At 41.2% G+C, this 144,179-nt stretch overlaps 2 protein-coding genes across 3 annotated transcripts; one reads left to right on the top strand and one right to left on the bottom strand.

The window, feature by feature from the left end:
• Positions 1-36,688: 36,688 nt before the first annotated feature.
• On the top strand, positions 36,689-37,714 carry LOC126426425 (piggyBac transposable element-derived protein 3-like). The gene has a single exon (XM_050088343.1). The coding sequence runs from the start codon at positions 36,689-36,691 to the stop codon at positions 37,712-37,714; it is 1,026 nt and encodes a 341-aa protein (XP_049944300.1).
• Positions 37,715-39,496: 1,782 nt separating this feature from the next.
• Positions 39,497-141,228, bottom strand: LOC126426969 (uncharacterized). 2 transcript variants are annotated; one of them, XM_050089116.1, is made up of 8 exons: positions 141,133-141,228; positions 138,939-139,020; positions 135,286-135,348; positions 118,352-118,423; positions 116,685-116,777; positions 100,673-100,720; positions 81,648-81,685; positions 39,497-40,284 (listed from the first exon to the last, which is right to left on the bottom strand). In XM_050089116.1, the coding sequence occupies exons 1-8, from the start codon at positions 141,159-141,161 to the stop codon at positions 40,182-40,184; spliced, it is 528 nt and encodes a 175-aa protein (XP_049945073.1). In that variant the 5' UTR covers positions 141,162-141,228; the 3' UTR covers positions 39,497-40,181. The 2 variants fall into 2 exon arrangements, with proteins under 2 accessions (XP_049945073.1, XP_049945074.1); XM_050089117.1 differs by lacking the exon at positions 116,685-116,777.
• Between the last annotated feature and the right edge of the window lie 2,951 nt (positions 141,229-144,179).

Genomic DNA, 144,179 nt, shown 5'->3' with positions numbered 1-144,179 from the left:
CTGGACAGCTCCTGGTGGCCATGCTCGTTTGAAACCCGAAACGCTATGCTCGTAACCCGGAAAAAAACCACGCTCTGCTACCATTGGTATGGTCCTACTCAAGTCTGGATCAGTCGTTAAGTGGGAGTGGGAGGGCAAGGTCAAGTTCCGAGGAATCGAGCAATACAGGCTCCGACAGAGATAGCGAGTGGTGCGTCTCAGAATAGACAACTCGCTAAATATAAAAAAACCAGAACTATGTTATCTTGCTGACAGCGCTAATAATCAGTCGCCAGACCTGCTGCGACCCAACATATACAGGGTTATTACAAATGATTGAAGCGATTTCTCAGCTCTACAATAACTTTATTATTTGAGATATTTTCACAATGCTTTGCACACACATACAAAAACTCAAAAAGTTTTTTCAGGCATTCACAAATGTTCGATATGTGCCCCTTTAGTGATTCGGCAGACATCAAGCCGATAATCAGGTTCCTCCCACACTCGGCGCAGCATGTCCCCATCAATGAGTTCGAAAGCATCGTTGATGCGAGCTCGCAGTTCTGGCACGTTTCTTGGTAGAGGAGGTTTAAACACTGAATCTCTCACATAACCCCACAGAAAGAAGTCGCATGGGGTTAAGTCGGGAGAGCGTGGAGGCCATGACATGAATTGTAGATCATGATCTCCACCACGACCGATCCATCGGTTTTCCAATCTCCTGTTTAAGAAATGCTTCTGCTTCAGCCTTTTCCGTAAGATTTTCCAAACTGTCGGTTGTGGTACGTTTAGCTCCCTGCTTGCTTTATTCGTCGCCTTCCGCGGGCTACGCGTGAAACTTGCCCGCACGCGTTCAACCGTTTCTTCGCTCACTGCAGGCTGACCCGTTGATTTCCCCTTACAGAGGCATCCAGAAGCTTTAAACTGCGCATACCATCGCCGAATGGAGTTAGCAGTTAGTGGATCTTTGTTGAACTTCGCCCTGAAGTGTCGTTGCACTGTTATGACTGACTGATGTGAGTGCATTTCAAGCACGACATACGCTTTCTCGGCTCCTGTCGTCATTTTGTCTCACTGCGCTCTCGAGCGCTCTGGCGGCAGAAACCTGAAGTGCGGCTTCAGCCGAACAAAGCTTTATGAGTTTTTCTACGTATCTGTAGTGTGTCGTGACCACATGTCAATGAATGGAGCTACAGTGAATTTATGAAATCGCTTCAATCATTTGTAATAGCCCTGCATGTACATAAAAAGGGCTTAAATAGCAATATATATATATATAACTAAAACTATGTAATCAACCAAGTCACAAGCGCAGAGTACAACTGCTTGTGGCTGTAAGACATTTGAACTGTACGCTCATTGAACACTCAGCGTTCTGTCAAAAGGCTCTCCTTGTTGCTTGCCGTTAAACAAAGTGCCATTCAACGGTGCACGTTAACAACAACAGGAATATCAACAGCACTCTGTCGAAAAGTAGTAATCTTGCCAACAGTATTTACTAATCACAGAGCTACGACGTATTTGCTTATAACAGTAATTTCAACTGTACACTCATTGAACACTCAACGTTGCTCTGTCGAAAGGCTCCTCTTGTTGCTTGCCATTAAACAAACTGCACGTTAATAACAGCAGGAGAATTTGGGGAACACAACAAGAAAGCCACAACACGAATCCAAAAGATGCGAACTTGCAGATCAAGTTGACAATATATCATTTAACGGTGTACACACACGCTAGCACAGGCAGATTCAATCTGTCAAATGGTGAGTGTCGCCTTACCAATCTCGCCGATGCAACCTTGCAAGCAGCAAAATAAATAGCGAACAACCGGCACATACTAGCAACCAGGAGTCTAGTCTGCGTGAGGCAGCTTCGATTACCAACGGCCACAGTTTCACAGGCCAACGACCACAGTTTAATCCACCCCGTCCTCTTTGAGGGGTTGGGAAGTGGATAATGCAAACGGCCGAATGTCATGCTTCCAGTCACATCGCCTCACCGCCCTTCTGGATGAGTCGCAACACAAACTGAGACGAGGCGTGGCTTCCCACCTCAAAACAGCTCTCTATACGATACAGTGCCACTCGCGATATGCAGCCGTCCGCGCGGGTCGCCTACCACCACCTGCCCGTACGCTGGTACGTCCTCTCTCTCCGAAAGCCACCAGCGATCGCACGCTGAGCACCGTGACCCCCTCTGGCGATGCGCCAGAAGAAAGAGAGCGTGGCTCACAAGAGTTTAACCCGACTATTTTCTGTAATGCACTTCATTATAAGCAAATCAAATAGTTAAGGAGGGCACAAGTAACATTTACTAATTATCACCTTGGTACTAGTTCACACACGTGGCCAAGTGTGGGGTAGCCAACAGAACTGCAAAAATTCTCACAAGATTTTTTTTGTCGTATCTTCCAGTTTCGCACTACCGTATAATTATTTACTTGTACCTTGTATCATTGATATGGCCCACCTTCCTGTTATCGACCGTTGACACAGTTTCGCGCCAAAGTGAATACGCACGCATTTCATGACTCAGAGTTCTTTTTGTCCGCACAAATTTACCGTTTCGGAATTGAGCTACACGAAACCGTAGTGACGCTACTGTACATTTTTGGAACGAACCTACACTTTACTAATGTGGCGGTTGCTCCAACCGACCACAAGGCGGGAAACTAAGTACACAAACAAAACATATCAGAAATCAGAAAGATCCTCCAAAATATCGCTGTGAAAGAAGCACCACATTAACGAACATTAAATGAATTAACTTTCCATTACGCTCAGAGCAATAATACGACTGCGAGCTTAAGGCCCATGGTGCGTACCTGACCGAGGCAGAAACGCAAAGTTCTTAATGAAATTTAATCAAATTACAAAAAATAAACTCCCTTATGCGGGTTTCAAGGTAATCTCCCACTTGATTTCAACATCTGGACCTTAGTAACGAACAGAGTTGCAACATCCTAATACCTTTCATAATACTATCATAAAACGGAGAGGTAAGCCTTGAATGTCTGCACAGCGCCGCTACACAGGAACCACTGTACTGCAGGCCACATCACCTACCCATTCCACGTTCAAAAGCGGGCGTGGAGGGGGTGGTTCGCCAACCTGACCCGATACTCGTGCCTTCACGACCTCCCTGACATTTTGTCTTTGTCAAACTTGTTTGGGCTTGCGTGTTGATTAGTACTACCCTACCACAGAACCACTCTACTCAACCGACTCTGACAAATCTTTCTGCTACTTCACATAATTTCTCACTCATGCAGCCCAGGTCGCGCAAGGGAAAGGATGCAAGAAACATGGCAAACGGTAAATAAAATAAATAAATAAATAAATAAACGACGCGTGGTCAATTTTGTCCTACTTGTTACCAACTGATTTATCTCTGCAGAGAAAAACCCTCTCGCTATTAATTCTCTTGCACCGGAAATTTAATGAGAAAGATATGGAACGATAGAACAAGATCGTTTCACTTTAACTGGACAGAACGGCCTCGATTCTGAAAGGCAGGCAACTTGGGTCACGTAGGCACACAGGAACTTGTTCTGGGAGACAACTTGTAGAGATTTGACTGGTTCCTTTGAAATAAAGTTTTTTGATCCAACTCCCTAAAATATTCTACACAACGGCTACAGCCTACAGGTTACGAACAGTATAATTAGAATAGTAGAAGCGTGAACTATTAATTCAAAATTAATTTTTTCTGAATAATTATTGTGCTAAAAAACAAAATTTTTTTCACCTGTTATTTATTCTTAGTCATTCTCCTATATAGGGTACTTTCCTGATGTTTCATTATTCCGAGTAAACTTGCTACAAAATTATGTGTCTACAGGCACTAACTTTCATCTTTGAACCAAAGTCTGAAAATAATTGTTATGAGTAATTTTTTAAAGTGAAAATGAGTAACAAAGTTTTGAGTAAAGTACAGAAATGAAATACAGTAAAGCACAAAAAGTTCTGAAAAGAAAATTGCTTATGAAGCTGAGTAACACTGAAGTAGGATTTCATACACATACTGAATGACAATAGAGAGTGAGCACACCCTCCCTTACTTTGGCTTTTGACAAATCATTTGTTAAGAGAAAGCTGTAAAGACAGAGGCTTAATAAATTTAAATGTAATATGCTATTAGTATATTTAAGTATTTAGTTTGTCGGTTACACAGAGTCATACAAGTCCTCCCTGGCTGTTTTTTTTTTATTTTAACACATAACAATAATTAAAAATTCGCGGCATTTCTAGATTGAAACTATATATGTATGTATGTGGTGTAGTAGCTAAAAGATTGGTGTGTCTTTCTCGGATGCGTATCCTCATAGTTATTTGTAAAGTTAAATTAGGGAACAGCAGGAAAGTAGACCATTTTAATTCTTCTGCTTTTCTGAAACTTAACCATTTCTTTGTCTAGATAAGCTGGCGACCGTAAATCCATTAAACAAACCTCTTAATGAACTTGGTACAGAAAGATCCTGGATTTAGTATTACTCCATTTTTTTCTGCATTTCTTTCTAACAGCTAGAAAACTATTGGGAAAAGTTACTAATAGTCTGATTCCTGTACCCATTAGTCACACATCACTGTCAAATCCTGTGAAAGGGAAAACATTATACTGTATGCACAATTCCCCATATAATAGTGTTACACATGTCTTTTCCATCAGCAGGACTATTTGTTCAGTTGAAGTACAGGGTGTATTTTTTTTCAGCTGTGTACAAACTCTAGAGATTGATCGATGAGTAGATACAGAACAAATAATGTGTAATGAACTTATTCAATCATACGTTGTTATAGAGGCTGTGGTCTATTGCACACTGTACCATGCAGCCACAGCTACAGTGTCTGTAGAAAATGGTTTCCATTAGCCTCAACACGAGTGTAAGCGCCGTAGCATGTTCTGTCTCACTCCTCCACATGGGGCAGGCTGCATCTGAACAGTGCCAAAGGCAGCACGAATATGCTGCTCCTGTGTCTCTACATCTTGAATGGGCTCTGCATACACGATACTTTTCAGATGGCCCCATAACTAGAAATCGCACAGGTTAAAATCCGGTGGATGAGTAGGTCGTGCAACTGAACCCTCTGATCTGATCCACCGACCAGGTAAGACACGATTGAGATGCATCCGGACATTTACGGCGAAGTGGGCTGGAGCACCATCATGTAGAAGCAATGTAACCCTTCGAATCATAATTGTCACTTCTTCCAGCAGGGGAGGCAAAGTCACCTGCAAGAAACGCTGATAGTTCAGGCCTGTTAGACGAAGTGGAAGGAAGACTGGTCCAAAAATATGGTCGCTAGCTATCCTGGCCCACACATTCTGGGTGCACCGATGTTGATGATTCACCATCACCATAACAGGCGGTTCTGAATACATCCCACAGATGACTGTTGAAGACACCACTCCACATAAAGATGGCCTCCATCTGTGAATAGGATGGATGACACAAATCCCGGAATCGTGGTTGCCTGGTGAAGACACGAGTGACAAAACTGCTCTGGATGTGAACAGTCTGTCGCTAGTATGTCCTGCACACGCTGTAAAAGATAAGGGTAGTAAGAATTGTCAGGGAGAATGTTCCACACCGTCATCTGGCTTACCTTGCACTGGCGGGCCAACCGCCAGGAAGTGACATGGCGATCGTCTTCCTCAGTATGAGACACATTTTCTTCCAAGACTGGTATCCGAACATTTCAGATACAACCTTCATGATTTCCTGCTTCCTGAAACGATCCTGTCTAAGACAAATGGCGAAACACGGTTGCAAACAGTGTAGCTATGGTTGCCGTCAGCAGGGATGGGTCTCCTGATACAACCTTGCTGCCCATTGCCCATTGCCATTTGCCTTTCCGTAAGTAAACACCATGTCGCCAAGATCTCCATTCGAATACGGAACCATTGTGTACACATCCACTACAAGCAAGCAAGAAAAGCGAATCAGACACAACATCATCAACTGCTAGGGCGTGAGATATGAAGAACAGTAGCACAATCTAGGAGAAAACCTGGCTGCACAGTACAGCACGTATTAGACGGCAGTTTCTGTAACACAGTATGGTTGAATAAATGGTCTCCAGCCAAAAACCCTGCATTTCTGCACATAAGGTCATTAGATCTTTTTTGTTCCGTATCCTCTCATCGATCAATCCGTAGAGTTTGTACTTGAAAGAAAAATTCACCCTGTATCGTGCTATATGTGGCGCCCATGAGAGTAAAAATCCTTTCACAGGTGTAACATTATCGGTATAGTATTAATGTAACAGCACTTGGTAGTGTTGTACTTGGCGCCTGGTGAAAGTCCTTTTACAATACTAAAGCGACAAGAGCTAGCCTAGTATTGTTTTACATATCACAGATAGGTAAGATTTTTTGGAAAAAGGACAAAAGTTTCAGTGGCACGAATTTGTTATAGAGCAGTAAAAAATAGCAATATAAGTGGTTTAGACAATTATTGGAAATGGACAAATAAAAGTATATGCATTATAGGGAAGTAGAACAGTAGGAATAAAGAGAAGACATATCTGCAAACAGTGGTAAATCAAAAGACAGAGTAATCAGTTTTGCTATTAGCAAAATAGTCAGAAATGTGGACCATAGTGATGAAACTCTTACGCTGTTAAGCACGTCACAAATTAAGAAGGAAAAAGTAGGGTCATAGGAGGAAGACAAAGGAGCAGAAAATCGCACTGAGCAAAATAGGCAACTATCGATAGATTTGTATGCATTGCTACACAGTATGAATATACAAATAACAGCGCACAACAAAAATACTAAAATTCTAAGTGAGCACATGCAAACACAGTCTAAAAACACTAAGATTATGAACGAAAAACTGGACAACCGAACCGAAATTAGTCAGGAACAGGCCAAAGTTACTAAAAAATGACAGAACAAATGGAAAATAATAATCATCATTTAGCAAAAGTAAACAACAAAATAGGTTTCCTAACTGAGGAACTCAGTAGTATAAAGAAAGATGTAAAATATTTAAATGAAACTGTTATTACAATTCAGGCAGAAGTTGTTGACAATAATGAGAGGTTTGAAACTGAAATAGAGAAAATACAAGAGCAAGTAGAACCTATGGTGGAATCGAAGACAGAGGAAAAGGTTTGCCAATAAAGAAAGTAATGATTAAGGTAAATGAGAATAACTGTTCAAGAGCATGAGAAATTTCTAGAGAATAGCGTAGAACATTGCAAAGAGAAGTGTTGTAGCAATACTTCCAGTATGCAGGAGAAAGTTAGTGACATAGACAGAAAGATCAAATGTAATAGTACCTGTGTTGTAGACAGAACACCATACAACAAGGAGCCCTTATCGAAAAAACAGTAGATTAACCCATGTGGACTTTATAAAGACCTGTGAAAGGTTATTTCCTGAAAACCTTACAGATCAGGAAAAAGCAAACATTGTGACTAATGGTTTAGCAAGAGATGCTAAACGATGGGGTGTTAACGTAAGCACTAAAGCAATGACCTTCGGTGACTTTAGACAAACGTTTTTGGACGAATATTGATCCAAGCAAATACAATACAGTCTTTGTCATGAATTTATAATGATTAGAGTGTTAGAAGGTAAAGGCGAACTACTATGAAAGAATTTTCCTAGTTATGGTACAGGGAGCTGCCTCACTTAAGGAACCATCGCAGTGGTTCCGAAATAATATGGGAACTCTGAAAGAAATTGTGAGAAGATTTCAGCAGGTACATTCCTTTTCTTCATTATTAGAGAAAGTAATTAACCTAGACCACTGGCGAGAAAATCACAATCTCCATCAGAATGACAACACTAGGGACAGTCGAAATGACATCAGTGGGGAGCAGAATGATAATCTATATCAGGCTAATACTGCTACTACTGTAAATCAGTCAAACCTAAAGGCCATAAATTCAACCAAATACCTGGGAATTACAATTATGAACAAATTAAATTGGAAAGAACACATGGAAAATGTTGTAGGGAAGACTAACTAGAGATTGCGTTTTATAGGCAGGTCACTTAGAAAATGTAACAGATCTACTAAAGAAACTGCCTACACTATGCTTGTCCCTCTTCTTTTAGAATACTGCTGCACATTGTGGGATCCTAACCATATAGGACTGATGGAGTACAACGAGAAAGTTCAGAGAATGGCAGCACGTTTTGTATTATCGCAAAATAGGGGAGAGAGTGTGTCTGACACGAGACAGGATTTGCAATGGACATTATTGAAATAAACACATTTTTCGTTGCGGCGCCATATTATCACGAAATTTCATTCAACTATTTTCTCCTCCGAATGCGAAAACATTTTGTTGAGGCCGACCTACATAGGGAGAAACGATCACCATGATAAAATAAGGGAATTCAGAGCTCGCACGGAAAGATATAGGTATTCGCTTTTTCCACGCGCTTTACGGGATTGGAATAATAGAGAATTATTGTAAAGGTGGTTCGATGAACCCTCTCTGAGACACTTGAATGTGATTTGCAGAGTATCCATGTAGATGTTGATAGATGTTCAGAGAGGAAGAGGTAGAGGAATATTTTCCGCTAACAATAGCCCGAGAAATTATTCCAACAGAGAGGAGGAAAACTAATAACCGCGAACATTAGGGGTCGGACAGACACGAGAACAAGACACACTAGGCCTAAACACAGAAAGAATTCTCAGCACGGACAGAGAAGTTTGATACACAGCTATAGTGTAGGGACGCGACATTGGTCAGTTGGCCTTCCACGACAGATGGTATGGAGAGCGAATCACAGTCTGCTAGGAACAGGCCCGTTTCGTGCGCTGAGGAGCATCTGCGGCGAGCAGCCGTAGGGAGAGTAGCTTGTATAGCAGTGCAGGCTGGGAGTGACGTCACAAAGCCGGTCACTGAAATGACACCTCTATCAGCTGACGCTTTAAGTAAGCTAGTAGGCGGTGATTCACTCGCTGTAACAAGTTAAGAGGAAATGGACAGACAAGTTGCAGTAAATGAAAAGCAAGACTGCGTTACTACGATCGAAAATTTGGCTAGGGATAGCAGCGAAGTGAAGGAGAAAAAGCCACGCAATGCCAATGCAAATGAATCCAAGAGCACCGCGCAAAGGACGCGCCTGGCTGACGTTAGGGTAAACGAAGATGTCGTGAGTGTACGTGAAATGCACGATAAAAATTTAGACGTCGGAGAACAGTCATTCCGTGACAACGAATCTGCGAAAATTGTTTCTGTCATTTGCAAGCCTGACTTGAACGATAATTATTTTGCGCGACTGATGGTAATTCACAAAGATTACAACGTATATGAAGTGCAAGCTAATGATATCACGGAAGATGTAGAAGACAGTTTGGATAAAGACAAACTAAAACGTACAGTAAATAATTTGACTGCTAATAAAGATAAGCAAGAGGAACTCGTTACTATCGAATGAATTCAAAAGTGCATGAGCTATGAGGCTGGCAATGACATAGAATTTTCCAATAAATTAAGAAGGGCTTTCATGTTAGAACCAGACAGTGATATTGAAGATTTCGGCTGACAAGGAAGATATCATTCGGTCAGATGATTCAGAATGGGAAGAAAAGAAGCTTACTGAAAACCTCTGTCTTACACAAACAATAATGCCAGAAAATGAGTACATTTCGTGCGATAAGTTGCCGAAACGAGATATGAAACATGAAGAACTTGTTCCAGAAGAAAGAAAAACACTAGAAGACGAGCCATGCGAAGAAGGAATAACCCCAATACAGGAAACGAGAGACGTAAAGGAACCACTGTGCGAAATGATTAGTAACAAACAACGACTGAAGATTGTGAAAGAATTTGCGATAAGAAAGAAAATAGACCCACCTGACACTGATTTTAAAGAAATGAACGCCATTTCATGGAAATATACAATGTTAGATTAGATGAGAAAAGGCTATGGAGGTAAAAGTAACTAAACAAACCCTTAATTCTGATAGAGGTTTATGGATACTAAATTAGAGCGTTACTGGACACTGGCTCTTAATTTAGTGCTTCATGTCAGTCCTTTTACGAGTACATAAAAGATAAACCAGTCGTAATGTCTGTGCAAAGAATGAAAATTGGGGGCGCGACTGGAAGAAAAAGTACGCCGATAAAGATGAAGGGTTTAATAGAATTTGTAATACGAGAACGTGTTTTTACACACGTTTTCCTGGTGATCTCAGAACTTAGCATCGAACTAATAATGAGCATAGATTGGCTGCAGAAGCTACAAGTAGTAATTACCATGTAAATGAAATAGTTAACATTACGAATGGAGAAGGTGCCGTAAATGTAGACTTTGAAGAAGCAAACGAAAGCATCGAACCAGAATTTCAGTCTGTGGTGATCGATATAGACACAGAGAATGAAGTATTATCAGAATTATTTGAAGGTTACCATAGACGAAGCATCAAGAGTTTACACCAGATGTTCGAAGAATTTCGGAAAGTTGTCACTGACGTACCGTATTTAGATCCATTGCAGAAAAATGAGTTGCTACGTATACGAGAACAAAATTATATCATGTTTTCAGATACTCCTGATGGAATGAAAAATTTCGAATATCATGTGAAAATACTGCCACATAAACAATTTTTTGTTTACTCATATCCGGTAACGGCAGCAAAAAAACAGGCCGTTGAAGCCGAAATTGACAGGATGCTTGGATGGAAAGTCAGAGCGTAGCAACAAAGAATATAATAATCCACTGATTACTGTAGGTAAAAAAGATGATGGACTAAGAGTGGTAATTGGTACCAGAACTTTGAATAAGACAATTAAGAGAGAAATAGATCGTCTTGAATCATTGGACGAAATGTTACAAAGATATTACGATATTAAATATTTATAATGCCTGAACACGACGGCCCGTTTCTGGCAGTCAGTTCTGATGCTGAGTCGAGAAAGCATACAGCTTTCCTTTTCAACGGAAAATGTTATCACCACAAGGTAGTACCGTTTTACTTAAATACATCAGTTTCTGTGCTCATACGTGCGTTAAACTGGATGTTAGGAACAGAATTAAGCAGCAGGTTTACAATTTATGTAGACGATTTATTAATAGCTACACAACAATGCAAAGGATATATTGTGGACAACTCGAACAGGTATTCATTGCATCGCAGAATGGAGGAATGACGCTGAAATTTAAGAAATGTGAGCTGGTGAGAAAACAAATAAAATTTTTAGAACATGTTATTACAACAGAGGAAATAGAGAAGGCCCCTGAGACACTAAAAGCTATTGAATGGTGTCCTCCTCCAAAGAACAGGAAACAGTTGAAAGCTTTTTTAGGTTTGTGGAGATTCTATAGAAAATTCGTAAAGAGGCAAACTTTTAACATTCAGGCTTTAAACAACTTGTTACGAAAGAACAGTGCATTAGTTTGGACCTCTGAATGCCAAAGAGTTTTCGAAGAAATGAAAAGCGAATTGCTTACAAACAATATTTTGCACTAGCCTGATCATTACCATGCCGTATGATTGAGAATAGTAGCAACACTATGGGGCAGGAGTTGAAACCTTTCAGGAAGTCGAATATGAATGGTAAATGCATTGCTTTAGCAAGCAACATTTTTGAAGGATTAAAGACTACTGAACCAGAGGTTATGTCGTTGGGCTTTATATCTACAGCAATATGACTATGAGATACTTTTCGTGAAAGGTTGCAGATTCACTTTCGATACTACCTGAAGGCAAAGGCAAAACTAATCTGGAAAACAATGACGAAAGAATATTTCAGTTATTGTATCTGAAACACCTAGCTTGTTGCGAATCTCCATCAGCCACGGGTACAAATTAAATGTATTAGGACATATTCAGCGGGAGAGGCAGCTGGGCGTACACTCCGGGACGGAAGCACTGCGACAGTGTTTGTCGATGATACGGCCCAGAGCCGGCGAAGCGGCGCCAGGCGACAAAAAACGTTACGTGACCAGCTGGACGCTGCAGCCGAATGCGTAACAGGGATCAAAGTAGCTTTCTCACATCACATGATGATGGAAATATACCAAGTACATGGATGATCAGCCTCCGGGGAGGAGGTATAGAACGGTCTAGAAGCTTTCCGTGACGCACGAAGGTAGTATAAACATGGGGTCAGGAGGACCCTTTAGGCAGACGAGATCTGCTGAGTATAACAATGCAAGCTCCGTGTCGTTCTACGCCAGAAGTGGGAACTTAGTACGATTCGTTGGCACGGCTCCGCAACAACCAGGGAGATAGATTCCAGAGTAAGAGCTTCTACTGACGGAAAGTAGTGCAAGTCAGTGTCAGTAGGGATTGTCAGTTATCAAACTGTAAGGGCTCTTATGAATTCTACCCTGAAGCAGTAATCATTCCTCACCGAATTCCGTATCCTGCACCTTAGCATTAGCTTGCTCCTTCTAGCTGTTGCAATTGCAGATGCTGCCCGCGCCTACTTCTACTCTTCGAGAAGATTGATTGAGGTAAGTCCCCTGAATCCAATTCGTGTCAATGTCACTCCCTCTCGGGACACGACAAGCTGGTAGGAAGAGAACAGGTACTGTAAACTGGTACTCAGGGAGAGGCAGGATAAGGTTACAATTGTGGACGGATCCGTAATCGGCTACCGATGGTTGCACAGCAAAACATACACTTTCTTTAAGGAAATAATGTTCAACAATCAATTTAAAGGAATTGACTGCAACACAAACAAGATTGACAGCTGAAGGCCTTATCAAGAAAGAATTCAAGATTTTTTTGTCGGCTGAAGGCACAATCAATACCAAAAACAATTAATGGCTGAAGGTCTGAATTACAAGTCACGAAGGGAAGTACATGTTGAAAATGTTAAAATTAATTTTCAGACAATTTTTCAGTTATTGACTGCTGACGGCTGAAGGCCTTCTTATGAAAGAACTCATTATTATTTGTCAGCTGAAGGCCACAAGCAACACCACAAACAATGAACTGCTGAAGACCTGAATTACAAATACTTCAAATGGCTCTGAGCACTATGCGACTTAACTTCTGAGGTCATCAGTCGCCTAGAACTTAGAACTACTTAAATCTAACTAACCTAAGGACATCACACACGTCCATGCCCGAGGCAGGATTCGAACCTGCGACCGCAGCGGTCGCTCGGTTCCATACTGTAGCGCCTAGACCTGAATTACAAGTGAGGCAGAAATTACACGTTGAAGATACTAAAACATGTTTTTAAAACAATCATTTTAAAAAAATTGACTGGGAAGAAGACCTTATTAAGAAAATATTCAAAATTATTTGTCGGCTGAAGGCCAGAAGCAATACCACAAATGATTAATGGCTAATGGCCTGAATTACAAGTCAGGAACAGAATTACACGCTGAAAATATTAAAATAATTTTTTAAACAATTAACACAATGTGACCAAATGAGAATGGAGTGATCCACAGACATTGCTCCAAGGATCGGCCTGAGGTAAGTCCCTACAGCTGTGTAAGCGGTGAGACAGGCAGCCAAGAGTAATGCTCAACTAACAGGATGGTAAATCAAACTAGAGACGGTTTAAACGCCGATCAACCATCTTACCAAATCCACCTAACGTCAGATAACCAGTAAAACGACGGAGCAATTCAGGCCAGGGCGAAGTGACCGACAGCACTGCTTCTTCAGAATCCGGTGTTTAAAACACCGAACGGCAAAAGGAACCTCTACAACCAGGGTAGACAAGAGAAACAATTATCCACACCCCAATCAAGGAAGCTGTCAAATTACACGACATGCCGGACAGTATCGACAAGACGAGGAAAAATACACTGCCGCAAAATACGCTAACCTCCAGGGCAGGTAACTGGGGCGTTAGCGGTCACTAGGCAGTAAAATACCGCTGGTAACACTTGACCAATACTAACCCAAATTAAAAACTAATAACAAGCAGTAGAAGATGGCTAATAGCTTCTGCCAACATGACACACTCCACTTGTTGCTGTTTGTATCACCGAACCTGGGAGCAGCAACAGGCAAACAACAGCGAGATCTCAAACAGTGGAGGTTTCACTGCTGGATAAAGTTCACTCAACTTGGGTGGACAACGAGGTCGTCACCCTCGCGACTACAGACCCTCGATCCGACAGTGGCTGCACGCCGCCAGAGGTCCCGGCCTCCCCTCGCACTGTGCGGACCTCCTCGCTGCTTCGTCCCAAGCCAACTACTCAGTACGCAGGCAGAGTTAAACTAACTGCCCATTCAAAACCACACAAGATGCACACGGATCCGCTGAAACAATTCCACAAACAACTCAAACAATACTAAAACCAGTCACTACAGAGCCACAAAGACGAATCACAAGCCGAGGCAAACATAGAGAAGCCCGAAGCGGTAGGCAGCCCAAATACACTTCGTCCGCTAAGGCGACCGACAGAACGACCAACCAACGGTCGTCGCCGCTGAAGTCAGGCAAGGGAAAGGTCCCAGTGTGAATCGCCGACCGACAGCTTACTCCATGAAGTCACTTCGGCAGACGGACACACACACACACAAGGGAAAGTTGCACTGCTCGAGTATAACGATCCATTCAACTTGCTGAATCCGAACCTCGAAGTGGTCGTGCACTCTCGCGACCACACCATTCCGTCGGGCAGTGGACGTTTGTCGCCAGTGCTCGGGCGAGTACTGGCTGTGCGAACCAAACTGCTGCTCCGTCCGAACTGAACTCCGACACACAACGACCAGGAAATACTAAAGGTCGCTCCAAAGATAGTACCACAGTACTCGCTATCGATAAGCGCTGCTGCTGCCACTCATGGAAAGACAAAACGAGCAAACGTAGTGGCGCCAGTGAACACACTAAGCAAACGAGAGATCACAATCCCAATACACGACGTCAACCTGTCAATGACACAAATCCGAGCCGAAGCGCGGCTCAGCTACTATATATAAAAATATCAGACGGTTTCAAAACGAAGACTAAGTGTGGAAGTCAGTGAAGGTCAAAGTTGACAGTGTTGACTGTCAACAGATACAAAAATTTTACAAAATCTTTAAAGATGTAATGTATATCAGCAAAGGAAATAGTAGTGAAGAATGACAAATTTGTAGCCATCACAATTCGAAGTGGAGGTAATTGATTACATCCATTTAGCATATTGACATTCTGAAGTGAAAAAGTGCCATGAGAAATGCATTAGTCTCATTTTTCACTACACTTGCTATTTTCTCAAGCCACCTTTTCTTCATGACAACTATTACGACCCATATCACTTACACCTTGTGCTGGGCTTACTCGCGACAGATTTTCGACGTCAGGAGCAGTTTTGTCACTGGCTTCCGCACCAGGCGACCACGATTCCGGGATTTGTGTCATCCATCCCATTCACAGATGAGGCCACCTTATGCAGAGTAGTATCTTCAACTATCATAACTGTAATCTGTGGGACGCATGCAGAACCCCACGGTATGGCGGCAGCGAATCATCAGCATAGGTGCAACCAGAATGTGTGGGTCGGAATAATTGGCGACCGTATTTTGGGGCCAGTCTTCCCTCCACGTCGCATGACCGACCGGAACTGCCGGCGTTTGTTATGGGTGACTTTGCCTTCCTTGTTGGAAAAAGTGCCATTGATGATTCGAAGGGTTATGTCGCTGCTACATGATGATGGTCCAGCCCACTTCGCCGTTAACATCCAGATGCATCTCAATCGTGTCTTCTCTGGTTGATGGATCAGCGAGGGCATCCAGTTGCATGGCCTGCTCATTCATTGGATCTCAACCTGTGTGATTTCTAGTTGTGGGGCCACCTCAAAAGTTTTGTGTATGCAGAGCCCATTGCAGATGTGGAGATACTGGAGCAGCGTATTCATGCTGCCTTTGACACTGTTCGGAAGTAGCTTGAACGATGTGAACACGTGAGACAGAACACGCTACGGCGTGTACACGAACGTGTCGAGGAACATGGAACCGATGTCCACCACATACCGTAACTTTGGCTCCATCGTATACTGCGTATTAGACCGCAGTCTCCATTACAATGTATGATTGAATAAATGGCCTGCAGCATGGAAACCGTCCTTTTCTGAACATAGGTTCATTACACCTTTTTGTTCCGCATCCTCTGATCGATCAATCCCTAGAGTGTGCACAAGGCAGAAAAAAATGTACTGCAAGGGAAGAAATAGTTCTGATAATGGAAGAGGCTTGTGTAACACTATTATATAGGGAGTTGAGCATATAGTATAATGTTACGCCTTTCACAAGATTTGACCATGTGGTAATCAGATTATTAGTTCCTTTTCCCAAGAGTTTCCTAGCTGTTAGAAAGAAACACATTAAAAATGGGTTAATACTGAATCTAGAATCTTTTTGCATCAAGTTCATTACGTGCTTTGTCTAACAGATTTACGGTCGTCATCCTATCTAGGTAAAGGAATGGTTAAGTTTCAGAAAAGCAAGAAAAATAAAATGCTCTACTCTCCTGCTGTTCCCTAATATAACTTCACAAATAAATACAGGGTTATTACAAACGATTGAAGCGATTTCACAGCTCTACAATAACTTTATTATTTGAGATATTTTCACAATGCTTTGCACACACATACAAAAACCCAAAAAGTTTTTTTAGGCACTCACAAATGTTCGATATGTGCCCCTTTAGTGATTCGGCAGACATCAAGCCGATAATCAAGTTCCTCCCACACTCGGCGCAGCATGTCCCCATCAATGAGTTCGAAAGCATCATTGATGCGAACTCGCAGTTCTGGCACGTTTCTTGGTAGAGGAGGTTTAAACACTGAATCTTTCACATAAACCCATAGAAAGAAATCGCATGGGGTTAAGTCGGGAGAGCATGGAGGCCATGACATGAATTGCTGATCGTGATCTCCACCACGACCGATCCATCGGTTTTCGAATCTCCTGTTTAAGAAATGCCGAGCATCATGATGGAAGTGCGGTGGAGCACCATCCTGTTGAAAGATGAAGTCGGCACTGTCGGTCTCCAGTTGTGGCATGAGCCAATTTTCCAGCAAGTCCAGATACACGTGTCTGTACCGTTTTTTTCGCAGAAGAAAAAGGGGCCGTAAACTTTATACCGCGAGATTGCACAAAACACGTTAACTTTTGGTGAATTGCGAATTTGCTGCATGGATGCGTGAGGATTCTCTACTGCCCAGATTCGCACATTGTGTCTGTTCACTTCACCATTAAGAAAAAATGTTGCTTCATCACTGAAAACAAGTTTCGCACTGAACGCATCCTCTTCCATGAACTGTTGCAACCGCGCCGAAAATTCAAAGCGTTTGACTTTGTCATCGGGTGTCAGGGCTTGTAGCAATTATAAACGGTAAGGCTTCTGCTTTAGCCTTTTCCATAAGATTTTCCAAACCGTCGGCTGTAGTACGTTTAGCTCCCTGCTTGCTTTATTCGTCGACTTCCGCGGGCTACGCGTAAAACTTGCCCGCACGCGTTCAACCGTTTCTTCGCTTACAGCAGGCCGACCAGTTGATTTCCCCTTACAGAGGCATCCAGAAGCTTTAAACTGCGCATACCTTCGCCGAATGGAGTTAGCAGTTGGTGGATCTTTGTTGAACTTCGTCCTGAAGTGTCGTTGCTCTGTTATGACTGACTGATGTGAGTGCATTTCAAGCACGACATACGCTTTCTCGGCTCCTGTCGCCATGTTGTCTCACTGTGCTCTCGAGCGCTCTGGCGGCAGAAACCTGAAGTGCGGCTTCAGCCGAACAAAACTTTACGAGTTTTTCTACATATCTGTAGTGTGTCGTGACCATATGTCAATGAATGGAGCTACAGTGAATTTATGAAATCGCTTCAATCATTTGTAATAGCCCTGTATAACATTGAGGATATGGTTCTGAGAAAGACACAGAAATTTTTTAACTACTACATCCACATACATACTTATATTGCTTCAGTCTAGAAAGGTCACAAATTTTTAATCATTGGTATTTGCTAAAAAAAAGTAAATATGTTGGCTGGCGGGGGGCGACACATGTATATTTTTTATAACCAACAAATTAAATAGTTAAATGTTCTAATAGCATAATACACACATTTAAATTTATTAAAACACTTTGTTTATGTCTTTGCTAAAAGCCAAATGCAAGAAGGGTGTGATCACTCCATATTGTCATTCAATATTTATTTGCAACCCTACTTCAGTGTTATTCAGCCACATAAGTAATTTTGTTTTCATAACACTTTGTAATGCATAACACTTTGTATTTCATGTCTGTATTTTACTCAAAACTTATTTACTCACTTTCACTTTTAAAAATTAGCCACAACAGTTGTTTTCAGACATTTATTCAAAGGTCAAAATTTGTTCTTGTAGATACTGAATAAATCACTTCAAATGTTCTTATAACGTCGTTACTCAGAATAATCAGACACTAGGAAAGATACTATATAGGTGAATCATCAGTAATAACGGACAGGGTGCTCCAAATATTACGTTTTAACACAATAATTAATCAAAAAATTAAATTATATGGTTCACTCTTCTACAATTCTAATTATACTGTTATTGACTTATTGGCTTAAGCCGTTGGGTGAGGTGGTACACAGGGTGGCTGCCAGTCAAAGAATATTTTAGGGAGCTGGTTTAAAATTTTTTATTTCAAAGGAACCAGTCAAATCTTTACAAGTTTTCTTCCAGAGCAACTTCCGCTGTGCCTAGGTGACACAAGTTCCCTGCCTTTCATAACCAATGCCGTTCTGTCCAGTTAAAGCAGCTGACAAGAGACGCCTTGAGCTCTCTGCTGAAACTAATAGCCACTGGTTTTAGCCAATGGCGTGCGTGGGGTACAGGTCACGTGTGTAGACTCTGGAGGGCTCTGCAGTGCAGAACGCAGTAGCTTCTCTCTTCTGTGATCCAGACCTCGAGCAGAACAGACGTCTTTCTCGTAAGGCACGGTCTCTGGCTCTGAGTTCCGTGACTGGCCACTAACGCAATGGACGGGCACCAGGGAGGGCTCGAACAGTTCTATCCTATGCTCAACAGGTGTAGCACACTGAAGAGAAGGGTGTCGAGGTCCATGTACATGATACTTATCCGACCCCTGATGACGTACGCAGCTCCTATCTGGGGATACGCTGCGCCTACATGCCTGCGTCGTCTGCAGCTCATACAAAACGAAGTACTCAAAATCATAAGCAATGCTCCACGATACACACGCATTGCGGACCTTCACCAGGAATACCGACTTGAGACTCTCACGGAGGTAATCCGCAAACTCACCACAAGACTATACAGAAACTCCAGACATTCGCAGAACCCGTTTATTCTGAATCTGGGGAACTACGACCACAACCATAGATGGAAACATAAAAGACCAAAAGACATACTTGTAAGGACCTAACATCTATGGCCAAGCACACCCAAACACAACGGTACAGGTGAGCCCCTGTTAATCAGACGCCATTACTGGATATCCAGCTGGAATACACTGCCGAATAACTGGCACCACGCAGGGAAGCCATACCGTACACTGCATGCAGACAAGCTCCACGCAACCCCCACACGTGAGATGATCTATGTCCGATCTCCCACTACTGTATAACGATCTTGATTGTTCCAGGAATGTAGCGGCTGCAGCAACTGGGATACATCGCCATCGCTTGCCACGGTAATGATGCATGATACCAATACTAACAAATCCAACCTTGCATGAACTATCGCAGCTAGTAAGCTACTACTGCTCTTACTACCCATCCCACTGTTGCAGAGGTTTTTTTCCCATGGCACGAGCCTTGGCACTTTTTTCCCTCTGCTCTTCAAATCGCTACCCTCACTCGCGTTTCGTCCACTATCTATCACCTGATGGACCGTGTTAATGCGTAGTCTTACCCAGACGCATGGATAACATCACAGCCCAGCATCCTGTGATCCACTTACTAGATAACTAACATGTTGATGGAGGTGACAGTAGAACTTTTGGTCTGGTCACCACGTTGGTGCGGGCATGGAGCGGCCCCATCTCGGCACTAACACAATGTAACAAAAATCGCCTCCTCTTCCATTGGCCACTTATTTTGTTGTTCGTCCTCCTAGACTGGCCTACACCTGGTAACTTCGTACCTGGGAGCGCCACTTGTATACTGTACATTGAAATGTATTCTCCTTATTTTATCTACTTTTTCGTACCATTATTTAACGCACTCCTGGATGCCCACTTACAAGTCCTCAATCTCGTGTACATCGTCGTGCGTAGCCAATAGTAACGGTGGCTACACTGACCATGATACGGCGTACAAGTTTCTTATAGTATGGGCTCATTAATTTTTCTTGGCGTCGTTTTAACACACGTTACCCAGCCCAACAACTTGTACCGAAGCTGTAATAACACAGGAGTCGTCATCCGAGACAACTACGCAACAACTTCCAGCAAGGCATCGCCTGCTCCGTGCGAGGGTTGCCTCTTCCACTGCTACCTACAGACTGCGTCCTATCGTTCCCGCTGGCGCTACAGGTGGTGCGCCAAAACCCAAACCACCGTACAGAATAAAAGCACTCCATCTTTTACATAACACCCAACTTACACATCGTCCCTAAACGTGTGTTAGTTTACACAAATGACAACTTGCACAAACATATAAAATTACACACACAAACATTTTCATTTTATTACTCCATGACAAAATAGTATTTAATAAATTAAACATTTCACATTTTTCTTCACACAAGTTTCAAAGATACACTTGAAAAGCACTCAAACATCACGTATATCATGCTTACCAAATAGTCTTAGCATATCACAGTTATATTACGACAATTTTAAATGCAAAAAGAAAGTATAAATTCAGATGAATGAATGGATAATGTTATATCATGCCTGCAGGAGTGCCACGTGGTTCCGTCATGGGCCCTGTGTTGTACTCTGTACACGCGTCAAAGCTGCCAGTAACTCGTCGTGCCTCTGCAGCTGTACACACCGACGACACTGTCTCCTATACCAGGAACAGACGGCCGCACGTGGTCCACCAGTGGTTTGCAGGAAGCTTGTACAATCCTTGAAGCATGGACGGCTCGATTTAACGGCACCAAAATTCAAAGATTGATACTCACAAAAAGCCGGAACTCAGAGGTACAACCAGTCCAGTTTTTCGGTACCCCAGTATGACGTACATCCACTGCAAGATACTTGGGGGTCTTATTCGACAGTAAACTAACCTGACAGTGGCCCATCAGTGACGTCAACACCAGGACACTGTAGTGGTTAGGAGCCCTCTACTCACTACTCAACCAGAACTCTGTGTAGTCCACTGACTATGGTCTCCACATTTGCAGGCTCCTCATACGTCCAGTGATGGACGCTGCATCAGCCACGTGGGGAAATGGTGCTCCGACTGAGATAAAGATGCTTCATATTACGCAAAACAAAGCACTCATACGGATTTTCCACGCTCCCGCTTGCTTTGCGGCCGAATATCTGAACCAAGCCGCAGGAGAGCAGGACGTTATGCACCTGATTAAGATGCCTGCTATGAACCTGTACGAGAAGACTGGCAGGTCTGCTTTTTTTGGTATTATGATTTTAGGGCGCCAAACAGCTAGGGTCATAAGCGCCCATTCTGTTGCTTAGTGAAGAGGAGAAACAGGTACTTAAATCATCAGTAATGGGAGCGAAACTCAAGAAGAAGGGAAACTAAAAACCGAAGGAAATCTTAGAAAAGTGTTATTGAAGAGGTGTGGTTTTCCCCGAAAAGAGCTTTAAATAACCGATGTCATCTCACTAACACCTATAAACTCACGGACGCGATCGGCTTAGGGCGCGTCAGCCGCTAAAAGGCAATATATATTACACGATAGCTGTAAGCGGGCGCGTATCGAATTAAAATAGGGGCACTGAAGACAAAGGTGTCTCGTCGTCCACGACTGAGAGCAGTGAAGACAAAACCGCGGGACGATCGGCACTTAAAAGATGTCGATGGCTAAAACGACAGTGCCCAATCCGGAGTCTCTCCCGACGACGAGACCAGGAGTGAGAGGTCCAAGCGCCGAGAAGAGGTTTTATATCCCGTAATTTATTGTACTGAAGTGCAGACCAATGTGTGTGCCATAAAAGAACAACACGGCGACAGAAAACGCTCTGTAGATCGTCAAAGGGAACCATGCGAATAGTGGGCCGATGAATACAGAAAGCAGCCGCTATATTGGCTACCTCGTTTCTGTGCATACAAACATCCCCTGGGATCCAGAGGAATGCCACAGAAATGCCTCCCAGGTGGAGCACGTGGAGGCAGTCCTGAATCCGGTGGACAAAGGGTGGATGCGATAAAGAGCTTGGAGGTTGAGAAGAGAGCAGAGCGAATCTCAGCATATAATATACTGCATCCACTGATGGAAACGGATTTATTGGACAGCCTGGAGAACAGCGTACAGTTCCACAATAAAAAACCGAACACTGGTCGGGAAGGCGATACATAATAGGGGTGTCATCAATAATATTGGCACTCCCCTCACCAAAGGTGGTCTTGGAGCCGTCAGTGTAAATAAATGTGGCATCCTCCATTTGTGTGCATAGAGCAGCAAATGACCGACGACAAATTATGTATGTGCCTATTATTATCTATAACTGAGAAAATGCTTTTTGTAAACTTCTGACATTATTTTGATACTCAGAGCTTCCACTTGATCTTGTAGACTGAAAGTTAAGCAGTTGCCTTGTCGGTATCTGATGTGCTATCATACTGACTTTAGGCCTAAAATTTTGGTCACTTGCAACTGTTTGCAGATTGCAGTCTAATCATCTGCAGTCTCTCTCTACATTAAAAAGGAGACATCTGAGAACTACATGATCACCATAATCTTCCTCTCCACATTCACAGATTCATGTGTTACTACATCCCACATGGTGCAGATGTCTGGGACTGTGCCCTCGACCTCGACCTCGAGCACCATACCTCGTCGTGCAGTTTGAATCTGTTCCTGATGCTTGACAATACGCATTAAACACTCCTTGTAGTGCTCCTAGCGTTCCAATAAGACTGCTATTCATCTAGCTTCCAGGCTTATAAATGTCTTTTATGAGTAATATGCATTCCTGTGATCTCATACACTTGATCATATTGCTCACACTCTAACCAAAACAGCACTGTCCTGTAACATACCGCGATATCCATCAGACATATCCCGATTATCGCCAACAAACCCTCTACAGGTGTAGTGCGAAAGGCACAGTGAGCTGCAGAAGTATGCTCCACTGAATTCGTCGCAGTATGGTTTTGTTGCTCCCTAGTCTAAGACGATATGTCAAGATGATGAAGTTCATAATGGTTTCGAAGTTAGCTTCGTGATATAACCACACCACATGAAATGGTAATTTATAGTCATCAGTAGCAGCACAAGCAATATTATGCATAATTTTGGCCGCTTTCTGAGTAACAGATTTTTAGTGTTCTAGAGAGTTTCTTTCCTCGACTTGAAGAAACCATAAATATCTATTAGCATTGCTGTATTTTGCAGGTATTCCGTCAAGCCTCAGGGAAGGATTCCTACTAAGAGGAAGCCTTCCCTTCAGAAGTATGTATGTGGTTTTATGAACAACTATAGTTAATTTGTTGCTCTAGCACCAACGCTGCATCTGAGCAAGCACATCGCTCGCCACTGAACTAAATCTCGCATTGGAGTCTGCAAACACACCTACTAGGATGTCACCTGCGTATGCGACAACGCCTTCAATAGCATCTGCCTCAGGTGTAACAGGGTTCAATACTAAGATCCCAAACCAGTGGAGCACTTACAGAACTATGAGGACAGTCCTTGGTAATCTTCTTAATTACCTTTCTCTGAAGCCCTGGCTCACGATTTAGCAGAGCTTTATCCCAACAAATGAGAAGTCAGCTACTACAGACCATTTATCCACTTTAAGGCACAAGATGAATGAAGATTTTGCTGATCAAATACGAGCTGTGTCAGGTGGCACATATGCGTTACGGTGGTATACCACACGTAATGACGTGTTAATTGAGGTAGCTACAGCCAGAACAATTGACGTCTTCATACGTGGAATAAATCTGCAGATATGTAGTGAAGGTGGCCTCACCTACTTTACTACATGAGGCAGTAAGACTGACACTTTTTTGCAAGGTGTTTGCAAGGTTTGTCTCTACTCTGTCGAAAAGCAAAAAGCTGTGCATCGTTTTTGTAAGTGACACGAATTCCAAACGCTGAAATGCAAGTACTGCCTGCCCAAAAGATCAGAGACAGAATCTTCAATAGCGGAATTCTCCACATGATAATAGACAAAATGTGAGTACACATTGGGGAAATGGTCAGGGATCAGGCCCCACTACCCATCCTCCACGTAACGTGGGTAATGTATCCAGCCCAAGACAGAAGTGTAAATGACGTGACTAACATAATTTTACAGGCCAATATCAGAGGAAGAGCTGCAAAGAGTCAGTTGTCAGTAGATACGGGGACTCAAATTAGAGCATTATTTGTTTCTCTTAGTGATAAGAGTGCACTTAAATCGTTGCGCTGTAGCATTAGAGGATTAAGAGAAGTAATACTGTCTGCAGGAATATGTTTCGTAAAACTGGGGACGCATAGTAAGAATTATGGTTCTGTAAGCCAAGTTTGGGAAGACGCGGAAGGGATTTCAGTGTCATTCCAGAGAAGGATTTCCTACACTGGTACTGGGTCGTGGTAGATTATGGTGCGCATATTGTTCGATTCAGTGAGGCAACTATTTCGGTGGAGCTCGCTACCCTCAATCGCTAGGAATTTGTGGGATGAGGCCTCTTGCACAACCTCCAACAGAACCACATACATGGGAATTTGAAACTTACAAAACTGGTAACAATCAGCAGTGGCACAGACCAGTGTTCACAATCCAAATTTTGCCTAGATCAGACTTTCTCGTTGATACACTCGGTCTAAACAACGTTCTCTACAGGTTGTTGATTCGTGTGAGAAGGAGTACAAATAAAATAGAGACACTGGTAAAGACGTTTTGTGCTCCAGACGTTTTGATGATTTTCGGTAATAAGATATAGAGATTATACCTGGAACAATACTTGATAGTGCTCAGGAAGTTGTAGAGGAAGAATTTCAGAGCGAAAATAAGTTAAAGTGTAAGAGCAGGAAGCAGCTGACAGAAGGAGAATTTGCACAGTACCGACCTTACTTAAAAATCAGGCCTATGAGAAGTTAGCACATTTGCCAGTGTCAGTGAAATCTTTTGTACTCGGTAGTAAAGGAATATGCTTGGTTGTTCGAGGAACAGCAGTATATGTCAGTCACTGACGTTGTTTGACAAGAAATTCGAACTTAAGAGATGAGGCCAATTGCTTAGAAACGGGACAGGTTCGGAACCGGACAGATTCCTATTTTATCTACAATCCATTGTTCAGGATGTTACACAACAACTACTGGATGCAGGGATAGATCAATCCTCTGCGAACCCTTGCTTGGTCCCTATAGTTGTGGTACCCAAAAAAGCAATCAGCAGAGAGAAAGCCTATCACCTATGCATTAACGTACAAGCAATAAACAAGGTAACTACCACTGATACCTACCCTCTACCCCATGTCGACGAAACATTAGACAGACTGGGAAACTGTAGGTATTTTACTACCTTTTACATGAATTCTAATTACCACCAAATTCCGATTGCACCAGAATACCGAAACATCGCATTTGTGTTTCCATGACGTTTGTATTAGTTTCAACACATGCCTTTCAGCCTTAGAAATGCGCCTATCACTTTCCAAAGATTCGCTGACTTGTTACTAAGATGACTGAAGCCTACAACGTCTTTAGTGTATTTAGATAATACCATTTTTTCAAGGAGTACTGAGGAACATTTGGTGAGATTAAGGTACGTTTTATCAAGGTTAACAACGTACACATTTGAATTTAAAGTTTTTTTTCTGCACAGTCAAAGGCTAAGTACCTGGGACATATTATATCAGTTCAGATGAGGTTAAGACAGATCCACAGCTAACCAAAGCAGCTGAGACTCTTCCAGGCCCACTAACTTTAAGGAGATTCAACGTTTCTTGGCCTCACTAATTATTATCGTCTTTGCTAAAGGTTTACACAATGACATTCAAACGATTAAATAAGTTGTTAAAGTAAGGTGCAGTGTTTGAGCGGACAGAAGGATTTGAATTGTCTACGAGGAAACTTAAATATGATTTGACAGGTTCACATTATTAATATACTGATTCTGAGAAGGCTTATATCCTTTTAACAGACACCTCGAATATGCTATTAGTGCTGTTCGTTGTCACGTATAATTGCTAGAACTTAAAGTTGGAGTCAACTATTTCGGATGTTGTCTGTACAGAAGAAAATTCGCTGTAGTACCTGATAATACTGCTCTTTTGTAGAGGTTCAGTTTAAAGGACCTCAGTAGTCATTTGACTTGTTGGGCATTAAAACTGTCAAAATAGGATTATGACGTGTGCCACAAACAAAGCTGTTCACACCTGAATGCTGATGCACTGAGCCATATGGTCAAAATGATTCAGACTGACAATGTTTTAATAGAAGAATTGAGAGATGTACAATGTCACTGGTACAATTCTCTTCCACATTTTGTCACAGTTGATTATATTCTATGCCATATAAATCCCCCTGAACAAAAGATTCATAATTGCAGAAAGAGTTGCAAGCATGTATACTATCTCAGTATCATGACAGTTTGCAGGCATGTCATAATGGACAAAAACCCATGAATGCCAGAATAGACACACGGTATTGATGGGAAGATAGACAGACTGATGTTCAGAAGCACATACAAACCTACTTGTCTTGTGGTCAGGGGTCAGTCCCACCATGAACTTAAATTGCCTTGCAAACACTTCTAGACGCTACAGACGTTACAAACCCGTTTCAGAATGTTACCTCAGACATTGTCAGACTGTTGTCACAGACGACATAAAATAATAAATATATCCTATCTATCACTGATCTTTTCCTAGATATCTAATTCTAGTACAAGTGTGCAGATATGACTACAGGAACAGTAAAAAGAGCCTTTGTCAATAGTTAAGTTTAATCATTCGGAAGTCCTGATGATATTTTGAGTGAACAAAGGACTAATTTCTTGTACACCCTGTTTTTACAAGCGGACAAATTTCTAAGAATCAAAAATAGAGAAACACACCTTTTCACCCAAAAGCTAACAGCCACCTACAATGTGTTCATCAAACAACAGTTCGGATTTTGTCTCACTACATAAACCACACAGTGACTGGGACAGGTAGGTCGACTATGTAACGTCTGCGTAAAATAGTCATATACATGAACAACTAGGTATACATCCTATGAGGAAGTATATGGACGGCCTATGAGCTCCCCATTTGAACATGATAAACTCCCATTTGTCATGGATCTGGCAAAAGTTGTCACCTCAAGGCTATCTGTAAGCAGATAAAGCAAAATAAATATAAGCTACCCAGAAACATGATGAACGAAGTAACAAAAGAGCTGTGGTTTCTCAGTATAAACCTGGAGAATTACTTTTGATTCGTAACCCCATGATTAAGAAATGGAAGACTAAGAAATTCATGCCTCAATAAGAAACCCCTTATTCCATCATACGAGTGATTTCTGTTAGTGCAGATATTCATTGTCTGACCATACAGTGGTAGTATATTCTGACTGGTTACAGATATACCATGGTCAAGCTCTGCCAACCTCTACAGTGTCACTTAGTCCAGCTCAAAATAATTTATGAGAAGGCACATGTACTATCATGCAGAAATGCAGGAAGAAAAGGACAAGTTGCTGTTAGCATATCCTCAGTATGCCTTGAGAAATAAGCACCTTTATGCCTTGAGGTCATGGGATTGAGGTATTGTTTGTTTGAACAACTTTCATGTGGTATTTTATTCTGTGTAGGAGTGATTTCACTATGGGAAGAAATGTAGTTTATTGATGTGGTTGTGAGTAATATTTCTTTTGTTCGGTCAGTCATTTTGAATGACTGGTGCAAACGAATTGTGCTAGACTGTAGAACCAGTCTCCAGTTGAGGCTAGATTGCCATCTTCCATTTGCAGTTTTTTATGCAAGAAGTTGGAAGAATTGCTTTCTAAAACTGGAGTGTGCCTTGCTGTTTTATAAGTTACTGCATATTAACAGCAAAGTAACGAGAGCAGTGACAATGTAAATGATTAAAGTGTGACCAGAAGTAATTGCTTATACAGTGGACAAGAGTTTAGAGAGATCAGTTATTTAGTAATAATAATGCACCAGTAAAAGAGAATGTGAGGGGCTACTATTCCACATCATCAGGAGGTTACTATGTTACTCAGTAAAGCCTTAGACGTTCCTTTAAGTGAGAAACGCTCTGTGGTGATACATGAAATAACTGTTAGTTTTCCGTTATATGCACTAAAGATTTTACGTCATATGAAGTGAACTTTTTACGAACGAATTTACACTATTGGAAACGAGGTTTAATCACTACTACATTCTTATAAGATGAGAATTACAGTTTTGAGGTAGAAGAATGTTTTACTGAACCAGTTCATAAGCAGCATTGAAGTGAAATAGATAATTGGAGACATTATGTAACGAAGTGTCTTTCCAGTAGCTGCTATTAATAAAATGGTTTCTTTATAGCAATACATATTTTTCTTTTGACGAGTTTCGTACGAAAAACACATACACGAAATTTCACTTACTATCAGATGTCATGCGATTTCCACGTTACTATCAAAATTTACTTTAGAATTCATAGTTCTCTTGTCCACAATAGGCAAGTAAACTTCTTAATTAAATACATGAAGAGACAAGAGATAAGTGCATTCATTTATAAAACAGTTTAGAACCAAATTTTCAACAATCAGAGGACCTCTACATGAGGTGTTTGGAGTTAACACTAAAGACCAATTAATGCAATGAGTAACCTACAGAGATCATGTACTTGACACACTCGCCTAAAATCGGCAAACCACAGTTATTTGAAATTACCCAAAACCCTCGTAGTATACACTAGTGGGAAGTTATAATGTATAAAACAATTTTATCTGGAAGTTGTGTTAGCCTTTTGTAAACAAATAATAACTCACACTGCAACATTTTACTAGCAGTCAGGCTAACGCATGCATATAGTGTAGCATATGTTACTGTTTGGCAGCACCTTTGTACGTCAGTTGATCTATATTCTTTGTATGTAAAGGATAACACAGCAAAAATAAGCCGTGGTCTTCGTAATTTGTGGTGGAATGTGTTGTACCTCACGTGGATTGATCTGGTGAAACAAGCGATTTATGGTTACGAATTTTGCCATATGCCATTATAGGAAATGTATTTCGCCTTTAAAAAGTACACTTTCCTCGATTCTCCACCTAATATACAATAGATTTCAGACGTGAAATCCTGAACATCACAGGTAAGTCCATTGTCAGAAGACACTCCTACATGTCGAGACCATAGATCCAGCATGACAAAAATATAGGGTATGAATGGTACCTCAGGAGAATGAAAGCATAGATAAGTTGAATTATATACTACTGCTGTACCAAAAATGACTTAACTCCATTACCAAACAATGATACTTGAAAGGAACTACAGACACAGAAGGTGTCAAATGTAGTTTACCAGCAATGGTTTGTGATAGGTAATGTTTAATTATGCCCAGTTCTAAATGAAGTTAAGAGACAAACAATTTTCTAACAACAGTAGCACCTCCACTGTCATATGGATGAATAAGATTTACTTACGGTTCTGCAAACAAGGGTAGATGCATTGATTGTTGTAATTACACAGTGATGGGCTAACTGCTCTTGTCACTGCGACAGTTACTCTGAAAGCACACCATTCATAGATGGTCATTTACATTTCACTTTAAATATTTTCATGAGTACCTCTTTTTATGCTTTGCGTTCCTTTTTCTGTATTTCATGTGTGGTAGAAATGATGACGTGACAGTCACTCTCCCCTGAAACTAGCGAAAACCAGTAAGCTGATTTGTTACACTAGTATGTGATAGATTACCTTCCTTTAAGCTTCAACACAGTATTTCACTTGAAATACTCTGATCAGTCAGTGTGCATATTCTTATACAATAATTATTTTGTTCCTTTCTTTTATGGGTTACCCAGTGATTGTGATTTAATATCCTCCTGGGAAAGCCGGCCGAAGTGGCTGTGCAGTTAAAGGTGCTGCAGTCTGGAACCGCAAGACCGCTACGGTCGCAGGATCGAATCCTCCCTCAGGCATGGATGTTTGTGATGTCCTTAGGTTAGTTAGGTTTAACTAGTTCTAAGTTCTAGGGGACTAATGACCTCAGCAGTTGAGTCCCTCAGAGCCATTTTTGAACCTCCTGGGAAACCTTACTTACTACATTCACTACAGTGACGCATGTTATCTCTCCATCCACTTTTGGTATCATTAACTACATTGTGTGTACTCTGGCCAAGTAATATAGTACTATTTCTTAATTGTAGTTGCGCTTCTACTGCATCTGCCACTATTCAAATGTGTAGGCATCATTAAAACGAGTTGTTCCCACAAGACCTGGTGGTAGTTACCTGTATTACATATGGTTAATGTCCAAGTGGCATAATTTTGATACAACCCCACGGATATGAATAAATGTATGCATGGATCCATAGTTGTACCATTTTGTCGTTAGACAATCCTATGGTGCTGGCATGTGATAATGAAGATTATGCTAGCCTCTTTTAATCTGGCTATCTGCTAAAAAATGCTTGTAGTGCCATTGGTTCTCATATTCAGTAAACAAAGAGGAATAGGGACAACTTCTCAATACATGGTTTCTTACACTACTGCTAATGCACGACGAACAGTCATCCTGTACTGCTGGAGAAATCCTGTAATCAGATATCATTGTAGTTAGTTTATTAACCCTTACTTGTTATTCCTGTCCCTACCACCATGTTCCTGAATCTGTTCTGCTTTTCTTCTTCCGCTAAGAAGGGACTAGTCTGAGCTCATCTTAACCATGTCACTCTCATAGTACCATAGTACCAGTTCTGTTTCACTATTCCAGCCAATACAACAGAATTATCACTGCTGCTTTGTTGCAGTGTCTGCTTTAGCTATTCTCCAGAGACTTACTGCATGGTATGTGCCGTCTCTCAGTTAAGCAAGGAGGCAGTGTTATTTTCTATAGGAATGATTTGGCACATCAGTTGTCAAACAGTAAGTGTTTGACCAGTGACAGGAAAATCGCTAAGCACGCCATCTTGGCCTCCGCCTACCTGTGATTTATTCACATCATCTTAGCTCATATATCTTGGCAATGGGAATATCGTCACTCCATTCATGTGTTCCGCAAATTAGATGTATGCCCTGTTAATTTTGGACTTACCACTCCATAAGAGAATGATCTGGAACCTTGATCATTCTTTTAAGATATTCATATGGTATGTTTCAATTCAACAAAGGTGATTTCAGCAAGTTTAGAACTGGTTCCAGTGTGCATCCTAATCTGAAACATAATAGTACTGCTATCTCTTACACTGTCTTTCTTTACAACAACTTACATTTAACATAAGGATGTAAGACCATTAAACAATGATATAGTGTGAGAAATGTGATATGCCTTGTTCGATGCACAGACCTCCTGTTTATTCCATATCATTAACTGCTCAACAATTTATGTGTGAAAGGAACCAATGAGACTCGCTAGATAGGCAGTTAGTGTCATTCAACATCTACCCCATGCAAATGAGACAGGAGGATGTTGCTTGACCTTCTGGTTTCTCCAGGGGCGTCCTCCTATCACGGTGTGGTTAGCCATCACAGAGATTCTGGTATGGTCACACCACTTACCTATGATTGTACTATGGTCCTTTCTACCATCATTCATCTTGCTGTCACACAAAAACATGAGTGCCCCACTTGCACACTGAGAACTACAGTACCTCAATTATGGTTGTAGTGGCTCCACTCACACACAACACAAATACCTAAGAAACATAACTTTCGTCTTAGACACTTACAGAGTGTTCCCTGAGTAGGTAAACTATCTCTAATTCCTACACTATGATGTTATTTTTATTCGTAATGTTTCACTAACCACTGACACTTTCCAGTTTGAACACTGATCTGCCCTTGGATATCTATCTGTTTATTACATTTTTATAATAATACTGGAGCCTCCATTTGATGCTTATGAACACATGTCCTACATTACTCGTCGCCATCGTGCAAAAGGGGATCTACATCCTCCATTGAATTAAATATGGCATTCAGCAGCACAGAATCACATTTATCGAGCAGTTTCTAGCTGCTGCACCTGACACCACACGAATTTTAGCCTTGTTCACTCCTTCAAGAAGAAATATGAATAATGAAGTCTTTTCCCAATGTGGCCACCACCAATGTTATCACATACGCTCATACTCTAATTAAATACTCACTAACCCACAATGTTGTGTACTTGTCCCTCCAGTGATGTGTTTCACCTGCCAGTTAGGCTCTGCTATTTTGATGAGATGAATGCAAACTCATCTGATGACCACCATTCCATTTACGGAAAGCTTTAGAATGCTTCGTGCAATCTGTTCAACTGCTCTGTGCTTCCCCATCTGTAACTAACCAAAAGAGCAGTGTATCTGGATATGCATACATTACTGATACAGGTTACTTTTTGACCCTTTCATTTCCGCTGATATGTACCACATCATACAATCACGTGTAGTACACTATAAATAGTTATACAGTTGGACACACCACAGCTCCTTACACACTTACAAAGTCAATGTAGTACTTGTCAGCAATGCATCACTGGAAAAAAAATTTAAATTCTTTGCCTCTTTTAACTTAATTATTTACCTCATGTATCTATAAGCGTTTCCGCACATTTCACATTCCTTTACCACCTTCAGCTTTGTCATACTTTTATAGCAGTAGATCAAAATTCTATGGCTTCATGACACAAATCTTGTATGGCAGCAGCACACTCACTTCGATTCCTACCGCTCGTAAGTTCATTACACCTTGATAGGCTGATGAGATGACGAAAAAACGTCTGATTCATCTAGCAACAAGGTCTTGCCCTTCCTTTTGCTTCCCTTTATGATTAAATGTCAGTTGCAGTAATTCTAGTGCATGATGTCACCTCTTTTCCTGTTAATGTATTTCTGTTTTCCACTTCATACTGTCATGTTCTGCCATCTTTTATCACCTAATTTAATTAGGACTGGCATGGACCAGTTAGGTCCCTCAACAGTCACAAGACTACAATCATTTTCAAAAACTGACTATTGTGAACGTCTGTTTTCAGTTCATTACATAGGCTACCCTGTGTGGTGCACAACATGCAAGTTTGCTTGAGACATCATAAGCTTGGACAGTTGATCATGGTTCCCTTCCTTGTTCACCTCCAATCCTTGCGGCACCATCTGTTATATTTTAATACATTATAATTATAAATGTAACCTATACTCTCAACCTTAGCTTCGTTACAGATAATTGATGCTGGTTTGGACATTTTCCTAACAGCTAGGCCCTGTATTCTTTCCCATAGCTCATCAAGGAAGTTATCACTACTGGGTAGGTCTACTGGCTCCCATTTCGACATGCTTGTCCTAAATCTAACATCTCCATATTCATGCCAGTTTACATAATGGACACTTCCGAAATTCAGTTTCATTCTCATTAGATTGTCAGAAAAATGGGAAAGAAACTCACATTTGGTTTCCCAACAAAGTGAAGAATTAGCACAACTACAGTAAATCATACACATTAGCGAACTGCTGACCTAATCCTGCAATATGCCAGGCTATAACGTCATCTGTTCTTTCTAAGAGCATGCCAAAAACAATTGGCTATGAATTTAGTCCTCTCAACATTCAGCCATACTCAGCATAAATCATCACTATTTTTTCGAAACAATAATAAACTTTTAAACTTGTGCAAAGTTTCAAGAGAACTAGCACCTGTGAACACACTATAAATACTGCTGATCAATCATCTTGACTGCGAAGCCATCGAACCTTGGTACCATGTTGAAATTGCCTCTACATGAGTGGTAACTCTTGCAATATGCAAGCAGAAACGACCCGACAGTGTGTACTGCCATGTCTGTCTTTTCACACTGATTTAATTCTCATTCACTGCATTACAGACACTGTTCATCCTGTGAACAACCAGTCACAGTACCATTTCACAATGTTGAGCGAGTTTGCTTTAATGGAAGTGCAGCTGTTCTGAAAACAAATTTGGTACCCCTGATCAGACTGATGCCGATTGCTGTTATAAAGTTCCCCAGCGAGCTTCATTCTTTGTTACGCAGTATCGTGAAATGCTAGTATGCTGGCATGTGCAGCTCAGTCACGTGGAAGTCAACCTTTTGGCTACCAACTGACAATCCATAATATAGCCACTGTGCTAATAATGCAATATTACCAGCGTGACGTAATAACTGTACACAGGGAATGTGTAAACTGACTGAAACTTTGGAAGTAACCAAAGCCTTAGAGATCTTGTTGTATAACACCCATGCAACAGTTGCATGTTAACACCCTGCACACTACCATTCAGCCAAGACTGCAACAGAGACTTAGCCCTAACTTAGTGCCAGCTGGAAGATGATGTCCCAAAGATGATAAATCCATAACCTTATGAAAAGGTGTAATACATCTATACTTCATCACAAATCATGGCGGCCAGAGGCTTGCCTGCTCCGTAAAGCTGGTTATGTGGCAATGTGTGGCATATCTAATGACAGAAAACAATGATGCAGCAGCCATACATGTTTTTGAACACACAATTCAATGTACATTTTTGAACATAGGGCTCCACAACATACAGTCACTGTATGTTTCCATACCGATCCACCAAAACGTTCAATTGCAACTGCAGTGGGCAAGGGATCATTGATGCTGGAATGAAGGTCAATGCAAATGTCAACTGTCAGGATGGGTGACATTTCCTGTTACACTAGATCAGTTGTCACATCCAGATATGCTATCATTTAGGTGAATGATACCAGATGGAGGGCCAATTGCGCTATGCGACAGTCACTTGGGCTCCTTTGGGACATCTGGTAGTAATCGAAAGCATCATGGCAGTTGCAGACTATGTGACCTATGTTGCAACTGATAGATTCGTTCATGCCTGATGTGCTCTCCCATGGTGAAGGCATCTTTCAGCCGGGTAACTGTCCATGTCACATGTGCAGAACGACTCCACAGTGGTCTGAGTAGCATGGTAACTAACACTGATGTCTCGACCACTCCATTTAGCTAATCAGAACGTGTGGAATACAACTGGTGCAACATACATCCAGAAATGTGTAAAAGACATGTCAAATCCATATCATGTAGAATTGTCATTGTATTGTGTTCCACAGGTGGACAAACATGCTATTAAGCAGGTTGCTATATCTTTTGTTACGTTTACTAATGCAGGATTAGTACTAACAGAACATAAATGTACACACTATTAACCCATCAGTGCCGTGCGTTGCCATAATGCAATGTTTGTAACACTTTTTTAAAATCGTTGATTCCACAACATCAACGAAGCGAGAGTGTTGGCAGCACTGGATTCCGTTCCACAAGACTGTATAGATAACTACAATGCAACAGTTTTAACAATACATTTAAGTTCTGCAGCGTAAGCAGTGTTGGAAGTCGTCGTTTGCTGTACGAAGAAGAAAAATGGAGTATAAGTTCGAGTAAGTATGTTTTACACAGTAAGTTACGATATAAAATTTGGTTTTTTAGTATGGTTGTGCTTTAAATACTCAAATATATATTCTTGGGAGGTTACTGCTTGCTGTGGAATAAATTACGTTCATTTAGTCCGTTTGAAAGTCGGTGTTGCCATATGGCAACACTAGGCGCCTGTACTCAGTAAAAGGACAATTTTTTTGTTGTTTTGTTTTACAAGAGGTTTCTCGCTTGCTGAGGCGCTGGAGATTCTTTATAATGACGATATTGAAGGTGATGTGTTTCTTAAGCCCCCAGATCCGAATGTAGACGCGGATGAAGATTCGGGAGATGAACATGTTGGCGGGTAAGTATGCCTATCATTGGTTTGTAATTGTTTGTATACTGATGCCGACTTTACTGTGATTTGATATTTCATTTCTTATTTTTACAGATTATTAGACAACCTGTCCTCTCGTCAACTACGAGCTAATGCTGAAATAAGGATGCCAAATAACGAAAGGATTGGTGTTGAATATGAACACTGTAATCCGCCAGCACCATTAATGCGTACTGCACAAGATCCAATTGAACCTGAAACAGCTACACAACGTCCAAATATACCAGAGCCATCTGTATCTGAGGTAAGATCTACCTTATTATCGGACAATATCGTGATCTGGGCTTCTGAAAAAGATACGTGTGGGAGGCAGTGGGAGAAAGGAGCTGACTTCGACAGTCAAATTACCTTTACATTTCCAAAACCTGACTACTCAAGCTATGGAAACATGTCGATCATTGACCTATTAGAACTTTCCATTGGCCAGGAATTTATTGAGCATTTACTGAAAGAAACAAAGCTTTATGCACTATTTCTCAATTGTCAGGACCCAAAAATTACAGCAGATGAAATATCGTGTTTAATCTCTATTTTGTATCTCAGTGGCTACAATAAGTTACCTTCTAAAAGAAATTATTGGGACTCAAAACATTACATGAAAAACTTGGTTGTGTCTCAGTCTATGAGAAGAGACAGATTTCTACAAATATGCAGGTTTCTGCACTGTGCAGATAACACTAAGATCCATTGAAATGACAGGCATGGAAAATTCGTCCAGTTATGGAGATGTTGAAGAAGTGCTGCATTGAGAATTTTGTACCTGAAGAACACCTGTCATATGACGAATTATATGGTGAAGTACTACGGCCACCATGGATGCAACCAGTTCATTCGTGGTAAGCCAGTTAGATTCAGCTATAAAATATGGAGCCTAAATACTAAAGATGGATATTTGGTGAATTATGAACCGTATCAGGGAAAAGTTCGTAAGGGAAAAGCAATCTATGAGCAGCTGTTTGGCAAGTCGGCAAGTCCCTTACTTGTTTTATTGGATGAAATTCCTGAAGTGAACAGAAAAATTTGCTACAACTTCTACATGAACAATCTATTTACAGGGGTATCTCTATTTTCATTTCTCAAGTACTGTGGATACCATGCCATTGGTACCATAAGAGAAAACAGACTTCCTAAGGAATGTATACTGGAAAACAAAAAATTATTTTCCAAGAAAGATTGGGGATATTTTGAGACAGCAATAGAGAAGAGTGATGGATTATTGTATGTGCAGTGGCTGGACAACTCAGTTGTCACAATGATCTCTTCTTCATGTGGTGCACAAGAAGTTGGCCAAGTCAAGATATTCTCACAACTAAAAAAGCGAAATATAATGATTCCCAGACCAAAACTGGTAGCCAAATCTAGTACGTATATGGGAGGTACTGATCAGATGGATCAGAATCTAGCATGCTATCACATTGCAATAAGAAGCAAGAAATGGTACTGGTGTCTCTTTACATGGATGTTAGATGTCGCCATACAAAACAGCTGGATTTTGTATAATCAAGCAAGAAACCAAACCATTTCTCAGCTTGATTTCAAGACAGACATAGCAACAGTGTACTTGCAAAGACACCAAGCTTTACCAAAAGGAGCCGGGAGTCCATCTGCATCAAGGGCATGTTCCAACAGCTGCATATCAGGTTCAATTAGACTTGATAAGACTGACCACCTCGTCCAGCACACAGAAGGAAAGAAGAAGGAAAGGTGTGCACACAAGGACTGTAAACCTATTGTGAGAACAATGTGTTCAAAGTGTAATGTGGGATTGTGTATTGACTGTTTTATTCCATTTCATGTAAAATAACGCTGAGTTCAGAGTTTGATGTTTGATTCTTAATTGTACTGTGCTATAAAGTATCAATTGTATGATGAAGACTGAAAAATAAATTTGCACAAAACTTGTATATGTAATAAGAAATTTCAATAACCTACTTATTTTAGTTGAAGTTGTAATCCATATAAAATTAGGTAGTGAAAGCACCTAGTGTTGCCATATGGCAACATCAAATATCTTGCTAATGGCGGTAATGACTTTCGTCAAAACAACTCTGTTGCGTAATTTATGACTTTTACAGACATAATAACGCAATTTTTTTAAAAAAATCACGAAAAAATTAATTCCGGTGCTAATGGGTTAAAGACATATAATAGCAAATCTCTTAAGGAAAAATACCTGAGTAAAATAATTGCCATAATCATGGGTCTCCAGTGTTGAGTTTACGAGCCTCAGTGAAGGAAGTGCCATGAATATATTTTTGCTGTCACTTTCTCAAATGCAGAGTTACAAGTACTACATAATGACTTTGTTTGGAATAATAAGCAGCAAGTCATCACATTTCCTTGGCCTTATACTGAATATTGCGTGGTAATTATAACTATTGACAGTGTTAACGACAAAAAACATTTGATTCATGTTTCTGAAGTATTTAGTAATACAATTTATTAACATCTCAAGCTGCAAATAGGGATTTTTATTTTTCAAATTATCTGTTACCTCAATGTAGTACACATTATTGCACTTTTTTCACAATTCTACCATACTTTAATGTTATTTCACAGGCATTACAATTTATTGTCCCCCTACTACGTTCATTATTTTATAGGCCTTGAGGGCACCAACCAGGAAAATCTATGTGCATAAACTAACAGTTACTTGTAGTTACCTTCTGATGTGAAGTAATGCATGTGTCTTGAAAGTACCCAACTGAGTGAAACTTTTCTCACAGATGTCACATTTGTGAGGTCCCCTTCCCATGTGGACTAATGCATGTGTCTTGAGATCACCTGATCTAGCAAATGATTTGCCACAAATTTCACATTTTTGAGGTCTTTTCTAGGTGTGTATGAATGTTTGTTTCTTGAGATCGCCTGACTCTGCAAAATATTTCCCACAAATCTCACATTTGTGAAGTTTCTTTCCAGTGTGAATTGTTACATGCCTCTTGAGAGTGCCTGACCTAGCAAAGGATTTCCCACAAATCACACATTTGTGAGGTTTCTTTCCAGTGCGAATTAATGTTTGTCTGTTGAGATAGCTTGACGTAGCAACAGATTACCCACAAATCTCACAGTTGTGAGGTTCCTTTCCAGTGTGAATTAATACATGCCTCTTGAGATTCCCTGACCTAGCAAAAGATTTCACACATTTCACACATTTGTGAGGTTTCTTTCCAGTGTGAATTAGTACATGATTCGTGAGATAACCTGATGTAGCAAAACATTTCCCACAAATCTCACATTTGTAGGGTTTCTTTGCAGTGTGAATTAATACATGAGTCTTGAGATAACCTGATGTAGCAAAACATTTCCCACAAATCTCACATTTGTAGGGTTTCTTTCCAGTGTGAATTAATACATGAGTCCTGAGATAACCTGATGTAGTAAAACATTTTCCACAAATCTCACATTTGTGAGGTTTCTTTCCACTGTGAATTAATACATGAGTCTTGAGACAACCTGATGTAGCAAAACATTTTGCACAAATCTCACATTTGTGAGGCTTCGTTCCAGTGTGAACTAACACATGAGTCTTGAGACAATCCGATCTAGCAAAACATTTTCCACAAATCTCACATTTGTGCGGTTTGTTTCCAGTGTGAATTAATGTGTGCTTCTTGAGACTGCCTAACAAAGTAAAAGATTTCCCACAAATCTCACATTTGTGAAGTTTCATTCCAGTGTGAATTAATAAATGTGTCTTCAGATCGCCTGACCTAGCAAACCATTTGGCACAAATACCACATTTGTTGGTTCTGTTTGCAATATGTAGATCAGCCTGGGCACTGACATTAACAGCTGTAGATAAAATTCAATAAGCACTTGTTGCATCATTTGTCATGTGTGTGTTACACATGTCATTAGAGGCCTTCTTTGAAGTATTCCACGTTTCCTTATATGAAGACTGTTCAATGTGTTGTGTAACAGAAACTTCTGGCTCACTATCCAAGAAGATACTGCTTTGATGCTCATCACTATAGTCATATTTTTCATGGTGGCCAGCAGTTAAGACATGATAATTCTCTCTCATTCTCAAATGTGTTTTCAAACTAAGCTTACTGTGAAATACCTCACCACACCACTTACAAACATACAAAGGTGGTTGCATACCATCAATGTGCGTAAACACATGCATTATGAGTCTGTATTTTGAAGGAAAGTTTTGTTGGCAGAAATCACAGCTATATAGATGTAATTCCTTTTCCCTCTTACTACAGTCATATTGGGTGGCTACTGAGTATTCCTTATCAATAATCACATTTTCTGTACCAAACTCATTTGTTGACTTCGTCTATCACCGAATCATCCAGGACCAGCCCATGGTGACAAATTTCTTCACATGATATGCCACAGCTCCCACCAGTAGTCTGAGTCCATCTGAAGAGTGAGGAATAGAATGTTAAATGTTGATATATATACAACAAAGAAACAATATTTGAGTGTCCATAAATCCAGTACTATAGGCCACAAGTCATAAAAGTGCATAAGAAATTGCATATTTAGTAACTGTTAATGATTTACCATTATTATATTCCTCCAGAAGGAAAGAACTGATGAGGTAAAAGTGGTTTAAACCGAAATTAACCACAGGAAATTCAATAATGATGAATCTAAGTCACTGCTGATTTCATTTCAAATTTTAAATGAGAGTTAAAATAATTCACTTTCATGTGTTACAATCTTTTCAAAATACAGTACTACAAGTTAACAGTTTACACCAATTTATTAAATGTATCAAAAAAATTCTTACATTCAAGGTATTTAAGATTTAATTAAGAGAAATAAATTTTAAATGTTCTTCTCCCATTATCTTTTTTTGTTTCGCAAACACTTTCACCTTTGGAAATGATAAATTTATTTCACCTAATTAACAGATTGTTTTTGTTTGATTCCCAATGAGTAAAGAACTAGTGCAAGCTTCAACATTTTGTTAGGTATCTAGAATGGATGTTAATCACGTGAATAATGATGGTTCATGAACAAGAATCAATGTCACATCAATCAAGGGAAAAATGTGCATACTGATGAATGAATGTAAATGACACACTTGCAGATGGTTTTAATCTAAGACTGTGTTTTTGGCACTGCAACTTGTATGAAGCCTTGCACAAATGGAAATACTGTCTGAAAAGATGGAAATAGTTGTAAATTTTCCAGTATATTTGCACTGAGCCTTTTTGAAAATTTTTACATCTTCCTAACATCTGGTCATCTGGCATTGCAGAACACCATTGACTAAAGGGCACACATATAAATGGCCACTTCATCACCCATTAGACACTGCTAGCTGACACCACATATTGTGTGGCAGTGGTAACAGTTGATGCAAGAGCTACGCCTGTATTATCTGGGTCTCATTATTCCACCTGCAGTTAAACCCTTTCCCACAGAACAGAACTGTGATGTTTTCAGGTCCCCAGTATGTGCATCATGTTTGATATGAAATAGTATCAACTACTGACGGCATGCATACCCAGTGTTATCTTTTGCTCTGCGACTTTTGACTTTTTTTCGTTTTGTTGGGGATATAGTTTTGCGTGGCATGGTATCTGGTAAATTTCGAGTGTTTTTAAACTCTTAATTAGGATCACACGATTTTTTTAAAGTAACTGGTATCAGATTCTAGAAGTTGACAACTGTATCATTAGATATTGTAGCTTTTTTTGAACTCAATTAGGTACAACATGCATTTTCATACATATGGAAGTAAAGTAACTGAACGTTAATAATTAAGAAAGAAATCAAAAATATGCAAGTAAGGTTTCAGACAAATAGCTTTCTTTTTCACAAAGTACTAGATATAAAACTTACAATTAAAATTTTATGCTATGCCAGTGAACCATAAACAAACCAGGATAAGAAAGAGAATTTGCTGAAAAATTCAACAATAAGTAAAGTTTGATGTTAATTATCAATTGTTTTAGAGACCTCCATGTAACCATTGTGTAGGTACTGGGTACTTGTGTCATATCCTTAATATTTACTGCACAACACTTTTTGTGGCAGGCACATTCATAAACTGTTCATGCAGTGATAATGGAAGTGCACATGTATTTTATCAACACACATACTACAGCCTGGACAGTAACAGTGCTGATGGCTCACACCACTGATGGTTAGAAATTTTGGCACTAAAGCTGTTACCTCTACTTTATTCCTTCCGTTGTTCTCTCGATTCTCAAACCAAAGAACTGTCGTCATGAACAAAAACCGTTTCTTACATTCTATATATATTTTTACCGGTACTCTCTATCCAACAACTAGTTGGGTCGGGGGATTAATGGGACTTCACCACCTTTACTCGGTTATTCGGCTGAGGCTCGTTGTGATGTGACAATGCATATATAGGCTAGTATTGTGATGGGGTCACAACTCCCAAAGACGCCCCCCCCCCCCGCCGGATTTTATACACCCCAACTGTCTGCGTCTAGTGTAATTCATGGGAAAGTGCGAATATCTGCAAATGTTTGCGAGCTGTGTAACCGAGGTGAAACGTGGGGACCAGCCCGGTATTCACCTATTAGGATGAGGAAAACCGCCTAAAAACCCCTTCCAGGCTGGCTGGCACACCGGCCCTTCATCGTTAATCTGCTGTGCGGATTTGATCCAGGGTCGCTGTACCTACCCGAATCCAGGAAGCAGCATATTAGTGCTCTTCGCTACCCTTGTGGGTCGTTTGATACATTGCCATGAAAATATAACAACTGCTTCCATCTAGTAAGGAAATATTGTCAATGCATTTGATGTCAGGGTTGGAGACTGCTGTTAATACAAGCAAGCCTATAAAAAGCTTTTATCTCAGAAACATCAACATCATGCAAAGAAGGTATGTTCTTTTGAACATTTTTGTATTATCAAGATTGTTCCAACACTGTTGAAACCCATCTAAAATTCCTCAAGGGAAAAGTACACCTGATTTGTTGTTCAGTGTCTCGATTTCTACCCATCACATTACCACTGAGTATCAGGGCAGGAATCTGCAAAGCAGTGTTATATTGTCTAGCACAAACATTGCTTGGGTTGTGCATTTCTCCATTTGAAAGCGTTTCCCCTCCCACAGAAGAAGTAATCATGGCGATATGACTATGTCCTCTGTTATCACCACCACCAACACCACCACCACCACTGCCACCACCAAGGCCCTGTTGTGAATTTGTATCACCAAGTTTACAGTCTATTTTTTTTTTTACACAGTCCATTGTAGCCAATGTCACGAATGATGATGATGATGATGATGATGATAATGTTGATGATGATGATGATGACAACACAAACACCCAGTCACCAGGCAGAGAAAGTCCCCAACCTGGCCACGAATCGAACCCGGGACCCCATGATCCAGAAGCAGCATTGCTAGCTACTAGACCATGATCTGCAGACAGAACTCATGGAGAATAACAAGTCCATTCAGGCAGGTTTTAATGATTAGAGAGATGTGGCACACACTGCATATTGTAAAAGACACTAACAGAAGACATGATAACTATTACACTGTAATAACAACAATACACACATGCTGTTGATAAAAACCTCTGCTGAGTAGCAATCATAGAATGATTGTGGTATCTCTGCAAGACGTCATAGCAACTTTATTATGAATTTATTGAGGGGGAAATTGTCTGATGTTTGGGTGCTGCAGTGTGTGCTCTATACTTAGTACGATGCTGTAACATTGTAATGTGAGAAAAGAGGAGAAACGATCAGAGCGATGATAATGGTGGTTCTGGTACATTTATTAGGATATGATCAGAAGTTACGTGTTCAAAATGGTCCACTGACTCTGCAACATGTTGTATCCATGACATGACATGGTTAACAGTTGCCTACAGCATATTCAGTGTAATCAGATTGAGTGTCATCATATGATATCTTTCTGATCAGGAATATCTGGATACATCCCCAATAAATCTTTCAAATATCCCACCATGCACATGTCGCATGAACTTAGGTCGGGGGATCTCTAAGGCCACATATCTTTAAACTGCCTAGATATAATGTGGGTGATACCAAAGATTTCATGAAACCAATAGTTCACTCGACAACTGCCATATCATGCCACCCCATCTCACATCAAAATAATGGTGCAGACACTTGTGGTCTTGAAATGCTTGAATCACGTTACATAACAAGGTCCTTATAAAGTTCAGATGTCTCTGTACACCTAAGAGGTGCTTGACCTGTCACCTGCAAGGAACAGCGACTCAGAATGAAGGGGCTTGTGAAATCACACCACACTGTCACATAAGCTGAATGCAGTGGATCTTCCTGCCCAAGATTTGGGAGGACAACCCCATATGTGACAGTTCTGTGCATTCATGGCCCCATGCAGAGTAAAATATGCCTTGTACTTCCAAAGAATATTCCCCAGCCAAAAATTACTCTTTTCCAGGCATGCCAAAAATAAAGACAAAGTCACAGCGTTGTGGCCTACCCTGGGGCTTCTTTAGCAGCAAATTCTGAGCCTTATAGAGATATTAGTGTGAAATGTGCCACAAAATCTTTTGAACTGTTGACTGGGGGAGGCACAGTAAGAGGCAGTGTGTGAGAGTGTGAGTGTGAGTGAGAGAGAGACAGAGAGAGAGAGAGAGAGAGAGAGAGAGAGAGAGAGAGAGAGAGAGTGAGAGAGAGAGAGAGAGATCCTGTGACAACTCTAACACTTAATGCAGAATTTGAGGTACCTGCTGCATGGTCAGCTAAAAGTAACTTGAATGAGCGCTATGGGAATCTGCTGCACCACTAAATTCACCTATTTCTTCAAATTTCTTGATTGTATTCTTCACCATATTTATTGACATGGAGCTCTTCTCAGCCATTTATATCAATGATATTCTTGCAATGCAGTGCTGCTGTTCTGATAAAACAACTGTACCACCCATGCAAGGTGTCTCTTCTCAATAGGCATTTCATTTCATATGGAAACCTTAAACCTTTTTAACTGGGTGTATGTCCAGAAAAGAGAAATTCTCCGATTTCCCAGTTTGAAACGTGCTTTCCAGGATGAAAACCGTTTTAGTGGGTGGAAGTACATTTTTCCATCTTGAAAGATATCGTTACCCTAGGAGCTGTAAACCTCATCAATCCCTTGAATGGTTATGGGTTTATAAGAATGTATAGAAGTTTCTGGCAGTTTAGGAATCTGAACCTAACAAAAATCAAAGCATTTATGAAAGATCTTTGATGTGTGGCAACATGTCCACTACACATTTTCGTATGACGAAAGTATGAACACGAATCCCAACAATTACATCACAGTAGCTTGTAAAGCACTAAAAGATTGTGACGTGCTTTTGTGGGCCAAGAATAGCTTGTGTCACATGATCTCGCCAGCCGATGACAGCAGATATTCAGCGCATAGGAAATGTGATGTCAGCCAATAACAAAATGAATGTTAAGCTGTGCAAACACACAAGCGGAAGCAGTTAATTGTTTAAATTACTATACATCAGTACAACTACAAGGAAAGTTAAGTTTTCATATATATGATATTGACTTTCTAACAGTTTTTGCTGTTTTTCTGAGGGCACCAGTTTCAATTTTAGCAGCTTTATATTTCTGACAAGTACGATTATAAATTTCACTGATGTGCACCAGACACTTCGTGGGTTACGTGGTTGGATATGTGTTCTGTAGAGCACTTCGACTTCTCCCATAGTAAAGCCAGTTACATGTGAAATCACTCAAGAACTTCGCTCTTGTTTTTGAAAGGCAACTATATTTTTTGCCAGCATTATTGCATAATCTGTCATCAATGAGGAAAGTATAATAATTATGAAAGACTAAACTCGAAACTTCGTAATTTTTTGTATTACCTTTTCAACATATAGCAAATGCAAGTGTGCCATCAAAATTTAAAATATAAGGCATAAATGGCTTGTCCTCTGGGCCCAAAATTTTTTCACATTTGCTGGTGGTAGGCGTTAAGTCTTGAATGTGAATATAATGCTCCATGATTTAAGAAAATCATCACACATTCTGACATGCATGATCATCTTGCATAAAAGGAAATTTACTTTGAAAGTAATGCTTCTGAAACCAACATTCGAGATATTTCACCACGTCCTGTTAGAAATGTATCAAGTTGTGACTTCACTCATCAAAATGTGCCCAGGAATGAGATATATTGAAAGAAGTTCATTGTTAGAAAATATTGTAGAATCTTTAACAGCACTGTCGGCAGATGCCTGTGTGTGCACTTATTCTGTTTATGTGAATGGCTCATTTTCTTTGCAATCAAAGATTTATTTTGGTGATATTTCCTCTTTTGCGTTTTATTGCTGCAGTATTATTCTGCAGTGGGGAGCTAAACTACTTTTTTTTTTATTAGTGTATCAGTTCCTAGCAATCAAAATTACAAAAATTTAACTGAAAAACAAAATTAAAAATTCCTACAATTCTGAAAAATCCCTCATCCGGTTCTGAACAGATCTCAGTCCTTTTGTGTGGCTATATTAAAGACAAGGTGTACAACAGTAATCCCAAACCACTGCTGAGTTGAAAAGCGACATTCAGGTGGTCATCGACGACAATGATGTTCTGACACTTCAGTGGGTATAGCAGAATTTTGCTATTTGGCCGAGCTACATCATTGCCAATGATGGCAGGCATATCGAACATGTCATAACCTAAATCCCAATATCTGTGGTGAAGTTTACATGTTGAATAAAGTGTGTGACCGCTGTAGTTTGTAACTAATTTACGATTTTTTCACATACTTCAATAATTATCACCTTGTATGTTTGCTAAGTGACAGACTGGGTACTGGGCTACATATCCCTCACTGCTACCTGTGTTTTGACTAAGTAATTCAATTACATATGTTTGTGTGGCTTTCTGCCCAACTTGAAAGTGAGGTTATTACTTCCTTTGCCATAATGCATAGGAAGTTGAAATCACTGTTAATGTTCACCATCCTTAACACACAGTATCACTCCTTCACTCTCTCATTCTTTCATGAAAACAATTTGTGGTCAAGAGAAAATTTAAGGGACCACTGATTGAAGCTTTCCACTTTTGATGAGGTTTGTCTACTGGAGAGTGTATATCATCCATGTACACACACTTTAGAACCATTTACTCTAAATGTCTGATTAAATATATTTACTTTGTGATTGATCAAAATGTTTGCAGATAATCACTTTATCGGTTAGTAGTATTAACTGCTCAGTATGTTACAAATTGTTTCAATGAATTAAAAATTGTAGTTTAAGAATAAAACAATGAAATGGCTTTTCATCCAAATTTCCAAATCGGCAGGTTAATGTGTAATATCATGTCCTACTGATTTCTGTACTCTGTCGTCAAAAAGTATATGCCTGTCTGGTACCCATGTAGGTGCATTTCTTATACACCTGCTGCCAAATAGGACACGTTACACAGCATAGAGGTCTAGTGAATCCCTTTTAGATACTGCTCAGAAGACTGAAACTTTCATGATCTACAGATGGCAAGTGCTGACTATCTACTTGAGGGTCCTCTGAACACAACTAATAAGATCATTACAAACTTAATTGATCACACACTGCTCAAATGTAACATTGACACACAGGTGGTCAGTGCATTCTGGCAATCATAGTGTATATAATAGAGTGATACCTTTTGAACCGAGGCAGAAAGTCAATCAGTATTTTCTTGGATTCTTTGACACAGGTAAACCACATGCTGTCCAAACTTTCAACATGATTTTGTTTACAGCTGGTAAGATACAAATTACGATAACTATAGAGTTATGTACAGTCCTTGCCTGGTTTGATGATATTACACTACATTAACACATGTTCCACAGATCCCGAATATATCACTTTGCAATGTGGAACTTGTAAGTTTAACATTAGATTTCTTTACACAATATATATATATTTTTTTAAAATTACTATTTCATATTTAAACATTTATCTACTGAGTAGACGATGTCCTCATTCATAAATACTATTGATTTGTTTTTAGAAGCTGATTGGCTATCTGTCTGACTGTTAATTCTACCTGGTAGACGAACGAAGATTTTTCTGGCTGCGCATTTCATCTCTTTCTGTGCCAAAGTCAGATTTAGTCACTGCTCTTTGCTATTGTCTTTGAACTGTGATTCTTGTATTGTGAAGGTACTGCGAACCTCCCTAGTCCCTTAAATAAGTGTCTGCAAGGTGATCTTCAGTGCTTCCCGACTATTATTCTGATTACAGGCTTTTGTGCAATGAATACTTTTCTCTAAATGATGTGACCCTAAAACTTCAAGCTATATTAAAGCAGTGAATGGAAATATGCATTTTAAGTTAATTTATTGATTTTTTTTGGCACGAAAATTTGCAATAACCCTAATTGCGTAAGATGCTGAACTGACGTGTTTCATAAGCTCATGATGTGCGTCTTCAAATTAATTTTTTATCAATGCACACACACCCAGAAATTTCAAATATTCTGCTTAGCAACAGATTCCTGTTCAAAATCTATACTTATCAATGGTATTCTGCCATTTACTGCACAGAACAGTGTACACTGTGTTTTCTCAAAACCATCTGCAGACAACCACTTAATTTCCTGAAAGACATAATTCACAGTTTCCTCAGCTAATTCATATTCCTTTGGTGTGATTACTGCATCATCAGAAAAAGAACTAGCTTTGCATCTTCATGAATGTGGAGTGCCAGGTCATGAACATATATTAAGAAAAATATGAGGAACAAACGTGAACTCTGTGGGACACCAATCTTCATACCTCCTCAGTTAGAGGATGTAGTGTTATCAAAGCAACATTACCATTTCCGCTCGTTTACATGACCGCGACGCAGCCATACCTGGATTGACACTAATAGACCAAAAGATTTACTGACTTTAAAAGAAAAGCAATACTACACAATAACAAAAATGATTCAGAAATGAAAGGAGAATGGTAGTGTTCCTCTCTGCCTCAATGCTGTGTTGGGTCCATCAGCATGATCATAGGTTCTGGAGATAAACTGATACAAAATTATTAACATTAAAGTAAGGAGGAGATGGAGATAGTTATGGATAATTTGGCTATATAAGCACACGTTTTCAATGCTACATACGTTTTAATATTAAGTTACAATGGCTGGTGCGTATTAACAAACGCTTTGTACATAACAGGCATTACTTCATATTCATGTCCTCTCGATGGACCCTGTTCGTAATTAATTACATAAAACTACATGTTCTCTGATTGAAAAGACAATTAGGACATTTAAAGAGTATTTTACACAAATTTTAAAATTTTTGCAGAACACAGGAAGCCTGCCTTTCATGGAATAGAAACAGTAAAAGGTGAATCGCTCAAGGCTTCATTTGTCTTGAAATAACAGAATTCTTTTTTTATATCATTAATCGATAAGTGTACTTAGAGATTTACGACCGCCGGGTGAGAGCGGCAAAGATAAAGAATAATAGACTCTGCTACTGCTATGTGACGGTTGATTTCTTCTACATTACAATTTTTTGATAACTTCAGGCCATCAGGCATTTACCATTGAGCGTATACTAATGTTTGTAGGCCGAAAATTACTAACATTACAAGGACTGCTAACTTTAGCTCACTATCTCTACTGTTAACTTCAACCTTCTGCATTCTTCCACTTAAATATGATTTAAACCATTTGTGCATGTCCTGCTCACAACAGACTTTTAGTACTCCGTTGGAAGTGCCATCAGTTACATGCATGCTTTTACATTGAGTGAATTTATTATTTTCCTAATTTCAGGTCGAGAGGTGGTTTGAATTTCAATTTTATCAATTTGCATAGGTATTCCTTCTTCCACGTACAACCTTGTATTTCCTAATGAACAGTTGTATCCTAATTTCTCTACAACATTTAATAAAATGATTATTAAAATTACTTCTGATTTTTGTTAAACTTTTCATTGAGTTTGATAGGAATAAAATATTTCTGTGATTTCCACTGTCGTGTTTCCTTTCTAGCAATATCCCAAATTGTTTTAATTTTATCATCAGAGGTGCTCATCCGAGACATGGTGCACACACTTCTTGGCTTTTCAAAAACTTTTCCTAATACAGTGCAACAGTTTTTTTGTAATATTTGGCTCTTACTCGATAATTACTCCTGGCTGTAAAATAAATTTCGATTTTCTGTATACAACATACTATTATCTCTTTAACAAGTCACAGCTTTTTAGATTGTTTCTTACAATTACGATTTGTTGTTTCCTTTGGGAAATTATTTTCACATTAAATTTGAAATTAGCATCAGCTTCCCTGTAGATCTCATCCCATTCTGTTTTTAGCTTTACAATTGTTAAATTGAATGCACTATTTTGGAGGACTATTTTGCATTACCTGTATGGAACTATGTTATATAGTATACCTAGATGTGCATCATGATCATAAGGATCATTCTCAAAAGGGGTAAGTATTTATTTGATTAAATTTACATTCAGTCTATAAAGTATCTTTCTTAGTGCTGCTTTCCTGTACTACCTATGCAGCAAAATCTAAAACTGATGTCAAATTGAAAGAACCAAGAAATACTCCAAGGTAGTTCTATCGGATTTCTTCAGAATATCTACATTGGAAACCCCGGAAACCATAATTTGCTTGTCTGACTGGCAGATGGCACAATAAAGATTCAAAGTATTTCAGAAATCGTTGGAAATATCTGGCTTGGGACCTATACACAGCTAGAACTATAAACGTTCCTTTTAGTTTAAGCTCACAGGCACATGCATCTGCATGTTGCTCTAAGCAATATGTTTTTTATTTTCTGAATTTTTCATACTGTCTTTAATTTTAACGTACGAAGTCCCCTCTACTTGCCCACTCCCATCCCTCTTGCCCCTCTGCTCAACTCCCTTTCTCTTCTGCTTTTCTTTCCCCTCCCCTTCCCCTCAATGGTACCTCATCCAACTTCTCTGCACTAAGAGGCAATCTCACAATCTTGTGCTTCAATTCTGGTGCTAAGTTGTGAAGTTCATATCGATTATAAATATGGCAATGACACCTAATCACCTCCAATATCGCCACCTTGGTATATCAGCATTAAATAGAGTTACTCTTTCCTTCCAGCTAATGTGGAATTTCCTCGTCCTTTGTTCTTGAAATAGAAAATTTCCCCTTTGATTCTGTAAATTTAACTGGCATTGTCGACCATCAGAGCGCCCTCATTGAATAGTCTCAATAAAGGTAAACACAAGGATTGAAATACATCACTGTTGAGTTCTTCGTGATAATCATCGATTTTTGGGCATGTTCAGATTATTCTGCATGACAGACAGTAAGTGTGTTTCCTCTGCCATACAGTACTTTCAAACCACCATTGCTTTTTGAAGCTTGTCACATTTTGTTTATTGCACTATTTTGTTTGGGCCACATCTGATCAAAATAAATAATATGGAACGATTATTTCTTTTCCTGATGCTGTGAATTTATCTCAGAAGCAGCAACATTTAATACAGTATCGGATCCTCCATCAGAAACCATCTTTCATCTTTGCATTTGCCGAATGTGTATGCTAAATGTTTCAGCACTCTTCCTCTCAATAATTAGCCCCTGTGAAAGTTATCTTACAATTTAAAACATCACCTTCATTTTGTCTTGTAGGTTCATCGCCATAGTCATGAAATTTCAATATAATACAATGAAGAACATCTTTCTAGAGATCTTCCAAATCCGTTTCCGGACACAGGTTTCCATACACTGCACTTATGTAAATATTCTCAGTAAAGTTCATGGTCAAACACCAGATACTTATGTAGTTGAAGTCTGCAGAGCTGATAAGATTCAGTCTCTTTTTGCTTTGTCCTTAAGGTCATGAAGAAATTCGTTTACCTTATGTAAAATACTCTTTGCTGGCTCTGTGTGTTTTGGAATCAAGTCATCTTAACTCAGAAATAAAAACGGCAATATTAATAAATGGAAATCACTGCTCTCTTAGCAAACATATGCTACTGTCCAGTAAACACAAGTAAATGATGGACAGTGAGTGTCAAAAAGTCTGCAAAGCCATGGCAACAGCAGCATGAATTAAGCACAGCATTACCGTATGACCTGGTCTGTCTGTTACCCATAGCTCATTATGCTATTTCGAAGGCACCTGTGGTGGAAATGACACTGTGGCAGATGTATGAGCTTAGAGACATGGACCAAGCAAAACAGGCCCACAAGATTGCTTGTTGGCATTCAAAATATGGAGGGAAGATGAAAGCTGTGAAAACTGGCATAACCCTCTCAACCACCAATTGTTGCTCCTTGATGTAGAAAAGCAGAAACTTTATGCAAGGAAGCAATCTTGTTTCCTTTCACAACTGACATGTGACAAGTTATTTCCAAGCCCAGTGCACATCTTAGTGAAGTGAGAGATGATGTAGGATCATTCTGCAAGGATTTAACAAGGCAGGATCCAGATGTGACAATGGGTGGAACAGGAACCAGTATTGACATGAATCAGGTCTAAAGTATTGAGTATGGCCTGCTACAAATAGGAACTGCAACAAATCTTACAAATGCAGGCTTGGTGCCTGCTTTCATGGGGTTACATTTGCCCCAATTGAACAGCATTATCAGGAAGGAGACGGCCACGTGTGGGGGGGGGGCGGCTGCGGGGGAGACGGGCGCGGGCACGCGCGGTGGGGCTGCGGGGGAGACGGACGACCGCGCGCTCTCGGGGGGGCTGGGGGAGAGACGGGCGCACGTGGGGGGGCCGAGGGGGAGACGGGCGCACGAGGGCGGGCCGAGGGGGAGACGGGCGCACGTGGGGGGGCCGAGGGGGAGACGGGCGCACGTGGGGGGGCCGAGGGGGAGACGGGCGCACGTGGGGGGGCCGAGGGGTAGACGGGCGCACGTGGGGGGGCCGAGGGGGAGACGGGCGCACGTGGGGGGGCCGAGGGGGAGACGGGCGCACGTGGGGGGGCCGAGCGGGAGACGGGCGCACGTGGGGGGGCCGAGCGGGAGACGGGCGCACGTGGGGGGGCCGAGCGGGAGACGGGCGCACGTGGGGGGGCCGAGCGGGAGACGGGCGCACGTGGGGGGGCTGAGCGGGAGACGGGCGCACGTGGGGGGGCCGAGCGGGAGACGGGCGCACGTGGGGGGGCCGAGCGGGAGACGGGCGCACGTGGGGGGGCCGAGCGGGAGACGGGCGCACGTGGGGGGGCCGAGCGGGAGACGGGCGCACGTGGGGGGGCCGAGCGGTAGACGGGCGCACGTGGGGGGGCCGAGCGGTAGACGGGCGCACGTGGGGGGCCCGAGCGGGAGACGGGCGCACGTGGGGGGGCCGAGCGGGAGACGGGCGCACGTGGGGGGGCCGAGTGGGAGACGGGCGCACGTGGGGGGGCCGAGCGGTAGACGGGCGCACGTGGGGGGGCCGAGCGGGAGACGGGCGCACGTGGGGGGGCCGAGCGGGAGACGGGCGCACGTGGGGGGGCCGAGCGGGAGACGGGCGCACGTGGGGGGGCCGAGCGGGAGACGGGCGCACGTGGGGGGGCCGAGCGGGAGACGGGCGCACGTGGGGGGGCCGAGCGGGAGACGGGCGCACGTGGGGGGGCCGAGCCGGAGACGGGCGCACGTGGGGGGGCCGAGCGGGAGACGGGCGCACGTGGGGGGGCCGAGCGGGAGACGGGCGCACGTGGGGGGGCCGAGCGGGAGACGGGCGCACGTGGGGGGGCCGAGCGGGAGACGGGCGCACGTGGGGGGGCCGAGCGGGAGACGGGCGCACGTGGCGGGGCCGAGCGGGAGACGGGCGCACGTGGCGGGGCCGAGCGGGAGACGGGCGCACGTGGCGGGGCCGAGCGGGAGACGGGCGCACGTGGGGGGGCCGAGCGGGAGACGGGCGCACGTGGGGGGGCCGAGCGGGAGACGGGCGCATGTGGGGGGGCCGAGCGGGAGACGGGCGCACGTGGGGGGGCCGAGCGGGAGACGGGCGCACGTGGGGGGGCCGAGCGGGAGATGGGCGCACGTGGGGGGGCTGAGGGGGAGACGGGCGCACATGGGGGGGCCGAGGGGGAGACGGGCGAGCGGGTTGGGAGGGGGAGACTAAGTATTAGAACCAAAAAAAATTGCACTGCTAAGCATTCGATTTTCTGCATTTCCTTAATTTACTTTTTGTCCATGGTACGATGTAATGGGAGTGCTGATGATTAAGATATTGAAGCAATTTGCTGTTGTCGCCATGGTATTCCAGAAAATGTAGTGGGAATACGATTAGCAAATATTTGAAGAGCAACTGGCTTTGAGGAAAGATGACAGTGATCTATATTACGTAAGTCTGCAATTCACGATTAAGGGCCTAGCAGAGGTTAATCAAACCATCATATGAGGCACTGAGAGCACAAGCGGACTAACCCCGGAGAAGTCAATATGGAGGAAACAGGTCTCATAATACGGGCCCACAAATAATGTATGTTTGTGATACATTGCAGCCTTGTAACATGCATATGATGTAACTGTGGTTTTATTGAACAATATTTTGACATAGATAAATTACAAAAGTACTATATAGTAGAATATTAGCAGTTTTGTTGTGGCTTAGTCCATTTTCGCTCCAAGTAGTTGAACATTCTCAATGACAGGTCCGTTAGTACGCTGATGCATGTGACAATAGTATTCATTACTAGTATACATTGTACACATTACATGTACCATTTTACATTGGTTTCTGTAATGTTACGCATTGTGTTACATTTCAAAATCATCCACAGGCAATGTTTCTACAGCATTTGATGACGTTTGTAAAGTTTTGTAGAAATCATGATGAAGTGGAGGTACATACGGAAGCAAACTTAGCAGATCCTTCTTTTTTGCCTCTGTAATTACATTTCCATTAGGATAAAGCAGTTCGAGATTGCTGATGCATGTGGATGTTCGTTTGGCCACATCAATTTCCTGAAATGGCTCTTGGTTTTGGTTCGAGTATTTATACAATATTTTGAATCTGTTGGTTGCTTCATACCGCAGCCACTGTATGTTCAACCATTGTACTTTACAATTGCCAGAAGACATTTTTCGATTCGTGATGTTTCTTTCGAGTTGTTTTGTTGAAAAGAAACATTCCGCATTCATATTAATTACCTTGAATGGATTCCTTTTTCTGGCACTCACTACCACATCATTCCAGTGTTTAGGACGGTAAATATTAGGAAAATACTTTTTTCGTTTCTGAACTAAGCCAAAATCCTGATCACAGGGCAGGTACGAGTGTCCGCTAACTAAAAATTTATGGTCTATTTCCTTCACAGAGAACTCTGAGCTGTTGACAATGTATTGGCACAGTACAGCAACCTTTATGTTTCTGTTCTGGCCTCCGCACTGATCAGAGTACATAATTAGTTTTTCAGTCCTGACAAAATTGCGTATGAAGTACAGCAAACAAGAACCAATTTCTTGTGGCCCTCTCGACGCAATGGATTCATGCCACAGAAACATGTATACATCATCATTGTGCATATTGTGGATGCCAAAGCAATATGTCCACAACTGACGTTTGTAATAGCAAACTCCAGTTGAGATGATCGGTGTAGGCAAAGTTTTCATCAAATCAAATGTTATCACTGTAACGTTACCATCTGATTTGCTAAGCAATGTATCACTATGTAAACCTGCCCGTGCCTACTCAGCTTTTTGCTGATGGAATTCACGTTCTGCAATTAACTCCGTCCTCTCCTTATCATTATCGGCAGCTGTTATTTTTACCTGCAAAGCATCACATGTTCGACAAGAGTCGGACACTGGTGGATGAAATGACAAATTGAAGTTTTCGTAAAAAATTTGGCGGAAAATAAAATGAGAAACGGGCATTTGCTCCTCTGCACAGTACAGTGAATACATGACTGATAAATTTAAATCTGGTCCTAAATACTTTCTACCGTTATTTTTATGATACGCATAATGGCTTTCATACGCCGGGAATTTTTCTATGAAACGTTTTACTACATCAACTTTGTGGCGAGGTGTTTTATTACCAGGTTCACCTTTACCTCTACCATCACGAGGAGGGGTGGCTTTTTCCCCTTTATTCTTGAGTACCCTATCGATTCTTCCAGCAGATACGGCTAAAGTATTCTGAAAGAATCTTTTGCACACCCTCGTTTCAGACCCATTTGAATTGAGCAAGTAATACAATCTCGTCTTCTCCCTACGTGAATGTTGCTGACCTACGTAAGACCGTGCTTTATCAACGACTTTAATCATGGTAAACAGGAAAGCCGACTGCAGATCGTGGCTGCCTAAATTATAAAACTCATTGAACACTTGTTCCTGCTGTTCTTCGTTGATGTGTTTGTGGCACTCATACCGGCACGTACACTCGCTGATTTTCCGCAATTCCTTTCGAGGTACAAGGTTACCCTTACGGTTTACATACTCTTGACCTAGAGCTCTCCGTTCTTTCCTAACGTTACGAAGCCATTTATCTTCGTTTCTAAGGCGCTTCTTTCCTCGGCTCCGTACCACGGCATCGTCGTTCGTCTCTGGCACGTCCTCTGGAACAGTTGTTGCTGCAGCCGTGCTCGCTCTCGCGTCTCCCGGCACTTCCCCATCGGACGCAAACATCTCTGTAATAACAATATCCATCCCTCAATGTAATATTAACTACACTACAGTAATGGTCAACGTGTGCATTGGTATCCACAGGCGAAGCAATTGCTCAACACAACTCGGCGGGCGGTAAAACATTGTTGTACACATAACATTACAAGTGATCGTTACTTGATTACACAAAATAGCAATACATAAAGTATTGTTTGTATGTCATTCTGTTTTCGTATGGAAAACAACCTGCATTTTCTGAACAAAGTCACCATTCGAGATACGGTACATCTAGACGTGTTTGCATATGAACGCGTTAGTGTACAATCGACAATGTTATCCGCAAAAAAGGAATGGAACACAATACAAACTAACCTTCCAATTGCTCCTCCACGCTTTTCGCAGGGGCTGCCATGCTGATCAACTGAAATACACGTCCACGTGGTCACGTCCAATACGTTGTTCCACACTAAATACACAAGTCTTTCGTTCGCCGGCGTCACGCGCAATGGCAGTGGACGGAGAGCATAAAGCACAAATGGACTATGACGCATAGTCCACTCCTGCTCTCAACGGTATCTATCGGCGGTTGAGTGCAACAGCAATGTTTACGTTGCTACATTAGACAAACCTTCAGATAAACAAACAGATCAACATGCATTGCATAATACTCGTATACTGTTATCACAACATGTCAATACCTCAAATTCACAAAACGTGTGGGTTAGTCCGCTTGTGCTCTCAGTGCCTCATATATAATCTACTTCTCTAATATTCCACTCGCATTTCATGCAGGGAATACGAACACTTACATGTTTCCATGGGAGCTCTGATTTCTCGTACTTTACTATGATGATAATTTCTTCCTAAGTAGATTGGCACCAATAAAATGTTATCATACTGACAACAAAATCAGTGTTTGAAATTTCACGAAAAATTCTTTCCATAGCGAAAAACGCCGTTTATTTAATTACTACCACACCAGGTCATTTATCATAATCGTAGCACACACTCCCTTATTTCGCGATAGTACAAAACTAGTTGCCCTTCTTTGAAGTCCCATAAAAGACTGCAGTACTCCACAAGAGCACAGACAAGCATAGAGTTAGCCGTTTCTTTAGTAGACCTGTTACGTTTTCTAAGTGGTCTGCCAAGAAATAAGTCTTTGGTTTGCTTTCTCCAGAGCATTATGAATATGAATGTTACGATTTCATTTATTCGTAATGTAATTCCTATGTATTTAGTTGAGCTCACAGCTTTTATGTTTGTATTATTTATCGTGTGAACGAAATTTAGCACATTCCTTTCAGTACTCATGTGGTTGACCTCATACTTTTCATTATTTAATGTCAATTGCTATTTTTCACATCATATAGATATCTTTATCACTTCACAATTCGTTTTGATCATCTGATGACTTTACAATAACGTAAATGACCGCCTAATCTAAGAGGGCTGCTCAGATTGTCTCCTACATCGTGTATGTACATAAGGGACAAGAGAGGGCCTATTACACTCACTTGGAAAACGTCAGATATTACTTCAATGGCTTTCTATCAGTTATTACGAACTGTGACCTTTCTGGCACAAAATCACGGATCTGTGCACACAACTAGGATGATAGTCCAGGGGCACACAATGTAATTGGAAGTCACTTATGAGGAATTGAGTCAAAAGCCTTCTGAAAATAAAAAATATGGAATCAATCTAATGCCATCTGTCCATATGAGTTATTACTTTGCGAGAATAAAGAGCTTGTTGTGTTTCACAAGAATTATGTTTTCCGAATATCTGTTGGCTATTTGTCAACAAATGACGTCTTCCAGGTAATTCATAATGTTCAAACAGATTATGTTTTCCAGTATCCTACTGCAAAGCGATGTTACTGGAATGGGTCTGCATTTCATCGGATTACTCCCATTTCCTTTCTTGGGTTCTGGAGTAATTTGCGCAACTTTCCTGTCTTCGCGTACCGATCTTTCTGCAGATGAAGAGTTGTATATGACTTAAGTATGGAGCTATTGCATCAGCATATTCTAAAAGGAACCTGAATTGTGTACAATTTGGACCAGACGCATTGCCTTTCTTAAGCTGCTCCACTGCATTTAGGATACCAACGCCTGAAGAAGTTACAGGCAGTTATTCTTGATTAGAATTCTGGAATACTTATTTTGTTTTTCTTGTGAAGGGATTTAGGAAAACCGTCTTCAGTAACTCGCTTAAGTAGCATTGTCGTCAATACCTTTAACATTGATATCGCGCCCTGAGGGTATTAATGTACCTTGTCAATTGTATACTTTACATATAAATAGAATTTCTTTGCGTTTTCTACTAGATTTCGAGACAGTGTCGTTCTGGAAACTATTAAAAGCCTCTCTCATTGAAGTTTGCGTTAAATTTCGACCTTCTGTGAAACTTCGTCAATCTTGTGGATTTTGCGTTCTTTTAAATTTGGCCTGTGTATTTCACTGCTTCTGCACCAGTGGTCTGACGTGTTTTGTGTCAGTACCACCTCTTATTAATTTGACACATATCTCTCAGTTATTACTTATTTGACTTTAAACCGCATCTGGTCCATGTTTGGAAAGACTTACCTGAAGGAGTGGATACTGTCTCTTCAGAATGTGTAAAGCGAATTTTTATCTGCTTTTTCAAGGGCATGAATTTTGCGTTTATTTTGGTGAGTTTCGATGTTACAGTATTCACTCTTGTGAACTCTTCATGGCTCAACAACATTACGGTCACTAATCCCTGTACCTGTTATGCTCCCTGTTTGGCCAGTGTTATTAAGGTGTCAAGTATGTTTTCGCAATCATTTACAGAGTGAGTGCGCTTCTGAACCCATTGTTCAAAATCATTTTCAGAGACGCCATTCAATACAGTTTCGGACGACGTTTTATGCCTACCACTGGCGTCGGTAAAGGAAACTTCTTACTTTATTCCAGTTGGTAGGTATAAGCTCCACCCGTATTCATCATAACGTGTAGGCTTTCACAGTCAGTGTCTTCTTTAGTTAAAAATTCTGGGCTGAGAGGCCGAGGTCGATCTGTAAAACTACTACTTCCTGACATTTCGTTGCCAACTCCGGGCAACAACTTCCGAGGTGAGTCAACAGCACGCTGCCAGGCAGTGGAGTTCCCAACATTCTCAGTCCATGACCTATTTTCAGAGTGGAAGTAAGTTTCACGAACGAACAGAATGTGTGGCCACAGGCAGCCTCTGAGTCCAGCTGTTGCTAATCTTTTCATGGATTTTTTTTAACAGCAGGTGCTGCAGTCTGGCAGTAGAAGACCTTTAAAGTGGTATTGGTATGTGGATGAGAATTTTGTGGTATGGAATCACAGTAAAAAGGAATTGTATGGTTTCACGGTGTATCTGGATAGTATTAATCCAAATATACAATTTACTACGGAGAAAGAGAGAAATGGACAACTAAATTTTTTTGATGTATCAGTAATTAAATGGGCAGATTGGAGTCTAGGGCATAAAGAGCATAAAAGAGAAAAACACACACACACACACACACACACACACACACACACACACACACACACACACACCTCGACCATTACCTCCATAAAGATTCGAACCATCATCCCAGGCAGAAGAGAGGCATCATTAAAACACTAGTGGACACAGCTAATAATATCTGTCAGCCAGTTTACTTGCAAGATGACCGAATTCATTTGCGAACGGTTGTTAAGAAAAATGGATACGCTGACAACGAGATAGATCGAGCACTTCATCCCAGAAGAAAAGCGTCTGACTACATTCAGCAAGAACAACTGTCAGCTGGAAGAGTTTATCTTCCATTTATTTGCAATATTACGGACAGTATTGGGAAAGTTCTGGCAATGTTTCAAGTTATAACAATCTTTAGACCCACAAACAAGATTAATGAGTGTAAACGTAGGCTTTCACAGCCCTTGTCACAGTCAATAAATTCTTCTGGGGTTAAGGCCGCATTGTCAAATATAAAATTATGACGTTTCAGCGACTGTTGCAAGACGCCTTCCTCAGGGTGTCTGAGGAAGGTGTCTTGCAACAGTCGCCGAAACGTCGGAATTTTATAGTTGACAATGCGGCCTCAAATCCGGAAGAATTTTAGTGACCAAGTTTTAGTGTTTAAGATCGGCGAAAGATGTACTACACTTCTTAGCAACTCCTGGGGTGTATAAAATTCCGTGTGGCTGTGTGAAGGTTTATATTGGAACAACGATAAGAAGTGTCAATACCCGCTAAACCGAACACAAAAGGAAGTGTCGACTGGAATATACCGACAGATCAGTTGTAGCAGAACATGTTTTTAAAGATGTCGACCATGAAATAAAATTTAATGAGAAAAGCGTGCTAGCCAGGACATCGATTATTATGCACATATGTATAGGGAAGCTATAGAGATTCAGGAACACCACAATGATTTCAGCACAAAAGAGGACGGTTTAAAGTTGGGCAGGATATGGCAGTCAACTTTGCACCAACGATGTGACGATCTATTACATTAAATCGAGAATAATGACGTTAGTCAGAGACAGACTTACAGTCGGCCCCACGTGACTTGCGTTGGTGCCCTCTATATAAACGGGAAATCCATGGCCTGGCAGCCATCGTTGACTCACCTCCGAAGATGTTGCCCGCAGTTAGCAACGAATTACAGATAGACTATAGCCTCTCAGCCCGGAACTTTTAATTGATTGCTATCTGTACTACCTCACAGGAATATCTACTTAAGTTTCATTACAAGGTAAAATACTTCGAACCGCAATGAACATTACACCAACTGTATTTCATCCATTCTTTGTGAACATGGTTAGGTCTCTTGAAAAATTTCAGCTGAACTTATTTCAATACCTACAAGGATTTGAGATTCAGTGCTTTTTGTTACCGCTTTGAGCTCTGTTCCTTTTATAATGCAGCTACCACAATTTACAACTACAATACTTATTGTGGTTGTATCTACCCTCCTTGGGTGTTCTACTTTCAGCCTTTGAAACAGAAGCCCTTTCTGCACTTACCTGAGACCCTCTCACCTAGAAAAGCCCAGTCTCCTCTACACATCCCCTATACTCATGGAACTGCTTCCTTTGTGTAGTTTACTCCTGCCCTATTTAGCAGAACCTGTAAATCCACCACCTTTTGGCGCAGGTCGAGGAATCTGCAACCTACACAGTTGCAGAACTGTCTGGAACTCTGATTCAGACCTTCACTCCACTCTGTACGAAATAACCATTTTCAGTTTAGCCCATGATGGTGAGCTCCACCTTCATCTCTCAGGCAAGAATGGCAGTATTTATTAGCTAGGCGCTGAAACCAGACAGAACCTATTCCAATCCAATGTCACACATGTAAGTTGCGTTTCATAAGAAATGCGACCAAATTCATAACAAATCGTTTATTTAATATATTCGTACAAATAAAAAATTTTCAAAATAGCACCCTCTTGCGTCAATACACTTCTGGAGGCGGTGTTTCCATGCCTGGAAGGCATCTTGGAATTTCTTTAGAACTGATGTAACATGGGCCTGGATGCTTTCAATCGTGTCCCAATGTTTTCCTTTCATGACTCCTTTTAACCAAGGAAACAAAAAAAGTCAGCAGGAGCCAGGTCAGGACTGTAGGGAGGCTGAGGAACCAATGGGGTCCTGGTCCTGGCCAGGAAATCTTTTACAATGAAGGCACTGTGACTGTGCGTTGTCGTGGTGAACTTTCCACTTATCCTTGCTGTCGCTTCGGCAGTGCAAGACCCTCCTTTTCAGCCTTTTGAGCACTTCCAAGTAGAAAGCTGAGTTCACTGTAGTCCCGGTAGGTAGGAATTCGTGGTGGACAATGCCCCTGACGTCCAAGAAGGCAATGAGCATGGTTTTGATCCTGGACTTGCTCATGCATGCCTTCTTGGGATGGGGCGACGATGGGGTGTGCCACTCTGAACTCTGCCTTTTTGTCTCAGGGTTGTACTCAAAAATCCACGACTCTTCAGCAGTGATGACTGATTTTAAAAATTGAGGATCGTTTTCACATATTTCCCACATTTCTTGGCAGCGTGCTTGTATTCTTCGGTCAACACTTTTGGGACAAGTTTGGCACACATCTTTCTCATGTTCATATCTTCGGTCACAATGCGGAAAGAGGTTGTTTCTGACATGTTTAAAGTTTGTGCTATCAATTGAAGGCTCAGCTGTCTGTCAGAGTTCAAACAATCGCGCACAAGCCTCACATTTTCGTCGACTCAAGCGGTTGATAGCCATTCACTGCGAGGTTCGTCGGTAATCTCCTCTCGGCCCTCCATAAACGACTTGTGCCATTGGAAAAGTTGCGATTTGGACAAGTAATCATTCCCAAAGGCATGCTGAACTAATGGAACATTTTGGTGGCGGACTTCCTAAGTTTAAGGTAAAATTTGATAGCGTACCATTCCTCTACAGAATGACCCATTGTGCCTAGTTACATAAACTCAAAACGGGGTTGACAGAAATACACGTCCTGACTCTCCGGCACTTGCAACCGAATGAGACATAGAGCATTTTGAAACTAACACCCCCATCCACTTAGCCCAGCAGGTTACAACACGCTGTGGTGTACCGTTGCGTTAGAAAGACATTGGTCGCATTACTCATGGATCGCAATCTGTATTGTTACCACCAACGTGAGTCACCACTTACAGCTAGCTATGCCATGGTTTTCATGGCATTCAGAAGCACCCATTTATAATCCGTAAAGACTCCAACCAGTATGCACACAGAATGCACATTGGATTCCTTCCCCTCCTATGCAGTCTTATCTCTAAATGGCGCCATTACACATCTAACATCGGAGATTCCAAGTACCAGTAATACTACCCTCTGCGAATGCTCAGTCTTGCACACTGAGAGGCTTCCTTTGGAACACGACACACTACTTCATCTGGCTCATGGATTCCATCAGCCATAGACAGCTCCCAAATCTGTTCATCAGACGAACAGAGCAGGCTCTTCGATCAGCAACATGGAAATCCTTCCACTGCCTCCCACACGCTTGAATGACTTCCCACTCAACCACAAGTGAGAGGTAAATCTCAGTGTGGACAGTACCCAATATGACTGCAGCAGTGGACCAATTGGTGTACAACACTTCCTGGAGCTGTGAGCGAAGAATCACAAACTTGATTCACATCTGAACACAGCAATTACTATATCTGTCCATACCAGAGTTGGCATGGTAGATACACAGACATATGCGAAATATAGGAGTTGAAGGTAAGGAACATTGACAAAATTTAAAATAAGTCGCTTCTTATGAAAACATGTGTCAGCCCACTGTACTCTGATGTGCTACTGCTGCTACTATGAGAGCTACCACTGGATTGGGCGAACTAAGTGCTGCAAGTAACACAAAACGAATGATTCAATGCAGACAGTGGTTCTGTGCACTACACAGTTACTAAAGCGTATAAATGTGCCTGATAAATACACAAATGTGCACAAAATACAGGGTTTGAAGCTAAATAACAACAACAATATTACAATTATAACTATAATGATAGTAGATGTCACGAAAATATACTTACATCAATTGATAAATAATTTGCTCACTTGTCACAAACAACAAATGATAAGGATGTCAAGTCATGCATCAGAAGTCCCTGTTGTGAGCCAGTTTAAGTATTAATGCTGACGCTGATGAACAGAGAAAATGAGCAAATAAGCTTCTAACTAACACTATGTGCTTTCCTTGCAGGAAAGGTGAAGTCGTTGTATCAGCAGGCATCTGGTATCAACATAATGCTGTTCAATCAAACCTACTGTTTGAATACCAGTGGGTGTACGGATGTTAGTGTCAGTGTAATATCGAAAAGGGGGTTCTAATAAGTGGTTTTACTTGAAAACCATAAATTTAGTGATGACAAAGTAATATTTGCCCCCCCCCCCCCCAATGAACCATGGACCTTGCCGCTGGTGGGGAGGCTTGTGTGCCTCAGCGGTACAGACAGCCATACAATAGGTGCAACCACAACAGAGGGTTATCTGTTGAGAGGTCAGACAAACGTGTGGTTCCTGAAGAGGGGCAGCAGCCTTTTCAGTAATTGCAGTCTGAATGATTGATCAGGCCTTGTAACATTAACCAGAATGGCATTGCTATGCTGGTACTGTGAACAGCTGAAAGCAAGGGGAAACTACAGTTGTAATTTTTCCTGAAGACATGCAGCTTTACTGTATGGTTAAATGATGATGGCGTCCACTTGAGTAAAATATTTCGGAGGTAAAATAGTGCCCATTCGGATCTCTGGGAGGGGACTATTCAGGAGGACATTGTTATCAGGAGAAACAAGACTGGCGTTCCACATATTGGAGTGTGCAATGTTGTGCAGGTACGTTAGGTAATTTAAAAAGGGAAATGGATAGGTTAAAGCTAGATATAGTGGGAACTAGTGAAGTTCCGTGGCATGAGGAACAAGGCTTTGGCTCAGGTGAATACAGGGTTATAAATACAAAATCAAATAGGGGTAATGCAGGAGTAGGTTTAATAACGAATAAAAATAGCATCATGGATAAGTTACTACAAACAGCATAGTGAACACGTTGTTGTAGCCAAGATAGACACGAAGCCCACACCTTCCACAGTAGTACAAGTTTATATGCTAACTAGCTCCGCAGATGAAGAGATTGAAGGAATGTATGATGAGATAAAAAAAAAAAATATTCAGATAGTGAAGGGAGACGAAAATTAAATAGGCGTGGAGGACTGGAACTCGATAGTAGGAAAACGAAGAGAAGGAAATGTAGTAGGTGAATATGGAATGGGGAAAAGGAATGAAAGAGGAAGCTGCCTGGTAGAATTTTGCACAGAGCATAACTTAATCATAGCTAACACTTGGTTTAAGAGTCATGAAAGAAGGTTGTATACTTGGAAGAGGCCTGGAGACTCTGGAAGCTTTCCGATTGATCATGTAATGGTAAGACAGAGATTTTGGAACTAGATTTTAAATTGTAAGACATTTCCAGGGTCAGATGGGGACTCTGACCACAATCTATTGGTTATGAACTGTAGATTAAAACTGAAGAAACTGCAGAAAGGTGGGAATTTAAGGAGATGGGACCTGGATAAACTTGAAGAACCGGAGGTTGTACAGAGTTTCAGGGAGAGCATAAGGGAACAATTGACAGGAATGGGGGAAAGAAATACAGTAGAAGAAGAATGGGTAGATTTGAGAGATGGAATAGTGAAGGCAGCAGAGGATCAAGTAGGTAAAGAGGCGAGGGCTGGTAGAAATCTTTGGGTAACAGAAGAGATATTGAATTTAACTGATGAAAGGAGAAAGTATAAAAATGTAAATGATGCAAGCAAGAAGGAATACAAATGTCTCAAAAATGAGATCGACAGGAAGTGCAAAATGGCTAAGCAGGGATGGCTAAAAGACAAATATAACAATGTAGATGCATATATCACTAGGGGTAAGGTGCATACTGCCTACAGGAAAATTAAAGAGACCTTTGGAGAAAAGAGAACCACTTGTATGAGTATCAAGAGCTCAGATGGAAAGCAAAGAAGGGAAAGCAGAAATGTGGAAGGAGTATATAGAGGGTCTATACAAGGGCGATGTTCTTGAGGATGATATTATGGAAATGGAAGAGGATGTAGATGAAGATGAAATGGGACATATGATACTATGTGAAGAATTTGATAGAGCACTGAAAGACTTAAGTCGAAACAATGCCCCGGGAGTAGACAACATTCCATTAGAACTACTGACAAAACTCTACCATCTGGTGAGCAAAATGTATGAGACAGGCGAAATACCCTCAGACTTCATGAAGAATATAATAATTCCAATCTCAAAGAAAGCAAGTGTTGATGACGCGTGTGAAAATTACCAAACCGTCAGTTTAATACGTCAGCTGCAAAATACGAACACGAATTCCTTACAGACCAACGGAAAACTGGTGGATGCCGACCTCGGGGAAAATGAATTTGGATTCCGTTAATATGTTGGAACACGTGACGCAATACTGACCCTACGACTTATCTTTGAAGACAGATTAAGGAAAGGCATTTGTAGACTTAGAGAAAGCTTTTGACAATGTTGACTGGAATACTTTATTTCAAATTCTGAAGATGGCAGGGGTCAAATACAGGGAGCGAAGGCTATTTACAATTTGTACAGTTGCAGTTATAAGAGTCGAGGGGCGTGAAAGGGAAGCAGTGATTGGGAAGGGAGTGAGACAGCAAGCAGTAAAGGAAACTAAAGAAAAACTTGCAATAGGAATTAAAATCTATGGTGAAGAAATAAAAACTTTGAGGTTTGCCGACGCGACAAGACTGTAATTTTGTTAGAGACAGCAAAGAACCTGGAAGAGCAGTTGAACAGAACACACAGTGTCTTAAAAGGAGGCTATAAGATGAACAACAAAACCAAAACGAGGATAATGGAATGTAGTCTAATTAAATCAGGTGATTCTGAGGGTTGAAATTAAAATTTAAAACAGTCTTGATCGCAATCTTGTTAGAATATTTTTTTATTGGGGTATTTGTATGGAGTGTAGGTATGTATGGTTGTGAAATGTGGACGATAAATAGTTAGCACAAGAAAAGAATAGAAGCTTTCGAAATGTGGTGCTACAGGAGAAGGTTGAATATTAAATGGGTAGATCATGTAACTAATGAGGAGGTACTGAATAGAATTGGGGAGAAGAGGAATTTGTGGCACAACTTGACTAAGAGAAGGATCGGTTGGTAGGACATATTCTGAAGCATCAAGGGATCACCAATTTAGTACTGGAGGGCAGCATGGAGGGTAAAAATCGTAGAGGGAGACCAAGAGATGAGTACACTAAGCAGATTCAGAAGGATGTAGGTTGCAGTAGTTACTTGGAAATGATGAAGCTTGCACAGGATAGAGTAGCATGGAGAGCAGCATCAAACCACTCTCTGGGCTGAAGACAACAACAACAACAACAACAAAGATATTCTCCTTGGATTAATGACATTGAGCATGCAGTGTGTCAACGCAGATTTCAGCCTTGTTCCACAGACAAGTTTGCTCTCCCCTGATGTTACAAAGTGATCATAAAATATCTGTAGGGGATTCAGTCGGTACAGTTAAGTTATTTAACAACAGAGGGAGCACAGATCTACAAGAGCTGATTTTTAACATTTAATTAAATGCACTACAGGATGAGGTAGAGTGTTGGCAAAGATGGCAGTCACATATTCTCCAATTCTACGACACACTGTGCAGTAATCTACTGTCGATAGCTTGCCAAACTCTCCACTCATTAGAAACTACCATAGCTCGACACCATGATGCTTTCTGTGCATTGAGGTAAGTGTCAATGTATGATTCAACATTACCAGACGTGGGCACTGAATTACGATCGTTTTTAAGTTTGTTTATATGCCCAGCTGTAACTAATACTTTATAAAACCCCTCCATTTCAATGTAAATAAACAGTTACAACCGTGACCAAGTGGACAAAACAGTCTCACCCCAAGGGTCTTTAAATGACTGGTCCTGCAATGATGAAGGTATAAACCAGAAGAATGAGACGAATGGATCATTACTTCCTGATATTAGAAGTGCTTTGGTTATTGGGGCTTCATGCTGCGGAAAATAATCAAATTTTTACACTGTTGACGTATCCTGCGGGAGTCCACTTAGAGCATGTATATATTTATCAAAAATACTGTTTCAGTTAAAATATCAGCTACTGCAGGAGATTTTGCATGGAATTGAGGGACTAACAGGCAGTGATATTCCACCACCTGAAAAAGTACAACAAAACAGCACATTCTTATTTGGCAACATCTCTGTGGGAAATCAGGATATGTGCAGATATTTCTGCTTTGCTCGCCGCATGCAAGTCAATATATTTTATTTCAGTGAGACATACTTAAGCATCCAAAAGCTGTTTGTCTGGAATGCACCAACCTTGTAACTTTCGAACAGGCAATCTGAATTAAAGCATATTTTCTAAGCACATGTAGGAACAGAGATGTTACTCATTGAATTCGTTATATGTAAGGATTGCTGGAATAACTCTCAGCATAGCTTGCTGGTTACAGATAAAACTAGTAAATTGAATGAGAGTCAATAGAAACAGAACTTTAACTAGATTCTTCAAAAAGGCAATGCACCAAAACGCGCATGTGTCAGTATATTTTACACTATGTACAAATTTGCAGGTGTGTTGCACATTCATTAAGAGGATGCAAAGCACGTGCGTTTGACCAAAAAATGGAGGCAATCAACACTAAATTAATGGAACTGAAGGTCTTGTTAAGAGAGGTGCTATGAATTTGAGGTGTTGAATGTTCATATACAGAAATATGAACTGTGTGTCAACGAGAAAATTAAAGGAGTCAGTATAAAACTAATGTATGTGTGAAATATCGATGTGATAGCTAAGGGACTTCATGCTCGTCACCACCAATTGTCTCAAAGTAAACCTAAGTTGTAAACTATCTAAAAAATGGCGTAGTTCAAAAATGGTTCAAATGGTTCTGAGCCGTATGGGACTCAACATCTGAGGTCATCAGTCCCCTAAAACATAGAACTACTTAAACCCAACCTACCTAAGGACATCAGAAACATTCATGCCCGAGGCAGGATTCGAACCTGCAACTGTACCGGTCGCACGGTTCCAGACTGAAGCACCTAGAACCTCTCGGCCACAACAACCAGCAATGGCTTAGTTTACACCAACATGTTGACGAGAAAGTGTAATGTTAAAAACTGGAAATTTGACCGAAGTTACTTTGGTGAAAGTAAGGTCAACTGGAACAAGACCATTTCTCTCATTAATATTCAAGCCAGTAACTGACAGGCTGAAAGAGCTGTCATGTACTATGGATAGACGCAGAAACAGGAGGAGGAGGAGGAGGAGGAGGAGGCATGCTGAGTTAAGACAGAACATATGGGGTCATCAGGGCGAAACCATATTTCTTAGGAAAGCACACAATATGTTTAACCACGAAGGCAGTAAGAATTGTTAACAAGGAATTTGGAAGATTGCCTTGGCTGTTACAGTTAATAATTTTGAAAATGGCAAATGTTAAAAATATACCCTGAAACTATAAAAACATGTGGTGCAATATTAAGCATGACCAACGCATGTAAAACCCCAAAAGGATTAATGGATGTCTCATAGAGCGACAAATACAGGACTATAACTACAGCAGCAGTAGCAGCTCCACATAGTGTAGGTAAAAGTCGAAGTTCAGCAAGAAAGACTAAACAATTTGCCTCTGAAGTATATAAATTATGGTAACTAAATGAAATCATAGCTCGATTACGACTGTTTACAGCTTCAGTTAGGCAAGAGAATGCAGATTACATGAACAAAATGTTATCGATCTTACCTGAGCTTAGAAAAATATGCATCGTCGTGTAATTGTGGAGAGAGTTGTTCACGAGCTTTACAGACCTGCATGCAGAATATATCTGATAATACGAGGAATGGATTATGCATGGCAGGCTCATCTCTTAGATACACAGGACTACTTACAATCAAATAATGGTTTCAACTACATTCTCACAGTCACAGGCACACACGGTCACAGGCACAGAGGTTTCTGAATAATTGTTGCACACAGGACTAAATCGACTGCCCAACAGACTTGAGGCATATGATGGAAGTGAATTTTACGATAGGCATTTCAAAGCAGAACTGGAACGATGTGGGATAAATCACTATTCAACATTCTCTCATTTGGAAACTAATAGTGCCAAATGGTTGAACTGGATAATTAGAAACCGAATGTGGAAGCAATTTAATCTTCAACGTACGTGCAAATGTCTGAACATACAGCCACAAATCATTGCAAGTATAATCGCATTATTCACCACAGAATTAAGAACAAACCTATTTATGTTACAAACGAATTATGGGAACGCTTCGAACCCAATATGTTCTTCATACAGCAGGTCATAAGATGTTGAGGGAACAGAGCATTGATGAAATGGCTTAGTTTCTCATCAAAGCACTACAGCTGGGTGAACACTCGCATTTTGCTATGTAATACGAAAAGCAAAGCTCAAACCATGCAGTAGTGCGATATGAGTGCTAGGAAACCCTCGAATCATGAAACGACGCGTCATGTTTCGATTCATGAGGGTCAGCAATTGATAAAAAAAAGGGGGCCCCCCGGGTCCCAAGGTCGCGATGGCGGCTGTCCATGTCCCGCTGAGATAATTTGTCCTTTTAGGACAATTATCTGGGCAAGCACCCACGCCAGCAAAAGGTTGGCGCGTGTAAACTTGTCTTTTTTGAGTGACACCCCGACACGTACTGTTCAATAACGTAATGTATATAAAAGGCGGCAATGATTTATTTATTTTAGTCAGCAAAATGTCGTGGGTAAATCAGTATTTAAGCACGGGCAACCATGGCTCTATACAATACGACGGAGGTGTTTTATATCCGGGACCAGCGGAAGACATTGAAATGGCTGAAAGAATTCCATTAACAAATGTAAATCGTTCTCGTAGCAGTAATGATATTCGAACAGTGCAAAGAGAGGATGCTGCTAATCGTATACGGTATGGAGATAATCCAGCATACGACGATTTGGATACGAGTGGCGAAACAGTTGAATTTGAACGCGTGCCTGAAACAAGGCCAGAAGAAAGTAATCTTGGAGTCCGACGGCGCCGTCCAAAAAGACCACGAAGTCGTGGCCGAGGTCAGCAGAGTTCCGATATAGCAAATACTAGCGAAACAGTGCCCTTGTTATCTGAGAGTGTCACGGATGGAGCTGCAATTAGCACAGCTGGTGTTACAAGTTCAGCGCAGATAGCGATAGCGGCTGGCGCGACAACTGCTGCCGCCGCGGGTGCTGCTTACGGCGTTAAAAAATTAGTTGAACGTGTACAGAACAAAGGATATACTTTACCTGGCAGTGATTACGTAGGACCGGGAAATCCTATAAATATAGACGCACCGCGCAGTGGAGCAGATGCCATTGCTAAAGAGCACGACGTAGGATACGATAATCTGTTAAAGGAAGCAAGAGAACGACCATTTACAGAAGAAGAGTTTAGACAACGTGTTCAACAGTTGGATGCGAAAGCTATAATTGATTTCGCTATTGATTGGAGTCATACACGAAATTGGCATTCATTTGTGGGAAAATACGGCCTGAAATTGAAGACAGCTGTTGAACAACGGATCGGAAAAACTTTGTACCCGAAACAACCGAATGCCGAAAAAACAGGTATGTAAATATAATTTTTGTTGTTTATTTAAATTTTTTGGTTACATTTTTTAACTGTAACGTTTCTTGCCTTCAGAATTATGAAATTCCACCGTGGGAACGGTCTAATTGGGAGTTTATGCATGAAGGCCAGAAACGGTATGCCTATGAACAATGGCTAATGTCTCGTGTTCGTCGTGGTTTGCCTATAGATCACGACCGCCCATCAACATCTGGTTCCGCCTCTGCAACAAGTTCTGTAGACGAACATCACGTCGACGAAGAAGTATCACATAGCGAAGAAGACGAAGACGAAGGCGAAGAAGGAGCAGAAGAAACACAACAACATTCTGAACCAAAACGATTAGTACCATATTCTGACAGTGACGAAGGTATGAGTTCGCCAATGCAGGTAGATTCAGGTAAACGACAGGCTGCAGCAGGTCAATCTGGTGGATCTAAGAAAAAAAAAGCGTTACCAGGCACCGCAGCACCATCTGCTAATGTACTGGGTGATTCACCTAATACGCGTGTTGATCCATTACCTGCTCCTTCTATATTAGATACTGGTAACATTACAAGATATCGGAAAGTTCATAGATTTTTCACATACGGTTTGGCATACAAAGTGATTGAACATGAAAAAGCAGTATGTATGATTACTCCATTAGCAGAAATTCCCGTTGATCGGCCATTTTTGTATATGACGCCTTCTGAATTCGATTTATTACCTGATGGTAGTAGAATTGTTCATTGTTCTGTGAAAGTAGTTGCACGTAATCCTAGAATTGCGTTTCCGACTAATTCAAGTGATACAGAACTTGCAACACTAAATCAAAATAAGAATATGATTACAAGTGTAGGTATTAATTTGAAAATACCTGGTATTAATGTAAAGCCTACAGCATTTACTGCAAATGCACCTATGGAAACTACTGCCATAGATCATAAACGACAGTTTGATTCCATTTGGAAGTCATGGTATGGTTATAGAAATGATGAGGCAGACTTTCTTACTAAAGTGCCTGCACATCAATTTGGACAACCAGTTAATTTGAAATATTATTATGCGTGTGTTTCTAGCTCGAAAGATAAGGGTTTACATAATTGGGGTTGGAAATGTGTACAGTCTTGTGTATCAGAAGTAGATGCAGATGCACGAACAGGAAGTGTTATTGTTGACTATACGTATACACCAACATTGGGTTTTCTCAAAATTCCAAAAGTAGCTAATGTTGATATTTTTCCTATTACAACTACTGCTCAAAATGTAATTCAAAGGTATAATATTAATGCTGATAAGCACTGTAATCCTTTTATGTCATGTGACAGTTTTTCTTTAACTCCCTTTGAGCCAGCAAGAATGGAAGAACAATTAGTGGGAGCTGTTAGTCCCGTCACAAATTCAGAAGTATCAGGGTATAATAATTTAATAGAAAAAGCTGATATTGCTTCTGCGGGATATAATATTAGACTTCACGATACAAATGTTCAACCAAGCCTACATGTAGGCATTAATCCTACATATGCTTTAAGCACAAGCAGTTTAAATAGTGATGTTACAAAATATACTGATACTCAAATGTTGTTTGAAGTTATTGCAGAATGTTCAGTTTATGCAGATGGTCTAGAGACACATTACCCTAGAGCAACTGTATCAAATGTTCAAGTATCAGATATGATTTATATGTCTAATGTAAAAAGGAATGAGGAATCATCTGTTTATAAGGGTCAATATGAAATTAAACAATTGTAATTTGAAATGTAACAATTATACTTTATTTATATTTGTTGTAATAATTGACAATAAAATATACATTGTACAGAATCTTGTCTTTCATTTAATAATCAATATTATACATTTGAAGTAACTGAAAGAAAGCCAGAGGATACGGCTTTTTACAAGCATTTTTTAATTCATCAAACTTTCTCCACCTAATTGTACGTACACGAATATCTTTAAAATCTGGGTGAGAACAAATAACCGGTTGTGAATTTGATATTAACAGTAATGGAGTACGTCTTAATATAGCGTCTCCTTTATACTTCACTCTAATATTACATGCAATGCCTTCACACACTTTTTTGAAATCCTCAATTGCACCCTCCTCTAAAGAAATTTCATTACCAACAATGACACGTCTATTAACAGCATCTTGTAATGCAAACTGATTGGTTTTATTATTACAACGTCCAATGTGGCCAACATTTAAACCAAGTGAAATTATACAATCAAAAAACCAATTTTTGCCACTATTTGGTGGACCAACAATACATAATGTGTTTAACTTTTTATTTGGTACATATACATTTTTACCTTCAAATTCTTGCCATTGATACAATCCTTTTTTATTAATCCAAGATACAAGATTTGTTAAAAATTTAGTAGCCTCGTCAGTATCATCTTCACATTGAAACAATAAAATTTTATTTAGCCAAAAAAGGGAATCTTGTAGAGTATAATAATATTCCCACACATTTGTTGAATGAGAATAAAAAATATTATCTTCAGAACCAGAACACAATAAATTTTCTATACCATGTAAATCCAATTCATTTATTGTTTTCTTATATAATTCTAAGCCCATATCGAAAAATCGTTTGAATTTAGGGTCAATCAAATTAATAAAATAAGGATGAGCAGATGGTATTACATTGACTATATTTTCTGGAGGAATACAATTGTAACTTAATAAAAGGGATAGTACCTTTTTCGCTGTTTTTTCAGCATTGCACCCTTTCCCTGTAACGATTGGCTGGCGCTTGCTATGAGGCCATTTACATGCTGCATCACTGGCGAGTTCGCTTCCACATTGAGTAACATTTCCAGTGTCTTGCACCTCCAATACTGTGAGGGATTGCTCGATGAAACTGCTCCATTGTATAATTTCAAGCTCACCAGGCAATCGCTTATCGGTTCCTCTAAGCCAAACTTGTCCCCTACTTGCCCGTTTTTGCAAGTAGAGATATAAAAGAACATTGAGCCAGTCGATGTCTGACATGGCTGCGATTGCTCTACTGCGTCTTGTTGTTTTCTTAATTCGACTGGCAATAAATCCGTCAGTTCGAAATTTACAGCGGCATCGTCTTGATGAGTAGATACAGTCGTGTATGAGGTGGATGTGGTCCCCATCATGTTTCCACATGATAATTTGGCCAGGGTAGGTTTGTGCAATGATATTAATTCGTCTACAGAATTCATCAACGTCGTTCTCTCCTCTGATGACAATAACGTCAGTGAAATACCATCTTTCAGAGATCTCAGATATTCGGAGAAGCTCTGTAAACCAAAGGACGAGACTAGCGAAGAACTTTCGAATTGAGTCAAATAGTTCAAAATGGTAAAGATGTATTTGCCTAAGAGTCCATCTCCCTGTGCCAGCTTGCAATTCAATCTCGTCATTAAGTATATCATCGCCTTCAAGGACGGTGTTCCTATTTCCGCTTCCAATAGAGTGAATATGGTCTGCACTGCTTCCAAGAGATGTTCCATTATAATTCTGCAAACAAAAGATCAGCCAAATCAGGATCATCGTCTTCTGAATCTGACACCTCACTTAACGCGCCACCACAACGTACACTTCTGAATAACGGACAGTTTGCACAAAACATGCACCAATGGCTATATTGCTTGAGATGAGGCGGACAAGTTACACCATATGAAAAATATGGTGCCTTGCAGAACATATTAATTGTCATGGCATTTAGAAGTGGTTGTAGTAGCGGGTTTTTCCATGAGCCAGATAGTTTACATAAGCAATTTTCACAAATAGTATATTCGAATTGTTTATAACTGACGACATAAAAAAATATTTTAATTTTAAATCTACTCTGCCAGAATGTAGTGGTATCAAAAAAAGACATTGTAATCAAGCCGAGTTTTTCCCAAGGAAGTGGAATACCCGCTCTAATTTTGGAACAAGTCTCAATCGCGTCATTAACTATTTCATTAATCATTGGTACATTTTCACTTTTCTCAAATATGTAGCATTCTGGCAGTCTATATGAATTTAACATAAAATTAAATTTTGAATACCGAAACTGCAATAAAATGTCTTCTCGTACAGTTTGAGGTAGCTCCAATTCATAAACATCTAAGGCATTTTGGAGTCTACCACAAACTGCAATCCGTGCAAGTTTATACAAACTGTCCATTATAAAGAAATGTACTTACTGTTTTTGGCAGCTCGTCAATGTCAATAGACGTTGTCACGGTGGATTCAGATGACATACTGTGAAGACGACAATTTCATGCCCCTTATATACTGGAGTGGTTGCTAAGCAATGTTAGTTATCAATAATAACATGTCTGTCACTCAAAAAAGACAAGTTTACACGCGCCAACCTTTTGCTGGCGTGGGGGCTTGCCCAGATAATTGTCCTAAAAGGACAAATTATCTCAGCGGGACATGGACAGCCGCCATCGCGACCTTGGGACCCGGGGGGCCCCCTTTTTTTTATCAATTGCTGACCCTCATGAATCGAAACATGACGCGTCGTTTCATGATACAAAGTTGGAGGTGGTATTCTCGAGAAGCTGCGATCGGAATTTTGTATCTCTGGATACAATTTCTGCGGAGTTGGAACAAAATTGAAATAGCACCTAGCTTATGGTGATAAGCACTTTGATGCTTTGGACAATGTACGCAAAGAGCACACGATCGCCTACACTACAAACAAAGATCACCATATTGCACACCAAATACTCATTGATAAGGCTGCGCAGGTATGTCAAGGGACGGATATTCATGTAGGACAACCTATGTCTGCATATGTGGTTGATAAGGCAATGTTTGCTCGAACTTAAATTGGGTACTGGACTAACCTTCAAGCAAATACTGAATGCAGCTCACTGCATACTAAACAAGAAGAAAAACCTATGTGATGTTTAAAAAATTCGTGACAGCGGCAAAACGAGCCTAGAGGCAGAAAGAAGGAAGGAAAGGATGTGTTAAAAGGCATAGGTTGCTACCAATACCAAAGAGATCTGGTGGACCAATTCTGTTTATGATACCTCCATTTGCTGGGCTGTCAGCAACTGGTTTCATTAGCTAGGAGACCTGATATATTTCAAGCAGTACAGAACATCCAAAAATGCGAAAAGTAATTACAAGCAGCTAAAAGGCATAATATGACCATGGAGGCCATCGCTATGGGTAAAGGCTTATATTTACAATACAGGAAATAACTTGGGTTGTACATTTAGGAAAAAGCCCACAGCAGTGGTACTGGAAAGAAGGATTAAAAACATAGATCCGCTTAAACTCATCAGAAAATTTAAAATCGCGATATTTTACAGCGTGTTTATGTAGGATACATGGCCTGAGACAGTGTGGAAACCCAAGAAACGTGGAACTGTCAATTTAGATGTTGTTCAGGGTGTGTAGCGCTGTGTGATTTAAGGTCACATGAAAGATTGTGTTGTCATTTTACCAATAGGAACCAGCTGTTGTACAATGTTCGACACTACCATAACTTCAGTTCATACCTCTGAGGATATTTCTGCATGGTATTTTTCCAGAAAATTGCATAAAAACAAGTAGTATGCAAGTCTCCACATCATTTGAGGCTGCAATGTAATTACGTACACTCTAATGCTAATTGGTCTAAATTGAAAGCAAACTACTTTCCTCCAATAGATGAGCAGGCAGTAGTGATGTACAGAATCAACTGGTCTGGAAACACACAAAAGCATAGCTAACGTCACTGAATTAATAATAAATAGCGTCTAGAGAATGGGGAAGTTGTGGCAGTACCTCCTGGCTCTTGCGACATTGTCAATTCATATGTACACTTGAAACGTTTAGTTGAAGGATTTGAGGTACATGTAAACGTTAATATGTTTAAATCAGAGATAAAAATGAAACTCATTGCGGACTTCAGTCACAAATATTCAATAGGATGGCTACTACATTTCTCAAAGGGTCAAGTGATGGTGTATAATACTGATAAAATTTGAGTTATCAACTGGTGGCCATACCGTCAGTAAGTACAATTCGCGTAGAGCATAATATTTCAACGAATTTTGTACCTTGATGACAGGTTAGTCCATACTATTTATCCATTTTTTCCTACAATGGGTCCTGCTTATAAAAGTGAAGAAAATGAAGTCCACAATAAACATGGGCTGCTACATGAAGCCAAGGTGGCGAAGGGTTCACAACCATCATTAATGTGCCAGGTACCGTGAAGTTAGGCTGCCGAAGCAAAAGCCAAAAGTGAACTCCGGGAGGTAACAGAAGAATGGCATGTCCCATACTGGCAGGCAAGGGAGTCTTCAAATGTGAGGGAATAGGATGAGTGGCCACACATGAGAGAGATACAACATGCCTATCCACTGAGGAGGACATCTTGCCAGTATATCTAGTAGTTCAGCATCTTTTGCACAGACACTCTACTGGGCTAGTGAAAAAGCCACCAGTGGCGAAACGTATTCCGTGGTGGTGGAGTGTGTTAAGACACCATATGATGGACAGAGGTGCAGAGGAATAAACTAAACACCCACACTCTAGTTATGAATGGACATGGGATAAAGAAAACGGAGCAGGGTGGTCTCATCAACTCACCTGGAAGTACCACTTAGGAGATGTAAGACACTGAGGAACTAGGTACTATGTAGAGCCTACTAAGAATACATGGGAGGACCAAGGAAGTTTCGTATCAGACATGAGCCCTAGGAATTTTCTAGTTTCGGCAAATGGAAGAACAAAAGGCGCAAGATGTAGGATGGTGTAAGAAAGTCATTTCACCGACAAATATTCATACAAAAGGTTTTGGCATTGGAAAGTGATCGCCACTGCACAAGCTTCATGAGAAAAGACGATAGGAACGACGCTGAAGACGCTGCTCAAGGAGACAAGTTGATGTAGAACTGCAACAGATCGTAAAATCCTTGACAAAAAGGGAGGTGAGATGGCTGGTGGGAGAATCCATAATATGGTTAATGGGGATAGCAAAGACAATGATACTCAGATAAATGTGTCCGACAAAGCCAAACCATATAAACAGATGTATAAGGATGATGGTTCAAAATGTGGAGAGCACATCTCCACAAGCGAATCACATTCCTGCACACCTCAGTCCACCAGGGACCAGGACATGCTACAGTAAACATGAAGTGCATGGAATTGAACAGTCTGCAACGGAAGGATAATGTTCGGAAGATGCTTTACTTGGTCATCACAGCTATGTGAAGGTCGTGAGGGAGGAGTAAAGAAACCTTAGAAGCCTTAGAAACCTGCCAACTGGGTTTGCACTCAGGTGCGGTAGAAGTCGGAAAATGGATAGCACACAGAAAGTGATCACTTGAGTATGTGTCAGAGGGAGTGGGCCATTCAAGATGACGGGTGAGCTGGACAGTGCAGAACGAGAGGACCAAACGGTAATAAATGTTAATGGAATCTGAAAGAAACATGGGTGCTCCAGTGCTAAGAGGGATGATTGAGAAGGTCAGCTAAGAGGTAACCTCTTGGACCGGTTCTCCGGGAGCCTCAAAGCAGATGGTGGGAACTGAAGTCACCAAGTAGCAAAAATGAGTGAAGGAGTTGACCAATGAGCTGGAGTAAGTCTGACTTGGTAACAGCAAATAACAGAGGGGTGTAGATGTTACAAAGAGAAAAGGTGAAATGAAGGAGGAAAAAGCAGACTGCAACAGCTACCCAACAGGTGCTCAGTGAGATGGATGACCAGCATGGCTCCATGAGGTGGAATGCAGTCCTTGGGGGAAAGGTCACAGAGTCCCAGAAAGAAATATGAGAGGTCAAAGGGGCTGTGAGGACAATTTTTTTCTTGGAAGCAGAAAACAAGCGAACACTGCAATTCCAAGAGCAGCTGTAATTCCTCCTTGTTGGGTCTAGTACCACAAATGTTCCATTGGAGAAGAGTCATAATGGGGATTGGGGAGGAGGGAACAAATGACAGACACCTTGTGGTTGCTGAGTACCAGCCTTCAAAAATTCACCGCTACAGGGGCAGAGGCTGGAGAATCCTGTTCATGAGATCTACAAACATTTTGTCATTCTCCTTGGGTCAGCCTGTGAATTCCATGGCAGAAAATCGGTTGGCAGTGGGCACCAGCAAAATGGAGGTCAGCTGGGTGAGAGTATGTGTGCCAAGAGCACTGAAGGGGATCTCTAAGTCAGGGAAGGAGAAAACCGTTCGTTTTTGTTTGATTTCTTAGAACTTTCTAGTTGGCAGATGAAGACTACGTTTTTAGCTGTAGAAAGTATTTGCGGGAGTACTGCTTTTGTCCTTCCAGCCTGATAGTTGTGTAGCAGGTGATTTCGTCATCAGGGGCAAGGTTTTGATGGCTTGTTGTGCAGCTGCAGGAGGAGAAGGAGATGCCACTGTGATCTGAGTGATTTCACTACTGCAATACTGAACTTGAAGTTGCAAGTCTGGGTGGGCATATTCTCCATTATTCATGGCATAGCAAAAATGATACTGTAAATGCCAGATGGTAAAATGCAAGGATCTTGATAAGCAAACAACTATGAGTGACAAGGTGGAGTTTGATGTCCTTCACTCAGATCTCCTGGATGGCTCACTCATTAAGACACATGGGACATTCATGGGATTACAACTGATACAGCAGAGAGGAGGCAAACAGCTGCCCTCATGAGCATCTCTGCCAAGAGCAACACATTTGGCCATGTTTTGACAGGATATGTGTTTTATTATAATGTTGAACTCATTTTGTTTGTAATGTATGGTTGGACCATGATGACTTCATAGTCTGCCTTAATCTTTGAGGCAAACACTACTTGAGCAAATGGTAGAAAAGGAGTGCATGTGGGCTTTAAGTTTGCATCCATCTTTTTCATTACTCAATGGGGCACAGTGATGCCATGATTAGCGGGAAGTGTAGATTTCTCCCTCAGTGAGGCCATCTAGCATCAGAATGTAAAAAACACCACGTGAAGAATTCAGTGAACGATGGTCCTCAACACAAACAGGATAACTCTGGAGGAGTGATGCTGTAAGCAGTTGTAGGGCCTGAAAATTACAATAAGTCTTCAGAAGCAAAGTTGATTACATAAATGACAAAAGAATTTCACAGGGCCTGCAACTGCAACAACACCTTTCAGAATAATGCAAGCATTAACCGTAGCAAAGGACTGACCACCTCCGGTATGTGATACCATGAGGAACTGATGTACAGCTGGTATGGCCTTGAAATCATTACCCTCATTTAGTAGACACACTCTAAGACATTGATTGAGCCACTGCAAAAAATCCCCATGTTTGCCAACATCTCCAATGGCATGCTCCTTCCAATTGGGTGTCCCCTCACAGGGGATTCACACACCGTAAATGACTGTTCGCACCTCCCGAACTCCTGACAGATGGACCAACTGGCATTTGGGAAAGTAACAGTCACCACTCTCTGAGCCTGGCCTGTATCAGAGGGTATGTGTGAACCCTACTGTTGACCCAGAGCTAGGAATTATACATTACCTTGTCACCTGTAATGTGTCTAATGAATGAGCCAGCCTTCAGGATCACACCAGGATGATGGAGGAACAAAGAGAATGAGGATTTACCAGTTAAGTCTTCGCAACCTTACTGAAACTGGCACCAGCTACTCACAATTCTTCTTGATCGTGGTCCATAAACTGTCACCACTACAAGCTTGTGTGCTTCCTGAGCACCACTGTGGCACAGCATTGAAAGAGTTCTCCAACAATATATTCATTGATCTGAAAGGTTGGGAATCAGCTCCAATTTTTTGATTTATAGCCACTCACCCTTCCTTGTTCTACTGCAGTATGACATTAGCTTGTGGCTATCAAGATGAATTTGTTGAATGTCAGTGATTTTCAAGTGATGTTCTGGATTAAGCACAATACAGCTGCTGATATACCACCTGAACTTTTGTCTTCCTGTACAGATATTAGACATGTGCTCTATTTATCTAGGAACAGTCACATAATGGTTGTTGCACAGAACAGCATTACTGACAATACTGCCTTGTAATGTTGGTGCTTATTGGTAATTCTGAAAAATTAAAGTAGTGCGTTTTTTTTCTGAAGTACTCTCACAATAAATAATAATTAATATTTCTCAAAAAGTTCTGCAGTGAATTATGAAAACTTACCTTGCACTATCAGTTGCATATCTTGTTGAGGCTTCCACCTGAAACATTTCAAGAAATGGCCAGTGATTTACAACTGATGGGACAGTAAATAAATAGATTTATATTAACACCCACCAACATGTGATTGGTCCACCAAATGCTTTAAGTGAAGCTTGAAAATATCATTAAAGAGGACATGATAAACTGTTGCAGTTAATGAAACAGAATATTAGTCAGAATTCACATTCCATTTTCTCAATTTGTCTTCAGTACTGTAAATAAATACACAAGCTAGTAATTTGGTTGTAGCCATACTTCCTACTAGATACTTCACATTTCTAACCTGTCATGCACTTCCGCCTTGTGTAAAATTTTCGTTCACCTTTTTTTATTTTGAAAACTGCCATTCACTGAGAAGAATCGATTATCATAAATGAAACATTTGAGCCTTTGTGCTCTGGGCAGCCCGGATGAACTTGCAGAGATGAGGAGCGACTTCTAAACCCATCCTTAAGTTCACAACCAGAACTACATACAGACCTGGACCATTAAATATACAAACATTAATAAATACTTTCAGACACTATAAATGTATAACAAAATTGGTATTACAAAACAGCACATTCACAGATGACGAAAATACCACATTCAGAGAACTGTAGATTTTTACAGAGAACACAGGGAAGAAATTCGTGAAACTATCCCAGAACTAGGCTCTGCATTCATAAACGTCAAATCTATGTTGCAATCAGTACCAAATTTTTCCATTACCTCCAGAAAGACTCACTCCCTGCAATAATCCAATATTTAGATGAGAGGTACACAATAATTGATGCACATTCATCAATAAATCAAGTTAACAATAACAATGCAGAAAGCAAAACAGTCCTGAGAACTGTGTTGAGAAGCATGTGTTGAAGTTCCAGAGGAAAACGTAAGAATTTTATTAAATTTTTATCCTCAGATTGGTACAGAATGGAGATGAGAACACTTTCTGCCTCAACTGCTATTAACTGTATTTATTCACAACTGGAATTTTGACTTACGCCATTCTCCAGTGACATCTTACTATGAACTACATCGAAGCTATTAAATGTCATGCCTAGTGCTTGGGGAGTGGATATTAAGATGTGCAGTATGACATGACTGACATAAATTAGTACATGAAGTACTACCATTGTCTGGACATACAGATTACGAAGACTCCTGTCTTGTAATGAATATGGAATTTGTGAATATGGTTACACAAGGAAAGTAGTACCTCAAAAGGATTCAGATGTCACACTGGGTTGCCACTTGAGAACTGTACAGCTGCCAAATTAATTTTGAATACATACATTCCATAACCGTCCAGGGAGAAAATGTTTTCATTTATAAATGTCTGTCTGACTGTGGATGTAAGAAAAAAGGACAAATGGTAAGAAAAAGATAGTTAGCTACATTGTTGGCAGATAACCATCTGCCCCACCCCACATATACAGGGCGTTTCAAAAAGAAAGAGCAGATTTCAAACATTTATTTCTCAAAAACTACAAATGATAGAAACACAATTCCAACGGTCCTTCACTCAATATGAGTACCAAATGTTACACAACAAATATCAAAACTGTACCTCAATATGAGCACCATTTGTTACACGACAAATATCAAACCGGTATCTCATTTCTTGCCACACACGACGCAACTGGTCTTTAGTTACCGAATTCACGGCCGCAACAATTCGATGTCGTACCTCTTGAAGAGTAGCGGGCATAGGTGGGACATAAACACAGTCCTTTATGTACCCCCACAAATAAAAATCGCAGGGAGTAAGGTCTGGTGACCTGGGAGGCCACAGACGATGACATTGATCTTGTGCTCCTGCTCTTCCAATCCACCGTCCTGGAATGGTGTTATTTAGGTACCGTCGTACAGGTTCAGAGAAGTGTGGTGGGGCGCCATCTTGCATGAAGATGAAGTGATTTGAATCTTCCTGAAGTTGAGGAAATAGCCAGTTTTCTAACATGTCCAGGTAAATGGTTCCTGTGATAGTTTTCTCCATGAAAAAGAAAGGTCCATAAACTTTGTTTACCGAAATTGCACAAAAGACGTTAACCTTTGGTGAGTCTCTTTCATGTTGAATAACGTCCCTCGGAGTTTCACTCGCCCAAATTCGTACGTTATGCCGATTAACTTTACCAGAAATGTGAAACGTTGATTCATCTGAAAAAATTAATCGTTCGGCAAAATTGTCCTCTTCCATGTCCTGTAGAATTGCAGTTGAAAATTCGAACCTTTTGTTGTGGTCGTCAGGACGCAATGCTTGCAATAACTGCAGTTTGTACGGCTTCATGTGCAGACGGTTACTCAGAACGCGCCATACCGTTGTTTTAGACATGTTTAGTTCGTGACTTGCCCGTGCCGTGGATTTTCTAGGGCTCCTTTCGTAAGCTGCACGGACACGCTCGACATTTTCATCCGATGTGCGTGGACGACCCGTGCTTTTTCGCTTGCAGATGCAACCATCTTCTACGAATCTGTGATGCCACTCATAAATTTGCTTATGACGAGGCGGCTGTTTGTTGAATTGACGGCGGAATGCACGTTGCACACCAACAATGGACTCTAACTTTGCAAATTGCAGCACACAAAATGATCGTTCCTGTGGTGTCGTCGCCATTTTCCTACAAACAAACGCCAGCGCCACTGCGGATTTGCATGGAACTTCTGCGCGGACCATTGAAAAACTTTGAACCTTTCTCTGACAAGAAACGTTTGAATTGTGTTTCTATCATTTGTAGTTTTTGAGAAATAAATGTTTGAAATCTGCTCTTTCTTTTTGAAACGCCCTGTATATCACTAAATCACTAAAAAGATATGCAATCAACACTAATATGATTTGAGAATATCACATAGCTTATGTGCCAATAACAAAGCACAATTCCAAGAACTTGATAAATTTCATAGTCAGATATAGGATACCTGTTTAAATTTACCATTACCACTGATTAATAATAGTGGTTCCTGGCCTAGATTAACTGATAATCATGTTCACAGAAGATTCAAAGAAATTCCATGAAAGGTTCAAGGAGAAAACAACAGCAGAAATTCTAAAATACAAGATATATCAGGGATGGCTTAGGACAGGAAGGTCCTGTGATGGGCAGATTGATGAAGGACTAAAGTGGCAAAATACTATTGGAATACATTTGTAAAATTTTAGAAGGCTTATGACTATAAAGCACGACTGCTTTTATTCAAAATCCTTAAAAAATCCGACATGCAGAATACAACAGGAGTCCTTTTAAAAGAACTTCAGCCTCATTTGATATAAGAACAGACTATAGCCAAGGCAATGGACTAACTCCATTCTTCTTTCAGACCATACTAGGAAAATGAACATTGAACAGATGGAGCACTTGTCAGAACATAATACCAGAAGTTGAATACTACTTGGTTAGAAAATTGATGTCAAAATTGTCTGTTATACTTTTGTAGATAATTTAGCAATACTGATGGTGTAGAGAAGGTACAAAACAGAGAGAAAGAAAAAAACAGTACGAAAAGCATGACTACTCATCTCCTCTGGTAAGAAGCAGTAATGGGGAACAGCAATACTGCAAAATCCCACTCAAATACTGAATATGAGAGTATCAGGGGAAGACAAATTTAAGGATCTATGATAAGTCATATAGCCGAATGGTGGAGAAAATGGAGCCCCACGAGGAAGACTATGAAAGATGGACTTCCCATTACAGTAAACAGAAGATGTTCATAGTAAAAATTCATTCTCCAAAACTGCAGAACCTCTGACTCGCAAGGCAGTCATTTGGCCAGAATACACATCTGCATCATAAACACTGATTTCAGATTTAACAAATGATAGTGAAAATTACGAAAAAAGAAAAGATATTAGGAAACAGAACACCAGTACAAACATTTAAATTCAGAAACAATAGACAAGTATACATAAATATGTAGGAAAATAACAGGCCAAAATTTGGCAAAGAAGGGTAATGAGTCTTAGCATACTGAAAAGAAAAACTGTGCAGCAGCACTGAATCTTTTTTATTAAAAAACTCATTGGCTTACAGAAGTGCACAAAGACCTACAAGACACTTGTATAAATAAGCAAGAAATTGAAAACCAAACCAAATACAGGAACAGAATTGAGTTGATAAATTCTCCACAACAAAATAGTTCCAAAAAGACAAGATAGAAACTAGACATAAGGTGAGTGGAGAGAAATACGTGTACAGATGAAGGAGTAGCATAAAGAAATGTAAAACCTTAGCTGGACTGTAACTGAGCAGAACAAAAAAATTTGTTTCTCATTTGTAATACCTTCGCAGTACAGCATAGTGGTGGTGCTGAATGTACTGCAAATGAACTACAGCAAGGAGGTCAAAAGTCTCTGTAAATATGCAGATAACAGTATTTGGAGTGTTTTGTTAGGTTACAGCAGTGCTCAGAAGTATTTTTCAGTTGCGTTGTTATGCTGTCAGTACTGCTTGCATGCAGTCACAGAAGAGCAATGCATGTAAGTGTCACTCCACCAAGTGCTTCATGCTGCTGTGGTTACATACCTAGTAAATGAGCAAAATCATACAACAATGTAAGTATATATTCTTTTAGCTCAAAAGTATGTAACTTGCCTTGATGGCATGGTATTCATTAACCGCTATAACTCAGGTATTCACTCAGTGATTGTTTACTTGTAGAGAACTAGAAGTATAACAAAATGGAACACTTGCTTGATGTGAAACAAACTGTTTGGCATGTCTTCAAGACTGGGAGGTAACAGTCTAGCACTGCTACAGAGTATGGCATATTGCAACAACTAACAAGTGTGCAAAGTCAATGGCATGAACAGCAAGTAACAGTAACCAATAAGCTAAGGTCCGATCATCCTTGATGAAGAGCGAGGATGAAAGACATTGATTTATTTATTTATTTTATTTCATTAACAGTAGAGAATAACCCACCACCTTGAAATTTGAGGTGGGTCAGATGCTTATGAATCTAACAGCAAAGACTTCTCATTGTTACAATCTTATTGGTATACAGTTGCTATGCTTTCTTAAAAAATAATATGAAGAAAAAAATATATAAAGTTTTCTCTTAGGTTACAGCGAATGAAATGCTTAACAATTGTTAAAATGGTTCAAATGGCTCTGAGCACTATGGAACTTAACATCTGAGGTCATCAGTTCCCTAGAACTACTTAAACCTAAACAACCTAAGGATATTCAACAAATTCATGTCCAAGGCAGGATTTGAACCTGCGACTGTAGGAGTCGTGAGGTTCCAGACTGAAGCATCTAGATCTACTCTTAAAGTGGTTCCATATAATTTGTTACTACCTAGTTGATGAGAATATAATTTATATAATGCACATGTCAAACAAAAATAAATGAAAAGAATATGTAATACAATGAGTGCAGCGAAAGAAAATGAGTGCAGCGAAATAAAATGCTGTATTTGGAAGTGTAATATAGTCAAAGTAGCACGTTGGCTGATAATGGCTTATTTCAACGTATTTCAGATGAGAAGGTCTTGGTACAACCTCGAGCTATTCTCATCTGAAATGGTTTGTGCTAAGGACAGAATGATTTGTAGGCAATCAGCTGTAGCTCCAAGAGAAACACCTCAACAAATCAGGGATGATCTGAAGCAACATAATGGACTGAGCCCATGCACGTCTACCATAAAAAGTCACTTAGTAACAGGCGATTTACATGATAAATGAAATAAACCAGCTCATAAATTCAAAAACTAGGGACAGAATAGACTTTCCAAGGAAACCCTGAACTTGGAATGCCAAAGACGGATTTAAGGTTTTATGGAGTGACAAAAATAAATTTAACATTTTTTTCTGATGGTGTGGAGTATACAGGGTGAGTCACTAACTATTACCACCAAGAGTAACTCTGAAAGTATGATAGGAGTTGAGAGATTTGTGGGACAAAAGTTGCATGGTACAACAGGGGCCACAGTATGAAATTGGTTGATTGTTGCTTCAGAGATATAAAAGTCAACTTTGCTTTTTAAATGGGATGCTACAGTTTGATACTTATCTTCTGATGGCAGCTATGGAGATGAATCCAATGATGTGTAACACTAATGTCTTTGAAGGTCAATGAAGGTCAAAAAGGTGGCTTCAACATCCATTTACAGAAGGTGTTCGAAGTGATGACCATTGGTATCAATGCAGTGCTGCGTTGTTCTTACCATGGATGGAGTGGTATTTCATATCACATCAGCACTTACGGAAACACATGCTCTGACAATTTTCTCTTATATCTCATGCAAATAGGTATGCAGACTTGTAATAAATAGATTACAATTTCATATCCTTCAATTACGCAATGGCAGTTTTTTGTATTACACACTTATGTTTATGTAATTGTAACTAATGCTTTCTATAAAACATTTTTGAGTGCTACTGTAATAGGACTGTATTAAGACCCATGGTGAGATGAAATAAGGAGATAGTAAAGAACAGTGGCAGAGTACAAATACTGTTTTGTTCTGCAGATCACTATATGCAATCTGATGACCATCTGGACAGCAGCAAAAATCCTTAAGTACATTGATGTGAGCTCATCAGATCAAATCAAAATGTATTAGAAGAAAACAACTGCCATATTTCACAGACTGTAAGGTGCACCTTAATTTTCAAGCAATTTTTAAGGAAAGTACATTTTTACCATTTTTTTATTAGATTGCAAAGTCAGCCTAAAAATTTCTTAGTTTATAAAACCAAAATGACCTTGTAAGATCACTGACATTCATTATCTCAACTTTACTTAGCATCATTTTCCTCTATATATAAGATGGTCTTCATTACCATTATGAGCATTATTTATGTCGACCTACTAAAAGATTTAACAATGATATTTTCTCTCACCCTACATCGCAACTGCTTTACTGACTGACACACTTGTTTGTTTGTAGATCATTTTAGAACTCCCTTTGTTTGAATTCATGTTGGGCTTAATCCATCATCCATTTGTTCCAATACTCTTCCATTTACAATTTAAATACACTGAAATGCCATGGAAACTGGTATACGCATGTGTATTCAAAGATAGAGGTATGTCAACAAGCAAGATATGACACTGCAGTCTGCAATGCCTATATAAAACAAGAAGTGTCTAGCACAGCTGTTTTATCAAATACTGCTTCAACAATGGCAGGTAATTAAGATTTAATTGAGTCTGAATGTGACATTATAGCCAGTGCATGAGCGATGGGACAGCATTTCTGAGATAACAATGAAGTGGGGATACTCCAGTATGGCGATTTCATAAGTGTACAGTGAATATCAGGAATCCATTAAAATATAAAATTTTTGACATTGCTGTGGCCAGAGAAAGATACTGCAAGAACGGGACCACCAAGAAATGAAGAGAATCATTCAACATGATGGATGTGCAATCCTTGCACAAATTGCTGCAGGTTTGAATACTGGGCCGTCAAAAAGTATCAGCATGCAAACCATTCAACAAAACATTACTGATATGGGCTTTTGGAGCCGAAGGCCCACTCATGCACCCTTGATTACTGCACGACACAAAGCATTACACCTCAATTTGGCCTGTCAACACCAGCATTGGACTGTTGAGACTGGAAACATGTTGCCTGGTCAGATGAGTCACTTCAAATTATATTGAGCAGATGGATGTGTAAAGGTATGGAGATAGCCTCGTGAATCTATGGACCCTTCTTGTCAGTAGGGAACTGTTCAAGGTGGTGGAGGCTCTGTAATGGTGTAGGGCATTTGCTGGATTGATATGGGACACCTGATACATTTGGATATGACTGACAGATCACACGTACATAAGTATCCTATTTGATAACCTGCAGCCATTCATGTCCATTGTGCAATCTGACAGACTTGGGCAATACCAGTAGAATTGCTACAGAGTGGTTCCACGAACACTCTTCTGAGAAACACTTCTGCTGGCCACCAAATTCCCCTGGCATTAACATTACTGAGCAAAACTGGGATGTCTCATGACATGCTCTTCAGAAAAGATCCCCAGTCCCTCATACCCTTTCTGATTTATGGTCAGCCCTGCAAGATTCTTGGTGTCAATTCTTCCCCTGCAGTACTTCAAACATTAGCTGAGTACATGCCATGTTGTGTTGCAGGACTTCTGCATGCTCACTGGGGCTCTACATTACACAGGTGTACCAGCTTATTTGGCTTTTCAGTGTAGTGTATTTGTCAAGACTTCAAGAAGTTGTAATTGTGATGTAAGTCCTCCTGCAATAACAGCAAGCTCTGTATTTAATTGTCTCCATTTCTCTTTCACAGAATTTTACAAATGACTACTGAAGTGATCTAGCACAAGAAGAGAACTCATCTTCAACGAAGTGACTTTCCTTTGCTTCTGTTAATCCACGATTTCATACCAGCCTCATCCATCCAACCCTTGTCACAAACATGAACAACACCTGCCAGTATTCCACAAGGTTTTGACGTTTTTTAGCACTTGAAAATGATCACTGGATTAAGTTTAGTGCCATCAACACAACACGAAAGAACAACAGTGTAGTGCATTTTTTCATGTTCACCTGTTTTGATAGTTACCGTTTTAGCACTTTTCATGGCAACAATTTTGTTTCTTGGCACATCAAGTCTTTATGCACTATTTAACTTAGTTCCACACTGGTTTTCTTTCTATGTTGTATAATGATGTGATGGAAAGGTAATACTTTCTTGATACTCTTGTGGAATTTTATGAGATGTTTTGGTCTTGGTTCACATGCTGTGTCCATGATACTTTATAAACCTGTAGCACCAAACATTTTCACCCTTAGTATCTGTTAAGTTGCACTGTAGCACTAGCTTACAAGCATGTATTCGAGACATTTTTGTAGTAATTCGAATGCCATCTGGATGGTGTGCTTGAATCCATTTCAGTACAGCATCTTCTAGTTTTCGCCATTTTGTATTCAGTCCCGTATTTGCACATTTGGCCTTCCTCATGTTTTTTTGTTCTTCTTTACTAGCCTGCCAATAGCAATTTTTTTTTTCTGTTGCTGGAGGACCGGAATGCTGCTCAGCTGCTGTGTTTCCACATTGTTCTGCATATGCTTTTACTTTCTATTTATAGCCTGCATCACATGAGTACCTTTTATTTTTTCCACTGTGAAGCTAGCTACTAAAGAAAATATTCTTCTGTTACCAATAACACAAATCACTTTCAATTCAAGTTTGCTCGCACTGTAGACTGCAATGACAATATCACAGACTAGACAGTGCTCTTGGTTTGTGATTGTGGGGCATGAGGGAGACACTATTAGCAAGCTTGTGAATCCCATTAACTCCTGTTCGTTGCATTGGTGCAATTGAATCCAATGTTGCTGGATAGAAATAGATTTCCTGCAGCATTGAATATGTGGCAAATTTTAAGGCAACCAGGAATTTTGACGCCAACACTGGACTTGTTATATTAAATTCGAGTATAACACACCTCAACTTTGAAGGCACTTTATTTGATCAAACAAATGAGTTTTATAATCTGTAATATATGGTACCAAGTCTCTGTAAGTACCACTGGAAATTAATTTGAACAAATAATTAAGGTAACTTAAAATTTATTATGCATTCAAACTTTTAAATACTGCAAGTGGGATATTAATGTGAGTATCATCAAACGTACAGGACTGATTGACACTGAACATTTGTCATTTGACATTGAAACACGAACAGATATACATTTAATATTTTTCTCTGGTGAACTATGTTCCTCCCAAGCCAAGAGAAATACCATTAACAGGTTATCCATTGGGAATACTTTCCTGTGAGAGAAAGCCGACAACTGTGAGGCAGTATTTAAATTCACATTCATACAACTTTTGCAATAGTATCTTTGAGGAAGTTTAGGACATTTCCAAGGTCAATGCTATGATGTCAAGTAGAATTTGTCAGACATTTAAACATACTCATCAACCCATTGACAAACAAAAGATGAATGCAGCCAAAGTAAGTGAGGAACAGCTATAAGCAAAGGATTCAACATATCAAATATTCTAACTCTGCTGACTGACCTCTCAAAAAATCAGATGCATAGCCAACTGCTAATTTGTCACTTTCTGGCAATAGAACATTATTCACAAGTATTATATAGAAAAACACTAAAACTGAATTCAACGGTATTATATCAAACTGTGCATCTGAACTTCAGGAGTTAAATATAGCACTGTATAGTTTTTCATTAACTAATTTTTATAAACACTGATTATAATAACGCTGAATTTTACTACTGGTAAGCCAAAACTGCCACAAGCACAAACCACACATCAAACTGTACAGTTTATCTGGAACTCAACTGTATCCAGGGCTATCTAAAATTTGACTAAAACTACTCAATTAATTTGACGAGAGCTAAATATACTCCACAATTTCATACGCCAAAAGACAGTATATTTTACACTACATCCTTACCTTTATCCTTGGTCAGTATGTGTTGGCACATTTTTGAAAAATTAACTGTTATGCAGTGTGATCAAGATATGTTCAGTTCAATTGGTTGTAACTCAAACTTCATATGTGCTACATAGTAGCATAAAGCACCATGTAAATAAGCAGGAAATTATGATCTAACCTGATAAGACGCATTTTGTTTGTATACAAACATTCATTCGTGTTTACTTATTTTAACAGTTTCATGATGGCAGTTTATTATGTTTTCACCAATATTTAATGCAATATTTATCTTAGAATATTTCATAAGGTTTTAAAGTGACAAGCATGGGGAGGTGCTTAATTCAAGCCAGGCTTCACAAACTCCTCACTAGGGTACGAACTAATCCAGAGGGTACGTTGAGGAAGGAGGATGGGGAAAATACAAACACATCATGTGAGACACTGGAACTGCTCCTCAAAATTCATTTTCCTCAATATGCTCTGGCGGATAACATAGGCCAGAATGTGACCTCTGAAAGACAATGGTTCTCAGCCACTCAAAGAGAGGACTGCGACCGGCCAAGGCGTGTGTCGATTTCAGTAAAATCCAATGGGCAGTGGGAACATTCTAACTGGTCCAGTCACCTGGCCCCGATGGCATCTTTCCAGCTCTCTTGAAACTAGCAGGAGAGAATCTTGTAAGAGCGCTGTGCAGGTTATTCAGGGTTAGCCTAGCAGCGGGAGTCATTCGCAACGCCTGGAGGGCAGTGACAGTTGTCTTTATTCTAAATCCAGGGAAAACTGATCACACCAGGCCCAAGGATATGAGATCAATCAGTCTGGTTAATGTACATGTTAGGGAGAGGAGGCTAACTATGGCTCATCTACATTCAAACCAACACACACATCAACCAGGTAAATCACCAGAGAAAGCTTTCTGACAATTTGTTGTGAGGGTGGAAAAAGCCCTTTGCTTTCAAGAAAGAGCCCACTCCATCTTCCTGGACATTGAGGGAACTTTTTGTAAGACAACTGTTCATTCCATGGTTAGGGCAGCAGAGATGCATGACCTAGTGACCACTATATGTACGTGGACTAAGGCCATGCTTAGTAGGAGGAGGACAGAAGCCACCGTGACGAATGAAAAGATGGTAATTAACACCACTAGAGATTCTCCACAAGGAGGAGTTTTGTCCACTTCATTGTGGAATCTAGTGGTGAACAAACACATTGAGAAACTAGATTCCAGGCAATGATTTTGTGAAGGATACACAGATGACCTTGTCATAGTAATACTTGGCAAATTTACTGACACAGTTAGGAATATGGCACAAGGTGCACTGAACATTGTGCAAGACCAGTGCATTAAATAGAACCTAAGGGTTAATCCTATGAAGACTGTTGTGGTACCAATCATGAAGAAGCATATCCAATACTGAAGTTGGAATCTAAAGCTTTTCGATGAAAGGGGATAGTGAAAAATCTAGGGGGTACCCTTAGATGAGAAACTAATATGTACCCCTCACATTAAGAGCATCTGCTCTAGGGCAAAAGATACTCTAGTGAGTACCAGAAGGACTTTTGGCAAAAAACTATGGCCTAAGACCCTGAAGTATGCACTGGATATACAGTACAGTGGTTAGACTTAGGATCTCCTATAAGGCCCTAGTGTCCTGGAAGAAGGTAGAACAGCAGGTTGCAGCTAAGAAGCTTGCTAAGGTGCTGAGCCTGGCCTGCTTCACCACAAGAGGCAGAATTAGTAGCACACCAACCACTGGGGTGGAAGCCATGCTGGACATGCCTCCACTAAACCTTTGTGAAGCAGCTGGTGCATACAGACTCAAAACTGATAAAAACTGGATCTCATTGAGATATCCAGACCCACACACTAATATAGTGAGTGAGGCAAATATAGGAATGGCTGGGGAACAGCCGGCCGACTACATAATAACTCCCAACTGCTTCAACAAGCTTTACAATATAATAATTTGAAGTTGGGAACAGTAAGAAAAAACAGTTTGACACCATACTGGGGACATTTTCTGGTTCACTGATTGGTCGAAATCAGACCAAGGTGCTGGGGCCGCGGTATATGGAATTCAGCAAAGACTGGAGGGCATCATCTCTCTAGGACAACTGGCATCGGTATTCCAAGCTGTGTGTGTGTGTGTGTGTGTGTGTGTGGAGGAAAAAATACATAGGTGCTAGAAGGATCATAGCATCTACATCTATTCAGACAGACAAACAGACCTTAAATCATTTGCAACTCCTGCAACAAGATCTAAAATTATTGCAGAATGTCACGGGGCTCTGGTGGAGCTAGGGGGAAGCAATTGGGTAAAACCAATGTTGGTCCTTGGCCACTCAGGGATCGGTGGCAATGAACAAGCCGACAAATTGGGGGCAGAGACTCCATTCATTGGACCGGAACCTGTCCTGACAATCACCAAGGCTATGATCAAACTAGAACTACAGAACTGGCTTAGAAGACAGCACATAGAATACTGGTCCAAGGACAATAAGCAAAAACATGGCAAGTTAATGATGTCAAAGCCATGTTTTAAAAGAAGCTCTGTAATCCTGGGCTTGAACAGCCAAGAGATTAAACTCACACCCAAAGGTGTAATGGAGGCATGTCCAGCACGGCTTCAATCACAACAGTTGGCGTGCTACTAATTCTGCCTGTTATTGCGAAGCAGGCCAGTCTCTGCACCTTAGCAAGCTTCTTAGCTGCAACTTGCTGTTCTACCTTCTCCCACGACACTATGGCCCCATTGGAGATTGTAAGTCTAACCACTGTACTGTATATCCAGCGCATACCTCAGGGTCTTACGCCCTAGCTTTTTTGCCACAAGTCCTTCTGGTATTCACTAGAGTACCTTTCACCCTGGAGCAGATGCTCTTAACCCCTAATCACAGTCGTTGAGTACTTCTCACGCAACTACAGTCATGCAGTCCCATGGACTGCATTCAGAGGGCGGGAAAAATACCTAAAAATCACCTATCTAGTGCTACTTTTTGAATTTAGTACTACATATTTATTCTTCAGTTATACATAAATGGTAACTTATGAACAAAATATTGTTTTGGTGCTGTGAAAAAGACCTATTCATATTGCACTCTAAATTCTCATTGAAATTTACAGTGATGGACAAATATCCAAATATCTAAGTGTAGTTCTTTACTTGAAACTTGGTTGTTGCAGGTTAATGTTGATCAAGTACCAACAGTGTTAAATTTAATGAGTATTCTTGACAGCAAATGAAACAGAAAAAATCTGCACTACTGAAAGTGGCCACATTATGCACCACCTTACACGCACTGCGGACACACCTTACAAGAGCATTGCAAACAATTTGGGACCTTGCACTTGCGACACAAGTAACTTGTCTTTCTCTTCTTTTTTGGTGGACAAATGCGACATGGCTTCCTTCCATCCCTAGGTAGTTTGCCCTCCTTTTCCAGCTCTTCATGGAAATGTACTTCAGTTCTTAGAACTCTAACGATAGAAAATCTCAATTCTCATGGGAGGCATTTATTCACTATCCTTTCGTGCAGTGAATGTTCGATCAATTCTTTCGCTAGAGCTTTCATCAAGTTCATCCTGGTAAGCACAGTTCTTTCCTTGAATGACTGATGAACAATATATGCACTGACAACACTCATGTCAAGAATATGGAAAACCACGGCAATGGTCCAACGTTGTGTGCAGCGACTAACAATATTTGTCACACTTTTCGTCTACAGTATCAACAGCACCCTTTGTGTTGTTATAGTGGGCTATTATTGCAGGTTTTTTACTTTCCACGTCATCTTCTATGGAGTGATGCATTGTTGATATAAGAATTACCGCTCTTCCTTTCTTAGGTACATGCAAAATGAGCGTGATGTGTTTGGTAAATCCATACAGCATTGTTCCAACTTCACGTCTACACGAAGGCAAGAAAGATGCAGGAATTTCCTTTCGGTTCTTCCGCATTGTTCCCACTGTGGTCAAATCATTTTTCTGTAGCACATCTGCAAGTTCGATTGACACATACCAGTTATCAGCAGTGTTGTTTCGGTTAGCATGTGCTATTGGCTTGCACAATCTGAGGACAGCCTGAGTGATAATGGCGTATTTATTCTCGTCTGGGGAAAGTCCTGCTCCATCAGTACCTTTTCCACAGTAGAGATAGGTGTTGAAGGTGTAGTTAGTCCTGGAGTCGGCTAGGCATTGAAGCTTCAGGCCATACCTTGCTGGTTTAGATAGAATATACATTTTGAATTTACAGTGTCCTTTGAAACCGATTAGCATTTCATCAACTGTAGCATTAACCCCAAAAATATATGATCGCTGCAAATTTTCGTTGAATTTATGTACAATGTTTGTTATAGCAGCTGCTGGATCAGAAACCTTACATAACTCCATGTCATCACGGTTGTCAAATCTCAGGCAGTTGAGAATTACAGCAAATATTGCTGATGATATAGTGATACGGAAAATAGCACGGACAGTCCCATCAATACAAAAGAGAGAACATATGTCTTAGTTAATCAATTTGAATACTGAAGTGTATATAAGAAGGTCGATGAAACTCTTCATTTCAGACATTGTACAAGGTCTGACTTCTGTTCCCTTCCTGTAGAAATTGGTCACAATGGAACTGAATAAGTTCTCTACACTTTAATTACAAGCCAAAGTTATATACGAAGTCCTTGTGGACACTAAGTACAATCCGTTCTTCTAAATTTATTTGCACTCTCAAATTTTCCTCTGCCTCTCTTTTTCTTGTCTTTTATGAAATATTAATAAATACAGTACACTAATACACTGCACATTATTTCAGTTTATTTGCAGTGTAATATAAAAATTGAAAATAAAAAGATTAAAAGATCAAACAATGGAAAATCCAGGACAGAATGGAACAATATGATGAAAAGAGCAGTTGCTGTGCACCATATAGCAGAGATGCTGAGTCGCATATAGGAGAAACAAAAAGACTGTCACAAATATAGCTTTCAGCCAGTGAGGCCTTTATCAAAATTAGACAACAAACACACACATACACACTCGTACCAACATAACTCCTACACACATGACTGGAGTCTCAGCCAACTGAGGCCACACTGTAAGCAGCAGCACATGTGCATCATGATGTGAGCGGCAACTGGGTGGGGGGGTAAAGAGGTGGCTGGGGTAGTGAGGGAGAGGGATAGTAGCATAGTGGTGGCAGACAGTGATGTGCTGTTGGGGAGCATACAGCACTGAGGTGGAAAGAGGGTAAGGCAGCACACTATCTGATCAAAAGTATAGAGACATCCCCAAAAACATATATTTTTCATATTAGGTGCATTGTGGTGCCATCTACTGCCACGTACTCCATATCAGCAACTTCAGTAAACATTATAAATTATCAGAGAGCAGAATGGGGCTCTCCGCAGAACTCGCAGACTTTGAACGTGGCCAGACAATTGGGTGTCACTTGTGTCGTACGTCTGTACACAAGATTTCAAAACTCCTAAACATCCCTAGTTCCACTGTTTCCGATGTGATAGTGAAGTGGAAATGTGAAGGGACACTTACAGCACAAAAGTGTACAGGCCAACATCATCTGTTGACTGACAGATACCTCCGATAGTAGAAGAGATTCGTAATGTATAATAGACAGACACCTATCCATATAATCACACAGGAATACCAAACTGCATCAGGATCCACTGTAAGTACTGTGATAATAAGGCAGGAGGTGAGAAAACTTAGATTGCATGGTGAAGCGGCTGCTCATAAGCCACACATCACACCAGTAAATACCAAACAATGCCTCGCTTGATGTAAGGAGTGTAAACATTCGATGACTGAACAGTGAAAAAACATTTTGTGGATTAACAAATCACAGTACACAATGTGGCAATCTGATGGCAGGGTGTGGGTATGGTGAATACCCAGTGAACATCATCTGATAGCATGTGCAGTGCCAACAGTAAAATTCGGAGGCAGTGGTGATATGGCGTGGTCGTGTTTTTCACGGAGGGGCTTGAAGCCCATGTTGTTTTGCATGGTACTATTGCAGACCAGGCGTACACTGATGTTTTAAGCACCTTCTTACTTCCCACTGTTTAAGAGCAATTTGGCCAGAATTCCATGGGTATTCTGCCATCCACCAAACCTACACAATATATTCATCCATCCCCATGGTATTCCACCATCCACCAAACCTACACAATATACTCATCCATCCCTACACAACCCCTTCTTCTAACCCCATAACCTCATGGCTCATACCCCTGTAATAGACATAGATGTAAGACCTGTCCTATGCATCCTCCCACCACCACCTACCTCCTCCAGTCCAGTCACAAATATCACCTATCCCATCAAAGGCAGGGCTACCTGTGAAACAAGTCAAGCAGTCTACAAGCTAAGGTGCAACCACTGTCTTGTATTCTATGTGGGCATGACAACCAGCAAGCTGTCTGTCCACATGAATGACCACCAAATAAACTGTGGCCAACAAACAAATGGGCCACCCTGTTCCTGAGCGTGCTGCCAAACAGGACATACTTTATTTCAATGACTGCTTCACAGCCTGTGCCATATGGATCCTTCCCACCAATACCAGTTTTTCTGAATTGCACAGGTGGGAACTTTCCCTGTAATATCTCCTATGTTCCCATAACATCCTGGGCTCAACCTTAGTAAGTCATTGTCCTCTCCCATCCAGTCCATTCTCTGTTCCCATTCCAGCATTACACAGCCCTCATTTCTCTATCACACCATCATTTTACTTTTCCTCTTTTCTGCATTCCACCTCCCCATCTCTCCACTGCCCTTCACCTAACCTCCCAACTGCACATGGCTGCCCTACCCTCTTTCCACCTCAATCCTGTGTGCTCCCCAACAGGATGTCACCCTCTACCTCCGCCACCCCTAGCCCACTATTCCTCCCCTTCCCCGCACCAACCTCCTCCTCACCCACACCCAGTCACCATTCCCATCATGCACTGGTGCTGCTACTCACAGTGTGTCCTCAGTTGCCTGACACTGCAGTCATGTGTGTGAGAGTTGCATTTGCACAAGTATATATGTGTATGATTGTCATTTAATTCTGAGAAAGGCCTTACTGGACGAAAGCTATATTTGTGACAGTCTTTTTGTTGTTCCTATCTGTGACTCAGCATCTTGCTATATGGTGAGTAGCAACTTTCACAATATTGTTAGAAGATTAAAAGAATCATCCACATAGGGGCTTGACCTAACAACCTTCAGACTACATGAATGTTGGTTGTCTACCATTTTTGACATGTCCGAAACAACAGACATGACACAGAATCTGCACCTCTTATAAATTACATGTAAATTAAAGGTGAAGAGGGTATAAAGGGAAGGAAAGGGAATCGATCACAGCTATCGGCTGCATTGGGACATTACCGAGTGAACATGTGTACCTGGATCTCCTGCTTACTGGGCAGGTTCAATAACCACTGCAACATCCAGGACACAGTGTTATCACAACTGCATGGACTATCTTGGTTTGCTTCACAGCTGATCCACACTCTCATCTAGTACCACCTACCCACAGCTCCTGTCCATGTCCAAAAGAGCAGACACCACACTTTCATATAATTTTATAGGCCTAGCTAGGCAATGAATCCAGCTACTTCAATGTGGATGCACAAGTATGTGCTACCTCCTGTGGGAATCTCAGATGAGTAAATATGGAGGAAATGGACAGGGGCTGAGGACAGGTGGCACTCGATGGGAGTGTGGATCGGCTGTGAGGCGAGCCAAGATAGTCCGTGCCGTTGTGGTAACACTGTGTTCCAAATGGTGCAGTGTTTATCGCACCTGCCCTATGAGTAGGAGATCCCATGTTCGAATCACAGTCTGGTACATACTTTCACTTGTCACCACCGATTCTGCATAATGTCCCAATGTAGGTGACAGCAATTATCCCTCTCCTTTCCTTTCATTTCCACCCCTCTTGACCTTCAATTTACATATAACCTTCAGATTACTGTTTTGTATTCTTTTCACTGTGCCAACCACTCCCTATAAACTATACTAATATAAATGGCCCATGCCTTACCCGGCCTGCACCAAAATACTATTCCTTCTAAATGCTTGGACATCTGGAGTTCCCACTTCTGTCATTCTCATTTCTGGCCAAGCCCTGCATGTATCATAAATTTGTGCAAAATCAGAGATGAAGAAGTACATTTACTTCTCAGTCAAGTTGTCCTATAATCTGTCAAGTAGGGGAGTTGAGACTTTCTTTCGTTTCAAAGACATCTGAACATTTTCCAATACAAACTACAATGGCGAGTACATAAGTTCAGAACTTGGGTTTATGGTTCCAAAAAGCAAGGAGTCCTATTTCCCCTGCAGAAATCATGTACAATAAAACTACCCATTCATCTGTAATCTATTTGACATTCCCATGCCTCACAACTAACAATGGATTAGCAGTATGAATTGTGTTTCCTCAAGTATCCACCTGCTGTATAAAAAATGCAGCACCTAAAGCTGAATGTGTTTCTCCTTGTGAATACTACACCCTCCTCCTCTGGAATTTGAGGCTCCACTAAGTGCACACAGAATTTAGACAAGAGATATATCCCGAGAAAAGAAAGACTTAACAGACCTTAAGACATAGCAGTAGCTTACCTCCTCCATCTTAATTCCCAGAGGATCATATTCGGGATTGCTGAACATCTGTAACAAAGAAATAATGTAAGAGATTCATTACTATCGTTCAACATGCAGTACATGCACACGCTAAATTCACAACATTAGGAATCTCTCATATGAATTATTGTATAAAGTGCTTTTCTTTAAGAGGATGAGGAGAATACACTAATGGCATGCACCAAATTAAAACATGACTCAAGATCACACACTTCTCTTAAAGTATAAGCTCAGTGTTTTTATTTATTCATTCATGAGGAAGAAACTATTTAGCATGTAACATATATGAAAAAAAAACAAAATATTCTCAGAATTTAATAAGAATGTGATTATTCCAGGTCCAAAGAAAGCAGGAGCTGACGTGTGAATATCCTGAACCATCAGTTTAAGAAGTTGTTATTGCAAAATGCTGTCATGAATGATTTACACACAAATGAAGTGACTGACAGAAGCCAACTTTGGCAACTTTAATTTTGGTTTCTGGAGAAATGTAGGAACACATGAAGAAATACTGACCTCACAACTTAACTCAGTGGGTAAAAAAGGCTAGCCTCTGTTTATAGGGCATTTAGATGTAAGCTGAGCTTTTGACAATGCTGACTGGAACACACTCTTTGAAATTTTGAAGGTAGCACAGAAAAAACACAGGGAACAAAACTTATTTGCAGCTTGTTCAGAAACCATTTTGGTGTTCTAAGCATTAAAGGACATGAAAGGAAGACAGTAGTTGAGAAGTAAGTGTGATCAAGTTGTAGCCTATCCCCATGTTTTTATACCTGAACATTGAGCAAGCAGTAAAAGAAACCAAGGAAAAATTTAGTACGTGAATTAAAGTTCAAGGAGAAGAAATAAAAACTACAGATTGTCGATTTTATTTATTTATTTACACATCAGGTTCCATAGGAGCAAATCTCCAAGGTCATGGAAAATGTCATTACATGAAATTACAACATACAAGTAATAACAGAGGCCAACAATCCTTCTTTCCATGAACAATACGAGACTGGAATAGAAGGGAGAACCGATAGAGGTACTCAAGGTATCCTCCGCCACACACCGTCAGGTGCCTTGCGGAGTATGGATGTAGATGAAGATGTTAGGAACCCAAGAAAAAAAGTCAATCCATATGTTTAAGTAAACGCAATCAACAATACAATAGGAATCTGCTTACTTTTTCATGGAACTCCTCAACAGAATAGAAGGAGTGACCCATGAGGAAACTCCAGTTTTGATTTGAAAGTGCGTGGATCACTGCTAAGATTTTTGAACTTGAGTGGTAACTTCCTGAAAACGGATGCAGCAGTATACTCCACACCTTTCTCCACATGAGTGAAGGAAGTCTGATCCAAATGCAGATTTCATTTCTGCCGAGTATTAACTGAGTGAAAGTTGTTTATTCTTGCGAATAAGCTAATACTGCTAACAAGAAATGATAGTACGGCCAATGTCAAAATACCCTGACTCACGAACAGGGGTCGACAAGAGGTCTGTGAACTTAGACCACTTATTGCCCAAACTGCCTGTTTCTAAGCCAAAAATATGCTATAGAATGGGAAGCGTTACCCCAAAATATAATACCATATGACATAAGCAAACGAAAATAAGCAAAGAACACTAATTTTCGTGTTGAACAATCACTTACTTCAGATACCTTTCGAATAGTAAAAATGGCAGCATTAAGTCTTTGAACAAGATCCTAAACGTGGGCTTTCCACAACAGTTTATTATCTATCTGAACACCTATAAATTTGAATTGTTCAGTTTGAGTAATCATAAGCCCATTCTGTGAAATTAAAACATCAGGTTTTGTTGAATTGTGTGTTAAAAACGCTAAAAACTGAGTTTTATTGTGATTTAGCATTAGTTTATTTCTACAAGCCATGAACTTATGTCATGAACTGCACTACTTGAAACCAAGCCAATGTTGAACACAACATCCTTTACTACCAAGCTAGTGTCATCAGCAAACAGAAATATTTCAGTTTTACCCATAACACTAGAGGGCATATCATTTATATAAATAAGGAACAGGAGTGGATCAACACTGATCCCAGGGGCACCCCCCACCTGACCTGTACCCCAGTCAGACCCTATGTCACAGCCATTCTCAACATTGTGAATAATGTCCTTTTGATGTCTGTTGCTCATGCAAGAGGTGAACCAATTGTGAGCTACTCCCTGTATTCCATAATGGTCCAACTTCTGGAGCAATATTTTGTGAACAACAGAATAAAATGCCTTCGTTAAATCAAAAAATATGCCCAGCATTCAAAACCTTTTGTTTAACCCATCCAGTGCCTCAAAGAGAAAGGAGAATATAGCATTTTCAATTGTTAAACAACTTCTAAAGCTGAACTGTACATTTGATAGCAAATTGTGCAATATAAAATGATCAATTATCCTTACATACACAGCCTGTTTAATAACCTTAGCAAACACTAATGGCATATAAATAGATCTAATATTGTCTACATTATACCTTTCACCCTTTTTACAAAGAGGCTTTACTATTGAGTATTTTAATCGTTCAGGAAACTGACCATTCCTAAAGGAAAAATTACAAATATGGCTAAATACAGGGCTAACATTTGCAGCACAGTACTTTAATATTCTGTTAGGCACTCCACCATGTCGATGAGAGTCCTTAGTCTTCAGTGATTTAATTATTGACTCAATCTCTCCCTTGTCTGTATCACAGAGGAGATTTTCAGACATTAATCTCAGAAAGGCATTCGCCAAGGAAGTTACGTGATTCCCCGTAGAAACAAAATTTTTATGTAATTCACCTGCAGTGCTTCCAAAATTATTGTTAAATGCTGTACATATATCTGATTTGTCAATAAGAGAAATATTTTTACTATAATCTGACTTTGTATCATCGACCTTGTGCTGCTGACCACACACTTCCTTCTCAACTGACAATTTTATCTGTGAATCAGCTATTCTATTTGCATACCATATACTCTGTCTTCCTAATAACATTTCTAAGCACCTTAAAATATTGTTTGTAATGGGCTACTGTAGCTTGACTGTGAATACTTCTAACATTTTGATATAATTCCTTATCCCACTAGTCAACCACCCAGGCTGCCTATGACTGCTAGTACCCTGTTCAGAACGTTTTAATGGGAAGCACCTCTCAAAGAGCATGAGAAATGTGTTAAGAACAGCATTATATTTATCATCTATGTTATCGACACCATAAACATCCTGCCATTTGTTCCTTGATAAGGTTTAAAAAACTCTCTACTGCTATTGGATTAACTTTCCTACATAGTTTGTAATTATATGTGACATTCGTTTGAGTACAAAAGCATTTTAGTGTTAAAATTTGTGCATCATGGTCTGAAAGGCCATTCACACTTTTGTTAACAGAATGCCCATCTAGTAATGAAGAATGAATAAAAATATTGTCTATGGCTGTGCTACTGTTTCCCTGAAGCCTAGCTGGAAAAAAGGCAGTCTGCATAATATCATATGAATTGAGGAGATCTACCAACATCCTTTTACTTGCACCATCATATACAAAATTTATATTGAAGTCACCACACATAACTAATTTCTGGTACTTCCAGCGAAGTGAATCAAGAACCCTCTCTGGCATGAGCAGAAATGCTCTCAAATCAGAGTTAGGGGACCTATAAACAACAACAATTAGAAGTTTAATTTCACTCAATTCAACTGCCCCTGCGCAACATTCAAATATCTGGTCAGATCAGATTCCTTTACTTGGAAATATGCCCTCTGAAGGTGAGCCCTTAGTTAGTGGGACTTCCGTTAAGTAGGTATACCTTTCAGCTGACTTCAGTCTAAAAAAAGGTGCAGCTCTCACACCAACTACTACAGGAATTTTTCCACAAGTGATCCCACTGCCATCGACTACACTGTCACATTGGATAACACTGTAATCCTATCAAAGACAGAAAATGACTTGAAAGTAAAATTGAACGGAACTGACACAGTCTTGAAAGGAGCTTATACAATGAGTATCTACAAAATCGAAAGAAGGGTAATGAAATGAAGTCAAATTAAATAATGAGATGCACACAGAATTAGAGATATACACTCATTAATTGCAGAAGATGAGTTTTGATGTTTGTATAGGAAACTTGTATAGGAAACTGACTGATGATGAGCAAAATAGGAAGGCTATAAAATACAGACCTGCAATAGCATGAAAATACAGTTCCAAAAAAGTTACTTTTGTTAAGAGTGAATAAGCACTTATCTGTTAGGCAGTCTTTTCTGAAGTGTAGCCTTCTACAGATGTGAATCATGGAAGATAAGTAATAAAATGGATGATAATAGTGATCGATGATGAGAGATGAGAAGCACTTGAAATATGCTACTACAGAAGAAAGGTGAAGATTGCAATTTTAGATCAGATTACTAGTGATGACTGAATTAAATTTGGCACAACCTGACTACAAGAAGAAGTCAGTTGACAGGATTCATCAAAAGCAATGCGAAATTGTCAATTTGATAATGGCATAAGTGTGGGTGAGGGGCAAAATTTGTCAAGGGAGAAGACAACTTCACTAGAGTAATCCAATTAAAATGAATGTTAGTAGCGAATTATTGTTTACATCATGCACTACTGGACAGCTGAAAGCTATGCTCCCCAAGAGAAGTGAATAAACAACCTTTGTCTGTCAATATGTGTTACAGCCTTTTGAGGAATTGTATCTTGTGCACCTGTTTCATTGATAATGTTCTAAGTAACTACAAGTCTCTGCAGTTCATAAGAGATATGTAGCTGTACTTACTGGAAAGAGAGCCCACTGACCACAATGCAATCCATTTAGTACCACCACAACAAATGTGCTATCCATTCTACAAAGGTAATTACAGATATACTTAACAGAAAACTTTGAAATTGTTAGAGTGATCATTTGTGAAATATAAAATGGCCTACATCTTGCCAACCTTAACGCTTCTGGTCTTTTATCTGTGATGAAATTAAATTAAGAAGCCCACAAGGAAAACCAAAAATCCTGAAGACATGATGTGCTATACAACAAAGGCCATTGCTGCCATAAGGTCCCTTGAAATTCAGCATACAATGCTGTCAGTCCAGCAGTCTGAGCACTTGTTAAACAACTGTATTAATGAAAATATGAAATGTGCCAGAGTTACATGTTTGCTTACATTTGGTACAGTAGGACAAATATTCTTCTGCTAATGGTGGGGAAATGGTTTGCAGTACTGTTATCTTGTATACATTTGGATTAAGTTAAACACGTGTTGTCCCATTAAAAACCCCTTTGAACACACTTTCTAATGCAAGTGAATAAAACATGTAATTCCATTTCTGAAAGTCAGTGTAATAATTCAGCAGCTATAAACATTAAAAATTACTTAAGTCAGAAAATTCGCCACATTCTCTGCTATATCTCAGCTAACACCACAGCTCGCTAAATTTGCCCATTCTGGGTAGACTTGGGTTTGGCTTCTCTTTGTCATCTCACCCTGCATACAAGCAAAGTATAAAGTTGATAACTTCTAGACCACAAATATAACATTACCTCTTAGTGCTCAACCAATGGGGTAGCCTAGACTGCCAATATATCCTTTATTTTGTCTGTATTCACTGTTTTTCAGTGTTATGTTGAAAATTAAAATATGCCCATGAATTACATTACATTTATTGATATTGCAGATCATATTTATTCACATTATTAAAAAAGATACCATTCACAGTAGTCCCATTAAATCTAGTTACATAAAGAAAAATGTAACTTGACAAACACTTTAAATTTCTCTTCTGAGACATTACGCAGACAATTCTTAAGAACTTCACTATAGTGTGAAAAGAAGTCACTGGAGTCTAAATTAGACCATGGGAGATAAACTACCTTCAGTGCCACCACACCAGACATTTGACAATGTACACATATCCTGCAAGGAAGTAAAACAGTTTTTCACTAAATTGTGGATTTGTATCCCTTCAGAAGTCTTATAATATCAGCATTAACAAAGTTCATTATCCCATGGCTGAAACAAGAACCCAGAGAAATGAACACAGACTTAGTAAATGGATCTGTGGCCAAAGTAGTGGTTAGTCTAATCTGAAGATGCAATCCAGAGTGTTCCAGTGTTTACTTCTCCCCTGTCTGAAGTACCAGGTGATCAAAAAGTCAGTATAAATTTGAAAACTTAATAAACCACAGAATAATGTAGATTGAGAGGTAAAAATTGACACACATGCATGGAATGACATGGGGTTTTATTAGAACCAAGAAAAAAAAAAAAGGTATTACTAGATGCGTGAAAGATCTCTTGCGCGCGTCGTTTGGTGGTGATTGTGTGCTCAGCTGCCACTTTCGTCATGCTTGGCCTCCCAGGTCACCAGACCTCAGTCCATGCAATTATTGCCTTTGGGGTTACCTGAAGTCTCAAGTGCATCGTGATTGACTGACATCTCTAGGGATGCTGAAAGACAACATCCGATGCCAATGCCCCACCATAACTCCGGACATGCTGTTCACAACATTATTCCTAGACCACAGCTATTGTTGAGGAATGATGGTGGACATATTGACCATTTCCTGTAAAGAACATCATCTTTGCTTTGTCTTATTTTGTCATGCTAATTATTGCTATTCTGATCAGATGAAGTGCCATCTGTCGGACTTTTTTTGAACGTTTGTATTTTTTGGTTCTAATAAAACCCTATGTCATTCCAAGCATGTGTGTCAATTTGTACCTCTCTATCTACATTATTCCTTGATTTATTCAGTTCTCAAATTTATACTGAATTTTTGATCACCCGGTATATCATTCATCATACTTCTCAAAATCTTACTGGTGGGATCAACATAAATTCTTCACCCCCTCCCCACAATAATGAAGCAATGTTCACTTTTAACTTGGAAAACAGGTAATCATTTTATCTGCCGACATCATATGTCATAATATTTTTGCTCAACACATCACTGCAAAAAGAACGGTTTGGGGAGTTCATTAATGTGGTGCATCAATTAAACTACATTTTCTGAAGTATGTGCATAGAAATAATAAAATGACCAAATATGGCAGTCTAGGCTACCCCATTGGTTGAGCACTAAGAGGTAATGTTATATTTGTGGTCTAGAAGTTATCAACTTTATACTTTTATGTATTTAACTGTGGCCTTCAATCCCTACAGTCAGAGGATAAATATGTTTATATTGTGGGCACCTCTGAGTATGTTTAGTTGAATTATTGTGTAACTCATTGAAGAACATACATAGCGAGGTGATAAAAGTCATGGGACAGTGATATTCACTTGCAAAGATGGTGGTATTATCACATACACAACACGTAAACTGAAGGTGCTTGGCAGAGTTGTCATGTGTTATCGGGTGATTCATGTGAAGAGGTTTCCATAGTGATTATGACCCCACAATGAGAATTAACAGATTTTGAATGCGGAATGGTAGTTGGAGCTAGATGCTTAGGACATTCCATTTTGGAAATCATTAGGGAATTACATATTCCAAGACATATGGTGTAAAGGGTGTGATGAAAACACCAAATTTCTTACATTATCTCTCACTATGCCCATTGACCTTCACTTAACAAATGAGAGCAGCAACGTTTGTGTACTGTTGGTGCTAGCAGTCAAACAACACTGCATGAAATAACGACATAAATCAATGTGAGATGTACAGCAGACATATCTGTTAGGACAGAGCAGCAAAATTTGGTATTAATGGACCATGGCAGCAGACAACCAACGTGAATGCCTTTGCCAACAGCATGACATTGCCTGCAGTGGCTCCCTGGGCTTGTGAGCAAATTGGTTGGACCCTAGGTGACTAGAAAACTGTAGCCTGGTCACCAGACCACAATTGTTCATGAGTGGTTTGATGAAAATTATGGACAATCTAAGAAAACGACTCGTCCAAGGCATCGGGAGAGGCTTAAAAAGCCAAAGCTTATTCCCGTAAAGGGAGGACCATTGGCGATGCCAAAGGGACATCACCACCTGACAGACAGCAATGCAGAGATCATCAGAGGGAATAGAGGTGCTCACGGGCTGAGGTAAGAAGACTGCAGCCTTGGCAGCAGCATCAGCGGCATCGTTTCCTGGCAGAACGACGTGATCAGGGACCCACAGAAACATGACATTGGCTCCACGAAGAGTGAGCAAATGACAGATTTACTCGACCTGCTGCACTAAGGGATGAGCGGTGTACAGTGCACAGAGACTTTGGAGGGTGCTGAGTGAGTCTGAACAGAGGATACAATCGGGAAGGCTGTGTCACCGGATGTACTCCACAGCCTGAGTCAAGGTAAAAAGCTTGGCTGTAAATACTGAGGAGTGGGCTGGAAGCAGATATCAAAAGACACGGGTGCCAATAACGAATGCACACCTGACGCTACGGTCAGTCCATGAGCCATCACTATATACAAAGGTACTATCGCTAAGTTCCATGTGAAGGTCTTGACAGAGGCGACAGAGTGAGGCTAGAATAGTGTCCTTAGGAAGTGAATTAAGGCCAAGGTTAACATGGGCCACTTCACGAACCCAAGGTGGTGAAGGGTTCACACCCACGGGGAAAACTGAAGGTAGCATGAAGTTAAGCCACTGTAGCAAGTGGCAAAAGCAGATGCTAGGAGGTAACAGGGAAGAGGGACAAGCCCCATACTAATGGTCTAAGGAGCCATCAAAGAAGGAGGCATGGGAAGGGTGGCCACGCATGGCAGACAAATGGCATGCATACCTGCTGCTGGTGGTGGTGGTGGTGGTTAGTGTTTGACGTCCCGTCGACAACGAGGTCATTAGAGACGGAGCGCAAGCTCGGGTAAGGGAGGGATTGGGAAGGAAATCGGCCGTGCCCTTTCAAAGGAACCATCCCGGCATTTGCCTGAAACGATTTAGGGAAATCACGGAAAACCTAAATCAGGATGGCCGGAGACGGGATTGAACCGCCGTCCTCCCGAATGCGAGTCCAGTGTGCTAACCACTGCGCCACCTCGCTCGGTCATACCTGCTGAGGAGAAAGTCACAGCAGTAGGATAGTGGTAGTTCAGTATACAGACTATCAACTGGGCTGGTGTAAAATGCATCTGTGGCCAAATGGACGTCATGATGGTGGATAGTGTTGAGATGGCGTAAAAGGGATTGGCGAGCAGATGCATAAACAAAGCACCCATAGTTGTGTTTCGAATGGACAAGTGACCAGTACAAATGTATGGTTTGATCGGCACCGCAGGAAGTACCATTGAGGACACGGAGGACACTGAGGAACTGTGTACAGCAGGCTGCCAGGTAAGAGACATGGGAGGACCAAGAGAGCCGGAGACACCCAGTGGGAGATAGGCCACGATAGGGGTAATGACGATAGCAAAGAGGATGACGCTCAGGATGGTCCTATCGATCATGAGACCCAGGAATTTCGTAGTGTCAACAAACAGAAGGGCAACAGGTCCCAGATGTAGAGATGGTGGGGAAAACCACTTGCACCACCAGAAATTCAAAAACAGACGGTTTCGTGATTAGGAAAGCGAAAGCCACTGTTGTTGTTCCAGGAGTAAAGACAATCAAGACCTTGCTGAACACGCCACTCAGTGAGACAGGTCCATGGAGAACTGCAATAGATGGTAAAATCATAGACAAAAAGGGAGCCGAAGACACCCACTGGGAGATAGGCCACGATAGGGGTAATGACGATAGCAAAGAGGATGACGCTCAGGATGGAACCCTGAGGCACACCATTTTCCTGAATGGTATCTGACAAAGCACAACCCACACGCACCTTGAAAACTTGGTCTTGTAAAAATGCTCAAAGAAAACAGGGTAGGCATCCACGGAAGCCCCATGTGTAAAGAGTACAGAGGATAACAGTTCTCCAGCAGGCCTCGTTAGCCTTCTGTAAATCGAAGAACACTGCCACAGTCTGGGATTTCTGCAGAAAACCATTCATGACATGGGTGGACAAAGTAACGAGATGGTCAACTGCAAAATGCTGCTCTCTAAATCCACACTGTGCATTTGTGAGTAAATGGTGAGTTTGAGCCCCTACACCAGCCGGGCACAAATCATACATTACATCACTTTGCAAACGCAGCTGGTAAGAGAGATGGGGTGCTAGCTGGAAGAAAGGTTTTTGTCCTTACTGGGCCTAGGTATGGGTATGACTGTGGCTCCACGCTACCATCCAGGAAATGTGCCCTCAGCCCAGATGCGGTTGTATGTGTTAAGCACGAAGTGCTTGCCGCAAGAGAGCAGTGCTGCAACATCTGAATGTGGATAGCATCTGGCCTTGGGATGGAGGATCTAGCTCCCTCATAGTGAAGGTGGCATTGTAGCACTCACTATTTGGAGAAGAGAAGGGTACCACCCGAAGCACCTCCACTCGTTTCCTATGGATAAAGGCAGGGTGATAGTGGAAAGAGCTTGAAACTTATGCATAATGGCGGCCCAAGGTGTTGGAGATAGCAACAGGATCCACGATGACATCAGCACCCACTGTCAGGCGGGAAATGGGGAAATGGATCTTGGTTCCGGAGAGCCATCGAAGGTTTGCCCACACTACAGAGGAAGGTGTGGAACTGGTAAAAGAACTAGTCAACGAAATCCAACTAGCTCTTTTGCTATACCAAAGAACTCGACAACACTTCACACGCACGTGTTTATAATGAATGCAGTTTTCCAGCATAGGTCGGAGGTTAAAAACACGGAGAGCACATCTCCATGCTTGAATTGCGTCACGGCATGCCTCAGTACACCAGAAGACTGGGACACGATGTGGTGAAGATGAAGTGCGAGGAATGGAACATTCTGCAGAAGTAAGGATAACGTTTGTGAGGTAGTCCACCTGGTCATTACAACTGAGGAAATCTTGTTCTGCAAAGGTCGCCAGGGAGGAGTAAAGCTGCCAGTCAGCCTTAGTAAGCCGCCATTTAGGTATGCACGTGGATGGGGTAGGAGTCAGCAGACGGAGAGCACACGGGAAGTGGTCTCTCAAGTAGGCGTCAGAAAGAATGGACCACTCAAGATGAGGGGCACTCTAGGCAGTGCACAAGGATAGTTCCAAATGGGAATAGGGGTGCAAGGAGTCGGAAAGAAAAGTGGGTGCACCAGTGTTAAGGCAGAAGAGGTAGAATTGGTTAGGAATGTCAGCCAAGAGGGCTCCTCTCCAGCAGACCTTGGGAGAACCCCAAGGGGGATGATATGCATTAAAGTCACCAGAAAGCAAAAGGGGTTGCTGTGATGTTAGAAGCAGACATAAATCCTCTGTGGGACCACAGGCCATGAATGTTCCACAGGAGGGCAGTCATGAGGAGGAAGAGAATGTCTGCGGAGGGACAGCCAATGGAGAGTCGCTACTACAGGGCTCAGAAGCAGGAGGATCCTGCTCCAAGGGGTGTACACAAGCATTGGAGTGCTTGGGCGGTTGGTTGGTGGAGTCCAATGCCAAAAAACAAATGGTGGTGTGCACCGGCGAGACAAAGGCCAGCCGGGCTAAGCGACCACGTCAATCAGGATCTTCGAGTTGGTGAAGGGGCAGACCGTTTGTCTTTAGCGGACTTCTTTGAGCCCTTCTGCTTAAAGGAAGACTTGGGTGTTAGTTGGCTGGAGGGATGGACGAAGTCTTCCCGCAAGTACTACTCCTGGCCTTCCTGCTGCCAGTTGTGTAGTGGGTAGCTTCGCCTCATGAGGCAAGAGTCTGATAGTTTGTTGCACAGCAGGACTGGGGTCAGTGATGCTGGGCAACTTCACAACCTCAGAGCCGAATTTGAGGTTGCATATCTGTGTATCCATGTCCTTCATGGAGGGAGGGGTAACAAGAACTGAACTATAAGTGGCTGACAGGTGAACACAGAGCTTGTGGCTAGCCAGAAAGCTACTGGGTAAGGCACTTTTTCCTTTACCTGAATCTCTTGAACAGCCTGCTCGTTGAGATACGCAGAACAATCCTGGGAGGAGGCGGCATGGCCACCATTGCAGTTGATACAGCAGGGAGGAAGAGGTAGACATTCGCTCTTGTGTGCATCCCTGCCACAGGTTACACATATGGCTGGGTGTCCAAAAGATGTTCTAGTGTGATTGAACCAATGACACTGATAACAGCGCATCGGATTCAGAATGTATGGCTGGACTGTGATGATTTCAGCTGGCTTTAATCTTGGATGGCAGCACCACTCTATAATAGGTGAGGAAAAGAGTGCGGGTGGGCTCCAAAGAAGAATCGACCTTTTTCATGACATGATGAATGACAATGACGCCCTGATCAGAGAGGTAAGATTGTATTTCAGCCTTGGTCAGACCGTCAAGAAACCCGGTGTAAACTACACCACAGGAGGAAATCAAAGTTCTATGTGCCGTGACACGAACAGGGTAGCCGTGGTGAAATAAGGCAGCAAGAAGTTGTTGTGCTTGAGCATCAGAAGCCGTCTCCAAAAGCAAAGTGCCATTCCGTAAATGAGACCAGGATTACAAAGGGCCAGCAATGGCATCAACACCTTCCTAAATAATAAACAGATTAACTGTGGTGAAGGACTGACCATCTTCAGTATGTGATACAACAAGGAACTGCTGTGCAGTGGGAAGGGTCTTCAAATCAGAACCCTAATAACGTTTTCGTTTTGTTGACGTCGATGAAGAGGATTAGTGACTCATCACGAGGAAATCCCCCATGATTGCAGCATCTCCAATGGCGCGCTCCTACTGGGGGGCTCCTACACAAGGGGGCGCACCCACCTTAGGTGATTGTTCACACCTCAGGTCACACCTCCCGAACACATGACAGAGGGACCAACGGGCAATCTGAGAAGGTTACAGCTCAGTCAGTCACCCCTCCCTGGGCCTGACTTGTATCAGGGGGTACGTGTGAACCCTACCTGTCAACCCGGAGCTGGGAATTACGTGTTACCCAGTCACCTTTTACATGTTAGACATGTGGTCTAGCCTTCAGGAACGCACAGGGAAGAAGAAGAAGAAGAAGAAGAAGAAGAAAAGAGAGAATCCTCAAACACCGAAGCAGAGGAACGGGAGGTGAAAGGAAACAAAGAAAGGAAAAAGGAGCCACAAAGAAAGTTGAGACTGTTTGCAGGTCAGCAACAGAATGCAGAACATTCCCTATAATACCCCAGACATGTTCCCCAAGGGAGAGGAAAAAGAATAGCAAGAGGTTAGACATGTAGCACAGAAGGTAAAAAGGGCTGCCAAAGGCTGGGGCTCCGTGGTAGCCAAGTATGAACCTGCCAAAGAGTGGCTAGGCCCCGGGAGGGGGGAACAGTTTGAGAGCCCCCACCAACAATTTTGTTTATCGAAGATAAAGTTACTGTAATTGCCCTTATCCATAAAAGTAGAAACAATATTACTTCTTAATGAGTGAAAAATCCTATTGCAAGTGACTTAATTATATTTGTATTATTTGGATAGTAAATGTTGAAACAGGACAAAGTCCACGTCCATTTCTGGTTTAATTTTGACTTTCATAACTTTTGGTGATCACATAATTCGTACATAATGGAGTAATTACTATTGAGAAGAAATAAGCTGTTAACTGTTTCTATGAGAATTTGCATATACTATTTATAACTGCTAGCATCACTGTACCACTTGTCTGATTATAGTAGAGTTCATTGCACTTCATTGGGTAAGAAGTAATAGTAGCTTTCCTTTATCACAACTCTATACAGATTATATAAAAGTAATGTATAACATTAGTATGCCTAATTAGGCTGGTGAACATTTTTATTTCATTTAAGCAAACTTGGTTTCTTAAAAAATTTTCCAAATTTCAATCTTTAGCTTTCTGGTTTCTTCTGTAGCACTGAATTCAGGTTCGATAAGACAAACCCATTTGGTAATTCAAGGTCAGTTTTACTTAAATCCTCCCAGAGGGTAGCATTTACTGCATCATAATAACATATTTGGTAATACACATTGTATGTTAATATAATACGCGATGCAGTATAGTGTTGTACGTTTTCAGATGTTCTGCTGTGAAATGTTCATCTGAATTTGATAATAATAATAATAATAATAATAATAATAATGGACAATGTGCCATACCACTCTGCTGTGGTGGATCACGCTCTAACAACGAGGAGGCGAAAATTGAATATTTTGCTCTATGTACAAAGAAACATTCTATCAGATAAAGTTGAACTTGGCGTGAATAAACCATAGTTAACGGATTTTGCACTGTAGAAGCCAAAACCTCCACAATACAAAGTCAACAAACCAGTTAACACTAAAGAGCATAATGCAATAAAGGCTTCTTCCATATCATGCTCATTTGAATCCAGCTGAGCATATATGGGCCCAGGTGAGAGGTACTCTCACAAATACAGAGACTCACTGACAAGGTAAGAGCCCAATGAATTTGCTTACAACACATTAATCGAAGATACTGAAATGCATAGTCTTCTTCAAACAATGTGAAACTTCTGATAGGAATATCAAAACTCTAGAAAAAGATAGATTGCTACTAATGTAAAGATAACATTTTAAGTTGCCAACAGGCAAAATTAAAAGAGATTTACATTTAAGCTTTTGGCCTCAGCCTTTATCAGAAAAAGAACTACTTTACAATACATATAAAATTGAATTAAAAGTCAAATAGTACATTGCTCTAACACAACAGTTTAAGGCTCAAAGTTTTAGAGAAGTTCGATATACTGTGCATAAATAAAGTTTTGTATGCTAGTTACAAAATACAATAAGGACCACTGATTTGAGGATATCAAGAAGAAGCTAATTAATAAAGATTGTAGTCAATAATGTGGTGCAGTTTAGTTGTAATCACTGTCATAGACACAGTACAGATATCTTGACAGCCTCACAGGCATGGAATATGCCAGACTGGTGTCTACCACTGATGGTTTAGCTGAAATTATCTTCCGAGCACCCTGAACATTACAAAAATTCCGAATTGTTTCTTGGATTGAGCCCTTTTTTGACAACAATTATTTTGCTTGATGTTCAGATTCACAACTTCAGAGGCATCATATTATTGTCTTCAATTAGTGAATCTCACTTAAGTGTCTAAGGCTTCCATAGTGTCAATCCCAGAGATGTTATTGCAGACATTTTGCCATAATCACTGTCAACTTCTGGTGCCTCCTGTGACTTCAAAACACTTTTATAATATCACATCATCCACTCTCCTTCGGTAACTGAATTTCTACCTATGGCGATCCATTTTAATTTCACTTGAAAAAGCACTCACTTCATTGGTAGACACAGAATTTATCATTTGTACAATTTCAGAGCGATCAGCTGTAAACTACTCGTCATTTAAATTGCTTTCCATCTCTGTTTCTTCAATCATTTTAGACCATAGTTCACTCATAATACTGTTTTGGTGCTCACATTTTTCCAGTCTGCTTATGATGACCAGTTTTTTTGTGGCTTGTCAACATCACGTTTGTTTTGCGGCTTTAGGTGCACTTTTGCTCTGTTTGGAAATTTTTCACTGTACATACAAACATTTTACTGTGATGTAGTCTAACTGACAGTCATACAAGTAGCTGAATATTAACACAGCACAATGACTTCATTAAATAATTAAAATACCACAGCACTGGTGCAAACATAAGTACTGTAAACTTAGGTTTAGTGAATGAAGAATCACTGATACTGACAAAGCCAGTAATGCAACTGGCTTATCTTGGCAAGACTATAATCACACAGTTAGGCAAACAATTGTTGCTGAAAAGGTGTCACGCCATGGCAAAATACCTTACGCATGTTGGACTATTGGGTCTGCTGGATTATAGAGTGCTGAATTATCATGATCTTACTGTAACTTATATCAACCTGTGACAGTGAAAATATGATTACATATATTGTTACAGCTCTGCTGAAATTCTACTCATAACAGTCAGCAAATAACTGACAATAACTGAAGTGGAATAATACAGTACTGCAAAACTTCTAAGGGGTATAAACGATGCTAATTTCACTGTAATGCATTCTTTGTATTCCACAGTTACCAAATGACATATTTTTATTTCATATGCAATCCATCTGTAAAATGTGAATACTTACAAAAGTCTCAATTTCTTCTGCTCCTAAATTTAGTACTGAATCCTCCTTAATATGATCAGTGGACCCCGAGGCTATAAATGGGTCTTCCAGATACTGACAAAAGAAAACAAAACCTCTCATTATGTATATACAACATAGCTCTCAATATTTCATTATGAAGATCTTCATACTGTTCAGTGACTCATCTCTTATTCAAAGAGTAATTTAATAAAGCTAATTTTCTGATCAGATATTTTAGTATCATACGCTGTTGAGCAAACTCATCAAACTGTCTGTTTTGTAGTGTGTTGATCCATATCTGAAACACACTACAGCAGCATTTCTGGATAGCAGAGATTTGACAATTTCTTGGTAGGTTTCTGCAGGTATATGGCACTAGATTTGCTAGAATTTAGCTCATGCAAATCCCTTGAATTACTGGCTGTTGGTTTGTGGGTTCAGATTGGCATGTGTTCCACAGATGCACATCAGTTGGATTTGATGGGCAAGTCATGAATGTGCATTCACTGTAATACTCTTCAAATCACTGCGGCATGATTCTGGCCTGGTGAAATCGACAATTACCCAGCCGGAAATATGTGATTACCATTAGGAAAAACAAAGCATCAAGGGAACCATGCTCACACAATTCACAGTAATCATAATGTATTTGGTTACTACTAGAGGTTCAATGGTACCCAAGGCAAATGTTTCCTTTAGTATAATCATACCCCAACAGCCCTGCGTACACAGCACTGCGCATTCACTCTCATGGTGGGCAGTAGCTATAATGTTTGCCTTATCCGTGTATATCCAAATGATGCTGTGCTGTACTGGTCAAAGGTTAGGAGGAGTTAGATTAGGAAACGATATACTTAAAGTAGTAGATGAGTTTTGCTATTTTGGTAGCAAAATAACTGAGAATGGCAAGAAAAGCGTTTCTCAAGAAGAAATATTTGTTAACATTGAACACACACTGAAGTGTTAGAAAGTCTTTTCTGAAGGTATTTATCTGGAGCATAGCTATGTATGGAAGTGAAAGAGGGATGATAAACTGTTTAGACAAGAAGAGAATATGAGCTTTTGAAATGTGGTACAACAGAAGAATGAAGATCAGATTAGTAGATCACAGAACTAATGAAGATGTACTGACTCGTATTGGGGAGAAAAGAAATTTAAGGGACAACTTGACTAAAAAAGGGATTGGTTGATAGGATGCATTCTGAGACATCAAGGGATTACCAATTTAGTACTGGAAGGAAGTGTAGGCAGGGGATGGAGGGGAGGAGGTGGGCTAAAAATTGTAAAGGGAGACCCAGAGATAAATACAGTAAAAAGGATTCAGGATTCAGATGGATGTAGGTTGCATCAGTTGTCTTATAATGAACAGGGTTACACAGGATAGAGTAGCTTGGAGAGCTGGGTTCAAAGCAGTCTTTTGACATACCACCACCACCACCACCACCACCACCACCACCACCACCATGGATAACATGTAACACACAAGGGTAATGAGAGTCATGGTAACTACAAAAATACTAAAAATTACTGATATTGTAGGTTAGAATGGCTCTTCATCTATGATTTTTTAACTATATGCAGCCATTACATTCCATGATTGTCTTGCTGTACCTCAACCATAAAGCAACACTGATTTGAAAACTTACACTATGTTCAGAGAGACTCACATTCAATTTCAGTCCTGGATCTTCCTTTGTGTTGTAAAATGGAGCCTCAATTTTTAATGGATCTTGAAGTAACTGGAAAAGGAGAATAATTACCCATTTAAAGCTTGCACATAAAACTCTGTAACAACTGTATGACTATTAAGAGAGATGGAGAGGTTTGTCTTCAACCACACCTCACATACAAAATTACATTGCTAAAAAAGCAGTAATCATCCAAATAAAATAAATTTTCATTCTGCAGCAGAGTGTGCATTGATTTTAAACTCCCTGGCAGATTAACACTGTGTGCAGGACTCTTACTCAAAAGTAAGACCTTTCCCTTTCACAGGCAGGTGCACTATCAGTAGAGCACTTGCCTGTAGAAGGAAGGCAAAGGTTCTAGGTTTCTTAACTTGCATGCATTACACTTCATGATTTGGATTGCTCCCTGGACTGTTTATATATGCTTAAGACAACTTTTGCTATGGTCTAGACTTTGGCTCCTGTTAGCAGTTTACTTTGTCAAGAAGACGAAAACATGCTCTTTAATTTCAGTGAAACAGCTGAAAGTAGCCAACAGTGCGGAATGAAACATTTAGTTTCAAATAAATTGACTGCCTCTGTGGAAAGGATCAATAAAAGCCAAAATTTCTTTAGCAAACCAACAAAAACAGCTTCACTGTTCTGCAAGGTGATTAATGTTTGACTGCCAAAATGCTGAAATAAAATAAAATGAGAAAACTAAAATCAATATGATATTTTAGACTTCCATAATTATGTGAATGCATTGTAATTCATTTCATAGCTCCTGGCCAAAGAAATTCATTTTGTTTCCATTTAATGTGAGAGCTGTAAACGAAGAAGAAACCGCAAAATCACCCTGGCAGATTCGGTGTGCCAGAAAAACTTTTCAAGTAGCTAGAAGCAGAAAAAGGTACTGCTCCTATATGAATAAACTGAGCATGTGCATGAGCCCATTCGCAACCACTCACTCGAACCTAACAGTCACACTGATTGGAAGCTGTTTGTTATTATGTTGCATAGTCTTCATCCCCAAGCTTTTGACGCATTTTGCTGTTGGCAGACACTTGTGTGTACACTGTGTTTGTGTTGCTGCTGTTGTTGTTGTTGTTGTTGTAAATGGCACATTTCCTTTGCAATGTTTTATTTTGGTTTTATCCTCTTGTTTATGTTTTATTGCTACAGTATTATTCTGCTGCAGCAGGATGCTGTAAAATCCTTTGTTAGAGCATCAGTTCTTACCAGTCTTAATTACAAAAATTTAACTGAGAACTAAAACAATGAAATATTTCCATAGTCCTAAAAAATTCCTAGGTTTCCCCAGATGAAAAAATTCCAGGATTTCCCAGTTTTCCCAGAGTGTATACATCCTGTATAATATAACTGGCAGAATTTCAAGTCTTGCATGGAACACTTGCTGTGTGAAAATGTTCTGATCACATCACAAGTGCCATGCAGTTTGAGTCTGATGGTGTAGCTGTCAGCTTATGGGCTTCAGACCTGCCAGTTCTCTGTCAGGGTTGGTTCCTTAGCCATTACCAAGGTGAGAACAAAAGTAAAGTATGATTTTTATGGGATGGGACATCTTTAAATCTAAAAACAGTGCTGAGCAATACAGCAGTACAACAGGTCAGCTATTTTAACTATCTGAAATGTGATATCACATACTAACATGACAAAGATACAGGTAAGAAAGTAACAAAATTTGGAAACTACATGTAAAAGCAAACAGGTACTTTAGAAAAAAGACAGAGAAAATAACACGAAGGAAATTTTAGAAAATGATGACCATCCCCACATTACCCTGTGGAGGCGAATCATTAGTCATTTACAAATGACAAGGCAGTAAGATCCAGGCAGTGCAATGGGATTCTTTACACCCACAAATGGCTGTATGAGAGAAGACATTATGACAGAATTTAAAATGTTTAACACGCAAAACAACATTGATGACAAAGAGGAAAACTGAATCAATATCTTGACACAATGAACAGTGGCAGACAATATTACAACATCAGAGATTATAGCCCAGTAGGTTGACGAAGCTGGGGAAGGCCAAGGAAGAGTGAAGGCCTAATACTCAATGCACAAAAGAAGAAGTTGTTTATAATGCATTTAAAATTAGTTGTGACTTTTGACAATTCAGTATGGAGCGAGTGGAGGGGCACATAGTTGCTAGCATGGATGATATCAGCAGGCAAAGGTAATGTCAGGCCTGCTTGGCACATAACCTGTCAGCTGCACGTCTGGTTGATCTGTAATCTTTCTCACACATCCTATAGCTTCATTCGTCAACTTTCTGATTAACTCCCTATCATTTCAAGAAAGGTCATAGTTATTGTGATATTTCAGTATAAGCTAAATTACTGCAAGAAATTCTTAAAGTTTGCAAACAAACATAGGGGTAAATGTGAATGTATGCTTTCCTGGCGTATACAGCTGGGGAAGAGTTCTCGGGCTTCCAGCCGGGTGGCGGTGTCTTCAAACTGCGACGTTTCGACGAGTGACATACTCATCATCTTCTGGTGAAGTGCCGAGACTTTGCGGATGCCAGTCCCTTTATACCTGCGGTGTGCCCCCCACCACCTGGCCGCGTGAGGCTGGGTCCAGAGGAGCCAGCGGGCGAGGTGGAGGGGGAAGCGGGTGCGCGGTTCGTGTCTCCGTCAGAGCATTCTGATCGCGTCTCGTGAGCTGGACGGTTCTTGTTGCATTCCTGGCGTATTGCGGCTAATGCTGGATTCCAGGCCACGCTCAGTTGATAGCCTTCGTCCCTGTTCACAAAATTCTCATGGGCCCGTATTTCTATTGATTCTTTAATGACGCTATCCCAATTGATCCCGGCTCGGCATAGCACCCTGGTGTTTTCGAAGTCAATTTTTTTTTTGTTTGGTTTTAGGGCGCAAAACTGCTATGGTCATTAGCGCCCAGCCCGTGACTTAGGAAACAGTAAAAAACCGAAATTGAAAACCAGCAGCAATGGGACTAAGTCATAAAATTGGAGAAACTAAAAGCAGAAGGAAGGCTTAAAAATCCACTACAGAAAGGGGTTGGTTGTCCCCAAAAAAAGCTTCAAATGACTGACATCATTTCACTGGCACTAATAAACTGGAGAACGCGGTCGGCTGAGCGCGTGTCATCTGCTAAAATCGACGATAGATCAGGAGATAGCTGTAGACGGGAGCGTAACAGATTAAAATAGGGGGCACTCAATTAAAAGGTGTCTTACCGTCCACAGCTGAAAGCAGTGGGGACAGAGTGGGGGAGGATCGCCGCTTAAAAGATGTCGATGGCTAAAAAGACAGTGCCCTATCCGGAGTCTAGTTAAAATTACCTCCTCCCGACGACGCGTTCGGGAGGAAGAGGTCCAAGCACAAGGAAGAGCTTTCACTCCCCCCAATTTATTATGAGGAAGTGTTGACCAATGCGCATGCCATAAATGAACAACACGACGACATAAAACGCTCCGTAGATCGGCGAAAGGAATCGATGGAATAGCTGGCCGAAGAAGAGAGACTGCAGCCTTGGCTGCAATATCGGCCGCCTCATTTCCACAGATACCAACGTGTCCCGGGAGCCAGAGGAACGCCACCAGAGACGCCCCCCAGGTGGAGCAAGCACAGACAGTCCTGAATCCGGTGGACCAGAGGGTGCACAGGGTAAAGAGCTTGGAGACTGAGGAGAGAGCTGAGAGAATCTGAGCAGATTACGTACTGTATCCGCTGATGGCGGCGGATGTAGTGGACAACCTGGAGAACAGCGTAAAGCTCTGCAGTATAAACCAAACACTGGTCGGGAAGCCGAAAGTGATTTGGGGTGTCGCCAACAATATAGGCACTCCCTACACCTAACCACCTAACGATGTTTTCGAGCCGTCGGTGTAAATAAATGTGGCGTCCGTCATTTGTGCACATAGAGCAGCAAAGCCCGACGATAAACAAGTGTAGGGGTACCATCCTTGGGAAATCGACAAAGGTCACGGAGCAGGCAGATCCGGGGACGGAGCCAAGGCGGTGCTGTACCCCAAGTTGTCAAGAAGGTTTTAGGAAAGCGGAAGGAAAGAGAATGGAGCAGTTGACGGAAGCGGACTCCCAGGGGTAGTAGGGAGGAGGAGCGGCCTGCATACCCTACATCAAGGGAGGCGTCGAAAAAAGGTCATGGGCTGGATTAGCAGGCATGGAAGACAGATGGCTAGCATAACGACTCAGAAGGACTGCTCGCCGATTGGACAGCGGAGGTTCAGCAGTCTCAGCATAAAGGCTTTCCACAGGGCTAGTGTAAAAAGCTCCAGACACTAAACGTAATCCACGGTGGTGGATAGAGTCGAGACGCCGAAGAATAGACGGCCGAGCAGAGGAGTTGACTATGCTTCCATAATCCAATTTTGAGCGAACTAAGGCCGGCCGAAGTGGCGTGCGGTTAAAGGCGCTGCAGTCTGGAACCGCAAGACCGCTACGGTCGCAGGTTCGAATCCTGCCTCGGGCATGGATGTTTGTGATGTCCTTAGGTTAGTTAGGTTTAACTAGTTCTAAGTTCCAGGGGACTAATGACCCCAGCAGTTGAGTCCCATAGTGCTCAGAGCCATTTGAACCATTTTTTGAGCAAACTAAGGCGCGATAGAGGCTGAGAAGGACCACTCGGTCCGCTCCCCACGAGGTACCATTCAGGACACGGAGGGTGTTAAGGGAACGCAGACAGCGAGCCGAAAGATAGGATACGTGGGAGGACCAGCACAGTTTTCTGTCAAACATAAGACCCAAGAATTTAGCGACGTCTGAAAATGGAAGGTTGACAGGACCTAGATGCAAGGAGGGCGGAAGAAACTCCTTACGTCGCCAAAAATTAACACAAACGGTCTTACTGGGAGAGAAACGGAAGCCGGTTTCGATGCTCCAAGAGTGGAGGCGATCGAGACATCCTTGAAGACGTCGTTCGAGAAGGCTGGTCCGTTGAGAGCTGTAGTAGATCGCAAAATCGTCCACAAAGAGGGAGCCCGAGACATCAGGAAGGAGACAATCCATAATTCGATTGATGACAATGGCAAACAGTACAACACTCAGCACGGAGCCCTGGGGTACCCCGTTTTCTTGGTGGAAAGTACGAGAGAGAGTAGTGTTCACCCGCACCCTAAATGTGCGCTCTGCCATAAATTTGCGAAGAAAAAGGGGTAGCCGACCACGAAAGCCCCAAGAGAACAGTGTGCGGAGGATGCCTGTCCTCCAACAGGTATCGTATGCTCTCTCCAGATCAAAAAATATTGCTACTGTTTGGCGTTTCCGGAGAAAATTGTTCATGATATAAGTGGAGAGAGCAACAAGATGGTCAACGGCAGAATGATGCTTTCGGAATCCGCATTGGGCAGGTGTTAAAAGACTGCGGGATTCCAGCCACCACGCTAGACAGTAATTCACAATACGCTCCAAAACCTTACAGACACTACTCGTGAGAGAAATGGGGCGATAGCTAGAGGGGAGATGTTTGTCCTTTCCAGGTTTCGGAACGGGAACGACGATAGCTTCCTGCCATCGTCTGGGAAAAGTACTGTTGGTCCAAATTCGACTATAAAGGCGAAGGAGGTAATGCAGACTATGGGTTGATAAATTAGCAACATTTGGACGTGGATACCATCCCGTCCTGGGGCGGAGGAGCGAGAAGAAGAGAGTGCATGTTGGAGTTCCTGCATGGAGAAAACAGTATTATAGCTTTCGCGATTTTGAGAGGAGAAAGCAAGAGGTCGCACTTCCGCTGCACGTTTCTTCGGGAGAAACGCTGGCGGGTAATTGGAAGAGCTCGAAATCTCAGCAAAGTGCTGACCCAATGAGTTAGAAATTGCGACGGGGTCCACTAAGGTATCATGCGCGACAGTGAGCCCAGATATCGGGGAGAAACTAGGCGCGCCTGAGAACCGTCGAAGCCGACTCCAAACTTCCGAGGAGGGAGTGAAGGTGTTAAATGAGCTAATAAAGAATTTCCAGCTTGCCTTCTTGCTATGGCGGATGACGCGACGGCATCGCGCACGGAACTGCTTATAGCGGATACAGTTGGCCAAAGTAGGATGGTGGCGGAAAACGCGGAGAGCACGTCGCCGCTCACGTATTGCATCACGGCATGCCTCGTTCCACCAAGGAACTGGGGGGCGCCGGGGCAATTCGGAGGTGCGTGGTATTGAGTGTTCCGCAGCTGTAAGAATAACGTCGGTAATATGGGTGACCTCATCGTCGACGCTGGGAAAGTGACGGTCATCGAATGTCGCTAGAGACGAAAAAAGTGTCCAATCAGCGTGGGCAAACTTCCAGCGTCGCGGGCGCATGTATGGCAGTTGAGGCTGCAGTCTAAGGACACACGGAAAGTGATCACTCGAGTGTGTATCATCAAGGGCGAACCATTCGATGCGCCGAGCTAGCGGAACAGTACTGACCGCAAGGTCCAAATAAGATAAATTTGTCGTGGAGGCAGATAAAAATGTAGGGACCCCAGTGCTGAGGCAAACTAGATCCGCTTGGTGGAAGACGTCTAGCAATAGTGAGCCATGTGGACAAGGATGTGGAGATCCCCAAAGCAGGTGGTGGGCATTGAAGTCCCCAACCAGCAAATAGGGGGGTGGAAGCTGACCAAGAAGATGAAGGAGATCAGCTCGTGTCATTGGTGTGGATGACGGAATGTATACAGTACAAAGAGAGAACGTGTATCCGGAAAGGGAAAGACGGACGGCGACAGCTTGGAAGGAAGTGTTTAAATGGATTGGGTAATAATGGAGAGTTTCATGGAGAAGAATCATGAGTCCTCCATGTGCTGGAGTGCCTTCAACAGAGGGGAGATCATATCGGACGGACTGAAAATGAGGGAGAACAAAGCGGTCATGGGGACGCAGCTTTGTTTCCTGAAGACAGAAGATGACCGGCGAGTAGGATCGTAAGAGGATCGACAATTCATCCCTATTGGCTCGAATTCCGTGGATTTTCCAGTGGATAATGGACATGGGGTAAACAGAAAATGTAGGAATGTGACCAAAGTTGCTTTCAACTCAAAGACTGCTCGGAGCTAGCGACCGACAGCATGGAATGGCATTCAGCCGAAGGCAGAAGATCCTGATCCATAGGTTGGTCAGGAGCAGCTCCTGCCACCAGCGATCGGCCGGTTGACCGGCCACCAGCAGTGCGCCTCGGCGACACAGAAGACGGCTGAGGGCGATTTCCGCCAGGTGGTGCTGTAGATGGGACACGCCTTGGCGGAGAAGGAGAGGAACTGGGTTTCTTTGTAGCCTTCTTGGAAGTATGATGTTTAGATGAAGGAGGAACCGATGGTTGTGAAGTTGCGGTACGTAAAAACTCTTCACGAGTATGCTCTTTTTTGGAAGTCTTGGTGTCTGACTTTTGGGCTCGAGATTTAGCAGAACCCGATGAAGGGTGAGCCATAGAGTGGGCAGGCGAAAGTGGTGAAGTTGAATGGGCGATCTTTGCGCTGGCTGATCTGACGACCGTGGCACTAAAGTTGAGGTCGCAAGTCTGCGTGGCCACCTCATTTGTTGGCCGAGGAGAAGCAAGGACAGTGCTGTATTTTCCTGTCTGAGGCACGGTGGGCTGTCGACTGGCGAATAATTTTCAAGCAGCAAAGGTTGACACCTTTTCCTTCACCCTTATTTCCTGGATGAGCTTTTCGTCCTTAAAAACGGGGCAATCTTGAGAGGAAGCAGCGTGGTCACCCATACAGTTGATGCAGCGAGGGGATGGAGGTGGACAAGCACCCTCATGGGCATCCTTGCCACACGTAACACATTTGGCCGGATTGGAACAGGACTGGCTGGTGTGATTGAATCGCTGACATCGATAGCAACGCGTAGGATTTGGGACGTAACGGCGAACGTAAATTATCTCACAGCCTGCTTTGATTTTCGATGGGAGTTGAACTTTGTCAAATGTCAAGAAGACAGTGCGGGTTGGAATGATGTTCATGTCAACCCTTTTCGTAACCCTATGAACAGCCGTTACGCCCTGGTCAGACAGGTAGTGCTGAATTTCTTCGTCAGACAATCCATCGAGGGAGCGTGTATAAACGACGCCACGTGAGGAATTTAAGGTACGGTGCGGTTCCACCCGGTCAGGGAAGGTGTGGAGCAGAGAAGTACGCAGCAATTTTTGTGCCTGGAGGGCACTGTGTGTTTCTAACAACAGGGTGCCATTCCGTAATCTGGAACAAGACTTTACAGGACTTGCAATTGCGTCGACACCTTTCTGAATAATGAAAGGGTTGACCGTGGAGAAGTCGTTACCTTCGTCAGACCGAGAAACAACAAGGAACTGTGGCAACGATGGAAGAACTGTCTGTGGCTGAGACTCAGTGAACTTACGTTTGTGAGCAGACATAGTGGAAGGTGAGGAAACCATTGCGGAAGAATCCACCATGATTACCGGCATCTCCGATGGCACGCTCCACCCTTGTGGGGGCCCTCACTGAGGGCACTCCCGCCTTAGGTGATTGTTCACACCTCAGGTCACACCTCCCGACAAACGGACGGAGGGACCAATCGGCACTTTCGGAAGGTATCAGCTCGGGTAATCACCCCTCCCTCGGCCTGGCCGTTACCAGGGGGTACGTACGTGTCCTACCTGTCTACCCGGGGCGGGGAATTACGCGTTACCCCGTCACCGGCTACACATGGAAGTGCGTGGGTCGACCTTCAGACACGCACAGGGAGGAAAAAATAGATAGGGAAAGGAAAGAAGAGGGGGTCTCAAACGCCGCAGCGGAGAAAAGGGCAAAGAGAAGAGGGAAGGAAAAGAGAAGGACAGAGGAAGGACAAGGACTTGCGAGTGTAGAAAGCAAGGAATTTGGAACAGTTTCGAGCGTCCGTCTCCGGACGTAGGCACAAACCATACTCCCAGAGGGGGAGAAAGGGAAGGAAAGAGCCAGAGGTGAGAGTGGGGGAGGGGGGGGGGGCGAAGATGGGGGACGGGAAAGGATGAGGAAAGGGAAGGTATGCAGCCCGGAAAGGAAGGAGGGCCACATTAGCTCGGGTAGTGGTCGTAAGTGCAATGGAGAGCATTATGAACAAGTGGATGGAGTGGCCATGGGATCTCCCCTTGCTCCAAGGATGGCGAATCTTTATATGGAACACTTTGAGGAGGTGGAACTACAAACTGCTCACTGTAAACCCAGGCACTTCTTCCGCTATGTGGATGACACTTTCGTGATTTGGCAGCATGGCAGGCAGGCACTGGAGGAGTTTATGGACCACCTAAACGGCATACATAAAAATATCACCTTCACGATGGAAGTAGAAGAGAATGGCTGTATTCCATTTCTGGACATACTGATCAGGAAGAAAGCAGATGGTACGCTGGGCCATTCAGTATATAGAAAAAAGACGCACACAGACCTGTACCTCCATGCAACCAGCTGCCACCATCCGGCGCAACGGCAGTCAGTACTGACCACCTTGCTGCATAGGGCGCACGTCATTTGTGACAAAGAAAGCCTCTCAGACGAATTACACCACCTAGGAGAGGTATTTTGGAAAAACGGGTACAGTGAAACACAGATTGGCAGGGCCTTCAAGAGGAGACAGACTGACAAATTTCAGGAAGAGGAAGAGGAAGTTAACAAGAGACTCGCCTTTCTTCCATATTTGGGGCCCACATCAGCCAAAATCGGGAGGCTATTAAGAAAATCTAACATAAATACTGTATTCTGACCACCGCCGAAGACGAAAGAGCTGCTGGGCTCAGCTAAAGACCCACTCAAACTAAACACACCTGGTATATACAACATTGCCTGCGAATGTGGTGTGAAGTACATTGGTCAAACGCAGCGCTGCATCTCTAAAAGGTGCGAGGAACACATCAGGCATGTTAGACTTGGACAGATAGAGAAATCTGCTATAGCTGAACATAGCAGCAAAGAAAACCACACCTTTGACTTCGAAAACACCAGGGTGCTATGCCGAGCCGGGAGCTATTCGGATAGCGACATTAAAGAATCAATAGAAATACGCGCCCACGAGAATCTTGTGAACAGGGATGAAGGCTATCAACTGAGCGCGGGCTGGAATCCAGCATTAGCCGCAATACGCCAGGAACGCAACAAGAACCGTCCAGCTCACGAGACGCGATCAGAATGCTCTGACGGAGACACGAACGGCGCACCCGCTTCCCCCTCCACCTCGCCCGCCGGCTCCTCTGGACCCAGCCTCCCGCCGTCAGGTGGTGGGGGGCACACCGCAGGTATAAAGGGACCGGCATCCGCAAAGTCTCGGCACTTCGCCAGAAGATGATGAGTATGTCACTCGTCGAAACGTCGCAGTTTGAAGACACCGCCACCCGGCTGGAAGCTTGAGAACTCTTCGCCAAACATAGGGGTACTATGAATTTGCATTTGATTTGTGTTAGGTCATATTATGCTGCATATGAAATTTAGATAACATATTGAATTATTCTTTAAACCTCTGAGAAATTGCCATTTATCTCCAATGTCAAGTAAATGGAATGTTAGTAAAGGTCTCCATCACCAACGCACATGCCAGTAAAAAAGCCAGAATGAAATATTCATAAATCCCTCATATCTCATAAATGGTCTCCCCCTCAGGAGACACCACCTTAATGAAACACCATCCATGTGGGCGAGGGGGTTTGTGTGATCCAATGAAGTGGAGGCCTATACCAGCAGTAGTGTAACTACAAGCAGGGCCTCCCAAGCTGGACAGATCTCCATAGATGATCCAGATGAAGTGTGTCTCACAATGTCCCGCCTAGTGTCCTGCTCTATTCTATCGTGGCCCATCCTATACTCTCGCTTCCTTTCCTTTTCCTCCCTGTGATTGTGTGGCAGCAGGCACAGCCCCCTAATGTGGACAGCAAAAGATCCTTGGAAACCATGACAACATTGATGCACATAGGCCTTACTGCAAAGGGATGGACAGCATTCTTTAGTTGTGCTGAAGACAAGCTATCTAGGGGGTAATGTCCTGAAATAAAACCTTGGCAGGTGTCCAGGCCATGAGGTGGCAGCCCCACCTGGACACTCAGGTGCTGTGGGCTGATAACCCACACCACCAAAAAACACGCATCACAGAAACTAACAGGAGAAACAGCCGGATGGATCTTAAGGATATGACCTTTGGCTGAAAAGGAAAACCCGTATTGGTTTTTGGAATGTAAGGATGTTGAGAGAGGCAGGGAGGCTAAGAGAGGTTGAAAACCAGGTGGAGAACTACCGACTAGATATATTGGGACTAAGTGAAATAAGGTGGCCAGAATCTGGGGAATTACAAACACAAATTGGTGGACTGCTGCTGTACGCGGGTCAGACAGGTGAGGACGTGATGTGTAGGAATGGTGTAGGGCTCTTACTGTCTAAAAGCAGCAAGAAGAGCTTACTGGAGTGGAAACCACTCTCAGAACGGATAATAACCGCATGCTTTAAAACAAATGTGTGATATGTCACTGTAATTCAATGCTAGACACCTAATAAAATAGCTAAAGGAGAATTAAAAGATGCAATTTATACAGAGCTTAATGGAGTCCTTAGACAAACAAATTCTAGGGGCCTAAAAATTTTAATGGGTGACTTGAACACAAAAGCTGGTTCAGAAAATGAAGGGCTTGAACATATCATGGGTGTGTACGGTGCTGGGATAAGGAATGTAAATGGTGAACTGCTGATAGACACATGCACTGAACATGACCAAGTCATTGGAGGCACAGTGTTTCCACATTGTCACTGCCATAAGAAAACGTGAGCTTCTTCAGACCATGTTACTGAAAATCAAATAGACCACATAGTCATAAGCTGCAAGTTCCAACACTCTCCGTTAGATGTCAGAAACAGAAGAGGAGCGGACGTTGGAAGTGACCACCACCTAGTTTTGGCAGAATTCAGACTGAAAAAAGAGGCAAACAGAACCAAGCTCAGTCACAGGAGCAAGAAAACAGATCTAGCAAGGCTAAAAGACCAACAGATCAAAGAAACATTTGCCCTTGAACTACAAAACAGATTCCAGATCCTCTCTGAAGAAAACTTTATGGAAGAGGGAATTGAAACATGTTGGGGAAACAAATCAAAGACAGTTATTTAGATGTGATAGAAAAAATCATAGGATGTAAGGCACATCAATGGAAGGAATGGACCTCCAATGCTACATCAGATGAGATCAGCCACCAGAAAGAACTAAAACTTAAGTTAAATCTTTGTCTGACAAGAGTGCAAAAGAGCGAAGCGCATAAAGAATACACAGAGAGATAAAAGGAAATGGAAAGATGAGCAACCAAAATTAGTAGAAGAGGCAGCAAAACAAGGAAATATTAAAGGGTTCTACAATACAACCAAATGGTTGTCAATGAAGAACTTCAGACATGAAGGACCAGTTAAGAACAAGGATGGGGTGATGCCTACCACTCAACAGGCACAGCTACAGAGATGGGAGGAGCACCTCAAGGAACTGTTAAATTTTGAAGACAACCAAGATGAACAGGTAAGAGATGTTCCAGAGTAAGTCGAAGAAGATCAAGATATAAATTTGCAGTGTCCCAAAATGAACAAAATTAGGGTTGCTTTGAAAACCATAAAGAATAAAAAGGCTCCAGGCCTAGACAACATAGCACCAGAGCTCTTAAAAGCTGATATTGAACGTACTGTTAAGATGCTCTATCCCTTGATGAAGCATATTTGGTTTGAAGAGAAATCTCCAAAGGAGTGGAAAAATGGTTTGGTCATAAAGCTCCCAAGAAAGGGAAATTTGTCAGACTGTAGCAACTGGCAAGGTATTACATTGTTGTCAGTGCCAGTAACATCATCACCAGAATTATTTTAAACAGAATTAAAGAGTGTCTTGAAAAGTGACTGCGTAAAGAACAGCCCAGTTTTAGGGCACAACACAGTTGTATTGATCTTATTAACACTCTTAGGATAATTTTAAAGCAAAGCTAAGAATTCCAAGCAACCATGTACCTGGCATTCCTTGATTTTCAAAAGGCATTCGATTCCATGAAACACAAAGTGCTCTGGCAGGTGTTGCAGAAGTATGGGATACCACAGAAGATCTTAAACATCATAAAAGATCTATATGATGGTTACAAACATTGCATACTCCACAAGGGAAATGTGACAGAGCCCATGAAAGTAATAACTGGAGTCCGGCAGGGTTGCATTTTATCACCAACACTTTTTCTACTTGTTCTAGACTCAGTTATGTGAAGAGTCACAGCAGGCAGGAGACGAGAAATCCAGTGGGAGATCCATGAATGTCTAGATAATTTGGATTTTGCAGACAACATAGTTTCACTAGCCTAGCTGACGGATATGCAAGCTACATTAAACTTGCTGAAAGAAGAAGCAGAGACTGCTGGCCTCAAGACAAATACAGGCAAAACAAAGGAAATGAGAGTAAATTCAGGGAACATCGGAGGTGCCACTGTTAATAGAGGAGCAGTGGGTGGAGACTGTCAACTCATTCCTGTATCTTGATTGTATAGTGATGGAATATGGTGGAGCTGGAGATGACATGAAAAACCGCATTAAAAAGGCAAATACATACAATTGTATCCAATACAGAAAAACAGAAATATCACGTACAAAACAAAAATCTATATTTTTAATACAAATGAGAAGGCTGTCCTTGTGTATGCCAGTGAAAGCAGGAAAATGGATAAGCTTAATAAATAGATGTGTCTGACACATCATGAATATCTGGTGGCCAGAAAAAATATGTAATGAGGAGCTCTGGCGAATAACAAACCGAATACCTATAGAAGACCAGATGCGAGAAAGTGATGTTGGTTGGGGCACACCTTGAGATGGAACCATCGAGAAAAAAGCATTGGAATGGAATCCCCAGGGAACAAGGAAGAGAGGAAGACCTAAGGGCACATGGAAGAGGACAATGGAAGAGGAAGCAAAAAGAGTTTGCAAAACCTGGGCAAAATTGAGGCAAATGGCCAAATACAGAGACAGATGGCGAGTTCTCCTGGATGCCCTATGCCCCCACAGGGGCCAAAAGAATTAAATCAAGTCATTCATAAATGGTCTGAGATATTAAAACAAGCTTGGGAAATGATAGCATGCAAAGAGGAGAGTATTTTACCATATGGTTAATATCTGAAATTGCCATATATACTGACATAAGTGAAGAAGCTGCACATTTACTTTTATACTGAGAACTGGCTTTCTTATAACTACTGATATGTCTCGCCCTCAGTTGCTTGGTTAATAACACACCGTTTTAGGATTCTGTTACCATTTCAATTGCCTTACAATGTTAGTGAGATGTGTATCTGTAAACTATACTGTGTTTAGGCAAAATAAGCAGATGTTAACGCAGTAACAAGAGAAGTACCATATTTCTCAAAACTCATCACGGTCCATGAATCCAGCTCTCCTCAACTACATTCTTGATATGCCTGATAACGTGAGACCAGTCCAATATAACATTTGCAGTGATCTCTCTTGTCAACATTTCAACATCACCGAGTATAAATTTCTTGTTGTTTTTTGGCCACATTACTTTTCACCTACGACCATATATTCCCAGCCGGATTTAAATGAGCATAATATGGAGAAAGCCTGATTAAACAATGCCCAAACATTAGCCAGTTCACTGACCTGTTAGCATGGAGTTTCTGGCTAGTACAGTACTGAAAGTTCCATTAAGTCTACCTTACACAAGATGTGTCCAACTTTATCCACTCGAATATTTCTTTGTACCCTGAGAAAAATAGCTGCTTTCCTCTGCTGTATTGCTGGGACTTTACCCATCCCAACTGAATGGTATTGTGCATTGTCCATTAATACTGTCGAATTTGGAGGAAAATTTTGCAGCAGAACACTTCACAGATGGTGAATGAGTTCTTGGGTGATCACTTTTACTGTGAATCTCATGTTCAGACATGCTGCAATGTTATTATTAATGCAATGGCAGCACGGAACACTTGTTTACAATACCTGACAGCTGTAAAACACTTCACTGCCAGAAATTATCAATTTACAATGAGAGGAAATAAATGTAGGTGCCTCTGATGCGTGACACCACATGGTACTGTTTACCCATGGTGTGGCACCATGGGCACTTTACCAGCCGAACAGCTTACCATTGGTGCTACCTAGGCAATGGCACACAGTGACCCAAACATCAAAAGTTGCAACTGTTTTTAAATGCACTATAGTGTAAACTGTGTATGATCCAAATAACATTGGCTTTAGGGACCAACTGAATGAGGCATTGCAGTTGTTAAGAACTCATATTCTGGAGGATGGAGTTTGCTCCATCTGTCAATCTTTCTTTAGGTTTCCCTAATGGAGGAAATGATAAATGTAGAAATGAAAAAAAGAGTAAAAATATTTAATGAAGGAAAACACAGAAACGAAAAAAGAATAAAGTAAATTTAATGAAGGCAAACAGAATTGCTCCGCAATTTAAGTAAATACCTTGATAACAAGGATAATGAAACAAATTGAAGTACATGACACTGCAAGGGTTTATTAAAATGTAGAAGAGGGGACAAAGAAAAGAAGCCTACAATGGCGCAGTAATTTTAATGGTAGATAATACTTAGGTGTAAAATATGAAAACTGCCACATTGTTGTAAAAGTGGGTATTATATAGCATCATGTTGATTCAGATGGTGATGTGAATGATAAGAGTGTTGAGAAGGGTCAAGATTCACTTTGGATTTCCGGACATAATGGAGTATTTTCAAGCAAAAGCATTCATATCTTGAATCGTACTTTGTCATCATTTTCACAGTATATGATGAATTCTCATTCTTGCTCTGCCCACTAATCAAACCTCCCATGAGAATGACAACTGATTCAGTCAAAGAAGTATCTGTGGATAGTTTACTCATCAAGGCAACTGGTCAAATACGTAGGAAATCACTGTTCAGGTCCAGGGCATTGCAGCAACTATCATGCATCATTTTATTTAGACATCAACACAATGACGCGTAGTTCTCATTTTTGTTTGTATATACAAGAGTGTGCTAAAAAGTAATGCCTCCAACTTTTTAATTCTGTTTGCAGTATCGGTCGAGATACTACATGTCACATATATTACTCGACTGAGTAATGTGCACAGGTTTTTTCACTCTGCTGACCCAAATTGGAACCATCTGCTGCTAGAGGGCTCTGGATTGTAGCATGTAACATGAACAAGTGTAGCTTAACTAAGTTGGTGCGTGAGGAGCAGCGTACTGTGATCAAGTTTCAAATTCAAAGAGTCTGACCATACATGCACCACCCTGTCCTTCAGCATAACAATGCCAGACAAGACATGCGGGTTGCAATGTCTGCAACAATCCGACAGCTTAGGTTCACTGTCATCAATTATCTTCCATACACTCCTGACTTGGCCGCCTCCAGTTTTCATCTGTTTCCAAATCTAAAGAATACCTTCGAGGACTTCCATTAGATAGTGACTGAAGCAGTGAAAGCAGAGGTGAGGTTGTGGCTCTGTCAACAAAGTCAGTGTCAGTATCAATGAACTGGTCTCTCAGCAAGAGAAATGTGTTTATTGTGTGTGTGTGACTACATTGAGAAATAAATACGTCAACATGAGGAATAAAGACATAAAAAATTAACAAAGCTTGTTTTATTTGAAAAGCTTTAACAGTTTCTGCATAAAAAATGTGGAGGCATTACTTTTTACCATGTCCTTGTACAAGACAATAATTCTACTAATGTAGATATTAAAACTATTGTTCCTGTACAAAGACAATACGTCAACCTATATAGAGCAATGCCTAAAAAATAGTATATTTAGGCTTTTGTGCCACATTTGACAATAGTGGGCAAATTATGATATTGTGAGTCAGTCATAATTACTAGCATATCTGAACAAACCTTGACAATAATGCTCAGCTATATTGCTTACCTCTTCATTTACATTCCCCACAACTGTAAATAACAAATCAGTGATTAATTCCATTCCGTCAAAAAAATTCTAGAATTACCTCTTGATTCCCAGTCTCCTGTGGTTCTTCCTTTATTTTCACACTACAGGGGTATACCTGGACCTGTGGTGAGAGTAACACAAAGCAAAATGAGTACATTTAAAAAGTCATGATCTCCACACACTGTTAGCAACTTTCACAACTTCTATGCCACAATTAAAGTACTTTTCATGAATAATTAACACCACATAATTTAGCAACAACTATTATTTTATTGCCAGTTCTCAGTGTATGTTCTTTCGTGCGACAGTAATTCTGGTTGATGCAAAACTGATTTGTTTTATTTCAATTAGAGAGAAAATAAAATTATGTGAATGACAACATTATTTTCTAGATATTACTCACTACAGAACTATTCTAAAAATAAATTCCCACTGATTGAGGAAATACCCACAGCTTTTTCATACAGCACTGAGTTATTGAAAAACACTCTTGTACAATGGAAGTAGTGTAAAAGATAAATGTCATGTGTATATTGGTTTCTGTAGTTACTCCAAATAGGAGTGGCAAAAGATCATCATCACAGAAATTGTAGGTTTTATTGCATCACAAATTATTCAACTTGCTCATGATTCGCTACCTACAGCAGACACAATACCATTTAAAGAATAAAAATGTGCAAGATATTCCTCGAGTTTTCACATCAATGAAGAGAAGTTAAATATAATGAAGAGAAGTGAAATATAATCAAGGTGAAAAGGTAGAAAGCTGGACAACACACATCTCTGTACTGTTGTTCTTAAGCCAGGCTTACAATAAATGTGAAGTCTAGCTTCACTCAATGCAGACTGTCTGCTATGCTGTCAACAAACACACACAATCTGCCAACACAATTTTTGCAAATCCAATCTATGGAGCATGTTCTTGCATTTGTATCATTACCAATTCTGCAGAAACATTCAAGATGAGGGAGGCAAAGGAAGCAACAAATATTTTATAGTGGAACAAAAAGTTTGGGTCAAACTTTAAGTTACATTATTTACAACAAAAATTCCTTAATATTTCTGTAACATCCTTGCAATTTAACAAATATCATTTATCATGAAGTGATGTATATAGAAGAGGTAGTTACAAAAAAAAAAAAAAAAGAAAAGAAAAGAAAGAGAGAGAGAGAGAGAAAGAAAGAAAAAAACCACATCAATACTGAATGTACAATCTCTTAGTTTTGCCACAACTTTGCTCCCATCACATACATACACACTGGAATATATCAGGGTGCATGTACACTGTGTTCTAAAAATTAATTAATGTGAACTAAAGACACAAATCACAATTTTCTGCCATGAGTCTTATTGACACTTGGTTTACATATTCAGAGACAAGTGCTAATGCAAACAAAATATTATATGAAACTAACTTCTTAAACCAGTGTTCACAGTAAATGTCTCTTCAAACTTCTTTCAAGGTAACTATGAGAACTTGACTGATAACTGGTAGACCGATTATGTCATTAACACAGCAGAAATACAACCCTTAAGAAATTATCAACAGATAACTTCACTAACCACTTGCAACTATCAGAAAAATTAAAACTGAATAACTATCAGAGTTTGAGTGTGATTAACACCTTCAGATGTATTGAAAACCTGAAAATACTGGACTACGGTAGGAAAGCAAGGGTTTTCATCAATGGCATAAATGTAGCTATGGAAAAAGATTGTTATAAAAACTTCATTGGGTTTCCCAACCCACAATTAGACTTTCACCTCCCTACTTAACCTAGGCCTTAGGCTATGCTGCAACTCTATAACCACAACAGGTATAGAATAGCACTCAATGCAAATTCATTGCTTTCCTCAAGTGATCATCATCTGCACTAGCCCTATACAGGTATAGCAAAAAGACAATCTATGACACCACTCAAGTAGTGACATAAACAAGGAAATATGGAAGCGTCCGATCCCGCCCGTCTGCTTTGACCCATGACGTCACAAATATGGCGAAAACAAAAACAAACACACACACACACTTTCCACAAGAAGCCTAATGACACTAACGGGACAAGCGCTGGAAATGGGGTGTTTTGGGTGGGGGGCAAACTAAATATAAACAAATTAATGATATGATTATAATAGAGGGAAACATTCCACGTAGGAAAAATATATCTAAAAACAAAGATGATGTGACTTACCAAATGAAAGTGCTGGCAGGTCGACAGACAAACAAACAAACCCAAACATACACACAAAATTCAAGCTTTCGCAACAAACTGTTGCCTCATCAGGAAAGAGGGGAAGGAGAGGGAAAGACGAAGGATGTGGGTTTTAAGGGAGAGGGTAAGGAGTCATTCCAATACCGGGAGTGGAAAGACTTACCTTAGGGGGAAAAAAGGACAGGTATACACTCGCATACATACACATATCCATCCACACATATACAGACACAAGCTGTCTGCTTGTGTCTGTATATGTGTGGATGGATATGTGTATGTATGCGAGTGTATACCTGTCCTTTTTTCCCCTAAGGTAAGTCTTTCCGCTCCCGGGATTGGACTGACTCCTTACCCTCTCCCTTAAAACCCTCGTCTTTCATTCTCCTTCCCCTCTTTCCTGATGAGGCAACAGTTTGTTGCGAAAGCTTGAATTTTGTGTGTATGTTTGTGTTTGTTTGTTTGTTTGTCTGTCGACCTGCCAGCACTTTCATTTGGTAAGTCAGATCATCTTTGTTTTTAGATATAAATATAAACAAATTTAGACGCCTTGCGTAGCTACAATGTGTAAGTGAAGACAGCCATGCATGAATACCCACCCACCTCCCCAGGGGTCGTAATCCCTGCAACCCATAGAAGATAAAGATGCTTCAGTAGCTGATTAGTGATTTTTGTCTTTTGTTTTAAAAAAATCTCACGGGATAGAACGAACAGATCAGAAAGATAAATATAATAAACTAAAACAGAAATTGGAGGAAACACATAATTAAAATAAGTAATAAGTGTTTTTAAATTAAAAAAATATATATATATATATCTCACGAGATAGAACGAACGGATCAGAAAAGTAAATAAAAAAAGATAAAACAGAACTGGAGACAGCCACACTCAAACCAAACTCCGCGCCGTCATGACGTCACACACGACAACACCCTTACGTCACAGATCAAAGCAGACGCGTGGGATCGGATGCTTCTGTCGACCCCATAAACAAAACAGTCTACAACAGTAACATACAAACACAAGATCCAAGGTGCCATCTAAGTAACTTATGATACACTTTTAAAAAATTACACTTATAGCTCATACTGATCACTAGTAAGTTCACAGTAAGTTAGTGCACTAGGTGATGGCAATGTGGTCACTTGCTGAAATATTGTGCTCATTGGAAATGACATCCAGCCAATGACTATTTTTATCATAATAGTTCAATTTTATGTAAATATATTATAACTGCCAATAAGCAGCGCATTACAAATTTGTCTAAATTTACAAAAATTAAATTCAAACCCTCCCCTGCATCATTTGTGAATTTTAACACACATTATAATCTATGCATAGTGCTGTAAATGTTGAGTGTAAACTTAAAAACTCACTGGAGATTTTATTGCACTTAATTCCTCATATATTCAGCAAAATGGCATGAATTCTGTTTATTCACACAACATACTGCACACTGAAATTAATGAAACAACAGTAAAAAAAGTACTAAGAAACTACTTACAATGGAACCTGGTGAACCTGGTATCTCACTTGTTTCCTCTTTTAACCAAATAATTTTTTCATGGTCCATTACTGCAGTCAGGCTGTAGGAAAGACAAGGAACCAGATAATAAAAGTCACATTCAATTTCCATTGTTAATGTGAGATACAGCTGAAAGGCAGTATTTTCAGTCCATTACTGGGTGCAGCAGATGAACCACTAAACTATAAATAAATTAAAACTAGGTGAAGAAAAGAGTCTAATGTCAAGAACTGATTTACAATTCTCTCATAATGAAGTGTCATAATATATAACCTCAAAATGATAGAAAGTCATGCTTTGCAAAATCCATCCCACAGAAAAAAATGCTAGACTGACTGATACTGTTTGTGTCTGTCATTGGTTTAAGGTATACTCTACTACTGTGAGCAATATTTGAATTGTGTCTTGCTTTTTCCCAGAGGAACTCTAACTAGGCGTACAGCATTATGAGCAATCAAAGCAACTAATGAATGGAAAGGATATTTTCTACAGAAAATAAGTAACTTACATCAACCACAATTTAAATTTGAAGAAAGATAAGTTGAAATAAAGCCTTCCATCTTTGGGATTTAGTTTGGGAATACCCTAATGCAAATGATTATCCAAATGTGTTATAATCCTGTTCCCATCAATGTAAAATGGAATTTGCGGGTCTTAATCATGTATGTGGCACTTTCAGTACTTAATCTCTAAACTCAGACATTACTCTGCAGTTTGTCTTCAGTTACTCAGTATCATCTTGATGTGTATAAAATTAAAACCTAACTATAAGAGGTGTTCAGCAGCCTACAAACCATCATTTTGTCATTTGTTTAATGTGTGTTTTTGACACAATTGCTCCTTTAAGGCTTTCCTTGTACAAGGCATTACTGAATACCCACAGTAGAGCAAATATTGCCATGCAGATATTTTTTTTATCTATCCACTAAAGAAAACCACACATACTGTATTTTATACGAACTGTCGAAAATTTTTTTAAATGTCGTCTATTTTTAATATTGGTTAACTTTCTATTGCTAAACATATTTACTGGCTCTTCACCCTCTTAGCTGCAGACCCATGGTGAATGTTCTGTTACAGTCTGATGATGTGTAATGTTCTTTGTCAGTGAGAATTGCACTTACATAGTAGCTTTTTCCACACCACCTAATTTCTTTCTACATCTATTTGCAACACAGCAGTATTACCCTTATACTAAACCACATTCATATACGCATGTTAACACAAACTGTTGTTGATGTAAGATTTCCAGGTCTGTGCAGCAGATCAAATAATAGGATACTAAAATGATTCTAAATAGCCACAACAAATTAATACATCCAACATCATCTTTTATCTGCAGATACCGGTACCCAATTCCTGAAAAGAGGTAGTAACTATGTGCACTAAAGAACTGACGAATACTGTAAAGTTACTCACGCTATTATCGGGAGGAGCATCGCATTACATCATAGCAAACGCTATTCTTATTCCTCGTCGTTCCTTCACAACAAATATTACATAACAACAGTGATACTGATTAAGATAACGAAATAGTGAAAGTGAGCACTTCGCTGTCTTCGGTCGTCCTTCCCTCAATAATTATAAATGACTAGCACCACAGCAATTATAAATGACTAGCACTTTCACTGGAGATCACAATATGTAAAAACTATTGAAAAAATGTCGAAAATACAAATCGTCTCTTTTGCAAAGTTACAGAGTATACATGTAGAGATTTTATCGGATGGGACAAAAAAACATGTACTTCACAAGACGCTACAGGCTACAAACGGCACATGAACTTTTCGTAATTAATGAACAGTATACGTAGAGTACTTAGTGCGCTCCAAAATACTGGTGGAAAAATTATTGGTCTCTGACTATTGAGAAAAATTACAAGCTCATGGAAAACAAGCTGTTTGTTTTGAAAAACATAACCTAAAACAAGTACACACCAAATTCGCACGCAAGCCCAGACCATAAACAAATCCAGCAACGATAATTTAATCATGGCCGTTTGTATACACAACAAAGTAAATTTCAAATGTGCCGCAAAAGCCATTAAATTAATGCAATATTGAAACTATTGCCAGAGCATCGTAACAAAAAACATGTAAAATGCTTCGTGTTATCCATGCAGTTATAAGAATAATAAAAATGTGATCCAATGAAACAACAAGTTTACTGTTACCTCTGCTTATCTATCTCCACGGTGTTCATTTTTTTAGTGCGACACACAGTCTAACATTAACAGTCGCGACACTCACTGCTGTTAAAGTTGTTACCGTTTGACAGCTGGAGCGACACTAGCGCTCCAAACGGCGAAAAAGATGCGTCGGCAGCACTTTTGTTATGCATCCCTTTCCTACGTGATTGACGAAATATTTGATTTTTTTTTTTCTTTTTGCCTACCAGAGTTTGTGTAATATCGGAAGACAACGATGTTTCTAAAAATGATTCTAACATAAGCGCAAGTAGGGATAAAAATCATGAACCAGGGGCAAGTTACGATACATTTGTGAAGAAACACTTGTAACTGTGGATAGAGCTGCAGCTTATCACATGGATATCAACCGAATACAAACACATAGATTCAGAACTGGTCCAAGTTCTTGTCAGCCTTCTGTCGCCTTACCGGAACTAAACCCTCCCCCTACTATCCTCTTATCCATGATGATCACCCCTTCCCTGACACCCTTAGTAAGGCCAATCACTTTGCATCCTACCTCTCCGATGTCTTTTCCATCCCCGATGATCCCTAGTTCGATTACTCCCTCTTCCCGGATGTCTGCGATGGAACTGACACCTCTGTCCCTCCCCTCGCACCTGGTTTCCAGTACTTGGAAAACATCGCACACAAGAAACTCAATGCCCCTATCACTACACAGGATCTCATTGCTACACTCCGCACAAAACGCAACACCGCTCCTGGTCACGATCGTTCCACCTACCATCACCTTTGTGAAGCTCCTGTCTCTTTCCTCTCCACCCTGGCCAGGCTCTACAATGTAGTCCTGTCCACTGGTTACTACCCCGACCTGTGGAAAAACCTCCCATATCCTGATGTTCCTTAAACCTGGTAAACCGCCGTCCGCCGTCTCCTCCTACCATCCCATCAGCCTTACCTCAGTCTTCAGCAAGGTCCTGGAATCTATCCTCACCCGACGCATACGCCAGCATCTCCACCAGCACCGCCTCATTCCCATTACCCAGTGTGGCTTTCGGCCACCCTTCTCTTCTGACAACCTTCTCATTCACCTCACACATCTCCTTTCCGAACAGCTTAATTCCCACTGGCAGAAGTAAATCTGTGAGCACCGGGCGTGAGTCGTGCTTCGGTAGCTCAGTTGGTAGAGCACTTGCCCGCGAAAGGCAAAGGTCCCGAGTTCGAGTCTCGGTCAGGCACACAGTTTTAATCTGCCAGGAAGTTTCATATCAGCGCACACTCCGCTGCAGAGTGAAAATCTCATTCTGGAAACATCCCCCAGGCTGTGGCTAAGCCATGTCTCCGCAATATCCTTTCTTTCAGGAGTGCTAGTTCTGCAAGGTTCGCAGGAGAGCTTCTGTAAAGTTTGGAAGGTAGGAGACAAGGTACTGGCAGAAGTAAATCTGTGAGCACCGGGCGTGAGTCGTGCTTCGGTAGCTCAGTTGGTAGAGCACTTGCCCGCGAAAGGCAAAGGTCCCGAGTTCGAGTCTCGGTCGGGCACACAGTTTTAATCTGCCAGGAAGTTTCATATCAGCGCACACTCCGCTGCAGAGTGAAAATCTCATTCTGGAAGCTTAATTCCCGTCGCTCCACAATCTTACTCTCCCTGGACCACGAACGTGCTTATGACCGCGTATGGCATTCTGGTCTCCTCTTCAAGCTCCAAACCTTTGCCCTTCCCATTAACTACGTCCATCTGATCGGCTCCTTTCTCTCCCACCGTCCTTCCTATGTCACCATCCATAACACGGATTCCTACACCTTTTTTCCCTCCGCCGGTGTGCCTCAAGGCTCCGTCCTCTCCCCCCTTCTGTACCTTTGGTATATGGCGGACATGCCGCCGCCGTCACCCCCCTCCACCTTCTCCAGTTTGCCGATGACACCGCGTTCCTTGCTCTTGCCCCCACCCTGCAGTGCTCCCAACACCTTCTCCAGTCCCATCTTGACCGGTTCACCTCTTGGTACAACCAGTGGTTGCTCAAGGTCAATCCCTCCAAAACCCATTATTGTAAGCAAAACCACACCCTCCTTCCACCTCCTTGATTTCTATTTCACCATCTACGGCCATCATATTGCCCTCACCCCCACCCTTCAGTACCTTGGCGTCACCCTCGACCGTCGCCTCTCCTGGACCCCCCCATTTCCAGACAATCCAAGCCAACGCACGCTCCCAACTCCGTCTCCTCAAGCTCCTTTCAGGCCATACGTGGGATCTGGGCTCCTCCACCACACTCCACACCTATAAATACCTCATCCGCCCTATCCATTGTTACGCCCATCTGGCCTGGATCTCCGCCCCCCCCCCCCCCCACCTATCTTTTATAAATCCCTTCAAATCCTTGAATGCCTTGCTCTCCGCCTCGCGTATCACATTCGTCTTCTCCCCTCCCCCACACGGATCCTGTATGATCTCATTCCGTTCCCCCACCTCCTCTTTTTCCTTGAAAGGATACGGATCCTGTACACTTTCCGTAAACTCAATCCTCCTCATCCGCTTGTCTTGCCCATCCTCTCCCACCCCTGCCTGCTGCCACGCCTATATTCCCATGACCCACCCGGTCTCCATCTCGCCACCCTCCTTACCCTCTCCCAATGTGGCTTCCGCCAGCTCCCCCTCACTGATGATGTCCTCCTCCCCTCCATCTACCCCTTCTATCAACTTTGATCCTCCCCCGCCCCACTTCCTGTGTCTTTTCCTTTAGGCACCCTCCCTCCCTTCTCTCTCCTTTTCCCTCCATTTCCCTTCCTCCACCCCTCTTCCCCCGGGGCTTCCCCTCACCCTTCCTCCCTTCCCCCTATCTCCCCTGCCCGTGGCATATCTGCTCTCCCCTCTCCCTCTCCCATCTCCCCCTCCTTCTCTCTTGGCAGGTCCCCGGACTTGTGCACGCATAGTGAACATTCGCGCGCTGGAGATCAACGCCTCGTGTTTCTGTGTGTGCCGTCGTATTGTGCTTAAGTGGTTCAGTGTTATTCGTTTTGTGCACCTACGTTCGCGTGTGACAATTTTCATCTATGTATGTGTCGAAGTGTCT

This window comes from Schistocerca serialis, chromosome 11 (genome assembly GCF_023864345.2).
Source record: "Schistocerca serialis cubense isolate TAMUIC-IGC-003099 chromosome 11, iqSchSeri2.2, whole genome shotgun sequence".
Lineage (NCBI taxonomy): Eukaryota > Metazoa > Arthropoda > Insecta > Orthoptera > Acrididae > Schistocerca > Schistocerca serialis.
The sequence above is the reverse complement of the archived record's forward strand: the minus strand, read 5'-3'. Positions and strand labels throughout refer to the sequence as shown.

Coding starts and splice junctions, on each gene's coding strand:
- LOC126426425 (XM_050088343.1), top strand. CDS start 36,689: ATGACGAATTATATGGTGAAGTACTACGGCCACCATGGATGCAACCAG.
- LOC126426969 (XM_050089116.1), bottom strand. CDS start 141,161: ATGAACACCGTGGAGATAGATAAGCAGAG. Junction 116,778..118,351: donor ATCCAGGACTGAAATTGAAT/GTGAGTCTCTCT, acceptor TTCTTTTGTCAG/TATCTGGAAGACCCATTTAT. Junction 100,721..116,684: donor CAGAAGAAATTGAGACTTTT/GTAAGTATTCAC, acceptor TCTTTGTTACAG/ATGTTCAGCAATCCCGAATA.